Source organism: Rhineura floridana, chromosome 3 (assembly GCF_030035675.1).
Source record: "Rhineura floridana isolate rRhiFlo1 chromosome 3, rRhiFlo1.hap2, whole genome shotgun sequence".
Taxonomy (NCBI): domain Eukaryota; kingdom Metazoa; phylum Chordata; class Lepidosauria; order Squamata; family Rhineuridae; genus Rhineura; species Rhineura floridana.
In genome coordinates, this window is record NC_084482.1 from 204702849 (window position 1) to 204815110 (window position 112262).

Consider the following 112262-nt stretch of genomic DNA (forward strand, 5'->3'; position numbering starts at 1 on the left):
GGACCTGAGCAAACCTTCTAGTTCCTTTGAGCCTGCTGATACCTCTCTTTTGTGTGTGGATGCTGCTGTTTTGGCTACAAAAGCAGCAGCAGTCACAACCCAGACATCAGAATTAAAGGGAAGACATTCTATTTATTTATTTATTTTATTTATTAAACTTGTACACCGCCCCATAGCCGAAGCTTCTGGGCAGTTTACAATAACTAAAAACAAATACAATTTAAAATACATCTTTTAAAAAACAATTTAAAACTCAATTAAAAAATTTAAAACAATATAGAACACATGCTAAAATGCCTGGGAGAAGAGGAAAGTCTTGACCTGGCGCCGAAAACATAACAGTGTTGGTGCCAGGCGCACCTCGTCAGGGAGATCATTCCATAATTTGGGGGCCACCACTGAGAAGGCCCTCTCCCTTGTTGCTATTCTCCGAGCTTCCCTCAGAGTAGGCACCCGGAGGAGGACCTTTGATCTTGAATGTAGTGTACGGGTGGGTTCGTATCGGGAGAGGCGTTCCATCAGGTATTGTGGTCCCAAGCCATGTAAAGCTTTATAGGTCAATACCAGCACCGTGAATCGAGCTCGGAAACATAAAGGCAGCCACTGCAAGCGGGCCAGAATCGGTTTTATATATTCAGACCGTCTGGTCCCTGTTACCAATCTGGTCGCTGCATTTTGCACAAGCTGCAGTTTCCGAACCGTCTTTAAAGGCAGCCCCACGTAGAGCGCATTGCAGTAATCTAATTTGGAGGTTACCAGAGCATGGACAACTGAAGCCAGGTTATCCCTGTCCAGATAGGGACGTAGTTGGGCCACCAACCGAAGCTGGTAGAAGGCACTCCGTGCCACCGAGGCTACCTGAGCCTCAAGTGACAGAGATGGTTCTAGGAGAACCCCCAAGCTATGAATCTGCTCCTTCAGGGGGAGTGCAACCCCATCCAGGACAGGTTGGACATCCACCATCCGGTCAGAAGAACTACCCACTAGCAGCATCTCAGTCTTGTCTGGATTGAGCCTCAGTTTATTAGCCCTCATCCAGTCCATTGTCGCAGCCAGGCACCGGTTCAGCACATTGACAGCCTCTCCTGAAGAAGATGAAAAGGAGAAATAGAGCTGCGTGTCATCAGCATACTGATGGCAACGCACTCCAAAGCTCCAGATGACCGCACCCATCTAGTCTGATGTGATGGAATCCATTCTGCCACCTCAAAACTCTTGCCACTTAGTTCTACCTCTGTAGTAGTTTCTGTGACCTATTATTCTTTTCTCTCATATGGAGTGATATCCTGTGTCTTTGCTTTCTTGTCTCTTAATTCCTTCAGATGACGGCACAGCCAGTGAGAATGAGATGGGTATGGTTTGCCCAGAAGGTTCTGACTCAGCAGGCCCTGATGAGAGATTATCAGCAGGTTCCCTAGAGGCTGTTTCTGTGAAGTCTGAACCCTTTGATCAGGGCTACGAGTCCGACAGGCAGCAATGGCAGCAGACTGTAAAGATGTGGGGCATATCCATACAGAAAGTAGAAAATGTCGTGGCAGATAATGCTGGTGTAATCCACGTGGGGGAGGAGCGGCACATGTGTCGCAAATGTGGGCAAACATTTGAGCACCAGTCGGGACTTATCGTGCACCAGATGATTCATACGGCAGAGAGGCCCTACGAGTGCCTTGAGTGTGGGAAAAGCTTCTGTCAGAGAGAGAACCTGCTTGCGCACCAGAGAATCCACACGGGGGAGAGGCCTTATGAGTGCCTTCAGTGTGGAAAACATTTCAGCACTCGGTCACACCTCATTACCCACCAGAGAATCCACACGGGTGAGAAGCCCTATGAATGCCTTCACTGCGCAAAAAGTTTCAGCAACAAGTCCTCACTTGTCACACACCAGAGAATTCACACGGGAGAGAAGCCTTATGAGTGCCCACAATGTGGGAAAAGCTTTTGCCAGAGTGGGCAGCTCATTAGACACCAGAGAATCCACACAGGAGAAAAGCCCTATGCCTGCCCACAGTGTGGGAAATGTTTCTGCCAGAGAGGACAGTTGATCAGACACCAGAGAATGCACACAGGGGAGAAACCGTATGAGTGCCTTCAGTGTGGGAAAAACTTCAGCAGGAAGTCATACCTCGACATTCACTTGCGGATGCACACAGGAGAGAAACCCTACGAGTGCCCTGAGTGTGGGAAAAACTTCTGCCAAAGTGCACAGTTGATTCGGCACCAGAGAATCCACACGGGGGAGAAGCCTTTTGCATGTTCTGAGTGTGGAAAAAGCTTCTTCCAGAAAGAAAAGCTGGTAAGACATCAGAGAACCCATGCAGAATCCAAACCCTATGAATGCTCAGAATGTCGAAAAACCTTTCCCCGGAAAGATAAGCTCATTCATCATCAGAAAACACATGCAGGGCTTGAAATGCTATGAATGTTTTCTTTAAAAATATAAATATATTGCAAGTGTAATGCGTTTTTGGCAGAACACTTTAATAGTTTGAGACAGAAGATTTCTGCTGTAGTTTGGGGCTTCCCAAATATCAGAATAAAGGCAGAAGAGAGAAACAAATGATGAGTCCTGCAGGATCCAAACAGCCCATCTAGCCAAGCATCCTGTTTCCAACAGTGGACAGCTAGATATTTCTGAAAAACTCACAAGCAGGGCATTGAAATAATCATGGTTGCCTTTTGAATTCTCCAGTTGGTTGGGAGAACATTCAGTTACACATCAGACGTAAGAACATTAAACAATGGAGCAGGGAATTTGAGCTGGCTTGGAACAAAGGCAGCTTTTCATCAGTGGTGCAAAGTTTTGGACTCTGGATATCATGATCTTCATGGAGATACACAGCCCTTCATTTCATCAATGTGTATTAATTCACTTATTTCAAACTGTGGTAAGCCTTTTGCCAGAGTGGGCAGCTCATTAGACACCAGAGAGTTCAGGGACCTGCTGCCCATTTGGCTGGATGGTGCCTTGGATTCCTACCCCCAACAACACCACTACTTTTCATGTTAACACTAAAAGCAGCTGAAAAATAATTGTAAAATGTTGCGAAGAATATAGGCATTTCCAGCTTCAGTGTGTAAACTGGAGAAATACTACCTTGCCCCCTTCAGCTAGGTGTGCTTTTGCACCCATTGCTGGTATCACCTCTGCCACCCCCATCAGCTTTCCCCCCCTGCTGCATAAGAACATAAGAAAAACCTGGCTATTGGATCAGGCCAAAGGCCCATCATAGTCCAGCATCCTGTTCTCACAGTGACCAAACCACCACATGCTCCTAGGAAGCTCCCAAGCAGGACCTGAGTGCAACAACACTTTCCCCATTGCGATTCCCAGCAGCTGATATACAGCGGCGTACTGCCTCTGACGGCGGAGGTAGAATATAGCCGTTGTGTCTAGTACCCACTGATAGCCCTGTCCATCATGAATTTTTCTACTCCTTTTTCAAAGCCATCCTCCTCTCATGGCAAATAGCAGGAGCACTTTGAATCAAGGCAGGCAGTATATAGTGACAATCGTGAGTTCTTTGCACCTTTGGTGAAGTCTCCGGAATAAAGGAAGGTATGACACGTGCCAATGCAGCTGAGTTGCTTGCAAGCGACTGCTGAGCAGATAGGTGGAGGAGCACTGTGAGCTGTACATCAGTGCTGTGCAGCTTGTAGGGAATCCTTTGTATTGAAGCTGTGCCCATCTCTTCCTTTCCTGCTTTCTGCTTTTTTAAATAGCTACTGCCTATCAAACCAGTCACATTTGGGCACTCATTTCATGGTGACAACATCAAAGTGCATGGTGGTGGAGGCGGGAATCTAAAACTAGTGAGCATGTCCAGAGGAAGGCTGGCTGAGGTTGTTACCGGGGTGTCTCCATGTGCACCTGTGTATGTATTTGCGAAGGAGATTGGATCCATCCTATATGAAATGTTTGCTATAGTTACACCAGATATATCTATTAGCTGTCATCTTAGGTTGTGTGTTCCAGATAGGGTTGCCAGGTTCAGGGCCTGAGGCTGATCCTGTATCTTTAGAAGAGAAAGTCAGCCAAGTGCAGGTGTTCTTGCAACATTGTAATGGAAACAACCACAAGGTGGAATTCTCCCTTCTGCCTGCATAGCTTTTAAAGATACAGAAGACCTCTTGGTTGCCAGGCCCAGCCTCCCAGAGGTCTTCTGTATCTTTAAAAGTTGTGCAGGGGGAAGGGAGAATTTCACCTTGTGGTTTTTCCCATTACAGGGTTGCAAGAACACCTGCACGTGGCTGACTTTCTCTTCTCCTAAAGATACAGGATCAGTCTCAGGCCCTGAACCTGGCAACCCTAGTTCCAAATGCTGTTGACTCCCTCTAGCTGTTCAGTGAGGAGTAGGGATGGAATCTGCTGGCCAGTGCCGGTTTGAAAGCATTCCGTCGACCTAATAGGCTGGTATTGATTCGAGTTTGTTCTTGGCTCAGCAGCCGCTACTTTTACTGATCTGTTTTTCCCCTTCAGAAAAATACTGATATTAATATTGATATTTTTAAAGGAAATATAGATATTTTGAAAGGAAATACTGATAAATTAAACATCAGTAAATTGAAGGAAACATCAATAAAAATATAAATATTAATATCCAAATAGCAACAGAAAATTGCTACATAAAAATCCAACCTGTAACGACAGCTAATAAGTGAATTCATGGGAAAATTTGGTACCAAATCCAAATTGGGTGGAATTCTAGAACATTTCTTGTCAGGAGTAGTGATTTCACCAATGACTGCAGGGTTGGGCAACCTGTGGCTCTCCAAATGTTGTTGGACTCTCATCATGCCTCACCACTGTCTCACTTGCTGGGAGCTGGAGTCCAGCAACCTGTGCAGAGCTACATGTTCCCCAGAGCGATCTTTGATTTAAAAAGAGTATATCAGGTCTGACAAACCTTTCAGTGGGAATCCACGGAGGTTGTTGCAATCTTATGGCTGCTTGTTTCTCTCTGCCCACCCCCTTTCTGTTGGAACAAAATGTTGGAAACCTCTTTCTGTGCCTGTCAAAAAGATTGTTGCAGGTCATACAGATCAATGCACAACCCTTCTCAAAGTCTGCCTTTAAAGTAGGGCTTTGCTTTCCAGCTAGGATCTTTTTGCACGTTTGCCAACAAACAAGATGACTGTGCATTGGATTTTCACAATTGACACGGCACAGCCAATGAATTCTACTTTTGTCTCCATCTTCCTCCTACGTGCTGTTCTACACAGGCAACACTGGCTACATTCCCACAATACAGTAGGGCCCCACTCATACGGCAGGTTAGATTCCAGACCCCTGCCGAAAAGTGAAAACTGCCAAAAAGCGGATCAGCTGTAGCGCAGGGGTCTGGAACCTAACCCACTGATCGCGCTACAGCTGATCTTCCCCTCTGGTGCAATCAGCTGGAGTGTGGGTGTCTAGTGCGCTACAGCTGATCTTCCCCTCCTCCGGCGCGATCATCTCAAGTGCGGGAGTCTGCGCCAGAAGAGATCAGCTGTAGTGCTCATAAGAACATAAGAACATAAGAAGAGCCTGCTGGATCAGGCCAGTGGCCCATCTAGTCCAGCATCCTGTTCTCACAGTGGCCAACCAGGTGCCTGGGGGAAGCCCGCAAGCAGGACCCGAGTGCAAGAACACTCTCCCCTCCTGAGGCTTCCGGCAACTGGTTTTCAGAAGCATGCTGCCTCTGACTATGGTGGCAGAGCACAGCCATCACGGCTAGTAGCCATTGATAGCCCTGTCCTCCTGGGGCGAGATCAGCTGGAGCGCAGGGAGCTCCAGCCCCCCCCTCCAGCTGATCACCCCGCTGGCACCTTAGTCCCTCTTCCCAAAGAACACTGGGAATTGTAGCTCAATAAGGAGAATATGGGTCTCCTAACTACTCTGTATTCTTCACAAACTAGTTCCCAGGATTTCTGTTTGAAGTGGAATAATAGTGGACTAAATCTATGGTGTGAATGTGGTCTGACACTGAGGACGAGGAGGAAGATGGCAGCCAGTGCCATCCCCTGGGCTGGTCATAAGAAGCAGGAAGCTGGATTTTGGCTGAGGTTGGTGAGGCAGGGCCTCAATTGCCATAACAGATCAGCCTCTGTGGACACATGGTAACATCCACCCAAGTTAGGTAAAGTTGAGTGGGGAGTAGTGGGAAAGGAAATCAGATATGTAAAGAGAGGAAACCATGACTAGGCCATTCCAAGATGCTTTGGCCAAGTGGCATCTTCCTCTTAATGCACTGGGCTGGCCTGAGTTATTCTGCTGCAGGAGGCAGAGCAGCAGCTGGTGTCCCTGCCTCCCCACCACACTACACAGCATCCAAGGCCAGTCAAGTTATTTTGGCACCTGAGGCAGAAAATCCCACAAGCACCTCCTCCTTCCCCACCCCATCTTGCCCCAGGCATAAAAAATACGACTATAATAAATAATTAACCATCTGCTACTTTTTTGTGACACCCCAAATTAGCTGCCTGTGGCAGCCCCCTCAGATCTGCCTAATGGTAGGGCCGGCTCATGGGACAGAATCCTGGAGATTCACCACTGAAATAAACTTGCCCAGGGTCTGTTGAGGCTGGAGCAAGATAAGATCTTACATCCATTTTGTTCCCTGGCCAAGGCCTTAGATTTGCCTGTCTTTCTCTTTCACTTTCTTAATGGCAACTCATATCTTTGCCTCAAGTTAGATCTGCCTCTCTTTATGAACACGTCGTCTCTTTCATTTAAGGGGAAAGCTAGTCCCAGATCTGTGTATTTGTGGTTTCTTGATTTTTGTCACTAGATCTTTTCCCCCTCAGTGGGTGTTGTTAGTGATGTACCGTCCATGCAAAAGGTTCTGCTTTTGAATCGGCATAGCTCTCTGATTCCAGCTAAGAATTCATACCCCATCTATAGAAACATTAAAACTAATCCATCAAGTGACTTTGTTTACCCCACCGTAACCCACATAATACATGTATGCCTACCTTACAGTGGGAAAACCTGGATAAGCGATACTGTAATGAAGTGAAAACGTATTCTGCTTGTCCCTGTGATTGTGTGTGACGTTTGTTAATGGCCCGCTGCTGTGGTGGCATTTGAGGCTCTTGGCATATTCTTCTTTAATAAATGATCTTTAATGAGCTTTAAGAAAGAGTTGGGGATTGAATTAAGGGAAGGTATGACAAGCACAAAATCTGGAGTAAAGAATCTTTATTGCTCAGAGCCATAGGCTACCACAATTCAGTACAGATAGAAATACAAAATACATGTAAAAAAGTCAATTTAACATTTACCATCAAACTCACTTCATCAATCTGGAGTAGTATTTAACTCTATTGTTTAAAAACAAACACAAGCTTCTGGTCCTTATGCCATCAGAACTATGTTTGGATGAAGCCTGGAGAGGGATGTTTGGAGATTCTGCACAGCCTCCAGTCAGCTCCTAAATCCCAAGGGCTGCCAGCCTTTCGGGTAAGCGGGCACATATGGAATGTGGAGGAAATGGGATGGTCACAGAATGGCTGACATGAGTATGTGGCATGACACAAAATTGCTGCCACATCTACACGAGCACAAGAAAGAGACAGAGCCACAAAATGACTGTATAGCCAAGAGGCAATGGTTCTTTTAAAAAGATTTAGAGAGAATGAACATACTAATTGGGTGAAGGCTAAAGATACCTAGTTTAGCTTGATACAAACAGAAAAAAACTATGCTTAAAGATGCCTCCTCATTCACCAGGAACTCCCACAGCACCATTCCTGGGTCTCTCCAACTGTGTTGGAGTTCAGCCTCGGGATGCCAGGCACTTATCCCATCATCAATGGCAGCTCTTGTTTGGTTACACTCCTACAGCCTTGACAATGCTTAGATCTCTTTGCAGTTTCTCAGGATTAGCCTTAGCATTTGGCCAGCGGTCACCATGGATCACTATGTACTATCCTTAACTCCTTTTATTTATTTATTAAATTGATAGCCGACTTTTCCTCCAAGGCATGCAAGGTGGAATACAAACACGTTCTCCCCCTCCTTCCTGTTTTAACCTCCCAACAGCGCTGTGAAGTAGACTAGGCTGAGAGACAGCAACTGGCCCAGGGTCACCCAGTGGTCTTTATGGCTGAGCGGGGATTTGAACCCTCGTCTCCCAGGCCCCAGTCCAACACTCTAACCGCTACACCATTCTACAAGTAGCCAACATTGAGACCCTGGCAAGGTTTATCTAAAGATAAATGGTAGAGTCCTCAGCCATACCCTGTTGTGCAAACGTAACTTTCCTCTAACGCAGGGCTTCCCAGACAGTGGTCCATGGCATGTCTGCACGAAATACTCATCTTGATTTTGAATTGCATTTTTACTGCTTTTATTTCTTTTAATGTTGCTTATTGTATCACAGTCTGAATTCTATGAAATGCAAATTGAAATACAATACAAAAGAAGGAATCAAGGAATCAGTACAAATACAATTAAAATAATACAGCCTCAAGCACAGTGCATTACAATTGCTACAATGGGTGCAAAAATCATAATGGTCTGCCAAGACTGGCAGCAATTTTCAAGTGATCCATGAGGGGAAACGTTCGTGAGCTACTGCTTTAATGAATAACTAACCTAAAGAGGTGACCTTCAGAAATAAGAAGAAACACAGTTTCAAACTTCAAGAATTTACACCAAACATGAGACTGGTCAGGGAATTTGCCATTCTGGTGCTCCAACTAAATTCCTCAATATTACAATTGGCTTCTGCATATACTTACACTATAAATGGCACAGGTGTGCCTCCCCCATCAGCCCTCACTTCAATAGGAAAAAGGCACCTACATCAGCCATCATCTTGCTCACAAAGAAGCTCTGCACCGATCCTGGCATCTGATGTCATGTCAAATGTGAGCATGGTTAAGGTGGTGCGTGTTGAAGAGAGGAGAGGTTGAGCCCGTGCAAGCCAGAACTGAGCGGGAAGAGCAAACTGTCTCCTGCATTGTGGACTTTGGAGGGGAACTTTACTGAGAACTTTCGTGGGCATCATAGGAGATATGAGTAGGCACACTGGCACATGTGGGCATGCCCAAAACACAGATGTGTGAGATTTTGAACTATAAATAGTCCAAGGGCATTATGAACGGGTAGCAACCCTGGCAGTTCAATGGTGAAAATTCCCCTTTCCAAACTCAAATGGCAAAGTAAGGAGCCTGCAGAGAGTGCACCTTCTCCCACCAGGGGTCTCCTGGATCTAAGATCACCAGCTTTTGAACTGAGCCTCATAGCTAGGCCTTTTGCAGCAGTAAGATCTCCATGGGGGAAGACTCATTGCTCATGGTAAGAGCGTCTGTTTTGCATCGCATGCACAAGGTCCCGGGTTCAATCCTCAACTTTTCTAGGTAGGGCTGGCAGAGACAAACCCTGCCTGAACTCTTGGAGAGGGGCTGCCAGTCAGTATAGACAACATTGAGCTAGGTGGACCAACACCCTGACTCAGTATAAGGCAGCATCCATGCTGTGACAATCTTCACCTGCTGATCTCTGCAAAATAGCCCACCACCTTAAAGGCACAGCAATAGACCTGTCTCATTTTTCTAGCCAGGTGGCAACCCTTCTGCTTGTCTTTCTCTCTGTCACCAGCCCTTTCCAAATAAAAAAAGACAAGGGCAAGGTCCCCCCCCCCATTCACCAGAGCCTCCGAGCCTGTCGATACTTTCTTCTTGTGCATGGGCAGAGCTGTTTTGGCTATATAAGCAACAGCACACACACCCTGAACATTAGCAGTAGGGGGCGCAATCAGCTAAATTAGCATCAAGCCGTATACTCTCACTTGTGAGTTACAAAGTATTCCCGGTTTTCACAGGTAATAGAGAAGTCCAGCAAAGTAGGACGAGGAAAAGGAACAAGATGATACTCAATGCAAGAGCAGAAGTAACACAACAAGGGCATGAAGCAGCCATTCATTCAGCAATACGAAACACAAATTATGGAAATTATATGCAAAACAGCTTGACTTTAGCTGCACACGCACCGTGCATTTAAAGCACATTCCCCCCCCACACAAAGAATCCTGGGAAGTGTCATTTCTTAAGGGTGCTAGGAATTATAACCCTGTGAGGAGTAAACTATAGTTCCCAGGATTCGGTGTGTGTGTGTGTGCTTTAAATGTATGGTGCACATGTAGCTTTTATTATGTTCTATCCTAAACTCCCTGCAGCCCATCTGCTTAAGTAATTAATTGTAAGCTACAGATTCATAGCTTCTTCTATCCATTTGCTTATCCAATTTTCTAGGGGAAAGACCAGTGGATTCCCACCCCCCATCTTATTAGTCTTGCCTGTACACTCCCAGCTTATCATCAACAGCTTCATCAACTGCCTGGACACCAAGCAAGGCCTTCCTACCTTATCAGTTAATAAGAATGTATTCTCCACTTTCTTCTTTGTTACCAAGTAGGGTTGACAGGTCAGAAGCATCCCAAACCCTGAGATTTCAGGGCTGAGTCTTAGTGATGTCATTAAGCATGATACATTAAGCATCAACCACAGTTGCTTGGAGCATACCACTCAAACATAAAAAAAAATTCTGATTGGAAATTAAGATAGAAATCTTAGCTAAATGAGAGTATTCCCAGGTCCAGCTGAAGTGACAGGATCATTCCTTCTCCCTGCTTAGGGAGCCTGGGTAGAAAACATTTAACATAGCCGACTTGCTTCTGGCAAGAAGGGTTTAAGTGCCCTCAGGTTAGGCCAGTCACCAGAAGGCCATTGTAGGAAGATGGGAGCCTAGTGTTGTGGAGATGTTAGATGGGAGCATTCAGGAGTAAAGATGGATGCTCCTGAAGGCTGCAATTCTGAGCACATTTACTAAGCGCCACAGGACACAACAGGACTTACTTCTGAGTAGATATGGTTAGGATTGTGCTGTTGGTAAGGCTTGACTAGGGACCCTCTGCAAAGATATCCATATCAAAGCAGGGTTGGCAACCGCCTACCTAGAATACCCTGCCTGTCTTTTAACGTTCCTGCAACAAACTCCTTTACAGACTTGACCTTTCACTGCAGAGAGAGGTTTGAGAAATGAGTAAGAGTTAAGAAGATTCTCTACCCTTTCCTGCCTACCCTGCTAGCTGCCATGTTGGCCACTTTGACAGCCAGCCCAATTCCAGTGAGTAATACTGACAGAGAGAAAACACTGTCTAGCATCAGAGGCAGTAGTTTGGGAACAGCGCAATTGAAGCCACACTTCCTAGTATGTGAATTCTCATATGGCTACCCTCAGCGTTTGCTTCCTTTAAAATCAAGAACTCTAGTATAGGGTGGTCACTTTCCTCCAGAGTTCCTGTAACTGCCACTTCATCCACCAAGTCATCTCTGTTGGTTAGAATCAAGTAAAGGATAGCCAATCCTCTAGTTGCTTCCTCCACTTTCTGTAGGAGAAAGTTCTCCAACACAAGTCAGAAATTTCTTGGAGGGGTCGTATTTGGCCGAATTTGTCTCCCAACAGATACCGGGGTAATTGAAATCCCCTATTACTACTACATCGTGCACACTTGCCCCAGGGGGGTTCTGAATCAACAAAAAGCCTTGGATAGCGAGGAACCAATCCCTGATCCTCTCAGGCTTTAAAGCGGAAACGCTCCTGAAAGCTTTCCTCTCTGATAAGGGACAGCAGGGAGAGGCATTTCAGAAAAGCAACCCCTCTCTTCCTCCCTCAAATCTGCCTATTCACTTAGGGCAGGAAGTAAAAGAAGAGGCAGAAGCCTGTGCTCTGCAACTGGAGAATGAGAGAAGGTTCCTCCACTTCTGGCCAGCCACTGGCTAAACTTTTTTAATAGTGCTGCCTCTGCCTCCAGGAGTTAACCATTCCTGTCTGCTCCACTCCTCCACTGACCAAGAATGTCAAATCATACGGCATCCTCTCAAATTCCCTTTTAAGTCACCAAAAAGTGATGGGCACCGAAGACTCAGACTCCCCTCCATCTTGTCGCTCTAACCCTTTCCTCCAGGCCAGGGCAAGGGACGATGGGCAATGCTTTCCTCAACTTCAAAATGACTTAAGGCTGCAATCCTACTAACAGGTCGATTCAGAAATAAGTCCCACTGAATTCAATGGGGCTTTCTCCCAATTAAGTGGGGATAGGCCTGTAGCCACAGGAAGGAAAATGGACAGTTTCTGAGTCAAACTTGAGGAAAAATTCAGTCAATATCTCAGAAATGACTAGATACTCTCTATCAAATGACCCAAAAATACCGTTCTTGAATTCTTTGGAAGGTGTAATACCAGATTCAAGGACGTGGAAATTGTAATAAATCTACCGATTGCTGCAAAATTAGCTATGGCTAAAACTTGGAAGAAGAGAGACTGGTGTGAAATAATTTGGAACATTGGAAATTACTGAGACTTGCATTTTATAGGAGAGAGGAAAATGGTCAAATAAACAGATTGAGAGAACAATGGTAAATATCAAGAGAACAGAAATATTGAATGATAAATATCAAGAAAACATATACTCATAATTCATTTACACCATTGTAACATGGCATGACATAATAGGATATAAGTCATGTATACGGATTTTGTCATGTATATGGATATTTTTCATCTTTATTTTAAATACTGATGTTATGAAGTGTTAATGGTTCTCTTATATGTCATATACTTAATTGCAATTGTAAGTTATTGCATGCCTTTTCAAATACAATGAAAGAATGATAGAAAAATACTTTTCCTTGTGAAAAAAAAGACACAGATAATTTCTAAGGATAAGATTCTAAACTAAAACAGGTGAAGAATTATTTTCTTTTACTAAGCAGAAAGCAATACAAAGTACAAGATGCGTAGGACAGAAAGTACCGTTAGTGCATCATCACATAGCATCATAAGAATGATTACATTTTCATAGCAAGGCTTGTCATAATTATGGCTTATTACACAGACACAAAAGTGGCTGTATACTATAGTCAGCATGGATTTTTCACATTCCGCAATGTTAAATCAAAAATACCCCCCATGCCACTCTGATACTTCCCATAAGCTCATTTCAAAACAAAAACTTAAAGTCCTGAATTCAGAAACACTTGCTAAGCAACCCTCTAAATTTTCATGGTGATACACAACACAGTCAGAGAGAATCGAGAGTTCAAAGTGTAAAAAGAGAGGGGGAAAACCAGACCCCTTTTAGATTTTTTTTTGTCAGAGTTAATAATAATAATAATAATAATAATAATAATAATAATTTAATTTATGTGTCACCTATCTGGCCAATGGCCACTCTAGGCGACGTACATCTCGGTTACAATAAAATACATCATAATAATACAATACAAACAATAAAAACTATACACAATGACAGTTCAGAGTAATAGGCAATTTGTCATAGAGATTAACCCTCCCCAGAAGTCCCGAAGGCCTGTCTGAAAAGCCAGGTCTTCAAGGCCTGGTGGAATACATTCAGGGAAGGGGCATGCCGAAGATCATACGGGAGGAAGTTCCAGAGAGTGGGGGCCGCCACTGAGAATGCCCTCTCTCTAGTCCCCACCAACCTAGCTGTTTTAGTTGGAGGGACTGAGAGAAGGCCCTGCGTGACTGATCTTGTCGGGCGGCATAATTGGTGGCGTTGGAGGCGCTCCATCAGATAAACTGGGCCGAGACCGTGTAGGGATTTAAAGGTTAATACCAACACCTTGAATTGGGCCCGGAAAACAACTGGGAGTCAGTGCAGGTCGAACAGCACTGGGGTGATATGCTCCCGGCGGCGACAGTTTGTAAGTAGTCGAGCCGCTGCATTTTGTATAAGTTGTAATTTCCGGACCGTTTTCAAGGGTAGCCCCACGTAGAGCGCATTATAGTAATCCAAACGAGAGGTGACCAGGGCATGTACCACCAGTGGGAGCTGATGAACAGGAAGGTATGGTTGCAGTCTACGTATGTGTAATTGATACCAAGCTGCCCGACTCACTGCCGAAATCTGAGCCTCCATGGACAGCTTGGAATCAAGAACAACCCCAAGGCTGCGGACCTGGTCCTTTAGGGGCAGTCTCACCCCATCGAACATCAAGTCAATATCTCCCAACCTTCCTTTGTCCCCCACGAGTAGCACCTCAGTCTTATCGGGATTCAGCTTCAACCTGTTCCTTCCCATCCATCCACTCACGGATTCCAGGCACTTGGACATGGTCTCCACAGCCAACTCTGGTGAGGATTTAAATGAGAGATAGAGCTGAGTGTCATCCGCATATTGGTGACACTGCAGCCCAAATCTCCTAATGATTGTCCCCAGCGGCTTCATATAGATATTAAATAGCATGGGAGAGAGGATAGAGCCCTGTGGCACACCACAATTGAGAGGCCAAGGGTCTGAAACCTCTTCCCCTAATGCTACTTGTTGATGCCTACCGGAGAGAAAGGAACGGAACCACTGCAGTACAGTGCCTCCTATTCCCAACCCCTCCAGGCGATGTAAAAGGATACTGTGGCCAACAGTATCAAAAGCCGCTGAGAGATCGAGGAGGACAAGAAAGGTGAATTCTCCCCTATCTAATGCCCTCCTCATATCATCCACCAGAGTGACCAAGGCTGTTTCAGTACCATGTCCAGTCCTGAAACCCGATTGGTATGGATCCAAATAATCCGTTTCATCCAAGTGTGTCGACAGCTGATTAGCCACCACTCGCTCAATGACCTTGCCCAGGAATGGTAAATTTGAAATTGGGCGAAAGTTGTTCAGAACTTGGGGATCCAAGGAGGGCTTCTTTAAGATGGGCTTTACAATTGCCTCCTTGAGGGCTAATGGCATTACACCCTCCTCCAGGGATGCATTAACCACCGCCTTAATCCCCTTGCCCAATTTCTCTTTGCAGCTCACAAGGAGCCACGACGGGCAAGGATCATTTAGACATGTGGTAGGCTTCACAGTTGAGAGCACCTTGTCCACATCCTCAGAAGGGAGAGGCCGAAATCGATCCCATGTGACCGGGTTGCAACTGGTCAACTCTGGTTCATTTACTGTATCCACGGCGTACGGGATCAAGTTCCGTAAGTGTTCGATTTTGACAGCAAAGTGCTTTGCTAATTTGTCACAGGAGGCTTTTGACTGTTCCAAGGGTTCCTGAGCAACTGGACCGACCAGGCTTCAGACCACTTGGAACAACCTCCTGGGACAGCACTCTGCAGACGCAATGGAGGCAGCAAAGAACCTCTTCTTCTCTGCCTTCACTGCCACTTGATAGGCAGCTACTGCTGCTCTAACCTGTGTCCGGACATCTTCGGAACGTGATTTCCGCCACCGGCGTTCTAGTCGTCTCACCTCCTGTCTCAGATTATGCAACCGTGGTGTATACCATGGTGCTAACTGAGTTCTGTTTAGGGGGAGAGGACGTTTTGGAGCCACCCGGTCCAATACCCTGGTGATTCCCTCATTCCACTCTATCACCAGGGTATTGACCGGACGGCCTTCAGCAGGTTCCAATTCCCCAAGCGCAGTCAGGAATCCTTCTGGATCCATCAGGCGCCTGGGGCGGACCATTCTAATAGGTCCTTTTCCCCTGCGGAGGGTGTGTGGCATCGAGAAGTCTATATTTACCAGATAGTGATCTGACCATGACACAGGGGTGGAAGAAACCACCCCCAACTTCAGAGCACTTCCCTCCCCACCCAGGACAAACATAAGGTCGAGAGCATGACCGGCTACATGGGTGGGCCCAGTGTTACTAAGGTGCAGTTCCCAGGAAGCCATGGTTTCCAGGAAATCCCGAGGGGTTCCAATGAGAGTTCTCATAATTGGTTGAAATTAACTAAAAATCAGCCATGTTCACAGAGTTCCTGTAATCCTATTACTGACCTTGCCCCATACTCTGACCTTCATCCTCTGCAGCTTAAAAGTTAATAAAAGGAAACTCCACTGACACATACAGGGAGAGAGTCAGCTCAGTCCTTGCTAAAAAGGGCAGCTTCAGCCTTCCTGAAACACAACCACAAGCTCTGTTTCCCTAGGTTAAAGAAAGGTCAGGCTGTTCTAGGTGGGAAAACAACAAACACAAAAGACTTGCCTGGAAGGCGCAGCCCCTTGATTAGATTAAAAGCAGCCAAAAGCTTAAACAGCCCCGCCCCTCGCGCAGGAAGGAAGGAAGCCTGAGAGAATCCTAAAGAGTTAAGCCCCAGCTGATAGCCATCAGCCTCAAGTAACACATCATTGGCTGGCAGCAGTAGCTGGGAGGAACCAGCCACACATATAAAGTCAGAGCACCCTAGCGAGGGAGCCTGCTCCACGAGCTAGAGGGAGCCCCAGCTGACGAAGCGTCAAGGCCCCAGCTGACGAAGCGTCAAGGCCCCAGCTGACGAAGCGTCAAGGCCCCAGCTGACGAAGCGTCAAGGCCCCAGCTGACGAAGCGTCAAGGCCCCAGCTGACGAAGCGTCAAGGCCCCAGCTGACGAAGCGTCAAGGCCCCAGCTGACGAAGCGTCAAGGCCCCAGCTGACGAAGCGTCAAGGCCCCAGCTGACGAAGCATCAAGGCGAGTTAAGCAGCAGAGCGAAAAGAGGGTAAGTAGCTCCCATTTATTCCATTATTAAATTGAAGTAAAACAGCTCAGAGCAATAAGTAATAAGGGCAGCCCAAGGTCACCCTGAGCTAGGAGCCAAATCCTGAAAGAACCTATATCTTAGGAGACAGATCCTAGGAGAAGGAAGCCCATAGAAAGCTAGTTTTCAACACCACCCTAGCAGGAAAGCTTCAGGGGACACTGTAAACAAGGCTAAATTCCAGTCGGAGAGAAGGGGGAAAAGGAAACTCCACTGACACATACAGGGAGAGAGTCAGCTCAGTCCTTGCTAAAAAGGGCAGCTTCAGCCTTCCTGAAACACAACCACAAGCTCTGTTTCCCTAGGTTAAAGAAAGGTCAGGCTGTTCTAGGTGGGAAAACAACAAACACAAAAGACTTGCCTGGAAGGCGCAGCCCCTTGATTAGATTAAAAGCAGCCAAAAGCTTAAACAGCCCCACCCCTCGCTCAGGAAGGAAGGAAGCCTGACAGAATACTAAAGAGTTAAGCCCCAGCTGATAGCCATCAGCCTCAAGTAACACATCATTGGCTGGCAGCAGTAGCTGGGAGGAACCAGCCACACATATAAAGTCAGAGCACCCTAGCGAGGGAGCCTGCTCCACGAGCTAGAGAGAGCCCCAGCTGACAAAGCGTCAAGGCGAGTTAAGCAGCAGAGCGAGTTCGGCAGCAGGGCGAGGAGGCCAGGGCCCCCCACTCTGCCCGTCTGTTCCCTGACCTCAACTAAACCACAGTCTCCAACCCATTGACGTAATAAACCTTAAACAAAACTATGCAGGTAAGAAGCCAGCAGTGGTGTGGGGGCTTTCCAGTGTTTTGCACCGCCTGCAGCATGTACGACTATCTGCCTGTTGGACAGAAGTCGTGGGTTTGCTCTCGGTGCAATGAGCTCCTGGCTCTCCGGGAACGACTTCATTTCCTTGAGGCCAAGGTGGCGGACCTGGAAAAGCTGAGAGAGGCAGAGAGGTGTGTGGAGGAGGCCTTCAGGGACGTTATAGCTGTGTCCCACTCCAACGATGATAGCTCTCCTGCTATCATGCAGAATGATGGTCTCGGGGAAGGACAGCATCCAGCTGAGGAAGAGGGAAACGATCCCTTAGAAGGGACCCATTCCTTGGGGGATGAGCAGCTATCCTCTCGTGCCGAGGATATATCTCCAGGGGGTGGAGGGATCCTTGTAGTGGGTGATTCGATCATTAGGAACATAGACAGTGGGGTGTGTGATGGGCGTGTAGACCGCAAGGTGTTTTGCCTGCCTGGTGCGAAGGTTGCGGATATCGCCTGTCGTTTAGATAGTTTGGTAGACAGTGCTGGGGAGGAGTCAGTGGTCGTGGTGCACGTTGGCACCAACGACATGGGGAAATGCAGCCGTGAGGTCCTGGAAGCAAAATTTAGGTTGCTAGGTAGGATGCTGAAAGCCAGGACCTCCAAGGTGGCTTTCTCTGAAATGCTACCAGTTCCACGCGCAGGACCAGCCAGACAGGCCCAGCTTTGCAGTCTCAATGCGTGGATGAGACGATGGTGTCGGGTGGAAGGGTTTGGATTTGTTAGGCACTGGGGAACATTTTGGGACAGGCCGGGCCTGTACAAAAGGGACGGGCTCCACTTGAACCAGAATGGAACCAGACTGCTGGCACTTAAAATTAAAAAGGTGGCAGAGCAGCTTTTAAACTGACTGAGGGGGGAAACCCGACAGGAGCTGAGAAAGGTCCGGTTCGGAATAAACCTCCCCCCTGGGATAAAAACCAAAGAAATGATGAAATTTTAAAAGGGGTAGGCCTAGAAGTAGGCATTGTGAGAGCAGGGGCACAGGATATAAATTCAGAAGAGCAAAATTACCACAGGCCTAACCACAAGACACTTGAAGAGAGACACTGCTTACAAGTGCCTGTACGCTAATGCTAGGAGCCTGCGAACCAAGATGGGAGAACTGGAGTGCTTGGTCTTAGAGGAGAGCATTGATATAGTGAGCATAACCGAGACCTGGTGGAATGGAGAAAACCAGTGGGATACGGTTATCCCTGGATATAAACTATATTGGAAGGACAGGGAAGGACGTATTGGTGGCGGAGTCGCTCTATATGTGAAAGAAGGCATTGAATCCAGCAAGCTCGTAACCCCAAAAGAGGCAGACTCCTCCACAGAATCGTTGTGGGTGGTGATACCGTGCCCCAGGAGGGACTTAATACTGGGAACGATCTATCGTCCCCCTGATCAAAATGCTCAGGGAGACCTTGAGATGAGATATGAAATTGAGGAAGCATCCAAACTAGGAAATGTGGTAGTAATGGGTGACTTCAACTACCCGGACATAGACTGGCTGCATATGTGTTCCAGTCATGACAAAGAAGCAAAGTTTCTAGATATTCTAAATGACTATTCCCTAGACCAGTTGGTCATGGAACCGACCAGAGGGACGGCAACCCTGGACTTAATCCTCAGTGGGGACCGGGACCTGGTGCGAGATGTAAGTGTTGTTGAACCGATTGGGAGCAGTGACCACAGTGCTATTAAATTAAACATACATGTAACTGGCCAATTGCCAAGAAAATTCAACACGGTCACATTTGACTTCAAAAGAGGGAACTTCACAAAAATGAGGGGATTGGTAAAAAGAAAGCTGAAAAACAAAGTCCAGAGGGTCACATCACTCGAAAATGCTTGGAAGTTGTTTAAAAACACTATATTAGAAGCTCAACTGGAGTGCATACCGCAGATCAGAAAAGGTACCGCCAGGGCCAAGAAGATGCCAGCATGGTTAACGAGCAAAGTCAAGGAAGCTCTTAGAGGCAAAAAGTCTTCCTTCAGAAAATGGAAGTCTTGTCCGAATGAAGAAAATAAAAAAGAACACAAACTCTGGCAAAAGAAATGCAAGAAGACAATAAGGGATGCTAAAAAAGAATTTGAGGAGCACATTGCTAAGAACATAAAAACCAACAACAAAACATTCTATAAATACATTCAAAGCAGGAGACCATCTAGGGAGGCGATTGGACCCTTGGATGATAAGGGAGTCAAAGGTGTACTAAAGAACGATAAGGAGATTGCAGAGAAGCTAAATAAATTCTTTGCATCTGTCTTCACAGTGGAAGATATAGGGCAGATCCCTGAACCTGAACTAACATTTGCAGGAAGGGATTCTGAGGAACTAAGACAAATAGTGGTAACGAGAGAGGAAGTTCTAAGCTTAATGGACAATATAAAAACTGACAAATCACCGGGCCCGGATGGCATCCACCCGAGAGTTCTCAAAGAACTCAAATGTGAAATTGCTGATCTGCTAACTAAAATATGTAACTTGTCCCTTGGGTCCTCCTCCGTGCCTGAGGACTGGAAAGTGGCAAATGTAACGCCAATCTTCAAAAAGGGATCCAGAGGGGATCCCGGAAATTACAGGCCAGTTAGCTTAACTTCTGTCCCTGGAAAACTGGTAGAAAGTATTATTAAAGCTAGATTAACTAAGCACATAGAAGAACAAGCCTTGCTGAAGCAGAGCCAGCATGGCTTCTGCAAGGGAAAGTCCTGTCTCAGTAACCTATTAGAATTCTTTGAGAGTGTCAACAAGCATACAGATAGAGGTGATCCAGTGGACATAGTGTACTTAGACTTTCAAAAAGCGTTTGACAAGGTACCTCACCAAAGGCTTCTGAGGAAGCTTAGCAGTCATGGAATAAGAGGAGAGGTCCTCTTGTGGATAAGGAATTGGTTAAGAAGCAGAAAGCAGAGAGTAGGAATAAACGGACAGTTCTCCCAATGGAGGGCTGTAGAAAGTGGAGTCCCTCAAGGATCGGTATTGGGACCTGTACTTTTCAACTTGTTCATTAATGACCTAGAATTAGGAGTGAGCAGTGAAGTGGCCAAGTTTGCTGACGACACTAAATTGTTCAGGGTTGTTAAAACAAAAAGGGATTGCGAAGAGCTCCAAAAAGACCTCTCCAAACTGAGTGAATGGGCAGAAAAATGGCAAATGCAATTCAGTATAAACAAGTGTAAAATTATGCATATTGGAGCAAACAATCTTAATTTCACATATACGCTCATGGGGTCTGAACTGGCGGTGACCGACCAGGAGAGAGACCTTGGGGTTGTAGTGGACAGCACGATGAAAATGTCGACCCAGTGTGCGGCAGCTGTGAAAAAGGCAAATTCCATGCTAGCAATAATTAGGAAAGGTATTGAAAATAAAACAGCCGATATCATAATGCCGTTGTATAAATCTATGGTGCGGCCGCATTTGGAATAATGTGTACAGTTCTGGTCGCCTCATCTCAAAAAGGATATTCTAGAGTTGGAAAAGGTTCAGAAGAGGGCAACCAGAATGATCAAGGGGATGGAGCGACTCCCTTATGAGGAAAGGTTGCAGCATTTGGGGCTTTTTAGTTTAGAGAAAAGGCGGGTCAGAGGAGACATGATAGAAGTGTATAAAATTATGCATGGCATTGAGAAAGTGGATAGAGAAAAGTTCTTCTCCCTCTCTCATAATACTAGAACTCGTGGACATTCAAAGAAGCTGAATGTTGGAAGATTCAGGACAGACAAAAGGAAGTACTTCTTTACTCAGCGCATAGTTAAACTATGGAATTTGCTCCCACAAGATGCAGTAATGGCCACCAGCTTGGACGGCTTTAAAAGAAGATTAGACAAATTCATGGAGGACAGGGCTATCAATGGCTACTAGCCGTGATGGCTGTGCTCTGCCACCCTAGTCAGAGGCAGCATGCTTCTGAAAACCAGTTGCCGGAAGCCTCAGGAGGGGAGAGTGTTCTTGCACTCGGGTCCTGCTTGCGGGCTTCCCCCAGGCAGCTGGTTGGCCACTGTGAGAACAGGATGCTGGACTAGATGGGCCACTGGCCTGATCCAGCAGGCTCTTCTTATGTTCTTATGTTCTTAAAATGCCTGGCTGATTTCTAATTAATTTAAGAAATTTTTCAATTGAACTCAATTATAATGTTGGGCATGCTCAATAAGAATCAACTGTCAGTGTTCTAAAAGCCAGACTCAGAGCTGCTGGGCTTGCCTAATCAGGGGGCCACACCCACACCCAACTTTGATTTCACTTGAGACAGTCATGGTTACCCCCAAAGAATCCTGGGAAGTGTAGTTTGTGAAGGGGGCTGAGAGGAGACTGCTATTCTGCTGACAGAGCTCCAGTGGCCAGAGTGATTGAACAGTCAGCCACTTTGATTGAAGCTCTGTGAGGGGAATAGGGCATCTCCTAGCAACCCTCAGCACCCTTCACTAACTACACTTCCCAGGATTCTATCATACTTGCTCAGAAGCACATTACCAAATTCTTCCAAGCTACACAGCAAGTGGATTGGACTGTGGACATCCCAACCCAAATTGTGTTTGCATTTTGACAACTTTGTAGGGCAGTACAATATCTCAGAGAGGAGGTCAGGTCTCCTGCTCCCCTGGTGCATTTACTATAGCTGCCCAATTTTCCTGCTTTTTAAAGTTTGATAGAAATATCTGTGGGCTATAGGTATGTTCTTAAACTGCAAAGTTTTTTGCCTATTAGTGAATAGAAATCATGATTACTTGTAAAATTATAATGGCTTATCAGATTACTATCAGACAAATTTTCAACCAAGAAAATCCTATTTTCATATCTATAATTTCCTTTCTTGTATTATTCTATAAGGCACAGTATATTGTCTAATCATTATCATCTTTCATGTTCTAACTAGATTACAATAAATAAAATTATTTGTAATAATCTTTATTAAACATAGCCTTTATTCTCAAAGCGAAATGATTTTAGCAATATGTGGTATAGTGGTTAAGGTGTTTGACTACGACTTGGGAGACCAGGGTTCGAATCCCCACATAGCCATGAAGCTCACTGGGTGACCTTGGGCCAGTCACTGCCTCTCAGCCTCATGAAAACCCTAGTCATAGGGTTGCCATAAGTCAGAATCGACTTGAAGGCAGTACATTTAAATTTTAACAGAACTAGATCAAATACAAAAAGGGTGGTTGTTCAGCCAGGCACTAGGTGCAGCCTTGATGTTCACCTATTCCCCCTATCATGATGGGGGACAGATTTACATGGGGAGCTATTTGTCACTTCTAAAGCAGAGGGTTGCTGGGCCATTTGGAATGTCAAAGTGCCATGAATCCAGGGGCAGCTGGAGTCTTTGCTCAATATGAAACTTTACTGAGACAGGGAGAAGGGATATTTCTCAGACCGCAAGCACTTATGATGGGATTTTATTTTCTTTGTGTGACAAATCTAACTGGTATTTCACAGGTGAAGGAAATATTTTTCAGAGCTGAGCACATTTCTGTGCTTTCTCTCTTCTATGGAAAGATACCTGGTGCCTGTTAAGCAATACTTTGTGGGGGGAAACATTTCTCACATTCCAGGCATTTATTTGTTTATTTTATTAAAGTATTTATAAGCCACTTTTCACAGGAGTACACCAAGGTGACTCACAACAAACAAAGACACAACAAAATTTAAAACCAACAAAACATCATCAAAAACAATGATAAAAGCATCAATAAGTACTCCATTGATTAGAGAGAAATTCATGTTATAAAGGCCTGCCTAAACACTTCAGTTTTCAAAAGATGCCTGAAAGAAGGGAAGGATGGTTTCTGCCAAACTTCTATTGGTGGGTAGTTCCACAGGGCAGGGACTGCCACAATAAAGGCCTGATCTCTGGTGGAGGCCCAAATGAACCTCAGGGGCACGAGAAACCACAAAAATTGCCCCATCAGAAGATCTGAGTGACTGAAGTCAGGTGGTCCTTAAGTACTTTGGGACCAAGTTGTTGAGGGCTTTGTGAATTAACATAGGCACTGTGAACCTGGCCCGGTAGCATACTGGCAACCAGTGCAGCTCTTTCAGCAGCAGAGTAACATGTTGCCAGTAATCTGCTCCTGTGAGTAGTCTGGCCACTGCATTCTGCACTAGTTGCAGCTTCCAGACCAGATACAAAGGCAGACCCACGTGAAGTGCATTACAGTAATGAACTCTTGAGGTTACCAACACATGGACCACAGTGCTCAGGCTATCACAGTGCAGGAACAGTTGCAGCTGGCATACCAGCCAAAGCAGGCAGAAAGCTCTCCTGGGTCTCTCTCCATTTGTACCCCCTGATGGCACCCCATAATTCTTTTCTAAGCAAAATTTGCAACACTCAAGAGCATTAATGTGATTTCTTCCCTGTGTGGACTCTCTTCTGTGTATGAAGTGGTGATTGCTGAGAAAAATATTTGCCACATTCCAAGCATTTATGTTTTCTCCCCTGTGTGAATTCTCTGATGGCTCACAAGACTGTCTTTCCTGGAAAAATATTTTCCACATTCCATGCATTTGTGGGGTTTATCTCCTGTGTGAATTTTCTGATGTTTGGAAAGAGTGTCTTTCCTGGTAAAGCATTTCCCACACTCCAAGCATTTATGGGGTTTCTCTCCTGTATGGATTCTCTGGTGCCCCTTAAGGGTTTGTTGATAAGAAAATGACACTCCACAGTCCAAACATTTATATGGTTTCTCTCCTGTGTGGACTTTTTTATGACTAACAAGATGTGATGAGGTAACAAAACGTTTCCCACACTCTTCACATTCATAAGGCCTCTCTCCTGTGTGTAGTCTCTGGTGTATAGGAAGTTGTGACTTGTCAGTAAAGCATTTCCCACATTCCAGGCATTTGTAGGATTTCTCTCCTGTGTGGACTCTCTGGTGTCTATGGAGGTGTGATCTCTGGGAAAAGCAATATCCACACTCCATGCATTTGTAGGGTTTCTCTCCTGTATGGATTCTCTGATGGATTACAAGTTCTGATGACGACATACAACCTTTCCCACACTCCACACACTTATGGGGTCTCTGTCCATTGTGAGTAGACTGATGTCTTACAAGGGAACCTTTATCAAAAAAACATTCTCCACACTCGGTGCATTCATAGGGTTTCTCTCCTGTGTGGGTTCTCTGGTGTCGCACAAGACCTGATTTTGTGGAGAAACATTTTCCACATTCCAAACACTTATGAGGCCTTTCTCCTGTGTGCCCTCTGTGATGGCTCACAAGTCCAGAATAGTGACCAAAACATTTCCCACACTCTAAGCATTTATACGTTTTCTCTCCTGTATGAGTGCTCCGATGGCTCCAAAGCTGTGCGTTTTGAGGAAAACATTTCCCACACTCCCAGCATTTGTAAGGGTTCTCCCCTGCGTGGAGTCTCTGATGGATCACAAGGCTTGACATTAGACCATATGATTTGCCACACTCCATGCATGTATAGGGTTCTTCTCCAGTATGAGTTCGCTGATGGCTAACAAGCTGTGGCTTTTGAGCAAAGCATAACCCACACTCACTGCATTTGTAGGGTTTCTCTCCTGTGTGGATTTTCTGATGTTTGGAAAGAGTGACTTTCCTGGTAAAGCATTTCCCACACTCCAAGCATTTATGGGGTTTCTCTCCTGTATGGATTCTCTGGTGCCCCTTAAGGGTTTGTTGATGAGAAAATGACATTCCACAGTCCAAACATTTATATGGTTTCTCTCCTGTGTGGATTTTCTGGTGCACACAAAGCTGTGATTTTTGAGGAAAACATTTCCAGCACTTAGCACATTTGTAGGGTTTCTCTCCTGTGTGGATTCTTTGATGTTTCACCAGAACTGAGAGGACAGAAAAATATTTCCCACACTCCAAGCATTTATACGGTTTCTTTCCTGAGTGGCCTCTTCGATGGATCAGAAGGGCTGAGTGTTGAGCAAATGATTTGCCACATGTCATACATTTATAAGGTATTTTCTCCATATGAATTTGTTGATGGCTCACAAGTTGCAATCGTCTAGAAAAGAACAACCCACACTCTGAGCATCTGTAGGGTTTTTCACTTATGTGGACTCTCTGGTGTTTACGAAGCTGTGTATTCTGGGGAAAACATTTCCCACATTCCAAGCATTTGTAAGGTTTTTCTCCAGTGTGGATTTTCTCGTGGATTCCAAGGTACGACCTCCTAACAATTTTTTTCTCACGTTCCCCACATTTGTAGCGTTTTATTCTTTTGTGGATTCTTAGATGCTTCACAAAATTTGATAGTTGGAAAAATCTTTTCCCGCACTCCAAGCAGTGATAGGATTTCCCCACTCTCAGAGCCTTCTTGGAGCTTCTCTCCTGTGTGGATTGCCTGGTGTCTGGCAAGAGCCAATTTGAAGGCAAAGCAGAGGCTGCACTTTGTGCAGAAATGTCTTCTCTTGCTGTTATCTGCTGAGAGAGAGAGAAAGGGAAAACAGAATTTTATTCTGAATCAAGGGAAAAAAGAAGCTAAGCTAGTGGGGAACATGACAGAAGTGTATAAAATTGTGCACAAAATTGTGCACGATGTAAGAAAACTGAATACAGGGACTTTATTCTCTCCCCCCATCATACAAGAATTCTGTGCCATCGAATTAAGATGAAGATTAACTAAAGGAGGCACCTCTACATGCCATATAGAGGTACACTATGGAATTTGCTCCCACAAGATGGAGTGTATTGGCTTCAAAACAGGCTTAGCCTCATCCTCCATGAATTAGTCTATCAATGGCTACTAGCCACTCTCTGCAGAGCTGGAGGCGGTATGCAAGTTGCTGGGAATTGTTACTCGGGTCATTTCTGGAGTGACTCTGCATGCATGGGGAAGGTGACCACCCCAGAAGCTGCGGAGTGGAAATGGAAGCAAGCTTGGATCCAGAGAACTCTGGCTCACGGGTTAAGCAGGCCCAAATGTCTGTTTTAAGGGCAGAAATGCCTCTGTCTGCCTGGATCCTGCTGGAACGTGAGAAACGGAAGGCTTCGCAGGGCTTAAGTCAAGCTGAGATCATGTCCCAGGGTGGGGAGGATACAAAGCTAGTTAGCAGCTCTGAATGATCTCAGACTCCCCACCCTCCAATAAGGCTTGGGATGACGGCAACCCCTAAAACAATGGAAAACTATTTTCTACATGCTTTCTTTTTCTACATGCATTCTTCTTCAACTTTTCTAGGATCTGACATCCTGGAGAACAGACTGAACACAAAAACATAAGAAGAGCCTGCTGGATCAGGCCAGTAGCCCATCTAGTCCAGCATCCTGTTCTGACAGTGGTGAACTGGATGGCTCTGGAAAAGGTGGAACCAGAACCTGAATGCCAGATTGGTCTCCCCTGCTGAGGTGTCTAGGATCTGGTATTCAGAAGCACACTGCCTGCCATAGTGGAGGCAGAGCATAGCCATGGTGGCTAGTAGCCACCCACAGCCTTATCCTCCATGAAATTGCCTAATCCTCTTTTTAAAGCCATCCAAGTTGCTGGCCATCGCTGCCTCTTGCGGGAGCGAATGCTGAATCTGCCATCGTTCAGCTTCATTGGATGTCCAGGAGTTCTAGCATTAGGAGAGGGAGAAAAACTTTTTTCTGTCCACTCTCTCCACACCATGCATCCTTTCATACACTTCTATCATGTTGCCTCTGACTCGCCTTTTCTCTAAACTAAAAAACCCCAAATTCAGCAACCTTTCCTCAAAGGGGAGTTGCTCCATCCCCTCATCATTTGGGTTGCCGTTTTCTGAACCTTTTCCAACTCTACAGTGTCTTTTTGAGATGAGGCGACCAGAACTATACACAGTATTCCAAATGCAGTTGCATCATAGATTTGTATAGCGGCGTTATGATATCGGCAGTTTTATTATCAGTATTTTTCCCTAGCATGGACTGTGCCGTTTCACAGCTGCCACACACTGGGTCGACATCTTCCTTGAGCTATCCCCTACAACCATAAAGTCTTTCTATATCCCTCTATTGGGAGAACTGTCCACTTATTCCTACTCTTTCCTTCCTGTTACTTAACCAGTTCCTGATCCACAAGAGGACCTCTACTCTTATCCCATGACTGTTAAGCTTACTCAAGAGTCTTTGATGAGGTTTGAAAGCTTTTTGAAAGTCCTCGTACTCTCAAAGTACTTGAATACGTTTGTGAGACAGAACTTACTGCAGAAGCCAGGCTGGTTCTACTTCAGCAATGCTCATTATTTTTCTTTAACAATACTTTCCACCCATTTTCCCAGGACAGACATTAAGCTAACTGGTCTGTAATTTCAGAGATCCTCCTGGATCCCTTTTTTAAAAAATGGTGTTACAATGGCTGCTTTCCAGTATTCAGGTATGTAGACCAATCACTGAATCAGCCCATCCTCCTGAAAACAGTCTGAGCAAAGGCAACAACTAGTTCAAGAACTTATTAGAGGCAGATTCAAACCCTTCCAGCTCATCACCCAAGTCAGGAAGGGGGATCCTTACCCAATGCAGGCCTGTTCCTGTCACTTTCCTGCATGACTTCAATGCAGAGGGCTCTTTAGTCCAGATCCGACATGGAGGGCCTTTTTCCCCTCGGTGAAACACACAGCCATGTCTTCAAAGGTTGCCAGCCTCTGCAGAGACAAAAACCCTTCAGCAAATCTCCAGGACCTCAGAAACTCACTCAGTGCCAAAGTCAGACACAGGAAATCAAAGTCTGCCTTTCCCACAGGGCACATTTCCTGCATCTGCTCATTATATAATAGGTAGCAGAAGGTGGAGACTTTCCATACTTTCTGCGAAAACCAGACCAGGAGCGCACTGTGGTACAGATCATGATCTGGCTGTATCGAAAATCAGCGTAAAGCTAAAGAAGAACAAAGCAATCATAATGCCAAAATACAATTTAAATAACATACCAGAAGAATTTGAAGATCAAATAAGGAACAGATTTGAGGCTTTCAACTTAGTTGATAGAGAATCAGAAGAACTATGGGCTGAAGTCAGAGACATTATCAGGGAAGAATGCAAAAAGACAATAACTCTCAGCCACCAAAATAAGACTATACTTACAAATGATACCTACAAAGAAGAATTCTTTGCTAGCCAAGGTCACCCCCTCATCGCCTCCAAAGGCAGCACACAGTCCATTCTGAAAGTCATAGAATAGTTGAGCTGGAAGGGGCCTATGACGCCATCAAGTCCAACCTCTTGCAAAATGCAGGAATGCAACTTAAAGCATACCTGACAGATGGCTGTCCAGGTGCCTCTTAAATGCCAGCTAGTAGCCACCTGGCAAGTGTGCTTTACATTGGATTCCTGCATTGAGCAGAAGGCTGGACTCGATTGTCTGATAGGCCCCTTCCAACTCTGCTCTTCAGGGTGCTGCCCCTAGCTCCCTCCTATTTACACTCCATGTTTCTTATTCCTTAACTCAGTGCATATTAATTTCATCTCCCAAGCTACTCCTATGGTAGTCTTTCCCAACCTTTGGGTCCCCAGATGTTGTTGAACTATGTGATGTTCCTGTAGGTTAAGCATCTGTTAATATGGTAAATGCGGGTCTATTAGGTGATGTATGGTATGGTAATTGACAGAGAGAATGGGGGAGTACATGGGTGAGAAGCTGAAGTATGCTGGATGATGATTGGCTGAGTGGGTGGCTGGCTGAAGATATAAATGGAGGTTTGTGAGTGATGGGGGGAGTTGTTGAGTTGGTTGGAGTGAGGTCGTTTGGTGAGGGTTGGTTGGCAGAGTTCTGAGGGAAGTTTGGATTGTATTTGGCTGATATTTAAAGAGTATATATATGAACAGAAACATAAAGAGTGACACTAAATGAAACCATATGCTTGTGAAACATTCCTAAAGTAATCTTGTTATTTCCTGTTATTAGTAAATAAATACTTATTTGGTTTACCAAAGGCCTGATCCTTGCCTGGGGGAATATACAGACCTGAAGGCAGGGCAAGGTAATTACAAGCTATAGAGTGACTTAGGCAAAGTCTCTGGGAGTATTGGTTACAGGAAGTGACTGGTGGTGCTGCCTAGCAGTGGGATCTAGTGAGATCTGTGCTAGAGCAGAGTGAGATCGGGTCACTAGCTTTGTAGATGGTGGAAATGCTGTAGATGTCATCTATCTAGATTTCAGCAAAGCGTTTGACAAAGTCCCCCACGACCTTTTGATTAGCAAACTGGTCAAATGCGGACTACATGGAAATACTGTCAGGTGGATTCACAACTGGTTGGAAAACCGTACTCAAAGAGTGGTCGTCGGTGGCTCTGCTTCGGACTGGAAGGAGGTTTCGAGTGGAGTGCCACAGGGTTCTGTCCTGGGGCCGATACTCTTCAACATTTTTATCAATGACTTAGATGATGGGGTGGAGGGAAGCCTTATGAAGTTTGCGGATGATACGAAACTGGGAGGGATAGCTAACACAATGGAAGACAGGAATAAAATCCAAAGGGACCTGGATAGACTAGAAAATTGGGCTGAAATTAATAAAATGAAATTCAATAAAGACAAATGCAAGATTCTGCATTTAGGCCACAAAAACAAAATGCACGGGTACAGGATGGGAAATACCCGGCTTAGCAGTAGTGCATGTGAGAAGGACCTTGGAATTGTAGTGGATCGCAAGTTGAACATGACTCAGCAGTGTGATGCTGCGGCAAAAAAGGCAAACGCGGTTTGGGGCTGCATAAACAGAGCTATAGTTTCCAGGTCGAGGGAAGTAATAGTCCCACTATATTCTGCATTAGTCTGTCAGGATGCAGGATTGGGGCCCTGGCACTTCAGAGGATGAGGAGGGTGAGGAGATCACTTTCCCAGAGTTGTGTGAAGTAGAGCCAGAGGAAGGGGGGGAAATTCCAGCGCTAGAATTGCCCAGCAGTAAAGACCTTGAATCTGCAGAAGAGACAGACTTTTCCCAGGAACTTCCCACGCTCTCCCCCCTTCCCAGATCACAGCAGTTAGAAACGGAAGGAGGGGGAACTCAGCCCTCTCCTCAGCCAGAGAAAAGCCCGCCTGATGGGTCTGGCTTCCACCCCCTCTCTCTCCAATACCAGAAACAAAATCCTCAGAAGGGGAGGGGGTAGCTCTTCCCCCTTCACCACGCACCCGGAGAAAACAAAAAAGAACCAGGGGGAGAGAGAGGAGGGGTGTAGAAGAGAGCACCTTGAGGCGGAGTGAGAGAATTCGCGCCAGAAAGCCCCCTTTATAAGAATCAGGGGGAGCAAGAATTCCTTGTTCTGTCAACTCTCTTGCATGTCGCTGGACACGTGTTATTGTGTTGTTCCATGAGAAGACGTAGCTTCTGTTTGGACATTACTTTAATAAAGACTGAATTGCTTTCACCAACTGGTCTGGTTACTGAGTCAAGTCCTGGACACGACAGATTGACAGAACCACCTACTTCACCCTCAACGCTCCCGCCGCTTGAACGTGACAAGATGGAGAAGGGAGCAGGGGGAACAAATCCCACTTCTGAGACGGAGGAAGTGAGACAACTGAGATCCAATGTGGCGGATCTACAGGCAGATGTTCAAACCTTGTTAGCGCCGGTCAGGACATTGAAGACAGACAGTCAGACTTCAAAAACCACGATAGATCAGATGCGCACAGCCCCTCCGGCCGCTGTGGTGAAGGTTCCTATAGGGTTACCACCAAAATATGCGGGACAGAGTGAGCAGCTCTCTACTTTCGTGGCTCAATGTGAATTGTATTTGGACATCAGGAATGCAGAGTTTCCTAGTGATGTGGCCAAAGTGGCCTTCGTGATCAGTCTCTTGGAAGAAGAAGCTGCCAAATGGGTAACTCCGTACCTGGTTAGAAAGGATGGCCTTCTGGGAAGATATAGAGAATTTATACGAGCCATGACTGAGATGTTCCAGGACCCCCAAAGGGCTGAGACGGTGGCTAGGCAGTTGGGCGCCCTGAAGCAAGGGAAAGGAACCGTGGCAGAGTATACTAACACCTTTAAAATTCTGTCCCAGGAAACTGGTTATAATGATGCAGCCTTGATGTTTATGTATAGGAGTGGACTGAGTTCTGAAATCTTGGATGACTTGGCTAGAACTACCCCCCCCCCCAAATAATCTGCCTGGACTGATTAAGCTATGTCTACAGATCGATCACCGGTTGGAAGGAAGGCGCCTGGAAAAGAAACAGGAGATCCAGAGATACTCAGTTTCAGCGTCTCGCAGCAAGACCCTTTCAACCCCAGAAACATCAGGCAACGCGACCGAAGGACGGGGGGGGGCTAGGCCGAAGTTATCGGAAGAAGAAAAGGAGAGGCGCCGTCGGGAACGTTTATGCTTTTATTGTTCAAAGCCGGGCCACGTGGCTAGGGATTGCGGACTGAAAGGGGGAAAAACAGAGCCGGCGGGAAACTAACAAACCCAGTCCACGTTCAGGCCGATGGACTGGGGGCCGTGTTGTATAAAGGGCCTCCGGTGGCAAAGCCTCCTTCAAAAGGAGTCTTGGTGCTACCAATTCGGATTACAACCCCCAAAGGAGTGATGTTTAACTCCACAGCGTTAATTGACAGTGGAGCAACCACAAATTTTATTGATGCAGAGCGTTACGGAATTTCCCAATGGAAATTGGACACCCCCTTGTCGGTGGAGACCATAGATGGGAGACCCTTGAAATCAGGAGGGGTAACGCGAGCCACGGAGGAATTGAAACTACAAATCCTGGGGCACGAAGGTGTATGTATGTATGTGTCAGAAGGTGTATGCTGTATGTGTCAGACTTCTTGAACTTTGATGTGATCCTGGGAATGTCCTGGTTAGTCAAGCATGACCCAAAGATCACTTGGAAAGACGCGGTGGTGTGGTTCACCTCTCAATACTGTCAGGAAAACTGTCAGCCAGAAGGAACCACCAACACACTGGCAGGGGCAGTGCAGGAAGTTGAGCAAGTGACCCTTCCCTCGAAGTATGTGGAATTTAAAGATGTATTTGATGAAAAAGAGGCAGAGATTTTACCCCCCCCATTGTCCTTATGACTGTTCAATTGATTTAGTGCCAGGAGCGAACATTCCATCGGGAAGAATTTATTCTCTCACAGAAAAAGAGAGAAAGGCCCTGAAGGAATTTCTGGAGAAAAACCTGAAGCGAGGATTTATACGTCCCTCGCAGTCCCCCGCTGGAGCACCCCTGCTGTTCATGAAAAAGAAGGGGGGGAAGCTCAGGCCTTGTAATGACTACCGTGCCTTAAATCAAATCAGTATTTGTCGGAAGGCAGAGCTGGGGTCCCAATCCCGGGGAGCTGGATCCCGGAGAATTGGGAGAAGAGTATTCGGATGGATGGCAGAGGGAAGAGGGAGGAACTTCCCCCCTTTGGAGCGAAGACGAAACAGAGGAACTGCCAGTGATAAGGTCGCTTAGTGACGGGGAGCCTGAGCCCTCCCTGGACATTCTCACGCCTCCCCCTCTTTCAGGCTCAGAGCAAGAGGGGAAAGAGGGAGGGCTGCTCACAGCCGAAAAGCGGGGAGGCAGTTTACCATCAGTCCCTCCCCTATCCCCCATCCTGGAATCGGAAACTTCAGAAGAGGAGGGGGTGATGCTTCCCCCCTCACCGCGCACACGCAGACAGCTGAAAAGACAGGAGAGAAGGGGGGGAAGGCGGGCAGTACCTGAGGGGCAGTTAAGGAGGAGCGAAAGATTGCGCGCCCGTTTGGCCCCTTCTTAAAGCACAGGCGGGAAGAAGTCCCTTGCTCTGTCAACTTTCTCCCAATGCCGCAGGACCTGTATCCCTGTATTGCTTCATGAGAAAACGCAGTCTTTGTTTGGACATTACCCTAATAAAACACGAATTAACTACAGCCGTTGGTCTGGTTCCTGAGTCACATCCTGGGCCTGACAGTATTCCTAACAGCTATCCGTTGCCCCTGATTTCGGAGCTGTTAGACCGACTGCGCTCTGCAAAAATCTTCACCAAGTTGGATTTAAGAGGAGCCTACCATCTGATCAGAATGAAGGAGGGAGACGAATGGAAGACAGGATTTTTGACCTCCTATGGTCAATTTGAATATTTGGTGATGCCATTCGGACTTTGTGGAAGTCCTGGCATGTTTCAGAAGTTCATGAACGAAGTGTTTAGAGACCTCCTGGATAAGTATGTGATTTGCTACTTAGATGATATTTTGGTGTTTTCAAAGAACCAAGAAGACCATGATCAGCATGTGAAAACTGTGTTAGAAAGACTGAGAGAGAAAAATTTGTATGCTAAGTTAGAGAAATGTGGGTTTGACCTATCGGCATTGGACTTTCTTGGATATCGCATCTCAGCAGAAGGAGTGGAAATGGATCCAGAAAAAGTGAGTTGTATATTGGATTGGGGGCAACCGGCCACTAAAAAGGATGTACAACGTTTTTTGGGATTTGCCAACTACTACAGAAAGTTCATTCCAGGCTTTCCCAAGTTAACAGCCCCTCTCACTGACTGTTTAAGGGGAAAAAGGAAATTTCAATGGACAGAGGACGCCGCAAGCGCCTTTGAAGAGCTGAAGGGAAAGTTTGCCTCTGAGCCCATTTTGCGTTTTGCCGACCCCACCTGTCCTTTCGTCATGGAAGTGGATGCTTCGGATTTTGCCATCGGGGGGGGTTCTCTTGCAGCAAAATGGGGAGGGAACGGAGCTACACCCCTGCGCGTATTTTTCCAGAAAACTAAAGGATGCTGAAAGACATTACACAGTATGGGAAAAGGAGTTACTAGCCATCAAGGATTCTTTTGAAAATTGGATACAATATTTGGAGGGAGCTCGGCATCAGATAGAAGTGCGTTCAGACCACAAGAACCTGGAGAGTCTACAGACGGCCCGAAAGCTGAATCAGAGACAGATACGCTGGTCGCAGTTCTTTACCAGGTTTAACTTCAGGATTACATACCACGCCCATGCCAAAAACCAGAGAGCAGATGCTCTATCCAGACAACCGCAATACAGAGGGGGTGAAATTGACAACCAACCCCAGTACGTTATTCCACCAGAGAAACTGATGTTGGGATCATGTCAGCCTTCTTGGGAAGAAGAGCTCAGAAAGGCTCAAAAGGAGGATCCATGCATGCAACCGTATATTCAGGAGATGGAACAGAGTCAAGACCCAGAAGTAAACTTCCATTGGAAAGATGGACTGTTGTGGTTTAAAGCCGCCAGATATGTGCCAAAGGGGGATCTAAGACTCAGAATCTTGCGTCAATGTCATGACTCTATCACAGCTGGGCACTTTGGCATCTTTAAGACCATTCAGAATGTAGCCAAGGACTTTTGGTGGCCCCAAATGCGCAGGGACATTGAGAACTATGTAAAATCCTGTTCCGTCTGTATGTGGGCGAAAACAGACACAGGAAGACCACAAGGGCTGCTGGAGCCCCTCCATACTCCGAACAAACCCTGGAAGGATCTATCCATGGATTTTATAACTGATTTACCGAAGTCTCAAGGCATGACGGCCATATTGGTCGTAGTAAACTCCCTTACAAAGATGGCGCATTTCCTCCCTTGCCCAGGGGCCTTAGAGGCTAAGGAAACAGCCAAGCTGTACATAAAGGAAATCTACCGGTTGCATGGATTGCCAAATAGCTTAGTCTCGGATCGGGGAACTCAATTCACAGCTAAATTTTGGAGGGCCGTTTGGAAACAGTTGCAGATGGAGTTAAAACTTTCTTCGGCTCATCACCCCCAGACGGATGGGCAGACGGAGAGACTGAACGCTGTTCTAGAGAGGTATTTACGCTGTTATGTTTCCTATCAGCAGAATGACTGGGTTTCCTATTTGCATTTCGCAGAATTTTCCTATAATAATTCCTTGCATACCAGCACTGGGCAAACGCCCTTCTTTGCTAACTATGGATTCCATCCCAAAGCCTTTCCCAGTAGCACAGAGAGTGTGCTTGTGCCTGCAGCAAGGAAATTTCTGCAGGAATTACAGGCCGTGCAGCAGGTACTTAAACAACAATTAAACGATGCCAAAATTGAGAAATTGGGTCCCTTTGAAGTAGAGGCGCAAATTAATCCCGTGGCTTATAGACTGAAGTTGCCAGCTACTTTCAAAATACATCCTGTGTTTCATTGCTCCTTGTTAACGAAAGCAGCCCCTGCCAGCGATTTACGACCAGTGGAAGTCCCGGGGGCATCCATTCTAGTGGAGGGACAACCAGAATTCGAAGTGGAACAGATTCTTGATTCCAGAAGAAGGCATAATCAATTACAATACTTAATTGATTGGAAGGGTTATGGGCCAGCTGACAGATCATGGGAAAATGAGAGAGATGTGCATGCCCCAGATTTAGTGAAAGAATTCCATCAACGGTTTCCCCATCGCACTATGCCGACCAGTGGGGGGGGCACAGCATGAGAGAGGGGATGGTGTCAGGATGCAGGATTGGGGCCCTGGCACTTCAGAGGATGAGGAGGGGGAGGAGATCACTTTCCCAGAGTTGTGTGAAGTAGAGCCAGAGGAAGGGGGGGAAATTCCAGCGCTAGAATTGCCCAGCAGTAAAGACCTTGAATCTGCAGAAGAGACAGACTTTTCCCAGGAACTTCCCACGCTCTCCCCCCTTCCCAGATCACAGCAGTTAGAAACGGAAGGAGGGGGAACTCAGCTCCCTCCTCAGCCAGAGAAAAGCCCGCCTGATGGGTCTGGCTTCCACCCCCCTCTCTCTCCAATACCAGAAACAGAATCCTCAGAAGGGGAGGGGGTAGCTCTTCCCCCTTCACCACGCACCCGGAGAAAACAAAAAAGAACAAGGGGGAGAGAGAGGAGGGGTGTAGAAGAGAGCACCTTGAGGCGGAGTGAGAGCATTCGCGCCAGAAAGCCCCCTTTATAAGAATCAGGGGGAGCAAGAATTCCTTGTTCTGTCAACTCTCTTGCATGTCGCTGGACACGTGTTATTGTGTTGTTCCATGAGAAGACGTAGCTTCTGTTTGGACATTACTTTAATAAAGACTGAATTGCTTTCACCAACTGGTCTGGTTACTGAGTCAAGTCCTGGACACAACATAGTCAGGCCTCATCTGGAATACTGCGTTCAGTTCTGGGCGCCTCATTTTAAGAAAGATATAGACAAGTTAGAGGGGGTTCAGAAGAGGGCGACGAGGATGATAGCCGGTATGGAGAACAAGTCTTATGAGGAAAGGTTGAAGGAACTTGGCATATTCAGTCTGGTGAAGAGAAGGCTGAGGGGTGACATGATTTTTGTTGGATGAGTTTCAGTTGGTTCAGTTCGAGGACGTAGACAAGGTGCTTGGACAGGTTCGTGCGACCACTTCGGTACTGGATCCTTGCCCCTCTTGGCTAATAAAAACTAGCAAGGAAGGAACAGTTGGCTGGGCCAAGGAAGTGATTAATGCCTCTTTACAAGAGGGAGTGGTCCCTGGTTGTCTGAAAGAGGCGGCAGTGAGACCACTCCTGAAAAAACCTTCCTTGGACCCAGAGGATGTCAGCAGCTACAGACCAGTAGCAAATGTTCCATTCCTGGGCAAGATCCTGGAACGAGTGGTTGCTGACCAGCTCCAGGCGCTATTGGATGAAACTGATTATCTAGATCCATTTCAATCGGGGTTCAGGCCTGGTTTTGGCACTGAGACGGCCTTGGTCGCCCTGTTTGATGACCTATGTCGGGAGAGAGACAGAGGGAGTGTAACTCTGTTGATTTTCCTTGACCTCTCAGCGGCTTTTGATACCATCGACCACGGTATCCTTCTGGAGAGGCTTGCGGAGTTGGGAGTTGGAGGCACTGCTTGGCAGTGGTTCCGCTCCTACTTAGCGGGTCGTCTCCAGAAGATAGTGCTTGGGGAACATTGCTCGACACCGTGGGTTCTCCAATGTGGGGTCCCGCAGGGTTCAGTTCTGTCTCCCATGCTTTTTAACATTTATATGAAGCCGCTGGGGGCAGTCATCAGGAGCTTTGGAGTGCGTTGTCATCAGTACGCTGATGACACGCAGCTCTATTTCTCCTTTACATCTTCTTCAGGTGAGGCGGTCGACGTGCTGAACCGTTGCCTGGCCGCGACAATGGACTGGATGAGAGCTAACAAACTGAGACTTAATCCTGATAAGACTGAGATGCTGTTGGTGGATGGTTTCTCTGATCGGATGGTGGATATATACCCTGTCCTGGATGGGGTTACACTAAAGGAACAGGTGCGTAGTCTGGGAGTCATCTTAGACTCTTCCCTCACACTTGAGGCTCATGTAGCCTCGGTGGCACGGAATGCGTTCTACCAACTTCGGTTGGTAGCCCAGCTACGTCCCTATCTGAGTAAGGAGGACCTCACATCAGTGGTACATGCTATGGTAACCTCGCGTCTGGACTACTGCAATGCGCTTTACGTAGGGCTACCTTTGAAGACGGTTCGGAAGCTACAGCTAGTGCAAAATGCAGTGGCCAGACTGCTAACAAGAACCGAGCGGTCTGAGCATATAACACCTGTGCTGGCTCGCCTGCACTGGCTTCCAATATGCTTCCGGGCCAGATTCAAAGTGTTGGTACTTACCTATAAAGCCTTATACGGCGCGGGACCACAATATCTGTCGGAACGCCTCTCCCGATATGAACCGGCCCGTACACTGCGGTCTACTACGAAGGCCCTCCTCCGGGTTCCGACCCATAGGGAAGCCCGGAGGGTGGTGACAAGATCTAGGGCCTTCTCAGTGGTGGCCCCCGAACTATGGAATAGTCTCCCCGAGGAGGTGCGCTTGGCGCCGACATTATCATCTTTTCGGCGCCAAGTTAAAAACTTTCTTTTCTCTGAGGCATTTTAATTCGTTTTAATTTTAAACTATTATAATCTGATTTTAGACTGTACAGTTTTTTTGTACAGTTTTTATATACTATGTTATATTATATTGTGTTATTTCTTATTGTATTTTTAATGTTCACCGCCCAGAGAGCTGTTGCTAGTCGGGCGGTATATAAGCTTAATTAAATAAATAAATAATAAATAAGTACCTGAAGGGCTGTCACATAGAGGGTACAGATTTGTTCTCTGCTGCCCCAGAGGGTAGGACTAGGTCTAATGGTTTTAAGTTGCAGGAGCGTAGATTCAGATTGGACATTAGAAGGAACTTCTTGACAGTAAGGGCAGTTCGGCAATGGAACCGACTGCCTAGGGAGGTGGTGGGATCCCCTTCGCTGGATGTCTTCAAGCAGAGGCTGGACAGCTATCTGCGGGAGATGCTCTAGCTGTGGATTTCCTGCTGTGAGCAGGGGGTTGGACTTGATGGCCTACAAGGCCCCTTCCAACTCTATGATTCTATGAGAAACCATATAAAGGACGGTCCTGACTGGTGGTGTCCCTGGTGGTGCCTAGTGAAAGGCAGTAGCCACAAGCAGGTGGGAACCTGACAGGGAGAACCAGGGAAGGACGTCACATGTGGTGGCTGCAGCGGTGGGATACGAACAAAAGGAGAGTCCAGATACAAACAAAAGAGAGCCCCTAAACAGTGGTGTGACTGTAAAGGAATAACAAATAAAGATTACTTGTGAGTGTGTGGCGAAGAGTGAGTGGCAAAGAGTGAGTGAGCTCCAAGAAACATGGCTGAGTTCATAAAAATGAAAAAAGAGGAGCTGGTGGAAAAATGTATAGAGTACCATTTACCTCATGAGGGTAAAGGGGTGGATGAATTGAGAGTGCCATTAATAACATATACAACAATCCAAACCAAAGAACCTGCAAGAGAAGAAACCACAGAAGGGTGTTTAAGTAATCCTGCTTATGTGGAGTATTTAAGAGAGAAGTTAAGATGGGAACGTGAGGAAAAAGATAAGGATAGAGAAATTGCAATGGTAAAAATGAGAATGGAGGTGGAGGAAAAGGAAAAGCAACGTGTGGAGGAGGTGGAGGTGGAGGAAAAGCAGTGAATGTTGGAGATGGAAAGGTTGAGAATGGATACTGAGATACAAGTGGAAAGATTAAAATTGGATAGAGAGAAATTTAACTCTGAGGAGACAAGGAAAGAGAGAGATGGGAGCAAAAATAAAAATTACTCCAAAGGATTTTGCTGTCTAGGAGTCTGGTCAAGATCCTCAAATTTACCTCACAACGTTTGAAAAGGCAGCTCAGATGTGGGGGCTACCTGAAGATAAATACATGCAGTATTTATCAAATCTGATTAAAGGGGAATTGGCTGAAGTGTATCAGTACTTCCCCTCAGACAGGCCAGTAACATATGCTGAATTCAAAGAAGCAGTGTTTAAAAGATTCAGACTGCGGCCTGATTATTTTAGAAAGCTTTTCAGAAACTGCCAGATACAGACAAGGAGGTCTTTCGTGGGGCTGGGGGCAAAACTGATGGATATATTTGGGAAATGGCTGACAAGTGCAAAAGCTCAGTCTGTGGAAGAGGTGAAAATCTCATGATATTGGATCAGTTGTACCATCAATTGCTGCCCGAAATTAGGTTGCTGGTGAAAGATCGTTCCCCTAAATCTGTAACAGAAGCAGCGGAGCTGGCAGATCATTTTGCCTCAAACAGATCTGGGTGGATGGCAAAACCACTAAGAGATTTTAAAGCTAGACCAAATAACAATGGCAGAAAAGATGTGGCACCACAGAGAGTAAACCCTTAGATAAAATCAGAAGGGCACAAGACACCTCAGTTTGGGTCTGTGTTCCCTAAAACAGAGGAAGAAGTTTGCTACCGATGTGGGAAGCCAGGCCATCTGCGTTTTCAATGTGAGAGTGTAAACCCCCTCAGTGATCCGGTTCAAGGAAGGACAGTAAAGAGTGAACTGAGAGAGGGAGAACCGAAAAAGATACAGTTCTGTCAAATAAGCTGGTCAAAGGTCCAAGATATGGACTCAGGCTTGAGAGAAGAAGTGTGTGTGCAAGGGGCAAAATATTGGGCTTTGCTAGATACTGGGGCTGCTCAGACCTTACTGAGGCCAGATTTAATAAGATCTGAATAAATTTTACCTCAGGAAAAGATGGCAATCCAAGGAGTGAGAGGCGAACCAGAAAGCACTCCCATGGCCCTAATAAAACTAAAATGGAGGGGAAAGGAGGAAACTTACAAAGTGGTATCAATGCTCAGCAAGAAGAATCTGTGATTTTGGGCAGAGATGTTATGGGGGCAGGAGGAAAAATTTATGTGGTGACCCGACAACAACTTGGCAAAGCAGCAGAAGCCATTTTGTCAGAGGCTGAAGAAAACAGGGTGGAACCTGTGATCGAGCCTGAGGTTGCCATAACAACCGCTAGTATGCCTAGAGTGAATGAAACATTGTTACAAATGGGGTCTGCCACAGAGACACAGCAGTTAAGAGCGGAGCTGAAAAATGATAGCAGTTTGAATGTAATGAAGGAAAAAGCCCTCCAAAACAGAATCCCCTTTACAGAAACTCTGAGGGATCAAACTGTGTGGGAGAATGGTGTGCTGTACAGGCTGTGGTTGCCTAATGAACGGGAGAACCACTGTGAACCAGTGAAACAATTGGTGGTACCTATCAAATTTAGAGCCAGATTGCTAGAGGTAGCCCATGATGTCCCATGTTCAGGGCATCTTGGAATAAAGAAGACCAAGAAAAGATTGGCTGCACATTATTATTGGCGAAACATTTCTGAAGATGTCAAACAATATTGTTCATCAAGTATGGGATGTCATAAACGGGGGAAAAGTGAGGTAAAAACAAAAGCTCCACTGAAATTTCCTATTCCATTGGTGCACTATGTTGTGAAAGAAACCTCACCCATTTGGTACCTTTATGGGGGGGAAGGACTTTGGAAATGCACCACCTACATCTTCAGCTAAAACTACATTAGTCCTCAGAATTCTCCTTCTCACACACCCACGAGGCATGGGCGTAATACAGTCTGTGGGGGAAGAGGAAGGAACCCAGATTCCTTGATGGAAATACAATTAAGCATGGGGAAATTTCAGCCTGCGGTATATCCATCTGGCAAATCAGAGTGTGAGGTCAACTTGTTAGAACAACCAGTTTCTTGTCAAGTGTTGGTGGTTCAAGATCTTGAGATCAGAGATCTCTTGGCTACATCTCAGATTTCTCTACCTTTACTGTAGTAAGGAAATGCTTAAAAAGGCATATTCTAATATGTTGACAGTCAAAGTGTTGCATGTGCGTCCTGAGTCGGGCAGAACACGAGAGTGTTGTTTACGAGTGTCATTTATGCCACTGTGTCTTAATATTGATCAGGATGCCCTGTTTTTCTTGAAGGATTTCTTCACTAGTCTGTCTACAGAAACAGAAATCCTAATGTCTCCAGATCATGAGGTTAAAAAGCCTCCTGGTGCAGACATAACATGTACCTTACCCAAGCATTCCAGCAGTTTCAAGGAGCCAAGCCTGATTATTTCTTTCTCATTACACAAACAAGTGAGTCAGAATGAAAGAGTGCTTGAGAAAATCAGGAAACAAGTGAGAGCATTCTTAGGTATGGCTGGTGTTTACAGAAAGTTTATAAAGGGGTTTGGTGAGATAGCAACCCCACTGCATGAGTTAATGCAGAAAAAGTGAGCTGAGTGTGTGAGATGAGATGAACGGTGCCAAAAGGCTTTTGACCAACTGAAGCAAGCGCTGTGTCAGGGTCCAATATTGATAGCTCCAGACTTTGAACAACCATTTATAGTAGCAACAGATGCATCTGATTTGGCTATTGGAGTTGTGCTGATGCAAGAGTGAGAGGGCATCAAGCCCCCCATTGCCTACTTAAGTCGTAAACTGTCATCAAGGGAAAGGAACTACTCTTCAGTCCAGAAGGAGTGCCTGGCAGTCATGTGGGGCCTGGGAAAGCTGAGACCCTACGTCTGGGGAAGGAAGTGCACGGTCATCATGGATCATTGCACATTGCTGTGGCTGGACACTATGAAAAATACCAACACCATGCTGCAAAGGTGGTCCTGGGCACTGCAGGAGTACTAGATAGACTTTGTTTACATCAAGGGAAAGGACAACGTGTTGGCAGATGGACTTTCGAGGCAGATGGCGAATACTACAATCAAGTGAGCAAGATGTAACTGATAAAGGACACTTTACCCCAAAGTGATGGACACTTGTATATAAATGCGACGTATTAGTCCTGGGTACAGGAGAAATACTCTGCTGTTATTTGGAGGGGGGAATGTGATGTTCCTGTAGGTTAAGCATATGTAAATATGGTAAGTGCGGGTCTATTAGGTGATGTATGGTAATTGACTGAGAGAGAAAGGGGGAGTACATGGGTGAGAAGCTGAAGTATGCTGGATGATGATTGGCTGAGTGGGTGGCTGGCTGAAGGTATAAATGGAGGTTTGTGAGTGATGGGGGGGGAGTTGTTGAGTTGGTTGGAGTAAAGGTTGTTTGGTGAGGGTTGGTTGGCAGAGTTCTGAGGGAAGTTTGGATTGTATTTGGCTAATATTTAGAGTATATATATGAACAGAAACATAAAGAGTGACCATATATGAAACCATACGCTTGTGAAACATTCCTAAAGTAATCTTGTTATTTCCTGTTGTTAGTAAATAAATACTTATTTGGTTTACCAAAGGCCTGATCCTTGGCTGGGGAATATACAGACCAGAAGGGAGGGCAAGGTAATTACCAAGGCTGAACAGAAACTGTATCTAATGGTGGCAGCGGTGAAGGGAGATATTGTAGCAAGTCAAGTATCCAGAGCAACCCAGAGTTGTATACTTAGAGAGACTTAGGCAAAGTCTCTGGGAGCATCGGTTACAGGAAGTGACTGGTGGTGCTGCCTAGCAGTGGCATCTAGTGAGATCTGTGCTAGAGCGGAGTGAGAAACCATATAAAGGACGGTCCTGACTGGTGGTATCCCTGGTGGTGCCTAGTGAAAGGCAGTAGCCACAAGCAGGTGGCAACCTGACAGGGAGAACCAGGGAAGGACGTCACAAACTGCAACTCCCATCAGTCCCAGCCAGCTTGGCCAATGGTTAGGAATTATGGGAATTGCAGTCTAGCAACAGCAGGTATACCACAGTGGGGGGGGGAGAGACTGGCTGGGAGTCCAGAGTCTGTGAGTTCAAATCTCCGCTTGTGTCTCCTGGGTGTCAAGGGCCAGCTAAAGATCACCGCCACAGTGAGTGGCTCAGGGGTTACATGCCCTGCCACCTGTGCAGCCGTGGGCAAGCTGCAGAGTCCCAAGGGGCCCAGTTGCCCCCCAGCTGGCAGTTGCGGACAAGAAAGGGGCTGACTTGTGCAGTTGTGGCAAGCTGAGCAGGCTCTAGCCAGCTGGGGAGGCCTAGCCTCAGAGGGAGGCAATGGGAAACCCCCTCTGAATACCGCTTACCATGAACACCCTATTCATAGGGCTTCCTAAGACGGGATCGACTTGAAGGCAGTCCATTTCCATTTTCAACATCTAGGGACCCAAAGGTTGGGAAAGGCTGTCCTATGGCACGTTTATCATGTAAAAGTTCCCCAAATGTAAAATCCCACCAGCGAAACCAACCACAACTGCTTCTCCTTTGGAAACCGCTCATATTACTACACTTCCCTGTACTTTCCCTCTCTGTGGTCACCCCACCCCGGCAATCAGGAAAGCCCCTCTTCACCCGGGGAAACGAGTAAGGGCAACAGGCATGCAAGAGGCACTCCGATTCCACACTGTGAGACTTTAGAAACAACACTGCACCCCTTACTTAAAAAGTTCTCCAAAGGAAGACACGTTCGAAGCTCCAATCGTATTTGAACCTTGCACCATTTCAAGGCAGGAAATCCGTTTATTGCGCTTGATTCTTCTTTTCCTTCCCTCCTCCCCCCTTCTCACCTCAAGGCAACTGAAAAGCAAACTGATGCAGAGGGAAGTACCCCCCCTCCCCCAACTATGACTCCAGCCATTAGAGCAGGACAAACAGCTCCCCTCTTTCCTCCTCCCTCTCCCGCCTCTCACCAGCACTCACGAGTTACACGACGAAGAACTGCCAAAGGAAACCACCACAGGCAGGCAACTCCCTTCTTTGCCCAATCCCCCGCCTCTCCTGCAAAGACTCTTTCCCCGCTGTGAAAAGACGCCGATAACGGGGATTGGCGGGAGGAAATAGATGCCTCTTTGCCTTGTGGGATCCGTAGTCCTTCTCAGCTTCCCTTTCTGGTCCCAAAGGATTCTGGGAGATGTAGTTTGTCCTCTCTTCAGACGTGGGCGCTGAGCTCCTGGGCTCTGGAAGAGCACTGTTTCTTTTTTAAAAAAGACTTACCTACACACATCCATCCCTGGTCGGTAAAATGAGTACCCGGCATATGCTGGGGGGTAAAGAAAGGCCAGGGAAGGAACTGGCAATCCCACCCCATATACTAGGTCCACCTAGTAAACGTCACAAGACGGGACACCTTTACTTTACCTTTTACACACGTCATTAACATTATCATAAGAACATAAGAACATAAGAAGAGAACATAAGAACGCTGTGTTTTTCTTCTTTGTTTATCTTATGCATCTTTTTGGTAAAAGAAAAATAAAATGTATTTTATGTACACACACACAAACATACTCTCCAGTGGCCAGAGTGGTTTAACAAGAAGGGGCGGCTTGCGGTGGCCTGCCAGTGGCGGCCTTTGGGAGGTCTTCGTGGATGAGAAGCTGCGTCTGAATCCTGTCGCTTGTGTATGCCGGTAAGGGGGAAGGGGCGAGTAGGTGATTTCTTGTTCCCGTTCCTGGAATAATGCTGGCTTTTCCCTTTGCAAGCATTAGCCTTCAGTTTGCTTTCCACGTGGCATCGTGGGGAAGAGGAAGAAAAGAAGGGGCAAAAGAGCAAGTGAAACAGATTATTCCCTAATTTAAAATTATGCAAAGTAGATTTAGAGTAGAAAATTATGCAGAGCAGGTTTAGAGTAGAAGAATTGAACTTTTTTTTAAAAAAAAGCTTGATAGGAACGGAGGCAGTTTTTAATAAAGACGCACAGTCTGCAATCGGACTATGCCCTGAATATTTCAAAGTGCTCCAAAATATCCCGTATCCCAAGGGTGGGGAGCCTTGGATCCAGGGGCCAAATGCCAGGCGAGTCTTCCTGTACTCCCTCCCCAGGCCAGACTCTTTTTCCCAGGCTGCACCTCTCTCGCTAGCCCTTCCCTGAGCCCTCTTTGGTGTGTTTGCCCTGGCTGGGATATTTCCCTGAACATGCTTCTTGCGCACCTGATGGTGTGTGTATGTGTAGAACCTCTGAGCTGTGCATGGCTGGAATGTCGCCTCCTGCACTTATGTAAGCTCATCTGTAAGAGACCCATCCAGCACGCTAGCAGTGCTTTCTTGTACCAGGCAGGGCTTTTTCCCAGGTCTGCAGGGAGAAAGCAGCAATTGAATGCCGGTCTTCTGCATGAAAACCATGTGCTGTGCCACCGCGATGTGGATCATCCCTGCCGGTCTATTTTAATGGATGAAGCTGCCTTAAACCCACAACACACAGAGAGAGTGAGCACAGCACAGTAGCAGAGCACAGTGCTCTACATGCAGATGCTCCAGGGTTCAAGCGCCAGCATCTTCAGTTAAAATAATCAGGTAGCAGCTATTAATGGGGAGGACTCTTCTTTCTCAGAAACCCTGGGGAGCTGCTGCCAGTCTGAGTAGACAATATCGGGCTACATGGATCGTCTGACCTGGTACAAGGCAGCTTCCTGTGGTTCCTAGTCAGTCTGTCTGTCCAACTAGTTCACTGTGATCTACGCTGTGGCAACTGCTCTCCGTGATCACATTGGGGGACAAGGTCTATTCCAGCTCTGCGACCTGAAAGCCGTTCAACTGGGGATGCTCATGCTTTGATGCTGCAGCAATTCTGCCAGCAAACTGTGTGCTTGGACCAGAAACTTGCATCCACCACCACTTCCCCCTGTTTGGGGGACAGATTATTCTGCAGACTGGTCAGTAATATCATTCAGCTCGCTCTATCCAAGTAGCTCTTTCATCAAGCCTTTCGCTCCAGAAGATCCTAATGGGCTTTTCTTTTTAAAGATAGAGTGCTTCTCTAGATTTATTGTGTATTCATTATTTACTATCATTATTATGATTGTTACATTTATTACCCACCCTTCACCACACAGGTGAAGTCCCAGGGCGGGTCACTACGATGTAAAATATAGTATTAAAAATAGTTTAAAACAAATGGCATTCCCAACTAGACAGGCTCCTAATACTGTCTATATATGTAGCTCAAGTGTCAAAGGCCAGCATGAAAAGGTGTGTCTTCAGAATATGGCAGAAGCTCTATAATGAAGATGCCAGGTGTAGAGATGGACAATTTCCAGAAATTTTGAAGCCTTGGGAAAAACGGGTTTTTTCAAGGTGTTTTTTTCCCCAGAAAAAACCAAATGTTTGGAAAAATGGAAAAAATGCAATATTAGCACTTTTTACAGATTGAAAGTCACTTTGTTACTTCAGGAACATCAAATGTAATTATGTACATGGTTTGGCATAAAATAATCACATTTGGTATATTAAAAGTACATTTTATTCAAACAATTATTACAAATTTAATTTACTTTTTAACATTTTTACTTTTTTTGTAACAAATGGCTCTACAAGATCCTGAACTGTAAGGCACCTCTTTTGTTTTGCCAGTTTATGAGGAGCAGGCAATTAAAAAAAAACCCAGAAGAAACCATCAACTTTAATAACAAAGAAAATTATTTATGTCTCTGCTACTCCTCCACTGAGAGCCAGTGTGGTGTAGTGGTTAAGGTGCTGGACTACGACCTGGGAGACCAGGGTTCAAATCCCCACACAGCCACGAAGCTCACTGGGTGACCTTGGGCTTGTCACTGCCTCTCAGCCTCAGAGGAAGGCAATGGGAAACCCCCTCTGAATACCGCTCACCATGAAAACCCTCTTCATAGAGTCGCCATCAGTTGGGATCGACTTGAAAGCAGTCCATTTCCATTTTCAGTCCTCCACAGTGTCAAGCAGACATAAAGCATCCATGCACGTAAAAATAACAGAGAGAAGAGGGGAGTGTCCAAGATTCAGTGAAACAGTTTATTCATCATGCTAAAATAAAACATTCCATAATCCATTTTTTCTTAATTTTTTTCAATTTTTCCATTTTTTTCAGAAAAAAAAATCTTTGGAAAAAAACAGAAAAAAGCCATTTCCCCCCAGAATTTTTCTGTTTTTTTCTGGGCCTTCACATCTCTAGCCAGGTACACCGCTGTGGAGAGGGAATTCCACAGCTTTGGGGCTACCACAAAGAATGCCCTCTCCCGGGCCCCTACCTTTGACCTTCTGAGGGCAATGAAATTACCAAGAGGCCCTTTGTGCTGATCTCAACACCCAGCGAGTGAGTCTGTAGGAAAAGAGGCCATCTTCCGGATACTTAGGGCCTAAATCATTTAGGGCTGATTCTTCCTATTTTTTTGCGCAAAGGTTACATGGAGCTTAGGCTATGTCTAACTACTAGGGTCTGGGAGAGCAGGGTTTGAATCCCCATTCAGCCATGAAGCTCACTGGTTAACTGTGGGCCAGTCACAGCTGCTCTCAGCCTAGCCTACCTCACAGGGTTGTTGTGAAGATAAAGAGGAGGAGGAGAGCCATGGACACCATCTTGAGCTGTTTGGAGGAAACTGGGATATAACTGTAGTGATAATATAGCCCCATCATTTTTCTAACTGCAAAAACGTTGGGTTTTTAAGTGGATTTTTGATGCTCTAGAAAAGGGGTGCGGAACCTCCAGCCTGCAGGCAAAATTTGGCTCACCAGGGCATCCAGTTTGGCCCACAGTTTGGCCTTTTCCAGTAAGCTGCGCCCACCTGTTGATGAGATGACATAGTGTCACATGTCAATCACCTTCATTGCCGCCTTGCTGAACCTTCTTGTGGTACCTTCGGGTCGTTGTGTTTCTTGCCACAGCATAACTGTTTAATCACAGCTCCGAGGCTGTTTTTTTTGCTTTGGGGCTCCCAAAGTGTGGAGCACCAGTGGTCCTCCAGGCTCCTGGGCTCGTAGGGAGGAGTAATGGACTCTTCCCCCCCCCAGGTTCCGTGCCTTGTGGTTCCGACTCCACGACTCCGACTCCACAGCCCTGCTCTCAACACCCCCCTTCAGTTCTCAAGCATTGGGACCACTGAATCTTTCAGGAGGTGTCTTCCCCCCCCCCATCTTGGTAAGTACACATTTTTCAATTTAAAAAACAGAAACTGTTTATTTCTCTCTGAGTTTCTTCCGAACCCCTTCCACTGTGTAAAAAAGGAAGGGAAATTGAGTTCTTCCTTTCATTCCACCAGTGATTAAAAAAAAATAATGGGGGGAGGGTTGTTTACTGTCTTGCACGTGCCTGTCTTGCACATGTGTCGTCTTGCACTGAAGTTTGGAACTGCAGGTTTGAAACTGCTCTGTGTCTGTCTGTGTTTTGCATGGAAGCTTGGAGCTGCTGGTTTTAAAATGTTCTAGTTTCAATTCAGTTGGGTTTGGTCCATGGCTAGAGCGACAGAGCACTTTCAATCCACTTTAGATGAGCAAACCTAAATGCACTTGGCACGAAGGGAGTCTCTGAGGTGCTGGAGATTTCTCTGAGGGCTTTTTTCTTTTTCCTTGCAGAGGCCGGTTATCTTTGAAGGTGTGGCTGTTTGTCTCGCCGAGAGGGAAAGGGTCCTCCCTGCCAGATCTGGACTAAAGAGCCCTCTGCTTTGGAATCATGCTGGAGACTGACGGGAACGAGTCCACGCTGGGTAAGGAGCCTCCTTCCTCACCTGGGGGCTGAGCCAGAAAAGTTTGAAGCTGCCCCAATAAGTCCCTTCATTAGTCCTGCCTCAGCAAGATGATCTTATTCAGCAACTGTTGATTTAGTTTCAGAAATAGAAGCTAGATTTGTTATTTTTTCTCCTCTTCTTCAACGGGTGCAGGGTGGGCCAGGAAATACCTGCCTCTCATCTTCTCTGTTCCTCATTGCCGACCCTTTGAGGTAGGCTAGGCGAAGAGATCCTGAACTGCCCAAGACTCCCCAGGAAGGGCCCTGCCAGGTCAGAACGAACAGGGACATTGGAAGCTGCATGATCCTTCCTCCTCTGTCATGGCTCTGCGTAGCTGCGTGATCCTTCCTCCTCCTCTTCGCTCTCCTCCGATGCCCTGGCATACCAGCAGAGATTGTATCTCCTCGCGCCAAGGCAGAGGCAGCAGCACTTACCGAGGGAGAGAAAAGGGGGAAGGAAGAGTTTGGTAGCAGTTTGGAAAAGTGGCAGTCATGAGTTCTCTAGTACTATTGGCCGACTTCTTCATAAGAACATAAGAAGAGCCTGCTGGATCAGACCAGTGGCCCATCTAGTCCAGCATCCTGTTCTCACAGTGGCCAACCAGGTGCCTGGGGGAAGCCCGCAAGCAGGACCCGAGTGCAAGAACATTCTCCCCTCCTGAGGCTTCCGGCAACTGCTTTTCAGAAACATACTGCCTCTGACTAGGGTGGCAGAGCACAGCCATCATGGCTAGTAGCCATTGATAGCCCTGTCCTCCATGAATTTGTCTAATCTTCTTTTAAAGCCATCCAAGCTGGTGGCCATACTGCATCTTGTGGGAGCAAATTCCATAGTTTAACTACTTGCTGAGTGAAGAAGTACTTCCTTTTGTCTGTCCTGAATCTTCCAACATTCAGCTTCTTTGAATGTCCACGAGTTCTAGTATTATGAGAGAGGGAGAAGAACTTTTCTCTATCCACTTTCTCAATGTCATGCATAATTTTATACACTTCTATCATGTCTCCTCTGACCCGCCTTTTCCCTAAACTAAAAAGCCCCAAATGCTGCAACCTTCAACGCTTATGAAGGCCCTGCGATGCCCATGGGGGGAGACCCAGGAGCCCAGCCTCATCCAGTGCAGACCCCCATGGCTGCAGAGGCTTAGGGGTTCCTAGCTAGGATAAGAGGAACCACGACGGGCACACCAGTAAGCAGGGAGACATGAAAGAAGGAGCGGACTGACTGACCATTCCCTTCCCCCATGTCAGATTGAGAAGGCCAGGGCTTCATGCCTGCGGTTCATCTGTTGGGGGGGCCTAGGAAGAGATGGGTTCCTCCGGGCTCTTCTCTTCTCCAGACATTAAACCCCTCATCAGGAAAGAATGCAAGACAAATTGACCTCTCAACTCCTGCCCAATGGGAGGCAGTGCAAGAACAGCCCAGGGCCAGGGGGGCATCCACAGTTTTTCATAATTGCAAACCACGCAAGAGGCCCTTCCCTGAGGACTTCAAAGCCACCATTTTGAATGAGTGGCAGACCCCAGGAATCTCACTCGTGAAGCACCTATATCCTTGTGACAAGGGAGATTTGCAGATTCTGAGGGCTCCCCTTGTGGATGCTGCAGTTGCCTTCCCCTCACATGATGCCATAGGATGGGGAGAACTTCCCCAACAACCCTGAGAACAGAAAGGCACAGACCCTGCTACGTAGGTCCCACAAGGTCTCGGCACCAGCCATCAGGGCATCCACTCTTTCATGGCAAGAGCATTCCTCTGGGCACAGGCCCAGATGCAGGAAGTGCCACCTGAGGCCACCCATCTGCTTCAACGGCTATGAAAGCTAGCAAAGGCCTCCGCCTACACGGCAGATGCCTCGGCTGATGCTCTGCAGTTCTCCATCATGGCCACAGCTGCAGATGTAGCAGGGCATGGGCTATTCTGGTGGAAATAGTGGACTGCAGATGTTGAGGCCAAAACCAGCCTAGCAAGCGACCTTTCAAAGGGGGCAATCTTTTTGCAGAGGGTTAGAGGACTTCCTGGTGGAAACCAGAGACAAGCTAAAGGCCTCCTAGAGGGGCACAATAAGGACAAGGGTAATAAAGAGCATCTCCAGTTCCTTTCGGACCTTTCAGGGATTGGCCAGTGGCAGGGAGGGCAGACGTTTTTGATCCCCATAGAGGGGACAGTCCTTCCTCCTGAGTCAGTGACGGTGGAGCCAACAAGCCTTCCCCAAGGCCAGGCACTCAGGCAATGCCAAGGAGGGCAGGAGGCAGCCATATCAGCGCTAGCAGGCATGACCAGGCCCCCTTCCCAGTGCGGAGAAGACTCCAACACTTCATAAGTCACTGGGAGTATACCATCGTGGATCGATGGATCCAGAACATCATAAGAGAAGGGTACTTACTACCATTCCAAAAGGAGATAGCAGGACACCATCTTATCATGGTTCCAACCAGCCTAGAGGTGAGGCAATCCTTCAGCTGGTGGCTCTCTGCATCCCTGAGCAGGAGCATCTCCTTCTGGGAGCGGCCTTGAAGAAAAGATAGCAAAATAGGGACTTCCCTCTCATGTCCTGCCTACCCAAAGCAATGCAGCAGGTGACCACATGAGTCTCTTTTTGCTTGCAGAAATATTAGAGGGGGTCTGCATGGAGGGAGCTCCAAGACCGAGGTGCACATTTTGGGGTGATAGGTAGGAGGGGGATGTTGGAAGAAAGTGTGGAACCCCCTTTAGGCACCCTGCCTCCAGCAGACTCACAGTATTTGAGGATGTAATCCTGCCCTGTGGATCCCAGCTTTGCCCTCTTGCTGGGTTCCATCTTTTTCCTCCCCCAAGCTTGCTGTGTTTGACATCCAACTGGCAGTTAACTACCCAGACTTCACTCTCCAGAGCCTCCAGCTAATCTGTTATTTCCCGACCAATATAACTGAATTTACTGAATCTGGGCCCCACCTATAAATATTGAAAGCGATTGTCTCTCTCTTTTCACAACCTGTCACCGAGCAGCTATTGCTAAAACAATTCTGTAACATAACAGTACAAATGTTTGACACTCTGGCATCAACGAACTCCCAGAAATATTTTGTCAAACTACAAATCATAAACAGAGATATGTAAACAGCATTTCTCCACAGAGCTTTCCCAGCTTTCCTTTTTATTCCATCAGCAGATGTCTCAGAGTTCACGGGTGAGGGGGAACCATCAGAAGTGTCACCAGGAGTTAAGGAGCAGAAAGAGGAACGGAAAGAGCAGAATGGAGCAAAGAGACAAGAGGGGATACAAACACAGAATCCGGGGTGTGAATCCAGTGGGGGGGAAACGTATACATCCCCTGAGGATGGAGAAAGTTTCAGCCATAGATATAGTCTGACAAAACAACAGAAGAGACACACAGAAGAGAACCCTTGTAAATGCCTGGAGTGTGGAAAGAGCTTCAGTCAGAGAGGTTCCCTTGAGATACATCAAAGAACTCATACAGGGGACAAACCTTACAAATGCCTGGAGTGTGGAAAGAGCTTTGGTCGCAGTACCACCCTTACTTTGCATCAAAGAACTCATACAGGGGCCAAACCTTTTAAATGCTTGGAGTGCGGACAGAGCTTCAGTCTCAAAGGCAACCTTACTTCTCAACAAAGAACTCATACAGGGGACAAACCTTACAAATGCCTGGAGTGTGGAAAGAGCTTTGGTCGCATTACCACCCTTACTTTGCATCAAAGAACTCATACAGGGGACAAACCTTATACATATTTGGAGTGTGGAAAGAGCTTCAGTCAGAGAGGTTCCCTTGAGATACATCAAAGAACTCATATAGGGGACAAACCTTACAAATGCGTGGAGTGTGGAAAGAGCTTTGGTCGCAGTACCACCCTTACTTTGCATCAAAGAACTCATACAGGGGTCAAACCTTTTAAATGCTTGGAGTGTGGACAGAGCTTCAGTCACAAAGGCAACCTTACTTCTCATCAAAGAACTCATACAGGGGACAAACCTTATACATGTTTGGAGTGTGGAAAGAGCTTCAGTCAGAGAGGTTCCCTTGAGATACATCAAAGAACTCATACAGGGGACAAACCTTATACATGTTTGGAGTGTGGAAATAGCTTCAGTCAGAGAGGTTCCCTTGAGATACATCAAAGAACCCATACAGGGGACAAACCTTATACATGTTTGGAGTGTGGAAAGAGCTTCAGTCAGAGAGGTTCCCTTGAGATACATCAAAGAACTCATACAGGGGACAAACCTTATAAATGCCTGGAGTGTGGAAAGAGCTTCGGTCACAGTACCACCCTTACTTTGCATCAAAGAACTCATACAGGGGCCAAACCTTTTAAATGCTTGGAGTGTGGAAAGAGCTTCAGTAGGAAAGGCAACCTTACGATCCATCAAAGAACTCATACAGGGGACAAACCTTATACATGTTTGGAGTGTGGAAAGAGCTTCAGTCAGAGTGGTTCCCTCAAGATACATCAAAGAACTCATACAGGGGACAAACCTTATACATGTTTGGAGTGTGGAAAAATCTTCAGGCGTAATCACCACCTTACAACGCATCAAAGAACTCACACAGGACAAACCTCATAAGTGCTTGGAGTGTGGAAAGAGCTTCAGTCAGAATAGCCAACTTCAGATACATCAAAGGTTCCATACAGGTGACAAACCTTATAAGTGCCTTGAGTGTGGAAAGAGCTTCAGTGACCATGGCAACCTGACTGTACATCAAAGAACTCATACAGGGGGCAAACCTTATAAATGCTTTGAGTGTGGAAAGAGCTTCAATAACAGTAGCTCCCTTACTTCTCATCAAAGAACTCATACAGGAAACAAGCCTTATAAATGCTTGGAGTGTGGAAAGAGGTTCAGTGACAGTTACTCCCTTACTTACCATCAAAGAACTCATACAGGGGACAAACCTTATAAATGCTTGGAGTGTGGAAAGAGCTTCAATAACAGTAGCTCCCTTACTTCTCATCAAAGAACTCATACAGGGGACAAACCTTATAAATGCCCGGAGTGTGGAAAGAGCTTCAGTCAGAGTAGCCACCTTTCTATACATCAAAGAACTCATACAGGGGACAAACCTTATAAATGTTTGGAGTGTGGAAAGAGCTTCAGTTGGGGTAGCTCCCTTAATACACATCAAAGAATTCATACAGGGGACAAACCATATCAATGCTTGAAGTGTACAAAGAGCTTCACTCGTCATCACCATCTTACTTCACATCAAAGAACTCATACAGGGCACAAACCATATAAATGCTTGGAGCGTGCAAAGAGCTTCCGTGATAATTGCACCCTTACTAATCATCAAAGAATTCATACAGGGGACAAACCTTATAAATGTTTGGAGTGTGCAGAGAGCTTCAGTTGGGGTAGCTCCCTTAGTAGTCATCAAAAAACTCATACAAAGAATAAGACTTAAAAATGCTTGCAGTGTGGAAAGAGTTTTAGTCAGAATGGCATTCTTCAGTCACATTATATAGGGAAAGGCATATTAAAACTTTGAATGTGGGAAAAGTTTTGTGCAGAGTTGCAATCTCCCTGTGCAGAAAAATCACACAGAGGAGAAGCCTTAAAACTGTCTGGAATGTGAAAAGAGCTTCGGTTGGGAATATCATCTTTATATTACATCCAAGAATTCACAGGAGGAAACAGCTTTAATCAGATTGACATTCTTCAGTAATATCAGAGGATCCTTAAAGGAGAAACACCATAAAATACTGAGAGACTGGAAAGAACATCAGACTACTTTCGATACTCGCAAAAACCTCCAAATGAGAGAGAGGCGTAATAGTTCACCCTGGTGGGAAACTTTGGCCATTCACTTCTCCGAACACCTCTCCTACACAATAGATGCCTGTAGTAAAAAGGTAAAGGTGTCCGCACACTTGTAGTGCGAGTCATTTCCGACTCTTAGGGTGACGTCTTGCGACGTTTACGAGGCAGACCGTATATATGGGGTGGGCTTGCCAGTTCCTTCCCCGGCCTTTCTTTACCCCCCAGCATATGCCGGGTACTCATTTTACCGACCACGGATAGATGGAAGGCTGAGTGGACCTCGACCCCTTTTACCGGAGATTCGACTTCCTCCTTCCGTTGGAATCGAACTCCGGCCGTAAGCAGAGCTTTCGGCTGTGTTACCGCCGCTTTACCACTCTGCGCCACGGAGGATCTTAGATGCCTGTAGTAGATACCAGTAAAAGAAATCATTAGAAATGTTTGAACAGTTAGGAAAGCTTCACTGAAGATTGTTACTGAACTCAGTTTTGGGGGCAAATCTGTGGATGTGGTGAAGATGAAGTGGAATGAGGGAGCTATGAGTGGAATAGAAGAAAAACTTTGTCAAGAAATTCTGGCTCGTGACTGATGTAGCCCTGAATGTCTGCCTTGAGTGTGAGAAGCAGAAATGCTAACAGAGCCTTTGTCAAACTAACTGTAAAGATAGATATGTTACTCCATGCGACTTGTCAAATTTTTAGTTTTCAAGTTTTTAAGTTTTTATATGCATACGGTTCTTGTTTTAATAGTTTTGCTTATTCCCAGGTGAGCTTTATATTTCACCATTTTATTTTTCCAACCTTTCTTCTTCATCTCTGTTATTCGGGTCCTATCCCTAGGACCCTACATCAATCTGCATCCTTTGAATCCCTGCTTGGATAGGTAGCTCACATATTGTCTCTTTTTTCTTAATATCTTTGTCTCTTTTCTTAATATTTAGGGTAAATGACAACATAGCTGTAACGTAGCAAAGCTTTAACTAGTTTGGACTGGTGGAAGGTGGTAAATAAATGTAGAGTTGCATAATAGTTAAAATTATTACTAGTTTTAAATGCCATAATTATGTTTGTAATAGTTAACTTGCACATAGTTCTCCAGAGTAAACGTTACATATCTATACTCTATTTTGTTTTCCAGGTAATATTTATTTGCCTCTACTGATTCTTATTTCTCCCTTCCCCTAGATTCAGAAATGTGCTGTGGATTTCTCTTTCATATTATCTAGCTCCTATCTTTCATAGACTGCATGTATTTGCTAGTATTCTGCTGATTGTATTTAAAGTAAATTGGATTATAGCCTTTCAAAACACCCCTCCCAGAGGACAGGAAATGAACGATATTATTGGTCCAGGCAAGGGAATCTTCCAGTTGGGATAGTCAATATCCAGACAAAAACACAAAACACAGTCAGTCCAGTTACCATCAGAGCCAGGATGTGCAGCAGGACCTAGTCAGTGTTAATGCCACAGCTTGTTGACTTCCTTCCCTACCTAATTCTGCAATCTGTGGCCCTACAGATGTCGTTGGTCTCCCAACTCCCATCAGTCCCTGTCAGTATGGCCAGTGGTCAGAGATGATGGGAGGGATATTCCACCAACATCTGGAGAGTCACAGGATGCCCAATTCTGCTAGAATTGATGGATATGTACAGCTTAAAGTGACACACACAAATGTTTTTTGTTTCCAGTTTTGTAAAAAAGGTGTTCTGGATATTTGATAGTTTTGTTAAGCTCTTTTAAATTGCTTTTGCAAAGTTTTGATATTTGTTTCTACGTTTTCATGGAGTCTGAGCTAATAATGTTTTGCCCAAATGCTGTGTAAGTTTAGAAGTTGCATTAATTTTCCAGGTTCTGTCCACACCAGGGTGTTACTGCATAGGTGGGTTGCTGTTTCTGTGTGTGTGCTTGTGTGCCTTCGTCCGCCCATGAGCACTTTCAATTGCATGCCTCCAAACTCTGTCTCAGCGGGGGGTGTTCACACATTACTCTGAATCCGGGTACAGGCCCCCTTTTGAAAAATCGCCATGTGTAGCTGTCCCCTGAAAAAAGTCTTTTGTTCACGTGTTGTCTGTCCCTGCATGCTGTCCATGAGGCTGTGATTGTTTTCCTGAGGCTTTGCTCTAGCAGCAGCAGGAGCTGCTGCTAGTCAAAGATAAGCTCCAGAAAGACGTCAAACTGCTGGTCGAGCAGGAAAGAGGAATAAGGCTAAAACGGAGGCAAGAGCGAGATAGAGGGAAGGGAGAGCGCTCTGAAGCAGAGCTTCTGTGTGCTGGCAGGGAGTGAGCTTGAGGGAGGTGGGAGGAGGAGGCTGGAAAGTCCAGATGCATATTTTAAGTGCAGTTCTCTGTATTAAAACACATGATATCCTCAAGAAGGAATCGGATGTTTCGGGTTGGAAGAATCATTTCAGTTCAAATACTCTTTCAAGCAGCTTGGGGTTCTTTTTTGTTGTTGCAGCCCCCTCCTCCTTAAAATATTTTCATATACACATTTAGGTCTACATTAAGAGATTTATCTCTGGGAAAGTCCCATTGACCTCTATAGGACTTACATCTCATTAGACACGTATAGGATTGTGCCATGAATGCCTGCATCAAATAAAACCACATATATGTAAAACATAACAGACAGTGAAGAACTGCAATATTTTAATAGCTATAATTATGATAGTTACAGAAGTTGGTGTTATTGTAAAAGTTGTTTTAGCTTAAAAACGTGAGATACTGCAGGGAAAATGAAGAGTCAAACTATATTCCCCTTTTTTGCCACAACTCTTTATTGAACATAAGCATGTATAGAAAACAGCTGCAGGAAGTATAACAGACTCAGCATGCCTTGTTTTGTTGCTACTGAAAGGGAATTGCTTCAATGGCACATTTAATAAGTGTCATTGGAGCCATTTTCTTTTCCTGGAAGCAAATGTGTATATAATGGAGACTGTACGCTCATTGAATTCTACATTTGAATAACTGTCCGAGAGTACATAGACTACACTCATTGAATGTCACATGTGAACAAGGCCAATGTTTTCTATCTACATTAGTGGCTGGTGCATGATGGGATTTATTTCAGCTGCGTGCTGTTGTCTCCGCCCCACACACTTCCTCCTTCCCACAATACAAGTTTTTTGATATACCAAATTTGCACAAAAGAGCATTCACTAATTTTACAACGGTCGGTCTGTAACAAAGGGCGTCTGATCTGAATCTCTACTTGGGTTTACCTTCGGGGAGCTAAATAAAGGTGACATGCTTGTGTTGCATTCTTGGAGTCAACACCCTCGTAATCTCTTCTTGCTTGTGCCTCAACAGCAGATTACCGAACTCCAAACACTAAAAGTTGGTATGCTCTGATAATCTAGGTGACAATAAGGAAGGATGTTCCCCCCAAACCAGCAATGATGAGCTGCCAAAGCTCCATTTTATAGCATCTTGAAAGGCAGAGAGAGATCCACATCCCAAAAAATACACTTCAAAGGAACCCTTTCATGTCCCCTTCTTCTGTACTAATGTGCCTCCCAATTTACATGCACACTCTATGTGAGCCGAATGACATTTAAGATGTAGGTTTTCCTGGGGTTGATTGGGCATTCTCAGCTCCAACTATCTGGATGATATACATGGGCATCTGCAGCTCCAGCATCTCAGAAATATATATACACCTCTATGATCCCGGAGTCACAGCACTCCCAAGGACCAATGGCTGTTTCACTGGACCAACAGAAAAAGTCCCTGCAAACAGAAATCTAGCAGATAAAGAAAATGGGAGTTAGCCTAACCTAGGGCTTATCTATACAGTGGTTTACTGTGGTGTTTGCTGCTACTTGCATCTTTTAATTTGCATTTGTCACATGACATTACTGGCAAACAGAAGCTATACTGCAGTTTCCCCCCTGTAGATACATACTAACCCAATCTGCTGATAATACAGAGTGGAGAAAAATACGTCTCCCCTCGGCTCCACTAGTGGTTGCAGATGTTTGCTTTGATGTTTTTAGGTGGGTGTGTCAACTGTTACTTTTCCAAACACCCCTTTCCACACCCACTATATCCTCCCTTTTTTCATTTTGTTTCTTGTGGGCTGACAAGCAACTTGCAGCTGCTCTCCTCAGTTCTGTTGGCCTTTTTTATGTTATACAGCTATTTATTGCAACAAGCAGCCCTGTTTCTTGGCAGATGAATGGTGCCTTTACTTATTTTTATTTTCCCCCTAGCTTGTGTGCCAATGTGTAATATTGCTCAAACAAAGGTTTGTACTTTCAGCTGTACTCACCTAGGAGGCATCACCTATTTATCCCTTATTTGCAGACACCTAAAGAGTGGGGAGGTGGTTATTTTTTCCCTTTATTCCTTAACTTGTGCGCCAAGATGTAATACTAATTTTCAGTCCTCTGTGTTGTCTGTCTTGTGGAAATACAGAAATCTTTGCATGCCCAGTTATCTGGCAACCATAGGCAGTGAAAATAGCACTTCCAGTGTTTGTTTTTTTAAATGGAACCTGAAACAAACTGAGCACGCTCAATTCCCTAGCAACCAGAGGAAGTGGAAATGTAAAATAAGAGGGCTTGTTCATTAGGAAACGGATTGATCCTTCAGGGAGGAAGGATTGCTGGTGTGAATTGAAAAGACCATGTTTGCAGCTAGTATTGAGCACTCACTGCAGATGGTGCAAATAGAAAACGGAGGTAAAAACAGCATCTTTAGTATGAAGTAATGCGTTCATGTGGATAACCTCCTAAACTTTTCCCTGAGAGCCTTTTTTTAAAAAAGTGGCACAGTCTAGAAACTTGCTGATGACCTCCCTTTAACTGTGTGAAGCTGCTAAGGGGCTCCAGCAACTGTGCCCTTCACTGGTTAACAACAACAAAAGAGCAGGGGGCACATTATGCACAGAGATGCCTGTCCCAGGAGGAGGCCCATAGCCTGATAAACTTACAGAATTGCGGGCAGTGAGGTTGGCCCTCATTCATTTCCTGGAGCTGAGGAGACTTAAGCATGTCCTGGTACACACTGACAATATGGCAGTCAAGGTGCATACAAAGGGGAAGGAAGCAAATCTCACTCATGCAGGATGCAGATTTCCTGCCAGAATGGGCAGCGGTATGCCTAGAATCCCTGTCAACAAAGCACATGTTGGGCACATCCAACACTCCAGTGTACTGGCTCAGCCTCCAGCAGTTTTCTCAGACAGAATGGAGCCTGAACCAGGAAGTGTTCACTCAGATCGCAGACTGGTTCAGAATGCCAGAAGTAGATCTGTTTGCAAGCCTAGCAAATAGGTGAGACTCTTGTTCTCCTGCTTCAGGAGTAAGGGGGTGATGGGAATGGATGCTCTGTCAGCAGAATGGTCTCAGAGGTTGCCCTATTCCTTCACTCCCACACCTGATTCAGAGGCTGCTCAGGAAAGTGAGATCAGCAGGCGGGGACATCATAATTTTGGCTTCCCCACTGGTCCCAAAAGGTCTGGTTCACCGATCTAGTGGCCCTGTCAGTAGCAGATCCTTGGTTTCTCCCTCCTCAAAGGACCTTTTGAGCCAGGGTGAGGTCCTCCATCCTGACTCGGATTGCCTCCAACTGCACGCCTGGCTGTTGAGAGGCGATGTTTGCGGGACATCGGACTTAATACTAAGCCACCCCCATCCATCCTAGCATTGCATAGGCAGTCTACCCATTTATGAGTTCTGGCAGGCCTTCATCAGGTGGGTGCGGAGAAAGGCCGACCCTCTGTCAGGGAGAGTTCTGGACAGTCTAGTCAAGGAGGGCCTTGACCAGGGCCTGCACCCAAACACCCAGGTAGCAATTATTGGTTCAGTCTTAACCTACCCTTCTGGAGCTCCCCTAGTCTTTCACCCCTGGTCAAATGTTTCCTCAGGGGAGCAGGCCTGCTCAGACTCCCCAGTCCATTGTTCCTTGGCCTTGGACCTGAACAAGATGCTGAAGGCCCTAACAAGACCTCCCTTTGAGCCATTCCGGTCCTCGCCCATAAAATTAATGAGCTGGAAGACGCCGTTTCTCGTGGCCATCACGCCCGCCACAAGGGTGTCAGAAATAGCCACCACCTCACCTCACAAGGAGCTGTAGATAATCCAGCAGGATTGTCACCCTATGCATAGACCTGTCCTTCATGCCACAGGTCAGTTCCATGTTGCACAGGGCACAGGAGATAGTCCTGCCATCTTTATGCCCAAGGTCTAAAACCGATAGGGTGAAGGAACGGCACATGCTGAATGTGTGCAGTGAGAGCATGCTTCAAGTGCACTGCAGTTCTGATCAGGTGATGCTCTCTTCATGTCATGAAGGTCTCTCCTGCCATGAGGGCTTGCTGGATCAAGGCCTGCATTGCCGGGTTGTTACAAGGACGCATCAGGGGATGTGCTGGGGGGCATCACAGCCCGTTCCATCAGGAGCACTGCAGCCTCTGCACCCTTCCCCTTGGGGGACATCTGCAGGGCAGCAATCTGGTCATTGGCCTTCACCTTTGTGAGGTACAACTGCCTCGATGGATACGCATCTGCTGAGGCTGCCTTCCGCAGGCACATACTGCAACAGGTAGTAGAATCCCAAGCAGTTCAGATTGCAGCAGACCCACCTCTTATGGTGACTGCTGTGATATATCCCACACTAGGATCCCCTCCCCCCCTTCAGGAAAAGAGTACACTGGCCATACCGTGATAAATTTATTTTATGTAGGAGAAGAGGATCTGGCCCTCCCAGCATGCTGCTACAATAATAACTAAAGAAGAGGAAAGGGGAGAAAGAGGAAAGCAGTGAAACCTCTAGCCAGAGGGCCATGCTGAATTGCTACCTAAGGCAGAGGTTGGAAAAGTTACTTTTTTGAACTACAACTCCCGTCAGCCCAATCCAGTGGCCCTGCTGGCTGGGGCTGATGGGCGTTGTAGTTTTAAAAAAGTAACTTTTCCAAGCTCTGTCCTAAGGCCTATCCCTGCCAGGTCCAGCTCTAGTGGCTCCTCTAACCATAATTTCTATTCTACATTAATCCTTCTTTCTCGGACGTAAGCGAATCTGGAAGAAGTTTTCTGGCCCTCCTGGATGACCCTTGTCAAAAATCAACTTCCTGCCAGAGGAGCAAGAGGGCAGAGATAACCCACAGTAGGCTCCCCTCCTCCGGTTACAAAGTGAAGTTAGTAGATGGCATAGCAGCATAACATTGATTACATTTTCATAAAGAAAACCTCACTTTAATATCTGAAATATGCCCTTTTTATATCATTCTATAACAAGAAGGTACAGAACATTTCTCTTTCATTAGGGCCGGCGCCAGGCATGCCAGCGCCCTTGGGCACCAGCCTGCCCCGGCATACACACACACGCACGCCCATCCCACCACCTCTCCCTGAAGGGCCCCTCCTTAGGGTGGGTGGGTATTTATTATTATTATTATTATTATTATTATTATATTTATACCCCACCCCTTTTCCAAACTGGAACTCAAGGCGGCTTCCAGATAAAAATAAGTACATATCATTAAGAACATATAAAACATATAAACATCCGTGATGCGGACTGTGGGATGGAGTTCCAAGATATGCTCCCCCACTGCCATGCAGGCCCACGATGGCTGCCTGCGACATGCTCCGCCTACCTCTCAAAGTAAATGCTGGTCGCCAGGGCGGTGCCAGGTATGCCGGGGCCTGTCGCACTGTGGGCACAAGTCTACCATCAACCAAGATAGCGGTGGAGGCATCAGGTCCTTAGGGAAACCTCAGCCACCATCTTGGTTGATGGTAGACTTGCACCCACAGTGCAACGGGGCCCAGCATGCCTGGCAACCAGCATTTACTTCGAGAGGTAGGCGGAGCATGTTGCGGGTCTGCATGGCAGTCGGGGGTACCTCGAAACTCCCTTCTGTGATCTACACCACGGATCGCGGAAGCTACCACCACCCACCCACCCTAAGGAGGAGCTCTTCAGGGCCCCTTGGGACCCAGGGGCCCTCAGCCAGGGTCTGACCTGGCCACCCTCTGGCGCCGGCCCTGTCTTTCGTGTTCCAGCTTAATTACACTTCAAACAATAATTTACAATAATTTTGATTAAGCATAACTTTCTATCATGAAAGCGTTTATTTAGCAACATCTAATGGAATCAGACCTAATACAAAGAATTGCTATTTTAAAAACATGTCTGGATAAAAATTACATAGACATACTATCAAAACCTACACTGCTAATTATGTTATACCTTCCAATATGTTTTATATCTTTGGAATACCATGGATTCCTGCTCGTAAGCAGAAAATCATTCATGAATTCTGGGTTGTTAATCAACAAAACAAGAACGTGGGTCTCTGTAAAGGAGGCAGATGTCTGCTGCTGTCATATTTGAGTCTAAGAACAAAACTTTGGGTTATACCTTCATCCCAACTAGTCTGTCATAGGTCTCACCCAAAAGGATTTGCAGCTCTTTCAGGGGTATCGTAATAGTAAACCTGAGTTATGTCCTATCTCAATATTAACTCTCTGCATCACACATCTGGATCTTTTCCCCCCCAGGAAGACTATTCTACGCACTGGGAAAACATTTCTGTCCTTCTCCCAAATCTGTGAAGTCTTTGCCAAATATGAAAGTTTAAAGGGAGGGGGAGAAGGGGGAAAGTGACATTTCCCTGGCCCCAAGCATTTATAAAGGGTTATTTTGTCCTGCGTGACAAGAAATAACTGGTATGTCTCAGATGATGAGGAAAAGAACTATATTGCTCACTGCTTAACATGTTTCTGTACTTTCTCTGTTCTATGGATTCTCTTCCGATGTCGATTAAGCGCCGACTTCCGGGAAAAACAGTTCCCACACTCCAGACATTTATAGGGTCTCTCTCCTGTGTGAACCCTCTGATGACTCACAAGAGTTGTACCCTGAGCAAAAGATTTGCCACACTCCAAGCATTTATGTGGTTTCTCTCCTGTGTGGCCTCTCTGATGTGAATGAAGGTTTGATACTTGGGAAAAACATCTGCCACACTCCAAGCATTTATAGGGTTTCTCGCCTGTGTGGAGTCTCCGATGGGTCACAAGGCCTGATGTTTGAGCAAATGATTTGCCACACTCCAAGCATTTGTAAGGCTTCTCTCCTGTGTGGATTCTCTGGTGTATAAGAAGTGTTGATACACTGGAAAAAGATTTGCCACACTCCAAGCATTTGTAAGGTTTCTCTCCTGTGTGGATTCTCTGGTGCAGAATAAGGCCATCTTTCCGGGAAAAACATTTGCCACACTCTAAACATTCATGCAGTCTCTCTTTCTTACAGATGATTTGGTGGCTCTGAAGGGCTGTCTCATCAGCAAACAATTCCCCACACTTTGAACATTTATAAGATTTCTCTCCCATGTGGACTTTCTGATGCAGCCCAAGAGTATATCTTCGGGAAAAAGATTTGCCACACTTCATACACTGATGGCGTCTGTCTTTTTTATGAACACTTTGGTGGCTCTGAAGGTCTGACTGACGACCAAACAATTTCCCACACTCTGAACATGTGTAAGGCTTCTCTCCTGTGTGGACTCTCTGGTGCTGTACAAGGGTGTCTTTCTGGGTAAAAGATTTGCCACACTCCAAACATTCATGGGGTCTCTCTTTTTTGTGGATACTTTGGTGGCTCAGAAGGTCTGACTGATGAGCAAATGATTCCCCACACTCCAAGCATTTATATAGTTTCTCTCCTGTGTGGACTTTTTGATGTTTATCGAGGTTTGATTTCTCTACAAAACATTTACCACACTTCACACACTCGTACGTCCCCGTTCCTGTATGGACAATCTGGTGTGTCACAAGGGCTGCTTGGTGACTAAAACATTCCCCACACTCCCAACATTTATATGACTTCTCCTCTATGTGGACTCTCTGGTGTATCTGAAGGTTTCCAGCCTGTGAAAAACACTTCCCACACTCGACACATTTGTAGGGCTTCTCTCCTGTGTGAACTCTTTGGTGTATACAAAGCTGTGACTTGTCAGTAAAACATTTCCCACACTCCAGGCATTTGTATGGTTTCACTCCTGTGTGAACTCTCTGATGTTTGTTGAGGTTTTGTTTGTGAGAAAAACATTTCTCACATTCCACACATTTGTGGGGCTTGTCTCCTGCATGAATTTTCTGATGGGCTACAAGTCGTGATTTTCTAGCAAAACATTTCTCACACTTTATGCATCTGAAGGGTTTCTCTCCAGTATGAATTCTCTGATGGATTATAAGCTTTGACGTATTAGCAAAAGGTTTCTCACACACTGTGCATTTATATTTATAGCATCTCTCTCCTGTGTGAATTCTCTGGTGATTCAAAAGACTGTGTTTCCAATAAAAACATTTTCCACATTCCATGCATTTGTAAGGTTTATCTCCTGTGTGGATTGTCTGATGTCTGGAAAGACTGTCTTTCCTAGAAAAGCATTTCCCACACTCCAAGCATTTATGGGGTTTCTCTCCTGTATGGATTCTCTGGTGCCCTCTAAGGGTTGAATGATGTGAAAATGACATTCCACAGTCCAAACATTTATATGGTTTCTCTCCTGTGTGGACTCTTTTATGACAAAGAAGATGTGATGAGGTAACACAACCTTTCCCACACTCGTCACATTCATAAGGCCTCGCTCCTGTGTGTACTCTCTGGTGTATACGAAGCTGTGACTTGTCAGCAAAGCATTTTTCACACTCCAGACATTTGTAGGGTTTCTCTCCTGTGTGGACTCGCTGGTGTCTCTGGAGGTGTTGTCTCTGGGAAAAGCAATATCCACACTCCATGCATTTGTAGGGTTTCTCTCCTGTATGGATTCTCTGATGGATTACAAGTTCTGATGACGACATACAACCTTTCCCACACTCCACACACTTATGGGGTCTCTGTCCATTGTGAATACTCTGATGGCTCACAAGGCCAGATTTTTGAGAAAAACATTTTCCACACTCTATGCATTTATATGGTTTCTCTCCTGTTTGGATTCTCTGGTGTTGCACAAGATGTGATCTCATGGAAAAACATTTCCCACATTCCAAACACTTATGGGGCCTTTCTCCTGTGTGGGCTCTCTGGTGGTTCACAAGTCCGGAACGCACACTGAAACATTTCCCACACTCCAAGCATTTATGAGGTTTCTCTCCTGTGTGAACCCTCCGATGGCTCCAAAGCTGTGCATTTTGGGCAAAACATTTCCCACACTTGCCACATTTATACGGTTTCTCTCCTGTGTGAACTCTCTTATGAATGCTAAGGACTGACTGTAGAGCAAATGATCTGCCACACCCCAAGCATTTATAGGGTTTTTCCCCAGTATGGGTTCGCTGATGACGAACAAGTTGTGGCCTTCGGGAAAAGCATAAGCTACAGTCAGTGCATTTGTAAGGCTTCTCTCCAGTGTGGATTTTCTGGTGTACATAAAGCTGTGAATTCTGAGGAAAACCTTTCCCACACTCCAAACATTTGTAGGGTTTCTCTCCTGAATGGATTCTCTCATGGATTATAAGAGATGATCTTGCAACAAAACATTTTCCACACTTACATTTGTAGGCTTTTGCTGTTGTGTGGACTCTTAGATGTTTCACAAAATCAGAGAGTCGGGGAAAACTTTTCCCACACTCCAAGCAGTGATAAGGTTTATCTCCTGCATGTACGTTCCTGTGGATCAGGAGGACAGATCGATAAGCAAATGATTTCCCACACTCCAAACACTTATAGCGTCTTTGTCCCTTGTGGATTTCCTGATGGCTCACTACCTCTGAACTTTGACCAAAACATTCCTCACTTTGGGAGCTTTCCTGGGGCTTCTCTCCTTTGTGGATTCTTTGATGTCTGGCAAGAGCCAATTTGAAGGCAAAACAGCAGCTGCACTCTGGGCAGAAATGTTTTCTCCTGAAGTTACCTGCTAAGAGAGAAAAAAAGGGAAAGCAAGATTTGCATCTACATCTGGCAGAGAAAGAACCTCAGAATACAGATGGATGGTTGGGCTATATTGTGGAAGATATGGAATTGGGCCTGTACCCCCACCCCCACCTTACTCTCCATTGCATAAAGCACCAGCTCCAGATTTTGATGGACCCCTGAGCAAAATGCCTATAGCGAGCTGTCTCGTCCTCCCACAAGTTTCCCTTTTGCCTCCAATCCCAATCCCCACCACTGCTTAGGAACAGGCAAGCTAGACAACAAAACCTAAAGGAGCAGCAACAGGGCCAGGAGTGAAAAGGCAAGTAAGAGGGGATGTGACAGAGATGTATACGATCACGCATGGTGTGACAAAAGTGAACACAGAGTGGTTTGTCTCTATTTCTCATCATACTCGGGGCCATCCAAAGTTGAATGCTGGAAAATTCAGGACAGACAAAAGAAAGTGCTTCCTTACGCAGGGCATATTTCAACTGTAGAATTTGCTTCCACAAGTTGTAGTGATAGCCACCAACGTGGATGGCTTGAAAGGGGTTTAAGCAAATTCATGCAAGATAAGGCTATTAATGGCTGGCTCCCCCCTCCACTATAGGAGGCAGCATGCAGCTTAATACTGGTTGCTGGGAATCCCCAGCAGCAGCAGCAGCATTTATTCTCTCTGTCCTTTTTCACAAACAAGCAAAAATGTGCCCAGTGGCTTACAATACATGCTAACAGCAACACACAGCACCCATGTCCTGCTTTTATTTTATTTATTTATTAAATTTATATCCCGCCCTTCCTCCCAGAAGGAGCCCAGGGCAGCAAACAAAAACACTAAAACACTCTAAAACGTCTTAAAAACAGACTTTAAAATGCATTAAAATAAGACATCTTTAAAAACATCTTAAAGCTTCCTATTGAGGCGTCTGGTTGGCCGCCGGGAGAACAGAATGTTGGACTAGATGGGCCTTTGGCCTGATCCAGTAGGGCTTTTTTTATGTTCTTATGGTTATCTGCCGTGGGTCCATCACCAAGATGTCAGGCTCAGCACATAGTCAATGATGCCTACCCCTGACGCTGGACCTGAATGTACCTTAACAAGTTTCATAATGCCATCACTCTGTGCCAATGGTTTGAAGCAAAAACAGGGCAATGCACAGCACAGTGATATTATGCCACACTCAAACGAGGCATTAAGGCGCAGAGAAGCAACCAACTTGCTATGAGAGAAACCAAATTTAAGACTTTGAAGAAAATTGGACACCTGGGGGTGGTAGAAATCAGAAAGCCACTGTTCCCAGCAGCAGCATTTATTCTGTATGACTGTTTTTACAAATTTTATTTATTTATTTATTAAATTTATACCCTGCCTTATGGCCAAAAGGCCCTCAAGGCGGCTTACAAAAACACAAATATAGCAATACGCACATCAATAAAATAATGCAATTCTCAAAATTAAATATATAACAAGCAAAAAATGTGCCCAGTGGCTTACAATACATGCTAACAGCAACACAAGGCAATATAATATTGGCATATCAAACAGTAAACAACGTTACTCTTTTTTTCCCTGCATACGGCGTAGGAGAACAACTACACAGAATGAAAGTGAACCTGGCATGTTGTTTCCGAAAGTGGCCAGCCAAACCCCTTGGGGAAGCCCAGAAGCATAGTATGAAGGCAATGGCCATCCCTCATGGTTTGATCCCTATCTGGTATCCAGGGATACACTGCTCCTGAACATGGACTTTCAATTTTAGCTGTAACACCTAGTAGCCTTAACAGTGCTACCCTTTATTTCTTTGCCTAGTCCAGGGCTGTAGGAACCTTGGGCCTGTTGCCTCAAGGCAGCCTTCCAGGCCTCTCCATCTGTCTGTTAGGATACTCTCAAGGCCACCCCACTCACAGTCTTTGCTCCAGGCTTTGTTTTCTGAATATTTTAATTGTTTTTAGAATGTTTTTAATTGTGTGTAAGAATGTTTAGAATGTTTTAAGCTGTAACTGTGCTTAAAATATTTTAATTGTGCTATTAAACTGTTTTAAAATCCTTTTTTCCCTTGTTAAATTTTTTGGCTTTTATGTTTGCCACCCTGGGTTTCTTTGGGAGGAAGGATACTAATAAAACAAAACAAAATAATACTCTCCTTGGATGCTTTTGCCTGGCTAGATGTGCTCTTGAACTGTGATAATATCTGTTGCTATCAAGCGGTCTGTATGTGTGGAGAAACCTCTGATTTTTGCACAACCAGAATGTAACCCACTGTACACATTTACTCCGCCCACTTTTGCCTCTGGCCCTGCCCACCACTGGCACCTGGCCTTTCGTAGAAGGGAAGACAGCCCTCAGGCTGAAACAAAGGTTCTCTACCCCTGCCTTAACAGGATGAGGACGTAAGAAGAACCGTCCTTGAGGAACCGTCCTTGATCAGACTGAATGTCCATCAGTCCAGCACCTTCTTTCCAAAAGGTTCAAAGGGGGGGGGAGGGAACACGGCGGGTGGGTCTGTGGGAGAAGTGTCTTCAGACAAGAGCTTTCCCATCCCACTGAAGGAAATTACTGAGAACATTTGCTTGCCATTTCTCAGGAGGGGAGATGAAATTCGCAATAGATTCTTTGTCAAACGTAAACCACCTTACCTGAGCTGGTGTCCGACTCAGTGACCTCTGTTCCACCTGAGCTCTGAGGATCGGGCAGACGAGGCTCTTCCTCTTGCCGTACCTGGAGGACGAGGCTGGGCGTGGGGGCTGGTGATGCTACATGGGAAACAGCCCAGAAGGAGGTAAGGTCAGGGAGGAAGTCAGTCCGACGGCCCAAACTATCCCTGACAAATTTCTCTGTTCACGTTCCTCACATCACACATAACCATATGCACCTCCATCATGTCCCCTTTCGCTTCCCTTTAAACTAAAACACATCTGGAGAAATAAAATCATGACGAAACTTTTCCTGAGGCTCGTTGGGTAGAAGGCGAGAGGGGGGAGGGATATGGTTTTCCTCCTGAGCACCACCACGAGAAGGGGGAGTAGGTGGAGGAAGGGAACAAAAACAGCACTGTGTGCAAGCTCTTTTACAGCCATCCGAGTTGGTGGCCATCCCTAGCCCTAGATATGAAGGTCCAGCAAAAAAAATGGGGGGAAGAAACACAGAAGAAATGGGGGGACACCCATCCCCCCCCCATTTTCCCGTGCTTCCACATATTTAGCCCTCGCTACATCTTGTTCAAATATGCGCTGTGGAAAAAGTACTTTCTTTTGCCTCTCCTGAATTTTCAACATTCAGCTTCATTGGATGTCCCCGAGTTCTGCTATGATGAAAAAGGGAGACAAATTTCTCTCTGTTCACTTTCCTCACACCACACCTGACCTTATACACCTCTATCACATCCCCTCTTACCTACCCTTAAACTAAAGAGCCCCAACCTTTCCTCTAAGGGGAGTTGCTCCATCACCTTGATCATTTTGGCCTGACTCAGGAAAATGCACTTTCCTATGTTCCTCTATGGTGTGACCCAGCAGGACTCTTCCTGGGGAGCCTTGGGCAATTCAGCACCTCTCAGCCTAGCCTACCTCAAAGACAGGGTGAGAGGCAGGTATTTCCTGAGCCACCCAGCACTCTTCCTGGAACAGGAAGAAAAACAACAAAAAATCCATTGTATGAAAGGCAAGAACTGATGCAGGGACTTATTAGGGTAGCTTCACAGTCTTCTGGCTCATCGCCCAAGTGAGGAAGGGGGGGCCTTACCCAACGAGGCCACGTTCTCGTCATTCTCCAGCATGACTTCACTGTAGAAGGCTCATTCATCCAGCTCCAGGTAAGAGGGCCATTTCTCCTTCAGTGAGATAAACAGCCGCGTCTTCAAAGTTGATCAGCCTCTGCAATGACAAAAAGCCCTTAGCAAAATCTCCAGTACCTCAGAGTCTCCTTCAGGGTCAACATCATAGACTGGAAGTCAAAGTCTGCCTTCCCCACAGTATTTTAAAGATTGCGTAATACTTCCATAAAGGAAACAGCAGGACCATTGTAGTGTAGCTCAGGGCAGAGCATAACCCTTTTCATGCAGAAAGTGCCAGACTCAGTCGTCAGCATATCCAGGTACAGCTGGGAAAGAGACCGGTGAGAGCTTTGAGCAAACAAATCAAGATGAATACTCAGTATTTACTGCATCTATATCCCACCTCTCGTGAGCTCAAGGTGGCGTACGTGGTTCTCCCTTTCCTCATTTAATCCCCACAACAACCCTGTTAGGCCGAGAGGCAGTAACTGGCCCAAGGTCACCCAGTGGTCTCTCAGGTCCTGGTCCTACACTCTAACCACTACACCACACTCTCTCAATAAAGATGTCATCAGGAGGAGCCCTCTGTCTCAACAACTAAAAAAGGCAATTTGGATCTTCCAGAGCAAAAGGCTTGATGAAAGAGCTACTTGGAATGGGGGAGCGTAATCAGATTATTGACAACTCTGCACAGCATTCGGTGACTGGAGGATGGGAAGGGGTGGAGGACTTAATTTCATGATCCAAGAAGACATTTCAGGCAGCAGAGTCGAAACAGACCTTGTGGTCATGGAGACCACATTGAAATAGATGGGACTGACTAGGTAGGACCATAGGAAGCTGCCTTCTCTCAGGTGAGGCCTTTAATTCATGTAGCCCAGTACTGTCTACTCTGACTAGCAGAACCTCTCCAGGGTTTCTGTTATTACCTATTACCTGACTCTTTTTTAACTGGAGATGTTGGGGACTGAATGCTATCTGGATGCAAAGCTAAATAGCAGAGCACATGCTATGTTCGCTCTCTCTCTCTATGTCGTGGGTGTAAGAGATGATCAGGGAGGAGCAGAGTACACGTTCTACACGCAGAAGGGCCCAGGTTCAGTTTCCGGTCCCTCCAGGCAGGTCTGGGAAAAGACCCCTCTGTGAGATCATTGCTAGTCAGTGCAGGCAATCCTGTATTCGATGGGTCTATAATGGAGCAGCTCTGCGTAAGGTACGCCTACAGTAGTTAATGCAAGTGGGATCTGTAATGAAACATTCAGGATTCCACCTGGCCAGGCCCTTTTCCAGTTACTCCAGAGGAAGCTGCCTTATACAGAGTCACACCATTGGATTGTCTCGGTCAGTATTGGCGGCAGTGGCTCTCCAGGATTTCAGGCAAGGAACATTCCCAGCCCTATCTAGAGACGCAAGAGACTGAACGTGGGGCCTTCTGCATGTAAAACTGATGCTCAACCAGTGGGCTACAGTTCCCCCCCCCCGGCTCCCAGCAACACTCAGTCTCCATTGTGTGCCCACTCCGGCCTCATTTTGCTGTTTTGGGTTTCCGTTCTCCTCAGGGCCATTTTCCTAAATATTTTTATGACTTTTAAGCCGTCTAGGGCTGCTAATACCTCTCTCTTGTGCATCAATGATACCTGCATTGGCTACGTAAAGATCCACACACAGATCGCTATTAAGATTCTACAGGGGTGGGAGGCGATTTTCAGTCCAAGGGGCAGATTCCCTTGTGAGTGACCTTCTGAGGGCTGCCTGATGCACGGAGATTCGGAGCTCAGTGGAAGGGCATCTGCATCGGTAAAAAACAGTATGAGTATTTCAAGTGGGCGTGCTGCAGACCACCTGAATGAAACTACGCAGTTGGGGAGTCCCTGCTCTACCCTAATTCTACCTTGGTCAATCTTAAGATCTGGAATAATTCCTTTCACTTGGCCTCCCCTCCCACCCCCACTTACCCCACTTTCACCCCAACGCAACGTGCAAAGCCTATTGATGCAAAGGGAAGAGCCACCCCCACTCTTATTCCAGGGAGGGGAGCAGGACAAGCAGCCCCTCCCCGTTTGCTCTCCCCCACCCTTCCTCATCGGCTTTCACCAGCTACAAGATTCAGGTACAGCTTCCCACCCACTGCAAGCACGCAGCCTCCTCCCTCCTGCTTGACTGAATAGAGCAGTTTAGAAAGGAGAACCTCCACCCCACGACCGATAAGTCCATACAAAGTCTTGGTACCGGAGGGTTGGAGGCGGCGGTGACCTCCATTCAGTGGCCCAAGCACCCTTTCTTGTTTTGCATGCAGGGCTGAAATACACACTGCGCCAGTAGCTCCCTCCCAGGCCACGCCCCTCGCCAGCCTGCTTCCCGCGCTTTTCCTGAAGCATCTCTGCCTGGCTCGTCCCCTTCCGCGCCCCCCACCCCCCGGTTGCCTAAAAGGGACTGTGGCCCTCAGACTGAAAAAGGTTCCCCATCCCTACTAAGTCGCATCATTTCAAGACAGGGAGTCATATCTCTCCCTTGATCTCCCCCCCATTTCCCTGCGCCTTTTTCACCCCAGTGCAACGCGCTAAGCAAACTTACGGCTGATGCGCGCAGCGGGAGGAGCCACCCCCACGGCTTGAAGAACCAGAGGACGGCAAGCATCTACCCGCTTATCCTCACTTCCCGCGCCCCCCCCAACACCGGCATTCACAAGTTACAGGATTCAGATGCAGGTTCTCATCCGAGAGGGGTTTCCAAAGGACACCGTTGCCATGCCATTGCAAGCCGCCCCCTTCCTGCTCCAATCGTCCAGCCTGCCCTGCGGACTCCTCTCCCTCTCTCTCTCTCTCGTCACACAAGCCTGATCTCTCCATCGCCCCGCCCCCCCGAAGACCCAGATAATGGGGGCTGGCAGGAGGCAACAGGCGCTCTGGGGAGCTTCCTCGTCCTTCTCCCCTTTCCAGCCCCAAAGGATTCTGGGAGATGTAGTCTCTTCCTCTCGCCATACTTTAGCTTTAGGGCTTGAGCCCAAGCAAACCGTAACTTTTGGCTCTGGAAGGAGGCTTTTAATTTTTTTTTAAAGTTACACACATTTACGTATTGCTTAGCAAAAAACCCCCCACAAAACAGTCTACAACAAAAATAATAAAAACCAAAAGACCGCAGAGGAGATACGAAGAGCCACAATGGTAAGACCACCTCCACGGTATGTTGGTGAAGAGAATGCTGAAGTCAGACTGCGACGTGCTGCCCGGGAAGCCAGAGGACAAGCAGCAGCAGGTCCCCGCACTCCAAGAAGAGGAGGACAGGGACGAGGAAGAGGATGGCGTTCAGCTACATTACCAGCAACAGGAGAACCTGACGCGCAGGTTACAGAGCCAAAAGCAGAGCTACACACGTACATACCATTCATTCATTGGCTATCGCTCGTGACCGAGTAGACAATCCTATGAACCAAGCAGCATGAATGGGGAGTGTTAGCCACTGAGAAGAGTCTTCTAACCTGCTTCCTTGTCCCTTCTTACTGATTGGAGCCAATCAGAGTGAAAGGAGGTGAGTCAGCCACTGAGAAGCCTCTCTTCAGTAGCTAACACCTTCCCCTTTCATGCTTATTGGCTCCTAGGGATGTCTGTTGTTGGAGAAGGCATTAACAAGGATTTCATGGTGAACCCAGCAGCAAAAAGGGGGAGGAGGAGGGGTTGTGGCTGTGGCTGTCACTATCACAAAGGAAGAAAAAGGCAGCAAAAGTGGATGGCATCCAAAACAATGGAAGGGGGGGGGGAAGCCCCAAGATGCCGGTGAAGAAGAATTGCTTATTGAAGGATTCCAAATGGATTTATTAAAAAGAGGAATAGAGCCCAACGCGTTTCGGCCACATAGGGATTGGCCTTCGTCAGGGGCGAATATAAAGTGTGTCTCTGGAATCGTATTGTAGGCAAAGTATACAATTAGTACAAATAGTCTTTATGCCGAAGGTGCTGGAGATTTTGTTAAGGGCTTTTTGTCATAACAGAAGCTGATAAACTTTGAAGGCACAGCTGTTTATCTCACCAAGGGGGAAAGGGCCCCCCTTGCTGGATATGGGTGAACAAACTTTTCGCCATTCTGACGGAAGCTCTTTCCACGCTCCAAGCACTTATGAGGTTTGTCCCCTGTGTGAGTTCTTTGATGCAATCTAAGGTAGTGATGACAACTGAAGCTTTTTCCACACTCCAAACATTCATAAAGCTTGTCCCCTGTACGAGTTCTTTGATGTGTCTTAAGGGAACTTTGATGTGCAATAAGGTGGTGACGATGAGTGAAGCTCTTTCCACACTCCAGGCATTTACAAGGTTTCCCTTCTGTATGTCTCTTCTGATGTTTTGTTAGACTATATCTATGGCTGAAACTTTCTCCACCCTCAGAGGATATATACGTTTTCCCCCCACTGGATTCACACCCCGGATTCTGTGTTTGTATCCCCTCTTGTCTCTTTGCTCCATGCTGGTCTTTCCACTCATCTTTCTGCTGCTTAACTCCTTCTGGTGACTCTTCTGATAGTTCCCCCTGAGCTGTGAACTCAGAGCCATCTCCTGACGGAATAAAAAGGAAAGCGCTGTGGAGAAATGCTGTTTACATATCTCTGTTTATGATTTGTAGTTTGACAAAATATTTCTGGGACTTTGTTGATGCCAGAGTGTCAAACATTTGTAATGTTACTATGTTGTTGTTGTTGTTATGTGCCTTCAAGTCGACTATGACTTATGGTGACCCTATGAATCTGTGACCTCCAAGAGCATCTGTCGTGAACCACCCTGTTCAGATCTTGTAAGTTCAGGTGTGTGGCTTCCTTGATGGAATCAATCCATCTTTTGTTTGGCCTTCCTCTTTTTCTACTCCCCTTTGTTTTTCCAGGCATTATGGTCTTTTCTAGTGAATTAGGTCTTCCTATTGTGTGTCCAAAGTATGATAAGCTCAGTTTCATCATTTTAGCTTCTAGTGACAGTTCTGGTTTAATTTGTTCTAACACCCAATTATTTGTCTTTTTTGCAGTCCATGGTATGCGCAGAGCTCTCCTCCAACACTGTTACAGAATTGTTTTAGCAATAGCTGCTTAGTGACAGGTTTTGAAAAGAGACAATCGCTTTCAATATTTATAGATGGTTAACTGCCAGATGGAAGTCAAACACAGCAAGCTTGGGGGAGGAGGAAGATGGGACCCAGCAAGAGGGCAAAGTTGGGATCCACAGGGCAGGATTACATCCTCAAATACGGGGAGTCTGCTGGAGGCAAGTTACCTAGAAGGGGTTCCACACTTTATTCCAACATTCCCCTCCTACCTACCTATCACCCCAAAATGTGCACCTTGATTTTGGAGCTCCCTCCATGCAGTCGCCCTCTAACATCTTTGCAAGCCAAGAGAGACTCATGTGGTCACTTGCTGCATTTCACATGAGAGGAAAGTCTCTATTTTGCAATCTTTCCTTGGAGGCTGCTCCCAGAAGATGATGCTCCTGCGCAGGGATGCAGAGAGCCACCAGCTAAAGGATTGTCTCGCCTCTAGGCTGATTGGAACCATGAGGAAATGGTGTTCTGCTATCTCCTTTTGGAATGGTAGTAAGTACCCTTCTCTTATGATGTTCTGGATCCATCGATCCACGTTGGTAGACTCCCAGTGGCTTATGAAGTGTTGGAGTCTTCTCCCTACTGGGAAGGGGGCCTGGTCATGCCTGCTAGCGCTGATATGGCTGCCTCCTGCCCTCCTTGGCATTGCCTGAGTGCCTGACCTTGGGGAAGGCTTGTTGGCTCCACTGCCACTGACACAGGATGAAGGACTCTCCCCTCTATGGGGATCAAAAACGTCTGCCCTCACTGACACTGGCCAATCCCAGAAAGGTCCGAAAGGAACTGGAAATGCTCTTGATTCTCATCGTCCTCCTTATTGTGCCCCTCTAGGAGGCCTTTAGCTTGTCTCTGGTTTCCACCAGGAAGTCCTCTAACCCCTCTGCAGAAAGATTGCCCCCTTTGAAAGGTCGCTTGCTAGGCTGGTTTTGGCCTCAACATCTGCAGTCCAGTATTTCCACCAGAGTAGCCTGTGCCCTGCTACATCTGCAGCTGTGGCCATGATGGAGAACTGCAGTGCATCAGCCGAGGCATCTGCCGTGTAGGCTGAGGCCTTTGCTAGCTTGCATAGCCTGTGAAGCAGATGGGTGGCCTCAGGTGGCACTTCCTGCATCTGGGCCTGTGCCCAGAGGAATGCTCTTGCCATGAAAGAGTGGATGCCCTGATGGCTGGTGCTGAGGCCTCATGGGACCTACGTAGCAGGGTCTGTGCCTTTCTGTCCCTAGGGTTGTTGGGGATGTTCTCCCCATCCCGGATCACTATGGCATCATGTGAGAGGAATGCATCTGCAGCATACACAAGGGAGCCCTCAGAAAACCCAAATCTCCTCTTCACAAGGATATAGAGCCAATGTGGTATAGTGGTGACAGTGTTGGAATAGGACCTGGGAGACCAGGGTTCATATCCCCATTCAGCCATGAAGCACACTGGGTGACCTTGGGCCAGTCACTGCCTCTCAGCTTAACCTACCTCACAGGGTTGTTGTGGGGATTAAATTAGGAAGGGGAGAACCATGTACGCCCCTTTGAGCTCTTTGGAGGAAAAGTGGAATATAAATGCAGTAATTAATTAATTCATCATAGGTGCTTCACTAGTGAACATGAAGACTGGGAGACTCCTGGGGTCTCCCACTCATTCAAAATGGTGGCTTTGAAGTCCTCAGGGAAGGGTCTCTTGCGTGGTTTGCAATTATGAAAAATTGCGGATGCTTCCCAAGCCCTGGGCTGTTCCTGCACTGCCTCCCGTTGGGCAGGAGTTGAGAGGTCAATTTGTCTTGCATTCTTTCCTGATGAGGGGTTTAATGTCTGGAGAAGAGCCTGGAGGAGCCCATCTCATCCTCTCCTCCTCCCCATGAATGGACAATTCCCCATCTTCCTTATCAGATGCAATGAGGGAGGGAGGGCTCATGATGCTCCCTGCCTCCCTAATGGATGGGGCAGCCCTCTCCTGGTCCTCGATGGAGGCTCTCCTGGCTGGCGGGGGGTGGGGGTGGACTGCCTCTCCATAGAACCTGCCTCTGTCCCTTTTTTCCTTGGAAGGGGTGGAGAGGTGCTGCCTTTTCTCCCTCCTGTGCCCCACATCTCCTCTGCCAGCCTGATCGGTTCTATGGGCAATGAGGAGGGGGAGACATCTTGCACTTCTGCCTCCTTCCAAGATGGTGGCCATGCCTGCTGCCACAACTCCACTTGACAGTCCCCAAAACCTGGCCTGTGGCCTGGGAATTTCCCACCAGGAGCGCCTGCTATTGGGACCTGGCCAACTGTGCGACAGTGGATAGGCCTTGAGAACTAGGCCTTCCCACCAGCTGAATCCTGGGCATGAAGCCCTGGCCTTCTAAACGGGGCATGGGGGAAGGGAAGGCCCAGCCAATCCACTCCCTCCTCTCTCCCTGCTTACTGGTGTGCCCTTCGTGGTTCCTCTTATCCTAGCTAGGAACCCCTAAGTCTTTGCAGCCATGGGGTCTGCACTGGATGAGGCTGGGCTCCTGGGCCTACCTGCATGGGCATCGCAGAGCCTTGATGAGCATTGGAGGAGTCGGCCAATAGTGTTAGAGAACTCTTGGCTGCTGCTTCTCGCTCTGCTACCAAGCTCTCCCTTCCCCCTCTTCTCTCCCTCGGTAAGTGCTGCTGCTGCCGCCCTGGTGCAGGGATATACAATCCCTAGTGGGATGCCTGGGCATTGGAGGGGGAGGAAGGGGGCACTTCTTCACACATGTGATGGCCAGGGCTGAGAGGCAGGTACAGGGGGTACTGAGGTGCTGGGCCAGCCACCACCAGGGAGTCCAGATTCTGAGTTTTCTTTAAAAAAAAAATCACTTAAGTCTGTAGCCTGCCTAGAAAGTTAGGGGGGAAATGTGCAGGTACCTTTCTGAGCGATTTCTGCCAGATGAGCCAGCCTGGCTGCTCCCACCTTTCAGTGGTTTTAGCCCATGAGTAAAGTAAAAGCTGTGATTGATGAGACTATAAGAATCCCCGGTGGTCCTAAATATCTGCTGTTCTCCACTTATCTTTAGTGTACATTCCCTGTTTCTGTCTTAGTTTGTAGTCCTTGGAATCTCCGTAGTTTGCTCTTGCTTCCCCCAAGCAACCAGGATACATCTTTCCTGTGGAACATCAAGATCTCCTTAAAAAATATTTTCTGTGAATACTACTACATAGTAACTGTGAGTCCATGTTGAAAACCTTGCAAAAAGGCTCAGGCATGTCTCCTGCTGTGCAGGACCTAAAAATCAGCACTCATTAAGAATTCACTTGGCAACCAAGAGGTCTTTAAAAGTTGTGCAAGGGGAAGGGAGAATTCCACCTTGTGGTTTTTCCCATTACAGCATTGCAAGGCCACCTGCACTTGGCTGACTTTCTCTTCTCTTAATGATACAGGATCAGTCTCAGGCCATGGACCTGGCAACCCTAACTAGGGCCCACCTCCGTAACATCACTAGGGCCCATCCCCATGACATCACTAGGGCCCGCCCCTGAAATCTCCGGTTTTGGGATGCTTCTAACCTGGCAACCCTACTTTTGAGAAAGAGAAAGTGCCTTTGCTGGAGAGGCTGTTTTACGAGGAGGTGGAGGAGGGCGCTGGGGGCAGCGGCGGCGGCGGTAGCAGCAGCAGCAGCAAACCTCGGCAGTGTCACTGGTGTACTTTGGAAGGTTTTCATGGAGAAGCTGCATCTGAATCCTTTAACATCACATGTGTGAAGAAGTGCCCCCTTCCTCCCCCTCCAATGCCCAGGCATCCCACTAGGGATTGTATATCCCTGCACCAGGGCGGCAGCAGCAGCACTTACCGAGGGAGAGAAGAGGCGGAAGGGAGAGCTTGGTAGCAGAGCGAGAAGCAGCAGCCAAGAGTTCTCTAACACTATTGGCCGACTCCTCCAATGCTCATCAAGGCTCTGTGATGCCCATGCAGGTAGGCCCAGGAGCCCAGCCTCATCCAGTGCAGACCCCATGGCTGCAAAGACTTAGGGGTTCCTAGCTAGGATAAGAGGAACCACGAAGGGCACACCAGTAAGCAGGGAGAGAGGAGGGAGTGGATTGGCTGGGCCTTCCCTTCCCCCATGCCCCATTTAGAAGGCCAGGGCTTCATGCCCAGGATTCAGCTGGTGGGAAGGCCTAGTTTTCAAGGCCTATCCACTGGTGCACAGTTGGCCAGGTCCCAATAGCAGGCGCTACTGGTGGGAAATTCCCAGGCCACAGGCCAGGTTTTGGGGACTGTCAAGTGGAGTTGTGGCAGCAGGCATGGCCACCATCTTGGAAGGAGGCAGAAGTGCAAAATGTCTCCCCCTCCACATTGCAAACATATGTTGGATAATGGAACGGACCAAAGAATTTCAGAAGAATATCACTCTGTGCTTTGTAGACTACAGCAAAGCCTTTGACTGTGTAGATCAGTGGTTCTCAAACTTTTTTGGTTTGTGGCGCATTGTAAAACATATAAAAATGTTCTGGCACACTTTGTGTACAAAATTAAAAATATATTAATATATTTTAAACTATGAATAAAAATAACAAACTATAGAAAACTGTTACTTACCCTATACAAATGGGTTTCTTCACATTTTAAAAATATACTTTCATAATATTTGAGGCACACCTAGCCACCTCTTAGGGCGCACCAGTGTGCCTGGGTGCACCGTTTGAGAATCACTGGTGTAGATTATGAAAAACTATGGAATGCTTTAAAAGAAATGGGGGTGCCACAGCATCTGATTGTCCTGATACGCAACCTATACTCTGGACAAGAGGCTACTGTTAGGACAGAATATGGAGAAACTGATTGGTTCCCAATCAGAAAGGGTGTGAGACAGGGGTATATTTTATCACCCTATTTGTTTAACCTATATGCAGAACATATTATACTGAAAGTGGGATTGGAACAAGATGAAGGTGTGAAAATTGGAAGGAGAAATATCAATAATTTAAGATATGCAGACGATACCATGCTACTTGCAGAAACCTCTAATGATTTGAAACGCTAATGAAAGTTGAAAAGGAAAGCACAAAAGCAAGACTACAGTTCAACGTCAAAAAGACCAAAGTAATGACAACAGAAGATTTATGTAACTTTAAATTTGACAATGAGGACATTTAACTTAAGGATTATCAATGTCTTGGCACAGTTATTAACCAAAATGGAGACAATAGTCAAGAAATCAGTAGAAGGCTAGGACTGGGGAGGGCAGCTGTGAGAGAACTAGAAAAGGTCCTCAAATGCAAAGATGTATCACTGAACACCAAAGTCAGGATCATTCAGACCATGGTATTTCCGATCTCTATGTATGGATGTGAAAGTTGGACAGTGAAAAAGGCGGATAAGAGAAAAATCAACTTATTTGAAATGTGGTGCTGGAGAAGAGCTCTGCGCATACCATGGACTGCAAAAAAGACAAATAATTGGGTGTTAGAACAAATTAAACCAGAACTGTCACTAGAAGCTAAAATGATGAAACTGAGCTTATCATACTTTGGACACATAATAGGAAGACCTAATTCACTAGAAAAGACCATAATGCCTGGAAAAACAAAGGGGAGTAGAAAAAGAGGAAGGCCAAACAAAAGATGGATTGATTCCATCAAGGAAGCCACACACCTGAACTTACAAGATCTGAACAGGGTGGTTCACGACAGATGCTCTTGGAGGTCACAGATTCATAGGGTCACCATAAGTCATAGTCGACTTGAAGGCACATAACAACAACAACAACATAGTAACATTACAAATGTTTGACACTCTGGCATCAACAAAGTCCCAGAAATATTTTGTCAAACTACAAATCATAAACAGAGATATGTAAACAGCATTTCTCCACAGCGCTTTCCTTTTTATTCCGTCAGGAGATGGCTCTGAGTTCACAGCTCAGGGGGAACTATCAGAAGAGTCACCAGAAGGAGTTAAGCAGCAGAAAGATGAGTGGAAAGACCAGCATGGAGCAAAGAGACAAGAGGGGATACAAACACAGAATCCGGGGTGTGAATCCAGTGGGGGGAAAACGTATATATCCTCTGAGGGTGGAGAAAGTTTCAGCCATAGATATAGTCTAACAAAACATCAGAAGAGACATACAGAAGGGAAACCTTGTAAATGCCTGGAGTGTGGAAAGAGCTTCACTCATCGTCACCACCTTATTGCACATCAAAGTTCCCTTAAGACACATCAAAGAACTCGTACAGGGGACAAGCTTTATGAATGTTTGGAGTGTGGAAAAAGCTTCAGTTGTCATCACTACCTTAGATTGCATCAAAGAACTCACACAGGGGACAAACCTCATAAGTGCTTGGAGCGTGGAAAGAGCTTCCGTCAGAATGGCGAAAAGTTTGTTCACCCATATCCAGCAAGGGGGGCCCTTTCCCCCTTGGTGAGATAAACAGCTGTGCCTTCAAAGTTTATCAGCTTCTGTTATGACAAAAAGCCCTTAACAAAATCTCCAGCACCTTCGGCATAAAGACTATTTGTACTAATTGTATACTTTGCCTACAATACGATTCCAGAGACACACTTTATATTCGCCCCTGACGAAGGCCAATCCCTATGTGGCCGAAACGCGTTGGGCTCTATTCCTCTTTTTAATAAATCCATTTGGAATCCTTCAATAAGCAATTCTTCTTCACCGGCATCTTGGGGCTTCCCCCCCCCCTTCCATTGTTTTGGATGCCATCCACTTTTGCTGCCTTTTTCTTCCTTTGTGATAGTGACAGCCACAGCCACAACCCCTCCTCCTCCCCCTTTTTGCTGCTGGGTTCACCATGAAATCCTTGTTAATGCCTTCTCCAACAACAGACATCCCTAGGAGCCAATAAGCATGAAAGGGGAAGGTGTTAGCTACTGAAGAGAGGCTTCTCAGTGGCTGACTCACCTCCTTTCACTCTGATTGGCTCCAATCAGTAAGAAGGGACAAGGAAGCAGGTTAGAAGACTCTTCTCAGTGGCTAACACTCCCCATTCATGCTGCTTGGTTCATAGGATTGTCTACTCGGTCACGAGCGATAGCCAATGAATGAATGGTATGTACGTGTGTAGCTCTGCTTTTGGCTCTGTAACCTGCGCGTCAGGTTCTCCTGTTGCTGGTAATGTAGCTGAACGCCATCCTCTTCCTCGTCCCTGTCCTCCTCTTCTTGGAGTGCGGGGACCTGCTGCTGCTTGTCCTCTGGCTTCCCGGGCAGCACGTCGCAGTCTGACTTCAGCATTCTCTTCACCAACATACCGTGGAGGTGGTCTTACCATTGTGGCTCTTCGTATCTCCTCTGCGGTCTTTTGGTTTTTATTATTTTTGTTGTAGACTGTTTTGTGGGGGGTTTTTTGCTAAGCAATACGTAAATGTGTGTAACTTTAAAAAAAAATTAAAAGCCTCCTTCCAGAGCCAAAAGTTACGGTTTGCTTGGGCTCAAGCCCTAAAGCTAAAGTATGGCGAGAGGAAGAGACTACATCTCCCAGAATCCTTTGGGGCTGGAAAGGGGAGAAGGACGAGGAAGCTCCCCAGAGCGCCTGTTGCCTCCTGCCAGCCCCCATTATCTGGGTCTTCGGGGGGGCGGGGCGATGGAGAGATCAGGCTTGTGTGACGAGAGAGAGAGAGGGAGAGGAGTCCGCAGGGCAGGCTGGACGATTGGAGCAGGAAGGGGGCGGCTTGCAATGGCATGGCAACGGTGTCCTTTGGAAACCCCTCTCGGATGAGAACCTGCATCTGAATCCTGTAACTTGTGAATGCCGGTGTTGGGGGGGGCGCGGGAAGTGAGGATAAGCGGGTAGATGCTTGCCGTCCTCTGGTTCTTCAAGCCGTGGGGGTGGCTCCTCCCGCTGCGCGCATCAGCCGTAAGTTTGCTTAGCGCGTTGCACTGGGGTGAAAAAGGCGCAGGGAAATGGGGGGGAGATCAAGGGAGAGATATGACTCCCTGTCTTGAAATGATGCGACTTAGTAGGGATGGGGAACCTTTTTCAGTCTGAGGGCCACAGTCCCTTTTAGGCAACCGGGGGGTGGGGGGCGCGGAAGGGGACGAGCCAGGCAGAGATGCTTCAGGAAAAGCGCGGGAAGCAGGCTGGCGAGGGGCGTGGCCTGGGAGGGAGCTACTGGCGCAGTGTGTATTTCAGCCCTGCATGCAAAACAAGAAAGGGTGCTTGGGCCACTGAATGGAGGTCACCGCCGCCTCCAACCCTCCGGTACCAAGACTTTGTATGGACTTATCGGTCGTGGGGTGGAGGTTCTCCTTTCTAAACTGCTCTATTCAGTCAAGCAGGAGGGAGGAGGCTGCGTGCTTGCAGTGGGTGGGAAGCTGTACCTGAATCTTGTAGCTGGTGAAAGCCGATGAGGAAGGGTGGGGGAGAGCAAACGGGGAGGGGCTGCTTGTCCTGCTCCCCTCCCTGGAATAAGAGTGGGGGTGGCTCTTCCCTTTGCATCAATAGGCTTTGCACGTTGCGTTGGGGTGAAAGTGGGGTAAGTGGGGGTGGGAGGGGAGGCCAAGTGAAAGGAATTATTCCAGATCTTAAGTGGGGGTGGGAGGGGAGGCCAAGTGAAAGGAATTATTCCAGATCTTAAGATTGACCAAGGTAGAATTAGGGTAGAGCAGGGACTCCCCAACTGCGTAGTTTCATTCAGGTGGTCTGCAGCACGCCCACTTGAAATACTCATACTGTTTTTTACCGATGCAGATGCCCTTCCACTGAGCTCCGAATCTCCGTGCATCAGGCAGCCCTCAGAAGGTCACTCACAAGGGAATCTGCCCCTTGGACTGAAAATCGCCTCCCACCCCTGTAGAATCTTAATAGCGATCTGTGTGTGGATCTTTACGTAGCCAATGCAGGTATCATTGATGCACAAGAGAGAGGTATTAGCAGCCCTAGACGGCTTAAAAGTCATAAAAATATTTAGGAAAATGGCCCTGAGGAGAACGGAAACCCAAAACAGCAAAATGAGGCCGGAGTGGGCACACAATGGAGACTGAGTGTTGCTGGGAGCCGGGGGGGGGGAACTGTAGCCCACTGGTTGAGCATCAGTTTTACATGCAGAAGGCCCCACGTTCAGTCTCTTGCGTCTCTAGATAGGGCTGGGAATGTTCCTTGCCTGAAATCCTGGAGAGCCACTGCCGCCAATACTGACCGAGACAATCCAATGGTGTGACTCTGTATAAGGCAGCTTCCTCTGGAGTAACTGGAAAAGGGCCTGGCCAGGTGGAATCCTGAATGTTTCATTACAGATCCCACTTGCATTAACTACTGTAGGCGTACCTTACGCAGAGCTGCTCCATTATAGACCCATCGAATACAGGATTGCCTGCACTGACTAGCAATGATCTCACAGAGGGGTCTTTTCCCAGACCTGCCTGGAGGGACCGGAAACTGAACCTGGGCCCTTCTGCGTGTAGAACGTGTACTCTGCTCCTCCCTGATCATCTCTTACACCCACGACATAGAGAGAGAGAGCGAACATAGCATGTGCTCTGCTATTTAGCTTTGCATCCAGATAGCATTCAGTCCCCAACATCTCCAGTTAAAAAAGAGTCAGGTAATAGGTAATAACAGAAACCCTGGAGAGGTTCTGCTAGTCAGAGTAGACAGTACTGGGCTACATGAATTAAAGGCCTCACCTGAGAGAAGGCAGCTTCCTATGGTCCTACCTAGTCAGTCCCATCTATTTCAATGTGGTCTCCATGACCACAAGGTCTGTTTCGACTCTGCTGCCTGAAATGTCTTCTTGGATCATGAAATTAAGTCCTCCACCCCTTCCCATCCTCCAGTCACCGAATGCTGTGCAGAGTTGTCAATAATCTGATTACGCTCCCCCATTCCAAGTAGCTCTTTCATCAAGCCTTTTGCTCTGGAAGATCCAAATTGCCTTTTTTAGTTGTTGAGACAGAGGGCTCCTCCTGATGACATCTTTATTGAGAGAGTGTGGTGTAGTGGTTAGAGTGTAGGACCAGGACCTGAGAGACCACTGGGTGACCTTGGGCCAGTTACTGCCTCTCGGCCTAACAGGGTTGTTGTGGGGATTAAATGAGGAAAGGGAGAACCACGTACGCCACCTTGAGCTCACGAGAGGTGGGATATAGATGCAGTAAATACTGAGTATTCATCTTGATTTGTTTGCTCAAAGCTCTCACCGGTCTCTTTCCCAGCTGTACCTGGATATGCTGACGACTGAGTCTGGCACTTTCTGCATGAAAAGGGTTATGCTCTGCCCTGAGCTACACTACAATGGTCCTGCTGTTTCCTTTATGGAAGTATTACGCAATCTTTAAAATACTGTGGGGAAGGCAGACTTTGACTTCCAGTCTATGATGTTGACCCTGAAGGAGACTCTGAGGTACTGGAGATTTTGCTAAGGGCTTTTTGTCATTGCAGAGGCTGATCAACTTTGAAGACGCGGCTGTTTATCTCACTGAAGGAGAAATGGCCCTCTTACCTGGAGCTGGATGAATGAGCCTTCTACAGTGAAGTCATGCTGGAGAATGACGAGAACGTGGCCTCGTTGGGTAAGGCCCCCCCTTCCTCACTTGGGCGATGAGCCAGAAGACTGTGAAGCTACCCTAATAAGTCCCTGCATCAGTTCTTGCCTTTCATACAATGGATTTTTTGTTGTTTTTCTTCCTGTTCCAGGAAGAGTGCTGGGTGGCTCAGGAAATACCTGCCTCTCACCCTGTCTTTGAGGTAGGCTAGGCTGAGAGGTGCTGAATTGCCCAAGGCTCCCCAGGAAGAGTCCTGCTGGGTCACACCATAGAGGAACATAGGAAAGTGCATTTTCCTGAGTCAGGCCAAAATGATCAAGGTGATGGAGCAACTCCCCTTAGAGGAAAGGTTGGGGCTCTTTAGTTTAAGGGTAGGTAAGAGGGGATGTGATAGAGGTGTATAAGGTCAGGTGTGGTGTGAGGAAAGTGAACAGAGAGAAATTTGTCTCCCTTTTTCATCATAGCAGAACTCGGGGACATCCAATGAAGCTGAATGTTGAAAATTCAGGAGAGGCAAAAGAAAGTACTTTTTCCACAGCGCATATTTGAACAAGATGTAGCGAGGGCTAAATATGTGGAAGCACGGGAAAATGGGGGGGGGATGGGTGTCCCCCCATTTCTTCTGTGTTTCTTCCCCCCATTTTTTTTGCTGGACCTTCATATCTAGGGCTAGGGATGGCCACCAACTCGGATGGCTGTAAAAGAGCTTGCACACAGTGCTGTTTTTGTTCCCTTCCTCCACCTACTCCCCCTTCTCGTGGTGGTGCTCAGGAGGAAAACCATATCCCTCCCCCCTCTCGCCTTCTACCCAACGAGCCTCAGGAAAAGTTTCGTCATGATTTTATTTCTCCAGATGTGTTTTAGTTTAAAGGGAAGCGAAAGGGGACATGATGGAGGTGCATATGGTTATGTGTGATGTGAGGAACGTGAACAGAGAAATTTGTCAGGGATAGTTTGGGCCGTCGGACTGACTTCCTCCCTGACCTTACCTCCTTCTGGGCTGTTTCCCATGTAGCATCACCAGCCCCCACGCCCAGCCTCGTCCTCCAGGTACGGCAAGAGGAAGAGCCTCGTCTGCCCGATCCTCAGAGCTCAGGTGGAACAGAGGTCACTGAGTCGGACACCAGCTCAGGTAAGGTGGTTTACGTTTGACAAAGAATCTATTGCGAATTTCATCTCCCCTCCTGAGAAATGGCAAGCAAATGTTCTCAGTAATTTCCTTCAGTGGGATGGGAAAGCTCTTGTCTGAAGACACTTCTCCCACAGACCCACCCGCCGTGTTCCCTCCCCCCCCCTTTGAACCTTTTGGAAAGAAGGTGCTGGACTGATGGACATTCAGTCTGATCAAGGACGGTTCCTCAAGGACGGTTCTTCTTACGTCCTCATCCTGTTAAGGCAGGGGTAGAGAACCTTTGTTTCAGCCTGAGGGCTGTCTTCCCTTCTACGAAAGGCCAGGTGCCAGTGGTGGGCAGGGCCAGAGGCAAAAGTGGGCGGAGTAAATGTGTACAGTGGGTTACATTCTGGTTGTGCAAAAATCAGAGGTTTCTCCACACATACAGACCGCTTGATAGCAACAGATATTATCACAGTTCAAGAGCACATCTAGCCAGGCAAAAGCATCCAAGGAGAGTATTATTTTGTTTTGTTTTATTAGTATCCTTCCTCCCAAAGAAACCCAGGGTGGCAAACATAAAAGCCAAAAAATTTAACAAGGGAAAAAAGGATTTTAAAACAGTTTAATAGCACAATTAAAATATTTTAAGCACAGTTACAGCTTAAAACATTCTAAACATTCTTACACACAATTAAAAACATTCTAAAAACAATTAAAATATTCAGAAAACAAAGCCTGGAGCAAAGACTGTGAGTGGGGTGGCCTTGAGAGTATCCTAACAGACAGATGGAGAGGCCTGGAAGGCTGCCTTGAGGCAACAGGCCCAAGGTTCCTACAGCCCTGGACTAGGCAAAGAAATAAAGGGTAGCACTGTTAAGGCTACTAGGTGTTACAGCTAAAATTGAAAGTCCATGTTCAGGAGCAGTGTATCCCTGGATACCAGATAGGGATCAAACCATGAGGGATGGCCATTGCCTTCATACTATGCTTCTGGGCTTCCCCAAGGGGTTTGGCTGGCCACTTTCGGAAACAACATGCCAGGTTCACTTTCATTCTGCGTAGTTGTTCTCCTACGCCGTATGCAGGGAAAAAAAGAGTAACGTTGTTTACTGTTTGATATGCCAATATTATATTGCCTTGTGTTGCTGTTAGCATGTATTGTAAGCCACTGGGCACATTTTTTGCTTGTTATATATTTAATTTTGAGAATTGCATTATTTTATTGATGTGCGTATTGCTATATTTGTGTTTTTGTAAGCCGCCTTGAGGGCCTTTTGGCCATAAGGCAGGGTATAAATTTAATAAATAAATAAATAAAATTTGTAAAAACAGTCATACAGAATAAATGCTGCTGCTGGGAACAGTGGCTTTCTGATTTCTACCACCCCCAGGTGTCCAATTTTCTTCAAAGTCTTAAATTTGGTTTCTCTCATAGCAAGTTGGTTGCTTCTCTGCGCCTTAATGCCTCGTTTGAGTGTGGCATAATATCACTGTGCTGTGCATTGCCCTGTTTTTGCTTCAAACCATTGGCACAGAGTGATGGCATTATGAAACTTGTTAAGGTACATTCAGGTCCAGCGTCAGGGGTAGGCATCATTGACTATGTGCTGAGCCTGACATCTTGGTGATGGACCCACGGCAGATAACCATAAGAACATAAAAAAAGCCCTACTGGATCAGGCCAAAGGCCCATCTAGTCCAACATTCTGTTCTCCCGGCGGCCAACCAGACGCCTCAATAGGAAGCTTTAAGATGTTTTTAAAGATGTCTTATTTTAATGCATTTTAAAGTCTGTTTTTAAGACGTTTTAGAGTGTTTTAGTGTTTTTGTTTGCTGCCCTGGGCTCCTTCTGGGAGGAAGGGCGGGATATAAATTTAATAAATAAATAAAATAAAAGCAGGACATGGGTGCTGTGTGTTGCTGTTAGCATGTATTGTAAGCCACTGGGCACATTTTTGCTTGTTTGTGAAAAAGGACAGAGAGAATAAATGCTGCTGCTGCTGCTGGGGATTCCCAGCAACCAGTATTAAGCTGCATGCTGCCTCCTATAGTGGAGGGGGGAGCCAGCCATTAATAGCCTTATCTTGCATGAATTTGCTTAAACCCCTTTCAAGCCATCCACGTTGGTGGCTATCACTACAACTTGTGGAAGCAAATTCTACAGTTGAAATATGCCCTGCGTAAGGAAGCACTTTCTTTTGTCTGTCCTGAATTTTCCAGCATTCAACTTTGGATGGCCCCGAGTATGATGAGAAATAGAGACAAACCACTCTGTGTTCACTTTTGTCACACCATGCGTGATCGTATACATCTCTGTCACATCCCCTCTTACTTGCCTTTTCACTCCTGGCCCTGTTGCTGCTCCTTTAGGTTTTGTTGTCTAGCTTGCCTGTTCCTAAGCAGTGGTGGGGATTGGGATTGGAGGCAAAAGGGAAACTTGTGGGAGGACGAGACAGCTCGCTATAGGCATTTTGCTCAGGGGTCCATCAAAATCTGGAGCTGGTGCTTTATGCAATGGAGAGTAAGGTGGGGGTGGGGGTACAGGCCCAATTCCATATCTTCCACAATATAGCCCAACCATCCATCTGTATTCTGAGGTTCTTTCTCTGCCAGATGTAGATGCAAATCTTGCTTTCCCTTTTTTTCTCTCTTAGCAGGTAACTTCAGGAGAAAACATTTCTGCCCAGAGTGCAGCTGCTGTTTTGCCTTCAAATTGGCTCTTGCCAGACATCAAAGAATCCACAAAGGAGAGAAGCCCCAGGAAAGCTCCCAAAGTGAGGAATGTTTTGGTCAAAGTTCAGAGGTAGTGAGCCATCAGGAAATCCACAAGGGACAAAGACGCTATAAGTGTTTGGAGTGTGGGAAATCATTTGCTTATCGATCTGTCCTCCTGATCCACAGGAACGTACATGCAGGAGATAAACCTTATCACTGCTTGGAGTGTGGGAAAAGTTTTCCCCGACTCTCTGATTTTGTGAAACATCTAAGAGTCCACACAACAGCAAAAGCCTACAAATGTAAGTGTGGAAAATGTTTTGTTGCAAGATCATCTCTTATAATCCATGAGAGAATCCATTCAGGAGAGAAACCCTACAAATGTTTGGAGTGTGGGAAAGGTTTTCCTCAGAATTCACAGCTTTATGTACACCAGAAAATCCACACTGGAGAGAAGCCTTACAAATGCACTGACTGTAGCTTATGCTTTTCCCGAAGGCCACAACTTGTTCGTCATCAGCGAACCCATACTGGGGAAAAACCCTATAAATGCTTGGGGTGTGGCAGATCATTTGCTCTACAGTCAGTCCTTAGCATTCATAAGAGAGTTCACACAGGAGAGAAACCGTATAAATGTGGCAAGTGTGGGAAATGTTTTGCCCAAAATGCACAGCTTTGGAGCCATCGGAGGGTTCACACAGGAGAGAAACCTCATAAATGCTTGGAGTGTGGGAAATGTTTCAGTGTGCGTTCCGGACTTGTGAACCACCAGAGAGCCCACACAGGAGAAAGGCCCCATAAGTGTTTGGAATGTGGGAAATGTTTTTCCATGAGATCACATCTTGTGCAACACCAGAGAATCCAAACAGGAGAGAAACCATATAAATGCATAGAGTGTGGAAAATGTTTTTCTCAAAAATCTGGCCTTGTGAGCCATCAGAGTATTCACAATGGACAGAGACCCCATAAGTGTGTGGAGTGTGGGAAAGGTTGTATGTCGTCATCAGAACTTGTAATCCATCAGAGAATCCATACAGGAGAGAAACCCTACAAATGCATGGAGTGTGGATATTGCTTTTCCCAGAGACAACACCTCCAGAGACACCAGCGAGTCCACACAGGAGAGAAACCCTACAAATGTCTGGAGTGTGAAAAATGCTTTGCTGACAAGTCACAGCTTCGTATACACCAGAGAGTACACACAGGAGCGAGGCCTTATGAATGTGACGAGTGTGGGAAAGGTTGTGTTACCTCATCACATCTTCTTTGTCATAAAAGAGTCCACACAGGAGAGAAACCATATAAATGTTTGGACTGTGGAATGTCATTTTCACATCATTCAACCCTTAGAGGGCACCAGAGAATCCATACAGGAGAGAAACCCCATAAATGCTTGGAGTGTGGGAAATGCTTTTCTAGGAAAGACAGTCTTTCCAGACATCAGACAATCCACACAGGAGATAAACCTTACAAATGCATGGAATGTGGAAAATGTTTTTATTGGAAACACAGTCTTTTGAATCACCAGAGAATTCACACAGGAGAGAGATGCTATAAATATAAATGCACAGTGTGTGAGAAACCTTTTGCTAATACGTCAAAGCTTATAATCCATCAGAGAATTCATACTGGAGAGAAACCCTTCAGATGCATAAAGTGTGAGAAATGTTTTGCTAGAAAATCACGACTTGTAGCCCATCAGAAAATTCATGCAGGAGACAAGCCCCACAAATGTGTGGAATGTGAGAAATGTTTTTCTCACAAACAAAACCTCAACAAACATCAGAGAGTTCACACAGGAGTGAAACCATACAAATGCCTGGAGTGTGGGAAATGTTTTACTGACAAGTCACAGCTTTGTATACACCAAAGAGTTCACACAGGAGAGAAGCCCTACAAATGTGTCGAGTGTGGGAAGTGTTTTTCACAGGCTGGAAACCTTCAGATACACCAGAGAGTCCACATAGAGGAGAAGTCATATAAATGTTGGGAGTGTGGGGAATGTTTTAGTCACCAAGCAGCCCTTGTGACACACCAGATTGTCCATACAGGAACGGGGACGTACGAGTGTGTGAAGTGTGGTAAATGTTTTGTAGAGAAATCAAACCTCGATAAACATCAAAAAGTCCACACAGGAGAGAAACTATATAAATGCTTGGACTGTGGGGAATCATTTGCTCATCAGTCAGACCTTCTGAGCCACCAAAGTATCCACAAAAAAGAGAGACCCCATGAATGTTTGGAGTGTGGCAAATCTTTTACCCAGAAAGACACCCTTGTACAGCACCAGAGAGTCCACACAGGAGAGAAGCCTTACACATGTTCAGAGTGTGGGAAATTGTTTGGTCGTCAGTCAGACCTTCAGAGCCACCAAAGTGTTCATAAAAAAGACAGACGCCATCAGTGTATGAAGTGTGGCAAATCTTTTTCCCGAAGATATACTCTTGGGCTGCATCAGAAAGTCCACATGGGAGAGAAATCTTATAAATGTTCAAAGTGTGGGGAATTGTTTGCTGATGAGACAGCCCTTCAGAGCCACCAAATCATCTGTAAGAAAGAGAGACTGCATGAATGTTTAGAGTGTGGCAAATGTTTTTCCCGGAAAGATGGCCTTATTCTGCACCAGAGAATCCACACAGGAGAGAAACCTTACAAATGCTTGGAGTGTGGCAAATCTTTTTCCAGTGTATCAACACTTCTTATACACCAGAGAATCCACACAGGAGAGAAGCCTTACAAATGCTTGGAGTGTGGCAAATCATTTGCTCAAACATCAGGCCTTGTGACCCATCGGAGACTCCACACAGGCGAGAAACCCTATAAATGCTTGGAGTGTGGCAGATGTTTTTCCCAAGTATCAAACCTTCATTCACATCAGAGAGGCCACACAGGAGAGAAACCACATAAATGCTTGGAGTGTGGCAAATCTTTTGCTCAGGGTACAACTCTTGTGAGTCATCAGAGGGTTCACACAGGAGAGAGACCCTATAAATGTCTGGAGTGTGGGAACTGTTTTTCCCGGAAGTCGGCGCTTAATCGACATCGGAAGAGAATCCATAGAACAGAGAAAGTACAGAAACATGTTAAGCAGTGAGCAATATAGTTCTTTTCCTCATCATCTGAGACATACCAGTTATTTCTTGTCGCGCAGGACAAAATAACCCTTTATAAATGCTTGGGGCCAGGGAAATGTCACTTTCCCCCTTCTCCCCCTCCCTTTAAACTTTCATATTTGGCAAAGACTTCACAGATTTGGGAGAAGGACAGAAATGTTTTCCCAGTGCGTAGAATAGTCTTCCTGGGGGGGAAAAGATCCAGATGTGTGATGCAGAGAGTTAATATTGAGATAGGACATAACTCAGGTTTACTATTACGATACCCCTGAAAGAGCTGCAAATCCTTTTGGGTGAGACCTATGACAGACTAGTTGGGATGAAGGTATAACCCAAAGTTTTGTTCTTAGACTCAAATATGACAGCAGCAGACATCTGCCTCCTTTACAGAGACCCACGTTCTTGTTTTGTTGATTAACAACCCAGAATTCATGAATGATTTTCTGCTTACGAGCAGGAATCCATGGTATTCCAAAGATATAAAACATATTGGAAGGTATAACATAATTAGCAGTGTAGGTTTTGATAGTATGTCTATGTAATTTTTATCCAGACATGTTTTTAAAATAGCAATTCTTTGTATTAGGTCTGATTCCATTAGATGTTGCTAAATAAACGCTTTCATGATAGAAAGTTATGCTTAATCAAAATTATTGTAAATTATTGTTTGAAGTGTAATTAAGCTGGAACACGAAAGACAGGGCCGGCGCCAGAGGGTGGCCAGGTCAGACCCTGGCTGAGGGCCCCTGGGTCCCAAGGGGCCCTGAAGAGCTCCTCCTTAGGGTGGGTGGGTGGTGGTAGCTTCCGCGATCCGTGGTGTAGATCACAGAAGGGAGTTTCGAGGTACCCCCGACTGCCATGCAGACCCGCAACATGCTCCGCCTACCTCTCGAAGTAAATGCTGGTTGCCAGGCATGCTGGGCCCCGTTGCACTGTGGGTGCAAGTCTACCATCAACCAAGATGGTGGCTGAGGTTTCCCTAAGGACCTGATGCCTCCACCGCTATCTTGGTTGATGGTAGACTTGTGCCCACAGTGCGACAGGCCCCGGCATACCTGGCACCGCCCTGGCGACCAGCATTTACTTTGAGAGGTAGGCGGAGCATGTCGCAGGCAGCCATCGTGGGCCTGCACGGCAGTGGGGGAGCATATCTTGGAACTCCATCCCACAGTCCGCATCACGGATGTTTATATGTTTTATATGTTCTTAATGATATGTACTTATTTTTATCTGGAAGCCGCCTTGAGTTCCAGTTTGGAAAAGGGGTGGGGTATAAATATAATAATAATAATAATAATAATAATAATAATAAATACCCACCCACCCTAAGGAGGGGCCCTTCAGGGAGAGGTGGTGGGATGGGCGTGCGTGTGTGTGTATGCCGGGGCAGGCTGGTGCCCAAGGGCGCTGGCATGCCTGGCGCCGGCCCTAATGAAAGAGAAATGTTCTGTACCTTCTTGTTATAGAATGATATAAAAAGGGCATATTTCAGATATTAAAGTGAGGTTTTCTTTATGAAAATGTAATCAATGTTATGCTGCTATGCCATCTACTAACTTCACTTTGTAACCGGAGGAGGGGAGCCTACTGTGGGTTATCTCTGCCCTCTTGCTCCTCTGGCAGGAAGTTGATTTTTGACAAGGGTCATCCAGGAGGGCCAGAAAACTTCTTCCAGATTCGCTTACGTCCGAGAAAGAAGGATTAATGTAGAATAGAAATTATGGTTAGAGGAGCCACTAGAGCTGGACCTGGCAGGGATAGGCCTTAGGACAGAGCTTGGAAAAGTTACTTTTTTAAAACTACAACGCCCATCAGCCCCAGCCAGCAGGGCCACTGGATTGGGCTGACGGGAGTTGTAGTTCAAAAAAGTAACTTTTCCAACCTCTGCCTTAGGTAGCAATTCAGCATGGCCCTCTGGCTAGAGGTTTCACTGCTTTCCTCTTTCTCCCCTTTCCTCTTCTTTAGTTATTATTGTAGCAGCATGCTGGGAGGGCCAGATCCTCTTCTCCTACATAAAATAAATTTATCACGGTATGGCCAGTGTACTCTTTTCCTGAAGGGGGGGAGGGGATCCTAGTGTGGGATATATCACAGCAGTCACCATAAGAGGTGGGTCTGCTGCAATCTGAACTGCTTGGGATTCTACTACCTGTTGCAGTATGTGCCTGCGGAAGGCAGCCTCAGCAGATGCGTATCCATCGAGGCAGTTGTACCTCACAAAGGTGAAGGCCAATGACCAGATTGCTGCCCTGCAGATGTCCCCCAAGGGGAAGGGTGCAGAGGCTGCAGTGCTCCTGATGGAACGGGCTGTGATGCCCCCCAGCACATCCCCTGATGCGTCCTTGTAACAACCCGGCAATGCAGGCCTTGATCCAGCAAGCCCTCATGGCAGGAGAGACCTTCATGACATGAAGAGAGCATCACCTGATCAGAACTGCAGTGCACTTGAAGCATGCTCTCACTGCACACATTCAGCATGTGCCGTTCCTTCACCCTATCGGTTTTAGACCTTGGGCATAAAGATGGCAGGACTATCTCCTGTGCCCTGTGCAACATGGAACTGACCTGTGGCATGAAGGACAGGTCTATGCATAGGGTGACAATCCTGCTGGATTATCTACAGCTCCTTGTGAGGTGAGGTGGTGGCTATTTCTGACACCCTTGTGGCGGGCGTGATGGCCACGAGGAACGGCGTCTTCCAGCTCATTAATTTTATGGGCGAGGACCGGAATGGCTCAAAGGGAGGTCTTGTTAGGGCCTTCAGCATCTTGTTCAGGTCCAAGGCCAAGGAACAATGGACTGGGGAGTCTGAGCAGGCCTGCTCCCCTGAGGAAACATTTGACCAGGGGTGAAAGACTAGGGGAGCTCCAGAAGGGTAGGTTAAGACTGAACCAATAATTCAAACCCTGGGTGTTTGGGTGCAGGCCCTGGTCAAGGCCCTCCTTGACTAGACTGTCCAGAACTCTCCCTGACAGAGGGTCGGCCTTTCTCCGCACCCACCTGATGAAGGCCTGCCAGAACTCATAAATGGGTAGACTGCCTATGCAATCCTAGGATGGATGGGGGTGGCTTAGTATTAAGTCCGATGTCCCGCAAACATCGCCTCTCAACAGCCAGGCGTGCAGTTGGAGGCAATCCGAGTCAGGATGGAGGACCTCACCCTGGCTCAAAAGGTCCTTTGAGGAGGGAGAAACCAAGGATCTGCTACTGACAGGGCCACTAGATTGGTGAACCAGACCTTTTGGGACCAGTGGGGAAGCCACAATTATGATGTCCCCGCCTGCTGATCTCACTTTCCTGAGCAGCCTCTGAATCAAGTGTGGGAGTGAAGGAATAGGGCAACCTCTGAGACCATTCTGCTGACAGAGCATCCATTCCCATCACCCCCTTACTCCTGAAGCAGGAGAACGAGAGTCTCACCTATTTGCTAGGCTTGCAAACAGATCTACTTCTGGCATTCTGAACCAGTCTGCGATCTGAGTGAACACTTCCTGGTTCAGGCTCCATTCTGTCTGAGAAAACTGCTGGAGGCTGAGCCAGTACACTGGAGTGTTGGATGTGCCCAACATGTGCTTTGTTGACAGGGATTCTAGGCATACCGCTGCCCATTCTGGCAGGAAATCTGCATCCTGCATGAGTGAGATTTGCTTCCTTCCCCTTTGTATGCACCTTGACTGCCATATTGTCAGTGTGTACCAGGACATGCTTAAGTCTCCTCAGCTCCAGGAAATGAATGAGGGCCAACCTCACTGCCCGCAATTCTGTAAGTTTATCAGGCTATGGGCCTCCTCCTGGGACAGGCATCTCTGTGCATAATGTGCCCCCTGCTCTTTTGTTGTTGTTAACCAGTGAAGGGCACAGTTGCTGAAGCCCCTTAGCAGCTTCACACAGTTAAAGGGAGGTCATCAGCAAGTTTCTAGACTGTGCCACTTTTTTAAAAAAAGGCTCTCAGGGAAAAGTTTAGGAGGTTATCCACATGAACGCATTACTTCGTACTAAAGATGCTGTTTTTACCTCCGTTTTCTATTTGCACCATCTGCAGTGAGTGCTCAATACTAGCTGCAAACATGGTCTTTTCAATTCACACCAGCAATCCTTCCTCCCTGAAGGATCAATCCGTTTCCTAATGAACAAGCCCTCTTATTTTACATTTCCACTTCCTCTGGTTGCTAGGGAATTGAGCGTGCTCAGTTTGTTTCAGGTTCCATTTAAAAAAACAAACACTGGAAGTGCTATTTTCACTGCCTATGGTTGCCAGATAACTGGGCATGCAAAGATTTCTGTATTTCCACAAGACAGACAACACAGAGGACTGAAAATTAGTATTACATCTTGGCGCACAAGTTAAGGAATAAAGGGAAAAAATAACCACCTCCCCACTCTTTAGGTGTCTGCAAATAAGGGATAAATAGGTGATGCCTCCTAGGTGAGTACAGCTGAAAGTACAAACCTTTGTTTGAGCAATATTACACATTGGCACACAAGCTAGGGGGAAAATAAAAATAAGTAAAGGCACCATTCATCTGCCAAGAAACAGGGCTGCTTGTTGCAATAAATAGCTGTATAACATAAAAAAGGCCAACAGAACTGAGGAGAGCAGCTGCAAGTTGCTTGTCAGCCCACAAGAAACAAAATGAAAAAAGGGAGGATATAGTGGGTGTGGAAAGGGGTGTTTGGAAAAGTAACAGTTGACACACCCACCTAAAAACATCAAAGCAAACATCTGCAACCACTAGTGGAGCCGAGGGGAGACGTATTTTTCTCCACTCTGTATTATCAGCAGATTGGGTTAGTATGTATCTACAGGGGGGAAACTGCAGTATAGCTTCTGTTTGCCAGTAATGTCATGTGACAAATGCAAATTAAAAGATGCAAGTAGCAGCAAACACCACAGTAAACCACTGTATAGATAAGCCCTAGGTTAGGCTAACTCCCATTTTCTTTATCTGCTAGATTTCTGTTTGCAGGGACTTTTTCTGTTGGTCCAGTGAAACAGCCATTGGTCCTTGGGAGTGCTGTGACTCCGGGATCATAGAGGTGTATATATATTTCTGAGATGCTGGAGCTGCAGATGCCCATGTATATCATCCAGATAGTTGGAGCTGAGAATGCCCAATCAACCCCAGGAAAACCTACATCTTAAATGTCATTCGGCTCACATAGAGTGTGCATGTAAATTGGGAGGCACATTAGTACAGAAGAAGGGGACATGAAAGGGTTCCTTTGAAGTGTATTTTTTGGGATGTGGATCTCTCTCTGCCTTTCAAGATGCTATAAAATGGAGCTTTGGCAGCTCATCATTGCTGGTTTGGGGGGGAACATCCTTCCTTATTGTCACCTAGATTATCAGAGCATACCAACTTTTAGTGTTTGGAGTTCGGTAATCTGCTGTTGAGGCACAAGCAAGAAGAAATTACGAGGGTGTTGACTCCAAGAATGCAACACAAGCATGTCACCTTTATTTAGCTCCCCGAAGGTAAACCCAAGTAGAGATTCAGATCAGACGCCCTTTGTTACAGACCGACCGTTGTAAAATTAGTGAATGCTCTTTTGTGCAAATTTGGTATATCAAAAAACTTGTATTGTGGGGAGGAGGAAGTGTGTGGGGCAGAGACAACAGCACGCAGCTGAAATAAATCCCATCATGCACCAGCCACTAATGTAGATAGAAAACATTGGCCTTGTTCACATGTGACATTCAATGAGTGTAGTCTATGTACTCTCGGACAGTTATTCAAATGTAGAATTCAATGAGCGTACAGTCTCCATTATATACACATTTGCTTCCAGGAAAAGAAAGTGGCTCCAATGACACTTATTAAATGTGCCATTGAAGCAATTCCCTTTCAGTAGCAACAAAACAAGGCATGCTGAGTCTGTTATACTTCCTGCAGCTGTTTTCTATACATGCTTATGTTCAATAAAGAGTTGTGGCAAAAAAGGGGAATATAGTTTGACTCTTCATTTTCCCTGCAGTATCTCACGTTTTTAAGCTAAAACAACTTTTACAATAACACCAACTTCTGTAACTATCATAATTATAGCTATTAAAATATTGCAGTTCTTCACTGTCTGTTATGTTTTACATATATGTGGTTTTATTTGATGCAGGCATTCATGGCACAATCCTATACGTGTCTAATGAGATGTAAGTCCTATAGAGGTCAATGGGACTTTCCCAGAGATAAATCTCTTAATGTAGACCTAAATATGTATATGAAAATATTTTAAGGAGGAGGGGGCTGCAACAACAAAAAAGAACCCCAAGCTGCTTGAAAGAGTATTTGAACTGAAATGATTCTTCCAACCCGAAACATCCGATTCCTTCTTGAGGATATCATGTGTTTTAATACAGAGAACTGCACTTAAAATATGCATCTGGACTTAAAATATGCATCTGGACTTTCCAGCCTCCTCCTCCCACCTCCCTCAAGCTCACTCCCTGCTCACGGGCGGACGAAGGCACACAAGCACGCACACAGAAACAGCAACCCACCTATGCAGTAACACCCTGGTGTGGACAGAACCTGGAAAATTAATGCAACTTCTAAACTTACACAGCATTTGGGCAAAACATTATTAGCTCAGACTCCATGAAAAACGTAGAAACAAATATCAAAACTTTGCAAAAGCAATTTAAAAGAGCTTAACAAAACTATCAAATATCCAGAACACCTTTTTTACAAAACTGGAAACAAAAAACATTTGTGTGTGTCACTTTAAGCTGTACATATCCATCAATTCTAGCAGAATTGGGCATCCTGTGACTCTCCAGATGTTGGTGGAATATCCCTCCCATCATCTCTGACCACTGGCCATACTGACAGGGACTGATGGGAGTTGGGAGACCAACGACATCTGTAGGGCCACAGATTGCAGAATTAGGTAGGGAAGGAAGTCAACAAGCTGTGGCATTAACACTGACTAGGTCCTGCTGCACATCCTGGCTCTGATGGTAACTGGACTGACTGTGTTTTGTGTTTTTGTCTGGATATTGACTATCCCAACTGGAAGATTCCCTTGCCTGGACCAATAATATCGTTCATTTCCTGTCCTCTGGGAGGGGTGTTTTGAAAGGCTATAATCCAATTTACTTTAAATACAATCAGCAGAATACCAGCAAATACATGCAGTCTATGAAAGATAGGAGCTAGATAATATGAAAGAGAAATCCACAGCACATTTCTGAATCTAGGAGAAGGGAGAAATAAGAATCAGTAGAGGCAAATAAATATTACCTGGAAAACAAAATAGAGTATAGATATGTAACGTTTACTCTGGAGAACTATGTGCAAGTTAACTATTACAAACATAATTATGGCATTTAAAACTAGTAATAATTTTAACTATTATGCAACTCTATATTTATTTACCACCTTCCACCAGTCCAAACTAGTTAAAGCTTTGCTACGTTACAGCTATGCTGTCATTTACCCTAAATATTAAGAAAAGAGACAAAGATATTAAGAAAAAAGAGACAATATGTGAGCTACCTATCCAAGCAGGGATTCAAAGGATGCAGATTGATGTAGGGTCCTAGGGATAGGACCTGAATAACAGAGATGAAGAAAAAAGGTTGGAAAAATAAAATGGTGAAATATAAAGCTCACCTGGGAATAAGCAAAACTATTAAAACAAGAACCGTATGCATATAAAAACTTAAAAACTTGAAAACTAAAAATTTGACAAGTCGCATGGAGTAACATATCTATCTTTACAGTTAGTTTGACAAAGGCTCTGTTAGCATTTCTGCTTCTCACACTCAAGGCAGACATTCAGGGCTACATCAGTCACGAGCCAGAATTTCTTGACAAAGTTTTTCTTCTATTCCACTCATAGCTCCCTCATTCCACTTCATCTTCACCACATCCACAGATTTGCCCCCAAAACTGAGTTCAGTAACAATCTTCAGTGAAGCTTTCCTAACTGTTCAAACATTTCTAATGATTTCTTTTACTGGTATCTACTACAGGCATCTAAGATCCTCCGTGGCGCAGAGTGGTAAAGCGGCGGTAACACAGCCGAAAGCTCTGCTTACGGCCGGAGTTCGATTCCAACGGAAGGAGGAAGTCGAATCTCCGGTAAAAGGGGTCGAGGTCCACTCAGCCTTCCATCTATCCGTGGTCGGTAAAATGAGTACCCGGCATATGCTGGGGGGTAAAGAAAGGCCGGGGAAGGAACTAGCAAGCCCACCCCATATATACGGTCTGCCTCGTAAACGTCGCAAGACGTCACCCTAAGAGTCGGAAATGACTCGCACTACAAGTGTGCGGACACCTTTACCTTTTTACTACAGGCATCTATTGTGTAGGAGAGGTGTTCGGAGAAGTGAATGGCCAAAGTTTCCCACCAGGGTGAACTATTATGCCTCTCTCTCATTTGGAGGTTTTTGCAAGTATCGAAAGTAGTCTGATGTTCTTTCCAGTCTCTCAGTATTTTATGGTGTTTCTCCTTTAAGGATCCTCTGATATTACTGAAGAATGTCAATCTGATTAAAGCTGTTTCCTCCTGTGAATTCTTGGATGTAATATAAGGATGATATTCCCAACCGAAGCTCTTTTCACATTCCAGACAGTTTTAAGGCTTCTCCTCTGTGTGATTTTTCTGCACAGGGAGATTGCAACTCTGCACAAAACTTTTCCCACATTCAAAGTTTTAATATGCCTTTCCCTATATAATGTGACTGAAGAATGCTATTCTGACTAAAACTCTTTCCACACTGCAAGCATTTTTAAGTCTTATTCTTTGTATGAGTTTTTTGATGACTACTAAGGGAGCTACCCCAACTGAAGCTCTTTGCACACTCCAAACATTTATAAGGTTTGTCCCCTGTACGAATTCTTTGATGATTAGTAAGGGTGCAATTATGACGGAAGCTCTTTGCACGCTCCAAGCATTTATATGGTTTGTGCCCTGTATGAGTTCTTTGATGTGAAGTAAGATGGTGACGACGAGTGAAGCTCTTTGTACACTTCAAGCATTGATATGGTTTGTCCCCTGTATGAATTCTTTGATGTGTATTAAGGGAGCTACCCCGACTGAAGCTATTTCCACACTCCAAACATTTATAAGGTTTGTCCCCTGTATGAATTCTTTGATGTGTAGTAAGGGCGCTACTGTCACGGAAGCTCTTTCCACACTCCAAGCATTTATATGGTTTGTCCCCTGTATGAGTTCTTTGATGTGTAGTAAGGGCGCTACTGTCACGGAAGCTCTTTCCACACTCCAAGCATTTATATGGTTTGTTCCCTGTATGAGTTCTTTGATGTGAAGTAAGATGGTGACGACGAGTGAAGCTCTTTGCACACTCCAAGCATTTATAAGGTTTGTCCCCTGTATGAGTTCTTTGATGTATAGAAAGCTGGCTACTCTGACTGAAGCTGTTTCCACACTCCGGGCATTTATAAGGTTTGTCCCCTGTATGAGTTCTTTGATGTACAGCAAGGGAGCTACTCTGACTGAAGCTCTTTTCACACTCCAAGCATTTATAAGGTTTGTCCCCTGTATGAGTTCTTTGATGGTACGTAAGGGAGCTACTCTGACTGAAGCTCTTTCCACACTCCAAGCATTTATAAGGCTTGTTCCCTGTATGAGTTCTTTGATGAGAAGTAAGGGAGCTACTGTTATTGAAGCTCTTTCCACACTCCAAGCATTTATAAGGTTTGTCCCCTGTATGAGTTCTTTGATGGTAAGTAAGGGAGTAACTGTGACTGAACTTCTTTCCACACTCCAAGCATTTATAAGGCTTGTTCCCTGTATGAGTTCTTTGATGAGAAGTAAGGTTGCCTTTGTGACTGAAGCTCTTTCCACACTCAAAGCATTTATAAGGTTTGTCCCCCGTATGAGTTCTTTGATGTTTAGTCAGGTTGCCATGGTCACTGAAGCTCTTTCCACACTCAAGGCACTTATAAGGTTTGTCACCTGTATGGAACCTTCGATGTATCTGAAGTTGGCTATTCTGACTGAAGCTCTTTCCACACTCCAAGCATTTATAAGGTTTGTCCCCTGTGTGAGTTCTTTGATGCGTTGCAAGGTGGTGATTACGTCTGAAGATTTTTCCACACTCCAAACATACATAAGGTTTGTCCCCTGTATGAGTTCTTTGATGTATCTTGAGGGAACCACTCTGACTGAAGCTCTTTCCACACTCCAAACATGTATAAGGTTTGTCCCCTGTATGAGTTCTTTGATGCATCGTAAGGTTGCCTTTCCTACTGAAGCTCTTTCCACACTCCAAGCATTTAAAAGGTTTGTCCCCTGTATGAGTTCTTTGATGCAAAGTAAGGGTGCTACTGTGACCGAAGCTCTTTCCACACTCCAGGCATTTGTAAGGTTTGTCCCCTGTATGAGTTCGTTGATGTATCTCAAGGGAACCTCTCTGACTGAAGCTATTTCCACACTCCAAACATGTATAAGGTTTGTGCCCTGTATGGGTTCTTTGATGAGAAGTAAGGTTGCCTTTGAGACTGAAGCTCTGTCCACACTCCAAGCATTTAAAAGGTTTGGCCCCTGTATGAGTTCTTTGATGAGAAGTAAGGGTGGTACTGTGACCGAAGCTCTTTCCACACTCCAGGCATTTGTAAGGTTTGTCCCCTGTATGAGTACTTTGATGTATCTTAAGGGAACCTCTCTGACTGAAGCTCTTTCCACACTCCAAACATGTATAAGGTTTGTCCCCTGTATGAGTTCTTTGATGTATCTCAAGGGAACCTCTCTGACTGAAGCTCTTTCCACACTCCAGGCATTTAAAAGGTTTGACCCCTGTATGAATTCTTTGATGCAAAGTAAGGGTGGTACTGCAACCAAAGCTCTTTCTACACTCCAGGCATTTGTAAGGTTTGTCCCCTGTATGAGTTCTTTGATGAGAAGTAAGGTTGCCTTTGTGACTGAAGCTCTGTCCGCACTCCAAGCATTTAAAAGGTTTGGCCCCTGTATGAGTTCTTTGATGCAAAGTAAGGGTGGTACTGCGACCAAAGCTCTTTCCACACTCCAGGCATTTGTAAGGTTTGTCCCCTGTATGAGTTCTTTGATGTATCTCAAGGGAACCTCTCTGACTGAAGCTCTTTCCACACTCCAGGCATTTACAAGGGTTCTCTTCTGTGTGTCTCTTCTGTTGTTTTGTCAGACTATATCTATGGCTGAAACTTTCTCCACCCTCAGGGGATGTATACGTTTCCCCCCCACTGGATTCACACCCCGGATTCTGTGTTTGTATCCCCTCTTGTCTCTTTGCTCCATTCTGCTCTTTCCGTTCCTCTTTCTGCTCCTTAACTCCTGGTGACACTTCTGATGGTTCCCCCTCACCCGTGAACTCTGAGACATCTGCTGATGGAATAAAAAGGAAAGCTGGGAAAGCTCTGTGGAGAAATGCTGTTTACATATCTCTGTTTATGATTTGTAGTTTGACAAAATATTTCTGGGAGTTCGTTGATGCCAGAGTGTCAAACATTTGTACTGTTATGTTACAGAATTCTTTTAGCAATAGCTGCTCGGTGACAGGTTGTGAAAAGAGAGAGACAATCGCTTTCAATATTTATAGGTGGGGCCCAGATTCAGTAAATTCAGTTATATTGGTCTGGGAAATAACAGATTAGCTGGAGGCTCTGGAGAGTGAAGACTGGGTAGTTAACTGCCAGTTGGATGTCAAACACAGCAAGCTTGGGGGAGGAAAAAGATGGAACCCAGCAAGAGGGCAAAGCTGGGATCCACAGGGCAGGATTACATCCTCAAATACTGTGAGTCTGCTGGAGGCAGGGTGCCTAAAGGGGGTTCCACACTTTCTTCCAACATCCCCCTCCTACCTATCACCCCAAAATGTACACCTTGGTCTTGGAGCTCCCTCCATGCAGACCCCCTCTAATATCTCTGCAAGCAAAAAGAGACTCATGTGGTCACTTGCTGCATTGCTTTGGGTAGGCAGGACATGAGAGGGAAGTCCCTATTTTGCTATCTTTTCTTCAAGGCCGCTCCCAGAAGGAGATGCTCCTGCTCAGGGATGCAGAGAGCCACCAGCTGAAGGATTGCCTCACCTCTAGGCTGATTGGAACCATGATGAGATGGTGTCCTGCTATCTCCTTTTGGAATGGTAGTAAGTACCCTTCTCTTATGATGTTCTGGATCCATCGATCCACGATGGTATACTCCCAGTGACTTATGAAGTGTTGGGAGTCTTCTCCGCACTGGGAAGGGGGCCTGGTCATGCCTGCTAGCGCTGATATGGCTGCCTCCTGCCCTCCTTGGCATTGCCTGAGTGCCTGGCCTTGGGGAAGGCTTGTTGGCTCCACCGTCACTGACTCAGGATGAAGGACTGTCCCCTCTATGGGGATCAAAAACGTCTGCCCTCCCTGCCACTGGCCAATCCCTGAAAGGTCCGAAAGGAACTGGAGATGCTCTTTATTACCCTTGTCCTTATTGTGCCCCTCTAGGAGGCCTTTAGCTTGTCTCTGGTTTCCACCAGGAAGTCCTCTAACCCTCTGCAAAAAGATTGCCCCCTTTGAAAGGTCGCTTGCTAGGCTGGTTTTGGCCTCAACATCTGCAGTCCACTATTTCCACCAGAGTAGCCCATGCCCTGCTACATCTGCAGCTGTGGCCATGATGGAGAACTGCAGAGCATCAGCCGAGGCGTCTGCCGTGTAGGCGGAGGCCTTTGCTAGCTTTCATAGCCGTTGAAGCAGATGGGTGGCCTCAGGTGGCACTTCCTGCATCTGGGCCTGTGCCCAGAGGAATGCTCTTGCCATGAAAGAGTGGATGCCCTGATGGCTGGTGCCGAGACCTTGTGGGACCTACGTAGCAGGGTCTGTGCCTTTCTGTTCTCAGGGTTGTTGGGGAAGTTCTCCCCATCCTATGGCATCATGTGAGGGGAAGGCAACTGCAGCATCCACAAGGGGAGCCCTCAGAATCTGCAAATCTCCCTTGTCACAAGGATATAGGTGCTTCACGAGTGAGATTCCTGGGGTCTGCCACTCATTTAAAATGGTGGCTTTGAAGTCCTCAGGGAAGGGCCTCTTGCGTGGTTTGCAATTATGAAAAACTGAGGATGCCCCCCTGGCCCTGGGCTGTTCTTGCACTGCCTCCCATTGGGCAGGAGTTGAGAGGTCAATTTGTCTTGCATTCTTTCCTGATGAGGGGTTTAATGTCTGGAGAAGAGAAGAGCCCGGAGGAACCCATCTCTTCCTAGGCCCCCCCAACAGATGAACCGCAGGCATGAAGCCCTGGCCTTCTCAATCTGACATGGGGGAAGGGAATGGTCAGTCAGTCCGCTCCTTCTTTCATGTCTCCCTGCTTACTGGTGTGCCCGTCGTGGTTCCTCTTATCCTAGCTAGGAACCCCTAAGCCTCTGCAGCCATGGGGGTCTGCACTGGATGAGGCTGGGCTCCTGGGTCTCCCCCCATGGGCATCGCAGGGCCTTCATAAGCGTTGAAGGTTGCAGCATTTGGGGCTTTTTAGTTTAGGGAAAAGGCGGGTCAGAGGAGACATGATAGAAGTATATAAAATTATGCATGGCATTGAGAAAGTGGATAGAGAAAAGTTCTTCTCCCTCTCTCATAATACTAGAACTCGTGGACATTCAAAGAAGCTGAATGTTGGAAGATTCAGGACAGACAAAAGGAAGTACTTCTTCACTCAGCACGTAGTTAAACTATGGAATTTGCTCCCACAAGATGCAGTATGGCCACCAGCTTGGATGGCTTTAAAAGAAGATTAGACAAATTCATGGAGGACAGGGCTATCGATGGCTACTAGCCATGATGGCTGTGCTCTGCCACCCTAGTCAGAGGCAGTATGTTTCTGAAAACCAGTTGCCGGAAGCCTCAGGAGAGTGTTCTTGCACTCGGGTCCTGCTTGCGAGCTTCCCCCAGGCACCTGGTTGGCCACTTTGAGAACAGGATGCTGGACTGGATGGGCCACTGGTCTGATCCAGCAGGCTCTTCTTATGTTCTTATGAAGAAGTCGGCCAATAGTACTAGAGAACTCATGACTGCCACTTTTCCAAACTGCTACCAAACTCTTCCTTCCCCCTTTTCTCTCCCTCGGTAAGTGCTGCTGCCTCTGCCTTGGCGCGAGGAGATACAATCTCTGCTGGTATGCCAGGGCATCGGAGGAGAGCGAAGAGGAGGAGGAAGGATCACGCAGCTACGCAGAGCCATGACAGAGGAGGAAGGATCATGCAGCTTCCAATGTCCCTGTTCGTTCTGACCTGGCAGGGCCCTTCCTGGGGAGCCTTGGGCAGTTCAGGATCTCTTCGCCTAGCCTACCTCAAAGGGTCGGCAATGAGGAACAGAGAAGATGAGAGGCAGGTATTTCCTGGCCCACCCTGCACCCATTGAAGAAGAGGAGAAAAAATAACAAATCTAGCTTCTATTTCTGAAACTAAATCAACAGTTAATGAATAAGATCATCTTGCTGAGGCAGGACTAATGAAGGGACTTATTGGGGCAGCTTCAAACTTTTCTGGCTCAGCCCCCAGGTGAGGAAGGAGGCTCCTTACCCAGCGTGGACTCGTTCCCGTCAGTCTCCAGCATGATTCCAAAGCAGAGGGCTCTTTAGTCCAGATCTGGCAGGGAGGACCCTTTCCCTCTCGGCGAGACAAACAGCCACACCTTCAAAGATAACCGGCCTCTGCAAGGAAAAAGAAAAAAGCCCTCAGAGAAATCTCCAGCACCTCAGAGACTCCCTTCGTGCCAAGTGCATTTAGGTTTGCTCATCTAAAGTGGATTGAAAGTGCTCTGTCGCTCTAGCCATGGACCAAACCCAACTGAATTGAAACTAGAACATTTTAAAACCAGCAGCTCCAAGCTTCCATGCAAAACACAGACAGACACAGAGCAGTTTCAAACCTGCAGTTCCAAACTTCAGTGCAAGACGACACATGTGCAAGACAGGCACGTGCAAGACAGTAAACAACCCTCCCCCCATTATTTTTTTTTAATCACTGGTGGAATGAAAGGAAGAACTCAATTTCCCCTCCTTTTTTACACAGTGGAAGGGGTTCGGAAGAAACTCAGAGAGAAATAAACAGTTTCTGTTTTTTAAATTGAAAAATGTGTACTTACCAAGATGGGGGGGGGGGGAAGACACCTCCTGAAAGATTCAGTGGTCCCAATGCTTGAGAACTGAAGGGGGGTGTTGAGAGCAGGGCTGTGGAGTCGGAGTCGTGGAGTCGGAACCACAAGGCACGGAACCTGGCGGGGGAAAGAGTCCATTACTCCTCCCTACGAGCCCAGGAGCCTGGAGGACCACTGGTGCTCCACACTTTGGGAGCCCCAAAGCAAAAAAAACAGCCTCGGAGCTGTGATTAAACAGTTACGCTGTGGCAAGAAACACAACGACCCGAAGGTACCACAAGAAGGTTCAGCAAGGCGGCAATGAAGGTGATTGACATGTGACACTATGTCATCTCATCAACAGGTGGGCGCAGCTTACTGGAAAAGGCCAAACTGTGGGCCAAACTGGATGCCCTGGTGAGCCAAATTTTGCCTGCAGGCTAGAGGATCCGCACCCCTTTTCTAGAGCATCAAAAATCCACTTAAAAACCCAACGTTTTTGCAGTTAGAAAAATGATGGGGCTATATTATCACTACAGTTATATCCCAGTTTCCATCAAACAGCTCAAGATGGTGTCCATGGCACTCCTCCTCCTCTTTATCTTCACAACCCTGTGAGGTAGGCTAGGCTGAGAGCAGCTGTGACTGGCCCACAGTTAACCAGTGAGCTTCATGGCTGAATGGGGATTCAAACCCTGCTCTCCCAGACCCTAGTAGTTAGACATAGCCTAAGCTCCATGTAACCTTTGCGCAAAAAAATAGGAAGAATCAGCCCTAAATGATTTAGGCCCTAAGTATCCGGAAGATGGCCTCTTTTCCTACAGACTCACTCGCTGGGTGTTGAGATCAGCACAAAGGGCCTCTTGGTAATTTCATTGCCCTCAGAAGGTCAAAGGTAGGGGCCCGGGAGAGGGCATTCTTTGTGGTAGCCCCAAAGCTGTGGAATTCCCTCTCCACAGCGGTGTACCTGGCTAGAGATGTGAAGGCCCAGAAAAAAACAGAAAAATTCTGGGGGGAAATGGTTTTTTTCTAGTTTTTTCCAAAGATTTTTTTTTTCTGAAAAAAATGGAAAAATTGAAAAAAATTAAGAAAAAATGGATTATGGAATGTTTTATTTTAGCATGATGAATAAACTGTTTCACTGAATCTTGGACACCCCCCTCTTCTCTCTGTTATTTTTACGTGCATGGATGCTTTATGTCTGCTTGACACTGTGGAGGACTGAAAATGGAAATGGACTGCTTTCAAGTCGATCCCAACTGATGGCGACTCTATGAAGAGGGTTTTCATGGTGAGCGGTATTCAGAGGGGGTTTCCCATTGCCTTCCTCTGAGGCTGAGAGGCAGTGACGAGCCCAAGGTCACCCAGTGAGCTTCGTGGCTGTGTGGGGATTTGAACCCTGGTCTCCCAGGTCGTAGTCCAGCACCTTAACCACTACACCACACTGGCTCTCAGTGGAGGAGTAGCAGAGACATAAATAATTTTCTTTGTTATTAAAGTTGATGGTTTCTTCTGGGTTTTTTTTTAATTGCCTGCTCCTCATAAACTGGCAAAACAAAAGAGGTGCCTTACAGTTCAGGATCTTGTAGAGCCATTTGTTACAAAAAAAGTAAAAATGTTAAAAAGTAAATTAAATTTGTAATAATTGTTTGAATAAAATGTACTTTTAATATACCAAATGTGATTATTTTATGCCAAACCATGTACATAATTACATTTGATGTTCCTGAAGTAACAAAGTGACTTTCAATCTGTAAAAAGTGCTAATATTGCATTTTTTCCATTTTTCCAAACATTTGGTTTTTTCTGGGGAAAAAAACACCTTGAAAAAACCCGTTTTTCCCAAGGCTTCAAAATTTCTGGAAACTGTCCATCTCTACACCTGGCATCTTCATTATAGAGCTTCTGCCATATTCTGAAGACACACCTTTTCATGCTGGCCTTTGACACTTGAGCTACATATATAGACAGTATTAGGAGCCTGTCTAGTTGGGAATGCCATTTGTTTTAAACTATTTTTAATACTATATTTTACATCGTAGTGACCCGCCCTGGGACTTCACCTGTGTGGTGAAGGGTGGGTAATAAATGTAACAATCATAATAATGATAGTAAATAATGAATACACAATAAATCTAGAGAAGCACTCTATCTTTAAAAACAAAAGCCCATTAGGATCTTCTGGAGCGAAAGGCTTGATGAAAGAGCTACTTGGATAGAGCGAGCTGAATGATATTACTGACCAGTCTGCAGAATAATCTGTTCCCCAAACAGGGGGAAGTGGTGGTGGATGCAAGTTTCTGGTCCAAGCACACAGTTTGCTGGCAGAATTGCTGCAGCATCAAAGCATGAGCATCCCCAGTTGAACGGCTTTCAGGTCGCAGAGCTGGAATAGACCTTGTCCCCCAATGTGATCACAGAGAGCGGTTGCCATAGCGTAGATCACAGTGAACTAGTTGGACAGACAGACTGACTAGGAACCACAGGAAGCTGCCTTGTACCAGGTCAGACGATCCATGTAGCCCGATATTGTCTACTCAGACTGGCAGCAGCTCCCCAGGGTTTCTGAGAAAGAAGAGTCCTCCCCATTAATAGCTGCTACCTGATTATTTTAACTGAAGATGCTGGCGCTTGAACCCTGGAGCATCTGCATGTAGAGCACTGTGCTCTGCTACTGTGCTGTGCTCACTCTCTCTGTGTGTTGTGGGTTTAAGGCAGCTTCAGTTAAACTATGGAATTTGCTCCCACAAGATGCAGTAATGGCCACCAGCTTGGATGGCTTTAAAAGAAGATTAGACAAGTTCATGGAGGACAGGGCTATCAATGGCTACTAGCCGTGATGGCTGTGCTCTGCCACCCTAGTCAGAGGCAGCATGCTTCTGAAAACCAGTTGCCGGAAGCCTCAGGAGGGGAGAGTGTTCTTGCACTCGGGTCCTGCTTGCGGGCTTCCCCCAGGCACCTGGTTGGCCACTGTGAGAAGAGGATGCTGGACTAGATGGGCCACTGGCCTGATCCAGCAGGCTCTTCTTATGTTCTTATGTTCATCCATTAAAATAGTTGGGCAGGGATGATCCACATCTCGGTGGCACAGCACATGGTTTTCATGCAGAAGACAGGCATTCAATTGCTGGTTCCTCCCAGCAGACCTGGGAAAAAGCCCTGCCTAGTACAAGAAAGCACTGCTAGTGTGCTGGATGGGTCTCTTACAGATGAGCTTACTTACGTGCAGGAGGCGACATTCCAGCCATGCACAGCTCAGAGGTTCTACACATACACACACCATCAGGCAAGTAAGAAGCATGTTCAGGGAAATATTCCAGCCAGGGCAAACACACCAAAGAGGGCTCAGGGAAGGGCTAGCGAGAGAGGTGCAGCCTGGGAAAAAGAGTCTGGCCTGGGGAGGAGGTATGGGAAGACTTCCCTGGCATTTGGCCCCTGGATCTAGGGCTCCCCACCCTTGGTATACGGGATATTTTGGAGCACTTTGAAATATTCAGGGCATAGTCCGATTGCAGACTGTGCGTCTTTATTAAAAACTGCCTCCGTTCCTATCAAGCTTTTTTTTAAAAAAAGTTCAATTCTTCTACTCTAAACCTGCTCTGCATAATTTTCTACTCTAAATCTACTTTGCATAATTTTAAATTAGGGAATAATCTGTTTCACTTGCTCTTTTGCCCCTTCTTTTCTTCCTCTTCCCCACGATGCCACGTGGAAAGCAAACTGAAGGCTAATGCTTGCAAAGGGAAAAGCCAGCATTAATCCAGGAACGGGAACAAGAAATCACCTACTCGCCCCTTCCCCCTTACCGGCATTCACAAGCGACAGGATTCAGACGCAGCTTCTCATCCACGAAGACCTCCCAAAGGCCACCACTGGCAGGCCACCGCAAGCCGCCCCTTCCTGCTCCAACGCGCAGCCTCCTAGGCAAAGCCTCCTTCTCTCCCTCGGATTCTTATCACAAAAGCCGCCAAGACCCTCAACATGGGCATTGGCGGGAGGAAACAGCCAGTCTAGGGCTCCCTAACCCTTCTCGTCTTCCCAGCCCCAAAGGATTCTGGGAGATGTAGTCTATTCCTCTCTTCACAGGCAAACTGATTTTGGGTTCTATGAGGCTGCTTATTTTATTTTAAAAACTTTGTTGTTGTTGTTGTTGTTATGTGCCTTCAAGTCAGTTACGACTTATGGCGACCCTATGAGTCAGTGACCTCCAAGAGCATCTGTCATGAACCACCCTGTTCAGATCTTGTAAGTTTAGGTCTGTGGCTTCCTTGATGGAATCAATCCATCCCTTGTTTGGCCTTCCTCTTTTTCTACTCCCTGCTGTTTTCCCTAGCATTATGGTGTTTTCTAGTGAATCATGTCTTCTCATTATGTGTCCTAAGTATGATAGCCTCAGTTTCATCATTTTAGCTTCTTGTGACAGTTCTGGTTTAATTTGTTCTAACACCCAATTATTTGTCTTTTTCGTAGTC

The 112262-nt window shown here is 46.3% G+C and overlaps 7 protein-coding genes across 30 annotated transcripts in view; 3 read left to right on the forward strand and 4 right to left on the reverse strand.

Moving 5' to 3' along the window:
* The window catches only part of LOC133381221 (zinc finger protein 436-like), a 23542-nt gene extending 19524 nt beyond the window's left edge, over positions 1-4018 (forward strand). For all 5 annotated transcript variants that reach the window (XM_061620000.1, XM_061620005.1, XM_061620001.1 and 2 more), the window contains exon 8: positions 1323-4018. In XM_061620000.1, the coding sequence (XP_061475984.1) occupies positions 1323-2419 (1097 nt within the window). In that variant the 3' untranslated portion in view covers positions 2420-4018. The remainder of the gene's footprint in view (positions 1-1322) is intronic.
* Positions 4019-22303: 18285 nt separating this feature from the next.
* LOC133378885 (zinc finger protein 345-like) lies at positions 22304-34762 on the reverse strand. The gene is made up of 3 exons (XM_061613499.1): positions 34701-34762; positions 27770-27881; positions 22304-25723 (listed from the first exon to the last, which is right to left on the reverse strand). Exons 1-3 carry the CDS (start codon positions 34760-34762, stop codon positions 23741-23743), a joined length of 2157 nt encoding a protein of 718 aa, XP_061469483.1. The 3' UTR covers positions 22304-23740.
* Positions 34763-44725: 9963 nt separating this feature from the next.
* LOC133378886 (zinc finger protein 501-like) lies at positions 44726-53549 on the forward strand. Its single transcript, XM_061613500.1, has 5 exons — positions 44726-44837; positions 48188-48314; positions 48749-48879; positions 52046-52609; positions 52640-53549. Exons 3-5 carry the CDS (start codon positions 48846-48848, stop codon positions 53461-53463), a joined length of 1422 nt encoding a protein of 473 aa, XP_061469484.1. The 5' UTR covers positions 44726-44837; positions 48188-48314; positions 48749-48845; the 3' UTR covers positions 53464-53549.
* Positions 53550-62700: 9151 nt separating this feature from the next.
* LOC133381212 (zinc finger protein 271-like) lies at positions 62701-73786 on the reverse strand. 8 transcript variants are annotated; one of them, XM_061619977.1, is made up of 5 exons: positions 73471-73618; positions 71934-72085; positions 70266-70396; positions 69161-69277; positions 62701-66524 (listed from the first exon to the last, which is right to left on the reverse strand). In XM_061619977.1, the coding sequence occupies exons 3-5, from the start codon at positions 70297-70299 to the stop codon at positions 63370-63372; spliced, it is 3306 nt and encodes a 1101-aa protein (XP_061475961.1). In that variant the 5' UTR covers positions 70300-70396; positions 71934-72085; positions 73471-73618; the 3' UTR covers positions 62701-63369. The 8 variants fall into 8 exon arrangements, with proteins under 8 accessions (XP_061475961.1, XP_061475959.1, XP_061475960.1 ...); XM_061619975.1 differs by lacking the exon at positions 73471-73618 and adding an exon at positions 72871-73204; XM_061619976.1 differs by lacking the exon at positions 73471-73618 and adding an exon at positions 72526-72596.
* A 527-nt stretch (positions 73787-74313) lies between these two features.
* On the reverse strand, positions 74314-76486 carry LOC133378887 (zinc finger protein 418-like). The gene is made up of 2 exons (XM_061613501.1): positions 76252-76486; positions 74314-74843 (listed from the first exon to the last, which is right to left on the reverse strand). The coding sequence occupies exons 1-2, from the start codon at positions 76484-76486 to the stop codon at positions 74314-74316; spliced, it is 765 nt and encodes a 254-aa protein (XP_061469485.1).
* Positions 76487-82263: 5777 nt separating this feature from the next.
* LOC133381211 (zinc finger protein 271-like) lies at positions 82264-93396 on the forward strand. 8 transcript variants are annotated; one of them, XM_061619968.1, is made up of 5 exons: positions 82430-82579; positions 84012-84163; positions 85701-85831; positions 86820-86936; positions 89573-93396. In XM_061619968.1, the coding sequence occupies exons 3-5, from the start codon at positions 85798-85800 to the stop codon at positions 92725-92727; spliced, it is 3306 nt and encodes a 1101-aa protein (XP_061475952.1). In that variant the 5' UTR covers positions 82430-82579; positions 84012-84163; positions 85701-85797; the 3' UTR covers positions 92728-93396. The 8 variants fall into 8 exon arrangements, with proteins under 8 accessions (XP_061475949.1, XP_061475952.1, XP_061475954.1 ...); XM_061619966.1 differs by lacking the exon at positions 82430-82579 and adding an exon at positions 82832-83177; XM_061619967.1 differs by lacking the exon at positions 82430-82579 and adding an exon at positions 83452-83522.
* On the reverse strand, positions 87527-111818 carry LOC133381218 (zinc finger protein 850-like). Of its 6 annotated transcripts, XR_009761642.1 has the most exons (5): positions 111597-111818; positions 107800-107928; positions 107235-107365; positions 100240-100295; positions 97772-99937 (listed from the first exon to the last, which is right to left on the reverse strand). XR_009761642.1 is itself a non-coding variant. In XM_061619989.1 (4 exons), the coding sequence occupies exons 3-4, from the start codon at positions 107266-107268 to the stop codon at positions 101478-101480; spliced, it is 2625 nt and encodes an 874-aa protein (XP_061475973.1). In that variant the 5' UTR covers positions 107269-107365; positions 107800-107928; positions 111597-111818; the 3' UTR covers positions 100302-101477. The 6 variants fall into 6 exon arrangements, 3 of the variants coding, with proteins under 3 accessions (XP_061475973.1, XP_061475971.1, XP_061475972.1); XR_009761644.1 differs by lacking the exons at positions 97772-99937; positions 100240-100295 and adding an exon at positions 87527-87988; XR_009761643.1 differs by lacking the exon at positions 100240-100295 and having other exon boundaries at positions 97773-99937.
* Between the last annotated feature and the right edge of the window lie 444 nt (positions 111819-112262).

What these genes read in the sequence shown, in the direction of transcription:
- LOC133378885 (XM_061613499.1), bottom strand. Translation starts at nt 34,762, where the DNA reads ATGCGCCATCTTTGTAAGGGAGTTTACTACGACCAATATGGCCGTCAT. An exon ending in CGTCATGCCTTGAGACTTCG is followed by an intron (nt 27,882 to 34,700) that starts GTAAATCAGTTA and finishes CAACCTTTGAAG; the next exon opens with ACATGGCTGTGTGTTTCACC. An exon ending in CAGGAACAGGCCTGCATTGG is followed by an intron (nt 25,724 to 27,769) that starts GTAAGGATCCCC and finishes TCTCTCTCTCAG; the next exon opens with CAGATAACAGCAAGAGAAGA.
- LOC133378886 (XM_061613500.1), top strand. Translation starts at nt 48,846, where the DNA reads ATGCTGGAGACTGACGGGAACGAGTCCACGCTGG. An exon ending in CGGGAACGAGTCCACGCTGG is followed by an intron (nt 48,880 to 52,045) that starts GTAAGGAGCCTC and finishes TTATTCCATCAG; the next exon opens with CAGATGTCTCAGAGTTCACG. An exon ending in GCATCAAAGAACTCATACAG is followed by an intron (nt 52,610 to 52,639) that starts GGGACAAACCTT and finishes ATTTGGAGTGTG; the next exon opens with GAAAGAGCTTCAGTCAGAGA.
- LOC133381212 (XM_061619974.1), bottom strand. Translation starts at nt 70,299, where the DNA reads ATGCTGGAGAATGACGAGAACGTGGCCTCGTTGG. An exon ending in CGAGAACGTGGCCTCGTTGG is followed by an intron (nt 69,278 to 70,265) that starts GTAAGGCCCCCC and finishes TTTCCCATGTAG; the next exon opens with CATCACCAGCCCCCACGCCC. An exon ending in TGAGTCGGACACCAGCTCAG is followed by an intron (nt 66,525 to 69,160) that starts GTAAGGTGGTTT and finishes TTTCTCTCTTAG; the next exon opens with CAGGTAACTTCAGGAGAAAA.
- LOC133378887 (XM_061613501.1), bottom strand. Translation starts at nt 76,486, where the DNA reads ATGCAGGAAGTGCCACCTGAGGCCACCCATCTGCTTCACAGGCTATGC. An exon ending in GGCAATCTTTCTGCAGAGGG is followed by an intron (nt 74,844 to 76,251) that starts GTTAGAGGACTT and finishes TTATTCCGTCAG; the next exon opens with GAGATGGCTCTGAGTTCACA.
- LOC133381211 (XM_061619965.1), top strand. Translation starts at nt 85,798, where the DNA reads ATGCTGGAGAATGACGAGAACGTGGCCTCGTTGG. An exon ending in CGAGAACGTGGCCTCGTTGG is followed by an intron (nt 85,832 to 86,819) that starts GTAAGGCCCCCC and finishes TTTCCCATGTAG; the next exon opens with CATCACCAGCCCCCACGCCC. An exon ending in TGAGTCGGACACCAGCTCAG is followed by an intron (nt 86,937 to 89,572) that starts GTAAGGTGGTTT and finishes TTTCTCTCTTAG; the next exon opens with CAGGTAACTTCAGGAGAAAA.
- LOC133381218 (XM_061619987.1), bottom strand. Translation starts at nt 107,268, where the DNA reads ATGCTGGAGACTGACGGGAACGAGTCCACGCTGG. An exon ending in CGGGAACGAGTCCACGCTGG is followed by an intron (nt 104,072 to 107,234) that starts GTAAGGAGCCTC and finishes TTATTCCATCAG; the next exon opens with CAGATGTCTCAGAGTTCACG.